Here is a 144,179-nt window from a genome sequence, read left to right as displayed (position 1 = left end):
TTATAAAATTCGTTTATCCATGCAAGAAAAAACTTTTAGTAAATTTTTATTTATAATATTATATTTAGTAATAATCAGAAATTACAATACAATATTTTTACATCATTTTAAAGAATGTAATTTCAATGTGGCAAAGTACAAAATTTGAGCGAAATCGATCGAATGGTTCGTGAAAAAATCGAATGTTAAAAACTAAAAAAGGTTAACTTAAATGCCTACAGATATTAAGTTAAAGCTGGCATCAATCTTTTATTTATCTATTTATTTATTTTTTGTCAAAACAAACTCTCGATCCAATTTAACTGTCGAAGATTTAAGGAAAATTCTAAATTTCCTCTTAATTCTTTTTATTTAATTTTCACAGATTGATGGTGAATATTCGACTGTATCTTTCGATACATGTAAAAAACACAAGACTGTCAATAATTTAAAAATAATCAAATGACACTTACTTCCATAAACTTTCATTCACTGAAATTAAATAGAAACATACTTACTACCTAACTTTATTATTTCAGTATATGGAATTTAAAAAAAAAAAAAACCAAAGGCACCCGAAGGTTAAACCAAGAAATGTAGCTTATCGATAATATTTAATAATCTGCTATGTACTAAAATAACAATCTTTGCCATAGTATTTAATTTACATTAAAAATTTTAAAGAAAGTTAATAATTATTGCGTTTCATTTAAATTAAAGTTGCACCAATATGTAATTGCATACAAAGATGAGACGAAAGAAACATTTTTTAGATCACGGTTTAAAAGCTGCCTTTAATGATCAGAATTTAGCTACCATCAGTTACTGTTTTAAGAACACTTATCTCAAAATTTACTTTCATTTGAAACAAAACAATTCCAAATTTCCTTTTAATTATTTTTATTTAATCTTCTCTATTTTATTTTACATTTCACTTTATTTTATAATTCGGTGGATATTCCACTTTATTTTTCGATGCATGTAAAATACGAGACTGTTACTCCGTCAGAATTTGAAATATAAAACGTGTGGTATATTAGATTGTCAAATTACACAAATAGAATTCTTCAATGAGAAGGGTTTGAGAGAATAGTTTGTCTACGGTAAGAACTCCCCCCGCCACAAATCCTGAAGCCGTCTGCTACTATGGAAACAAGAATCGCGCATTTCAGAAAGGGTAGCTTCTTCTTCACTCTAGGGCTAATACAATTGACCGAAGAAAGAGATCTCTCGCCAACACCATGTTCTAAGCCAGTGATTCTCAACCACTGTGCCGCGGCACTTATGTGTGCCTCCAAATTCTTAAAATGTGCCGCCAAATATTAGAAATGATACAATAAAAATTATGATACTTTTTTTTTTTATTATGAGTAAAGTTTAAATTAAAGAAAAGTGTATATATCTTCACTTATATATATATTTTTTCAAACGGAAATAAAAGCTCATCAAGCTATATACAAATTAACAAAGGATAACTAAAAAAACAGACATATAAAAAACAAATTAACAAAGGAAAACTAAAAAAACAAATATATAAAAGACAAATTAACAATGGATAACTAACAAAAAAATAAGTTGACAATTAATAATTAGCGAAAAAACTAGTTCACAAGAGATCACAAAAAAATAACAGTTAATGTAAAAAAAAAAAACTAAAAATTGATAACTATAGAAAACAAGCTAACAATTAATAACGAGCAAAAAAAATAAATAAATAACTGTTACTAACTAATAAAAAATTGTTCGAGAGAAATAATTAATCCTTTAATAAACGTGCTTTTGTTGTACATATTATTTTATTTCACATTCAAAATTATTATCACAAACTATTTGATACGATGGTATAATAGTTAAGTAAACAACTTTTAATCTAATTTTTTTCATTGTGTGCCGTCAAATTTCGAAATCGTTAAAAGTGGGCCGCAACAACAAAAAAAAAGGTTGAGAATCACTGTTCTAAGCAATGACCCTACACTCCTACTTGAAATAGTTATACCTCGTTACCATCACCTTCACGGGTCCTGACGAATGGCTAGGGGAATTTTTACTTTAGACAAACTATAAACAATTGTCTTTTTGTTTTTTGATAAACATCTTAGTTTTTGCGCAGCTGAAGTTAAAATAATTTTTTTGCGTCATCCAAATCCATTTTCGCCAGTTTCAACTGTACTAAAATTATATTTAAAAAAAAAAACAATAAAAACTGCTACATGAGTAGCTGTAAATTTCTGATAACAAATCACATAGCTTGATTGTTTTAAAAGTTTGAGGGAAAAAAATCATACTTGGATGTTCTAAAAATTATCATCAAGCGCTATTTCTCTTTAATTTAATAAAGCGACCCTCTTATTTTCCATATTTTAAGAAAGGGTATTGTGCTGTCGAATAAATATATTATATTATCAAAGGTTTGTTAAATACAGAAGAAGAAAAAAAATCAAGAAAACGCAATTGAAAAATATAACTTAAAACTCAAAATGGCGAAGGTAGATCTCTTAAAAGAGATTTTGCTATGCTCAATCAGTTTTTAAACAATAGATTAATTTTTTATTTTGTAATTTTCAAGGGTAAAAAAAAGTTACTTGAATAAATATAATTTAAAAAATGTGTCAATTTATTTCTTTTTCTATTTTTTATTATTTTGCTATTTCTACTCAACCGTGGTCGCAAACAGACTTTATGGATTTCATACGTTTTGATTTTGAAAAAAAAAAAACAAGCAGTTAAACAATCTAAATTTACGGATTTCTGAAATAATTCGTTTCTATCCAGTTTTTAAATATAAGAAACTATCGTTTTGATCTAGAATGATGTTACACTGCCAGCTTACATAATGGGCAGATTTCGCACTTTCACGTTAACTTCCGCAAGCTCCGTATGAAAGATTTGAATCAACTGCGCATGCTCACGTTTATTTTAGATGCTACGTATCGTTATGTTGGCTTGATTAACGCTACGAAGACAAAGCTACAAGCACGCTGTTTATCGGTTTATAAAACCCTTCAAATTAATTTTTAAAAAAACCAGCTCCAAATGGTCTTGTCGTTCCGCCAAACTCTCCTTAGCCTAGAATTATTCGAATCCATATTCGAATAATTCTACGGTAAGGAGATATATAATTGCAACCGTATTCGAATCTAGCCCTGGTAGTATCTTTGTTCGATCCTTATCTAAATTGTACTATCTGTTTTTCAACTTGATTCTTATAAGCCGTACTTTGTAATAAGCGCTTGCAGCAGTGTGTTTGTGCATCAGTCAAATAAAATAAGGAACGGATAATGTAATTTATAAAAAAAAACAATAAGCAAGACATCCGGGGAAACGAAGAGATTATAACTCTCTACTAGGCTTAAGAACGTTTGACGGAAGTTGCGTAATATTAATGAAAAAAACTATCAAAAGTGCCACCGTTGAGATTTTCAGTTAAACTCTTCTTGGGACTTACGGATATTGTGATTAAGTAGATAGTATTAAGTAACAACCGCATCAAGTTTAGCTACTCTTCAGAAGCATGTTACAGCGCTGAGCTAGGCCTCAGGCCTTAATGCTATGTTGCACTTCCACTATAGGCTCAGCTAGGTCTTAATGATATGTTACACTGCCAGTTTAGGTTTAACTACGCCTTAGTGAGAATTCACACCGCCACTTTAGGCTTAGCAAAACATTAATATGTTACACTGCTACTTTAGGCTTAGCTAGGCCTTAATGAATTGTTACACCAGCAATTTAGGCTTAGCTAGGACTTAATGATGTTACAGTATCACTTCTGGCTTAATTAGATATTAATGATATGTTACACTTCCATCTTAGGCTAAGCTAGGCCTTAATGATATGTTACATTGCCAGTTTAGGTTTAACTATGCCTTAATGATAATTTACACTACCACATTAGACTCAGGCCTTAATTGTGTAATACACTTCCAATGGAAGCTTAGCTAGCCGTGATGATATTCGGCTAGCTAATATCATCACGGCTAGTTAGTTACACCACCTCAACTCTTTTAGGCTTAGCTAGGCCTTAATGATATGTTACTCTGCCACTTTAGGCTCAGCTAGGCCTTATTGATATGTTACACCGTCACTTTAGGCTTAGCTAGGCCTTAACGATATGTTACACCTCCACTTTAGGCTTAGCTAAGCCTTAATGATTTGTTACACCCCCTCAACTCTTTTAGGCTTAGCTAGGCCTTAATGATATGTTACACCTCCAATTTAGGCTTAGCTAAGCCTTAATGATATGTTACACAACCCTCAACTCTTTTAGGCTTAGCTAAGCCTTAATGATATGTTACACCACCCTCAACTCTTTTAGGCTTAGCTGGGCCTTAATGATATGTTACACTGCCAATTTAGGCTTAGTTAGGCCTTAATGATATGTTACTCTGCCACTTTAGGCTCAGCTAGGCCTTATTGATATGTTACACCGTCACTTTAGGCTTAGCTAGGCCTTAACGATATGTTACTCTGCCACTTTAGGGTTAGCTAGGCCTTATTGATATGTTACACCGGCTCTTTAGGCTTAGCTAGGCCTTAATGATATGTTACCCCGCCACCTGAGGCTTAGCTAGCCCTAATGATCCAAACACCTCCGATTTAGGCTTAGCTAAGCCTTAATGATATGTTACACCACCCCACCTCATTCAGGCTTAGCTAGGCCTTAATGATATGTTACACCGTCACTTTAGGCTTAGTTAGGCCTTAACGATATGTTACCCCGCCACCTGAGGCTTAGCTAGCCCTAATGATCCAAACACCTCCGATTTTAGCTTGGCTAAGCCTTAATGATATGTTACACCACCCCACCTCTTTCAGGCTTAGCTAGGCCTGAATGATATGTTACACCGTCACTTTAGGTTTAGCTAGGCCTTATTGATATGTTACACCTCCGATTTAGGCTTAGGTATGCCTTAATGATATGTCCTATTGCCAGGCTATAATGATATGTTGCACCGTGATTTAGGTTAAACTAGGTTATAATGTTATGTTACCTCCTCACATTTGCATAACTAAGCCTTCTCAAGTAACAATCAATATTATATACCAGAAAACCTGAAATATTTAACACTATTTTGCATAGCTTTTGAATTTTTTTTTCTACGGCCGGCACTGAACTTTCGTTCTTCACTTCGGAAGATGTCGGAAATGTTGCTCATTTAACGTTACCCAGTCGGCACCTGTGAACCTAAATCACGGAGGCGAACAATATTACCCAAGCCGCATTGCCACAGACACACGCCACATTCACTCATCACACAAAAGAGAAAAACACACAGAGAGAAACATCCATGCCCTGAACGGGATTCGAACCCATAATCATTGGCTACACAGTCAGACATACAGATTGCTCGGCCACCTGACCGGCAACTTTTGAATATTAGAATGATACAAAAGGTTATCTCTGTATTGTATAACGCTCCACTCCGTACAAACTAATATTATCTAGCGTTGGCCGTAATATTATCTTGAATGGGTTTCGGTAGCGGCACAATTAAAAAAAAAATCAAGTTTTGAGATAAGTGGGTTTAAAGTTTTTATTGCTAAGGAAAATGCATAAGAAATGCTTTAGTTTGCTTAAACGAAGATTACCTTCAAATTGAATTATGAGTTGTGCTAGTATTGCTGCTGAAAAGAATGCGTATTTTCATATTTACACCTGTTCTTAGTCCAAAGCGCGTGTTTTTTGAGTTGTGCCACTATTGCAGCCCATGAGCTACATAATGTTTGTTTTTCTGTTTTTATATTGCGTGACTTTTTATTTTTAGAGTAAGCAAGAGGAAGATGTCGATAGCAGTGCAATAATTCGGCAGTATTATTTCACTTTTGTATTGTTTTAAAGCAGCAAAACATAGAACAATATAGTTTTATAATGATATTCCTTGCATTATTTCCTTTGTTGGCTATATACAAATAATAAATTAAATACCCAATGCTGGTCTTCCATTTTTTTCCCTTAACTCAAAATTAAAATTTATTTTCAGCTTATTTTTATGAATGAAAATTTCAAATTTTACTAAGAAATAATACTTGAGTAGCTTAACTTAAATATTGTTTTCTTTTCTTTCTACAAAAGTTTTTCTGATAAATTTTATATCATGAATCATTTCCAAGATAATATTTTTAAGTTTGAATGTTTTTTTTTCTGTTTGAAATGAGCCAATTTTATGAAAATCTCAAATGAACGTGTTAGTTTAATAAAACATATTTTAGTTTCATAAGACATATTTTATTAAAAGTCATTATTCATGTTATCTCTCAATTTAGTTATTCGTAATTTCACAATTAGCATACATTATTCACATTATGAAATTGTATGATAAAAACTAGACTTTAAAGTTGGAAAGTTATATTTTCATTTGAATTGACTGTAATTTAAACTTTAAAAAATATTTTGTTCGTTATGTCATTGTTTATTTCCATAAAATTGTAACTTTATTTAAAGATTTATTCAAGATGAAAACAAATTTATTGTTTGGATTTTTAAAGTGGCACTTATTGTTATTATTGTGATAATAAAGGAAAATAATTTAAAAATAACCAAATTACTTCCATAAATTGTCTCTCTCTGGAATTAAATAGAGAAATACTTACGTAACTTTATTATCTCAGTATCTGAAAGTTTACCAAACAAAAAAACTTGAAATAAAAGCCAAAGGCATCATATAGGTGAAACCAAGGAAGGTAGCTGATTGATAATTTTCAACGAGCTACTTTGTACTAAAACAACAATTTTGTCGGTAAAATTTGCATAACATGTAAATTTTTAAAAAAGGGTAGTAATTATTGCGTAAATCAAGATAAAATTAAATTTGTTGTTTAGATTTTTAAAGTGGCACTTTTTGTTATTATTGTGATAATAAAGGAAAATAATTTAAAAATAACCAAATTACATCCATAAATTTTCTTTCTCTGATATTAAATAGAGAAATACTTACGTAACTTTATTATCTTAATATCTGAAAGTTTACCAAACGAAAAAACTTGAAATAAAAGCCGAAGGCACCCGTATGGGTGAAACCAAGGAAGGTAGCTTATAAATAATATTCCATAAGCTACTTTTTACTAAAACAACAATTTTTTCAATGAAATTTGCATAACATGTAAGTTGTAAAAAAACAAAAAAAATAGTAATTATTGCGTAAAGGTAATAATAATAATTAAAGAAAAAATAATTATCTAAATTAAACTTACACAAACATGTAATTGCGTACAAAAATGGGACGAAAAAAAACAAACCAAACTTTTTACATCACCGTTTAAGAAATGCTTTTAATGATCAAATTTGACTACCATCAGTTTCTATTTTAAGAACACTGTTAGTACAAATTTTGATTTATTTAAAAACGAAAGAATTGCATTGATTGTGTTTTGCTGATAAGAGATAATGTGTTATATGATTATAGTGAATACACAAGTTCGCGTACACAGTACAGGCGAATCACACAGAGAGACTAATCAGAGCAATTAGTCTCAGTCACGCATTGAAGGCACATACTTAAAATAAAATTTATCGTAAATCTTTAAACTGTAGATGTCAACCCAGAAGCATGAAAATTCACAGTCTTCATCACCAAAATGCATTATTTCGCCATCTTTTTGGATCCGAGAGGAAGGTTTTGCTCTTGAAAATAAATAGTAGTTTAATTCTTTTATAAGGCAAAGAGCGATGATTGATGACTTCAAGGATGCCTAATACACTTTCTTGAAGCTAGAGAGCTATAGCTGACATAATAAAATAGAAAAGAAAGTAAAAATTTACGTTGAAAACAATTTAAAATTATTGCAAATAAAATCTAATTATTATTATAAAAGAGAATGGATTTATTTAAAAATCCTAATCAATTATTTATTACTCTATTATTGGCAGTATGAGGTATGCACAACTTTTATTTCACCATTAAATTAATGTATTATATAACTTATTTTATTTTATAACTGTCGTTGAACAGCCTACCCAATTTCTTGGGTTTACTACTACCAATGTTCAATTCCGTAGCCTTGTAATTTTGAACCCTATCCAGAAGAGAAGGGAACTCCTGGATCAAGTATTGGGAGAAATTTGCCTTTGTGGAGGAATTTTTTGATGGAGCTAATTCGCGTTTGCGTTATATGGAGAAGAAAACCACGAAAACCTCCCACGGTTAGTCTGACGGCAAAGGGACTCAAACCCATAATCCGTCGTCTACCACTGAGGATATTTTACGTCAGCACTGTGGTCGGTAACAGCTGGGTGCGGATTTCATTGAGAAGAAAATCTAAAATATTTTCTTGTCAGGAAGATTTCGGTGTCGTGATCTGCAGCAGAATAATCGCTGAGTCTTTGCAACTTCTGGGCAGTAGCCCACATGAAACTTAAAAAAAAAAAGAAAAAATCACAAAAGGGGAATAACTCGTAGCCTCTCCCTGACAAACTTATAGATGTTTAAAAAAATAAATTGCAATTTCAAAATCTCTTTGGCCCTTGGCAATAGCAGTTGGCGTGAAATATCACGTTACAAAAATATCCCTAATTTATCTTTAACATAGGAGAATGGTGTATTGATACCCTAAATGTTAAAATTTACATAGAGCATTCGCCTTCCAATGAGATGACCCGGGTTCGAATCCCACCGATCGCTGGTGGATACGAATTCCGCACCAGACTCTCACCGACGGCAGTGCTGACGAAATATATTCTTCATGGTAGATGGATTTAGGTTAAAGTCCTCTTGCCGTTAGGTTAATAGAGGGAGGTTTCGTTTTTTTCTTCTCCTTGTAACGCAAAGTTGGGTTAGTTCCACCAAAAAGTCCTGTACAAAGGCTAGTGTGACCCAATGCTTTATCCAGAAGTTACCTTGTCTTCTGGGTTTGATTCAAAATTACAAGGCTACGGAGTTGAGCAACGATAGTCGTAAACTCAGACTCGGGTTGGCTGTTCAACGCTGGTTAGGAAATAAAATCTACAATATAAGTTGATGCCTTTAACTAATTTTTATACAATAACTTGAACATGTCTATAATGATGTTAATTTTCGGTGAGCCAGGAAAATTCCCCAAATATGTAGATATCTGCCAATTTATTTTTTAGCTTTTTTAAATTTATTATTTTTTTTTAAACGCTGAACAAAATGAAGGTTCACAAAAAATTAAAAAATAAAAAGTGGAAAAAATTTCTTTAAGTTAGAACAGAAAATTACAGTAATAATTGAGAAAATAAATATTTTATAAGGAGATAACTAAACATTGCTTTTTCTTACGTAAAACGATCATTTCAAAAAAGTTTAGAGTATTTAATTGATAATCATTGTAAAAAGCAATAGTCTTGAACACTGAAGTTTACCAAGAATAGTTTGGTTTAAAAAGTTACCAACATTTAGTTTGCAAGAAGAGATGGAAGAGGAAAATTTTTTTTTGTTTATTTACAAATTATTTTGTGTGGATTATTGATAGAAAATAATTGTTTATGGCATTATTATTATTATTATTATTTTTTAATTTTTTGCTAAACTAACTGGACTCAGTTTCACATACATATCCTAAATTACCTTCAAGACAAAAGTAAAAGAATTATGTTATGGAATTATAATTAAGAAAATTTAGAAATATAAAAGAATATAAGATCATTTAAATACCTCGTATTACATGATCTGATTAAACGTCCAACGATTTTTAAGAGAGCAACAGCATATGCATTATACACACTAGAAAAATGTAAGTTTAAATTCAATTCAAAACATTTACAAACTTAATAAAGAGGAATTTAATAATTGAAATCTTTACTAGCATATATTTATGATTATTTGGAGTCGGATGGTTTTATTAACAATATTAAAAGATAATAAATACCTTTGAGGGGTTGAATTGACATGCCTGATGTCGATGTAAACAATCCTCACACTTCGTAATCTCGACCTCAGTTGATAAAATAGTTTTCCCAGTTAATCGTTTATGAACCGAATTAGCTTTCTATAATATTATACGTCTTGCAGGGTGACTGATCGTTAAGACACGGTTCCCAGCAGATCACCGAAGTCAAGCATCACTGGCTGCTGTCAGTGTGCAGATGAGTCTTAGATCAGTCAGAGTAGGGAACGAGGGTATGCGGTATAGATCCTCGTTAAAACTGTTCGTTAAATTGCTCGACTTCGCGTGCAGGTCGTCGGGTTACCGTAGCGGTGGTGCCATCCCCTCTGCAGAGGATCAAAATTGTGATGGCATGTCTTCGGATCATCCTCAGGGATGTTTCCCAGACCGTCACCAATAGCCCATTGTGCAGATCTAGTGCGAGGTAAATAAACTACAACAACAACATCTTCTTTTGTTCGAGTTGTAGGCGTCGAACCTGCTACATCCACGCTCTTGAATATTTAAGCGAAAGCTAACACCTCTCGCTTATGTGGAATCAACATTTAAAATATCCATTCATGCTTGAAAGCAGTCACAACAAAACTAAACAGTGTTACCATTTGGTGACGAACGAAAAAAGTAAAATTTATTTTCTCTTATTTTCGTTACAGTGAAAAATATTATATATCGTTTAAAATGTACGTGGTTCATGCAAATCAAAAAATATTAACGTAACTTTTTTTCTTTCTGTAAAGCGATTACGGTTGTAAAGAAATAAATGTCTTAAAATGTATTGCATATTATATAACTCAGTAATAATAAAAAAAATATACTGTTATAATTTTCCTTAATGAATATGTACACTTTTTTTTTCCATCACACATTGCATAGCGTAAAACAAGTTTACCATTAAAATTTTTTCAACTATTTTTACCAAGAACTACAATATAAAAAGATTTGAGATTGTAATAAAATATATTGAGTAGGCAAGAAAATAGTTTCAGTTTCTTAATGTGAAATAAAACTCAATTTTTTCTATACAAAAAATAAATTTTATTTGGTCAAATGTCTTTTTTTTCTGTTCTATGACCTTTCACATTCTTATGGTAACTTCATGATCAGTAGTCGGAAATAGGGCACTACAAATAGTGAAACTACTTGTAGTCGCTACTTAAAACTGTAGTCACAACTTTTTAAATAAGTAATGCAGTGAGTAGTGTAATACAAAAAAACAGTAGTTTGTAGTGATTAGCGATTTCTTTTAACGTTAGTTTAGAAAAGAAACATGGTTCTAACACAAATAATTTTTCAAATTTGATGGGTACAAATTTCAAATTTAATGGGTACAAATTTCAAATTTGATGGGTACAAATCTTTCTGTCAATGAATGCAATGAGGGCCGGGATAGCCTGGTCGGTAGGGCGCTGGGCCCATATCCAAGAGGTCGTGGGTTCGATCCTCGCCGGCCAAAGACTCCCCGTGTAGTAAATGGTGACTGATGCACGTTAAATCTGTCGAGTCTCAAAGTCCTCCATGTTCCAACAACAAATCAATACCTCTGGGGGTACCGATCCAGGAGTTTCCTCGTCTTCTGGATTGGTTCAAAATTACAAGGCTACGGCGTTGAACATTAGTAGTCGCAAACCCAAAAATTGGGTCGGCTGTTCAACGGCGGTCATGAAATAAAATGAAATAAAATGAAAGCAATGAGAGCCGAGATGGTTCAGGGGATAGAGCGTTCGCCTTCTAACGAGGTGAAGCTTGTTCGAATCCCTGCGGTGGTTAGTCGATACGAATCCGCATCCGGCCTGCACCGACCACAGCGCTGACGTGAAATATCCTCAGTGGTAGACGGATCATGGGTTTGAGTTCGTTTGCCGTCACCATGGGAGGGGCTCGTGGTCTTCTGCTCCATGTAACGCAAATGCGGGTCAGTTCCATCAAAAAAGTCCTCCACGAAGGCAAAATTTCTCCCAATACTTTATCCAGGAGTTCCCTTGTCTTCTGTATTAGGTTCGAAACGACAAGGCTTCAGAGTTGAACATTAGTAGTCGCAAACCCAAAAACTGTGTCGGCTGTTCAACGACGGACATAAAATATAAAATAAAAAAAATAAATGCAATGAAAATCATCCTGTGGCTCCAGCTGAGCGTTGAAAGAAATTACGTGTTTAAAATCACTAATATTTAAACTCAGCGGCGCGACAGCCCAAGAGGGCCAAGGCCTACTGTGCCCATCTCAGTTTTCTTGACCTTGGGCTCTGGGGTGCAGGAGCAGATGCTCCGGTCAGGTGGTCAGCCGAACGCAGAACCCCCAGTGTTTAATTCCCAAGCATGCTTGGTACTCATTTATCGACCCACTGAAGGGATGAAAGGCTGAGTCTACCTTGCCCGGCCCGTAGATCGAACCAGAGACCTGTGGCACGACAGCGCGAAGCGCTACCGCTCAGCCACCGGGCGTCCACTAATATTTAACTATAACTAATATTTAAACCAGCCATTACGAAAAAAAAAGATAATTAATTACTTTAGTCACATTTTCACTTTGCGAATGCACACTCGTGAAACATTGGTGTTATTTTAAAGGAACGGAACGTATTTTAAATGTACTTTATTTCTTTGAAGAAATAAAAGAGCATTAAACAAGTAAAAAATTTAAAGTACTATTTGATAATTTCGCCTTTCTTAATTTAAATATTCGCTGTCGAAAATAGCATAAAAAGTAAAAGGTAAATGAACAAATTCGAAGTTCTAGAATAACAAACTGACTCATGTAAACATGAACAAACATTTCTTAATTATTCCCTTATAATTTAATGTAAGCCAATTTATTATTTTAAACCATTTTGAACACAGGTGTAAATTAAGTTTTCCAGCAAAGTTCTTCTTCTTAAAGTAGTGACTAAATTCCAAAAAAGTTTGTAGTCACTGCATTTTTAAAAAAAAGTAGTTGTTGTTGTAGTAAACTACTAAAATAATGTAGTTTTTCCGACCACTGTTCATGATCACAGAACTTCTAGTCTTCAACAGCAGAAACATCAACCAAGTGTAAGTTGCAGTCATAGTTTATCATTTAATAAGTTTTGTAAACTTAAGCAAATAAAAAAATTGACAAGATGATGGTACAAAGCCGGTGATATAATAATTTTCGATAATGTAATATGAAGTACAGTAAAGGTCTGTTATAAGTAAATTCACGGTTTTAATGTTGAAATAACAGTATAAAAAATTAAAACATGAAAACTGGAAACGCCGTTGAGAACACTGAATGATGATTAAGATCGTAAATTGATAAGACGTCGAGAAAGGAAATAAATGTTAGATATGTGATCAATAAAAAAGTGCATTCTCTTACAGTGTGCAGCAGGTTTGCTTGAAATAGCAAAAGGGTTTTCCTTTTGTAAGGTAGAAAATAATGACTTGCCTGGTAGTTGCCAATGAAGGTTTGCTTCATAAACATAAGGAGTTTAAATTGCTAAGAAAGAAAACTAGATGAAATGTTGTTGGTTTATTACTTTTCTTTTTTGTAATCAGAATTTAAAAAAAATTTTTGAAAAAAATCTTCGATTTTGTCTTTTTTTTTTGTTTTTTTGTTTATTGTTTTTTTGAATGTATATTACTCCTCACTTTAATAGCAGAAAGTGCATTTCTTTCTGAAAATTTTTTTGTCTCAATAGCGGATAACTAGTAAATATTTTGAGTCGTTAAAAACATAAAATTTTTGTATATTTTATTATTAGCAATTTGATGGTGACTTAGAAAATTGTAGTAATACTTCTCGCAATACGCCGTACTCGTTAATCGAGCTTTTAATTCACAAATTTAATTAAATTAAATTAAATATATACATGTAATATATATATATATATATATATATATATATATATATATATATATATATATATATATATATATATATATATATATATATATATATATATATATATATATATATATATATATATATATATATATATATATATATATATATATATATATATATATATATATATATATATATATATATATATATATATATATATATATATAGCACAATAAAAACAAAAGCGAAAAAAAGAGAAAAAACGAAGAAAATTAAGGAATTAATAAGTTTTATTTGAAAGTATTATAGTATAATTAGGACGCACTCCTTTGTGGGTATGATCGTGAGAGCTGATGAAGAGATTATATCTTTGTATTATTTTGTTTTCCGGCGTTTTAATAATTTCTTTTTAAATATTTTAAAAAATATTTTACTTTAATAATTTTTCCTCTTTTCTTTTCATTAATCTTTATTATTTTCCATGCTTTCTCTCTCTCTCTCTATATATATATATAAAGAGAGAGAGATCATAATTTTTCTCACGTGGTCATAAAGTAAAAAAAAAAAAAGAGTCCTCCAGAAATACCAAATTCAAACAGCTTATTTTAAATAAAAACTACGCCGTCAACAATTTTTATAAAAAAAATACATTGCCTATATAATACGAGATTTCAATAAAAAAAAAAGTTTTAAAAAAAGTCTGATTTTATGTTACTGTTGTAGAACCTTTTAAAAGCGATGTTTTGCCAAATACGACAACCCAACCACTTCGTTATTTCACGCCCATTGCTTTGCCTAAAATCCCGCCCTTAGGAAGGAAAGGCCCTTCATCGATTGATGGGAATGGTTCACAAAATCCAATGCTCTGAAGGGTTACACGTCTCCACTTAATCCTCCAATATTCGGTGACGAAAATCTATGCCGTCTCCTATTACAGAGAAAACGCCGGAAACACTTTTCTCACAGTGTTGAATAACTAATTTTTTTAATTCTTTCGCATTTATATTCTCTCACAGAGTAAAAGTCACGTCCCACTGTTTTATTCGAGAGATCTTGCTATTAATTTATCGATGCACTGGATGGAAAGAAATGTGTAATTTTTTTTTTTTGGGGGGGGGGGGATTTATTTTATTTTATTTCATTTCTATTTATTTTTTATTCTTTTATACCAAGTAGCTTAAATTGGTTTTCAAATCGCCCTTTTCTGCACAGTAGCAAAAGTCTTTTTCAGGAAGTATTACAGTTATTAAATTGATTACCATTTTGTAGAATATTTGCTTAGTTTTTCATTTTTGAAGAATAAAATTCCGCATTATGTCACTTTTTGTTAACATCTTGGGACCTTACTGTCTTACCTTACCTTAATCTTTATACGTTTTTTAACTGTATTTTTGACACTTTTATTTTGGGTTAATTTTACTCTTTTAGATGTTTTAAGTGCTGTTTATTTGTTTTTAAGAATTCTGGTTCTCAACTGGTTGCTGTTCAGGGGCTTTCCCATCCATGGAGAACTTTAGATCATTGGTGACCTCTTTTGTGATAGTCATGCACTTTGATGTCTTTCTTGCTCCGAAATTTTATATTGGCTTTAACTATAAATCCCTTTTGGAATTATTATGATTGATTTTAAATTTTATAAATCTCATTGTGGATGCTGAACTATGAGTTCTTGTACGGGCGCACTTTGCGTTCATTTATCCACTTCGTATTTTTTACTTTCTTACATGGTTTTAAATACTTGATTTATTGTTTTAAGTTTACACGTCATCCATATTGTGATATTTTTTTAATGTATATCAATCTTTGTTAGTTTTAATTTTACTTTACTGTAATTTTGGTAGTGTTTGGTTCTAACGTGGCAACTGGTCGAACCCTTATCAGAAAACTCCTCCGTTGGTAGGTCGGTCACTATTAATCTTAACATCTTGGGTCTGATCTGCAGAATGTCAGTATTGCGAGATATAAATCAGTTAAAATTTGTCCTAAGTTCCAAGTACTCCGTGAAGATCAGTTCGACAATCTAGATTCTAGATACTAATCAGTGGTTTTCTATGAACAGAACGGAAACATGATCAAAACTACCTTAGAAGATCTACTGGCCCCCGAAATCCCTCGACGATTAATTAAATTATGCCCTGGATTCAGGAATTTTCACTTTTTAAAAAAAAAATAAAGCCTAATCATGCCCACTGTGTCATTTTACCCTTTTCATGCTTGAACAGCTAAAATATACACTATAATATTAATGAAATGGGTATTTCATAGTTTTACAAAATTAGTAAGGCAAGAATTGAATGACATAGAGTAAAAAAATTATTATTTTCAAAATATACAATTAAAGATTAAGCAAAAGGTCTGCAATCAACTCTAGCAAAAGAATAAAAATAATTCCTTCCGATGAAAAATGCATTCATTTCACTTTAAATTCATATTTGATTAATTTTTTACTAGGGAATAGCAAAATAAAAAAATGAATAAATAGCTAATTTAAATATTTATAATTTTCACAAATCCGGAGAGAAAAAATGTCTTTTCCACTCACTGAATTCACATTGAACTTTGTATTTATTTTCCACTCACTGAACTTACACTGAATTTTGTATTTGATTTCCACCGACTCTATTCACACTAAGCTTTGTATTTATTTTCCTCAAACTGAACTTACACTGAATTTTGTATTTATTTTCCACCCACTGAATTTACACTGAATTTTGCATTTATTTCTCACCCACTGAACTCACACTGAATTTTGCATTTATTTCTCACCCACTGAATTCACACTGAATTTTGTATTTATTTTCCACCCACTGAATTCACACTGAATTTTGCATTTATTTTCCACCCACTGAATTCACACTGATTTTTGCATTTATTTCTCACCCACTGAATTCACACTGAATTTTGTATTTATTTTCCACCCACTGAATTCACACTGAATTTTGCATTTATTTCTCACCCACTGAATTCACACTGAATTTTGTATTTATTTTCCACCCACTGAATTCACACTGAATTTTGTATTTATTTTCCACCCACTGAATTCACACTGAATTTTGCATTTATTTTTCACCCACTGATCTCACACTGAACTTGGTATTTATTTTCCACCCGCCCCGCAGTGGACTGATCGTAAAGACACGGTTCCCAGCAGATCACCGAAGTCAAGCATCACTGGCTGCGGTCAGTAAGAGGTTGGATGACCACTTTCATCAGTCTGCGTAGGGACCGAGGGTGTGCAGTACTGGTACTTGTTAAAATGTTCTATCGTAAAGTGCTCGATTTCGCTCGCACGTCGTCTGGCTACCAAAGCGGGGATGCCATCCCCTCTGCAGAGGATTAAAATTGTGATGGCATGTCTTTGGATCATCATCAGGGATGTTTCCCAGACAGTCGTCAATAGCCAGCTCTAGTGTGACGTAAATAAACTGCAACAACAATAATAATGTTGCTTCAATAAAATGGTTAAATATATATGACATGGTTATTTCAAGTTGAAATTGCTTGTTGAATTACCACTGTAATAATTTTTAATACCGGTTGAGACGAGGTTTTGACAGTTTTGGAAGAAATAAATGTATGCTAAACAGCCAATGGACATGCTTAAAATGAATAGAATTTTGAGGACATAAGAGGCGTCACTTGAGTGTAGATTATTTTCATCCGATTTACTTCAAATTTTGTTCGCAATGTTTACAATAAATATAGTTTTCGTTGCTCGTACACTGTTCGAAATTTTCTCTGAAATTACGGTAAAATGAACGGCAGCGTTTTGTTCCGATTAACCGTAAAGTTTACGGTTGAGAAAATTTCTTACCTTTACGAATTGAAAACCATTTACAACTAGCGCGGTTAAAAAACCATGGTTACAAAACTATACTGGTTTGTTACAGTATACATCTGGTACAGTTAACCAGGCCTAAAGGATTTATTTGCTTTATAACCGTATAGTTTAGTATGGTTAAATAACCGTAAATATGAAAATCTACAGTTTAGAAACTATTTACAATAACATGGGCTGAAAATAATTACTATAGCATTTATTACGATAAAATAGAATAATTGTCTCATATGGAATGTTACTTTAAATGCATGGAATATTTATGATTTATAATCTAATCTACGATTTATAATTAAAATCCATATAGGAATTTTTTAATAAGGTAGACTGGTCTTGAGTAATCCACAAAATTTAAAATTTTTTGATTTTTTTTTCAAAACGTCCGTATTACGTGGAAAGAAAAAGTATTTTTTAAACAGTCCTACGAAGACAAAATTTGACCAAGTTGACTGATTGAGGCATGGATAGAGGCAAAGTGACATTGAGGGTCTTCATGCTGATCAAATGATGCTGAAATCAAGGCTGGTCATGCTCTACTGATGTGATCTTCTCCCTTGCGATGCCGGTCATGCTGAATTGATGCTGATTATTCTGAACGGTACAAGGTGAGTGTTACTGATTTTGATCTCGTCAGGTTCCTGAGTCGGGAGAGACAATACTGACAACTGACCATTTTGATGTCCGGATTCTGAGCCCGCCATTTTGTTTTTTCAAGTCATGCCGTATCATAAAACAGCTCGTGGTGGAAAAGTCTCACTCTCTGGTCGTAATTCACCATCGCATTGCAAAGAGTCCACGTCATTAGAAGAAATCATTGCTACTTGTGGGATTTCAAAAAGATATTTTCCCTCAGTTGAACATATTGACGATCTTGTAGAGTTTTACACTCAGTTTGATACAGAGGAGCTGATTCATTTAGATAAATTGCCTTGCAAACTGCTCATTCTAATAAGATCAAGTTACCCTGGAGACTATGAATACTCATACTTCCTAAAACTGACAAATGCAGCTTATCACGTCAGATGGAAGAGGAAAACTTTGAAGCAGAAGAAAACAAGGAGATGAATAAAAAATCCATTCAAGTCGAATCAATAATGACTGAAACTAATCCAAGCACTGGCGACATAACCATGGAAAATAAAGATGAAAACCTGAATACAACACCAAATACAGAAACTGACACGGACATCAATATTAACAATAATACAGAACCACCAGCAAAGAAAAGAAAAAAGAAGAAGAAAAAGTAAAATGCAGTCAAAACAATTGAAGATAATTCTGCACTCATGTCTACAAACAGCTGTTTTTCTTCTAGCCACCATAACTCATCCGATGACGTCACTATCTTGCCGACAACAAAACCCAAGGATGATACCGACAAAGTACGGGATCCGCCCAGCAAACCTGAAATAACACTGCAAGCCAGATTTATTAAGGTTTTGGTTCGGTGCCTGCCTGTGGACTTTGATACAGATGCCATCAATACAGAATTACAGAAAAACAATATTGAAACCTTTAAAATAGTGCAGTTTAAGAAGAGAATGGGAGAGGCCTATCGGCTCCTTCCACTTTTTCTCATAATCCTAACATCAACGGAGAAACACAATAGAGTATTCGAAGTCAACAACATACAGCAGATCCCGATCAAAAACGAACGATTTCGAGGTCTAGGACCTATACAATGTTACAACTGCCAAAATTACGGACATACGCAAAGCCACTGCAATGCACCTGCAAGGTGTGTAAAATGTGCTGAAAACCACAGGTCACATGAATGCAACAAAGACAAAACAACACCTCCAAAATACTGTAATTGTTACAAAAGCCACACAGCCAACTACACTGGGTGCGAGACCCGCCCCAGCAGAAGGAGCCCTCGAGCAACATCAAATTCGACGCCTAAACTTGCTCACTGATTAGTGTCATTAATCAAAGAATTACAGGAATTGCTCAAAAATGAAGAAGTGCTCCGCCTTCTGCGGGGGATCATCGGGGAAACATCTCAATCCCAGTGAGTTCTATTTTTATTTTCAAGACTCTAAAGTTAAATTCACCGAACTTTTCACTGCAGACTTCTACTTACGTTAAATTAAATTACATTAAGATTTATTTTCTGATAATATAGCCAATTTATGCATACATATTTATTAACTTATGCACGTTAAATTCTTTTGCAAATTCTATTGTATATAAAGAGCAATATTTCTCTGATAAAATATATTTACTGCATTTTCTCCAAATATGTTATTTTATCATGTATCAAGGTATGATTTATCTATATTCATCAATTATGTCTTTCATTTTTCAAAAATCAATTATTGTACACATCAAATCATGTTTTATCTTTATTTTTAATTTAAGTCTACCATCAATATTTCTAGTGTTATGTAAAAACGCCAATTTGTCATATTGAATTTTTTCATTGTTTTATTATTTCAGAAGCAAACGGCTTGATTTTCTTATGGCTACCACAATGTTTGCCAAATCAATGTTTTTTACCTTACTGTATGCATTTAATGATGAAATATAAACTGGGCTCGTTTATTTAAATAAAGAAGAAGAAAGAAGAAGAAAAAAGTCCTACATGCAACTAAAACTACATTTATGCAGATTAAAAGAATCAAAACTTAAACAAATTTGAGTCATTTTTTTTATCGTATGAGTACAGAAAGTTGCGGAAAATTTAAAAAATAAGTTAAGAAAATTAGTATTACAGTATACTCTCAATAACTCAAAGTTGAAGGGACGCTGAAAAAAAAAATTGAGATAGTGAGTTTTCGAGATAACAAGTTCAGAGCTAAATATGTTCTAAAAAGTAGAAAAATATATTCTAAAATAGTACTCTGAAATGAAAAATAAGAATAACTACTATTAAGTCTATATGTAATGATAATAGTTGACTATAAATCTAATTACAACAATAATTTTATTTTTAAAAGTGAGGCAAAAATAATTATGCATTAAATAGAAAAGAATTGGTGTACAATGAACTTGATTTTTGTAAAGAAAAAAAAATTCTATTTCTATAACGAAAAATATTTTACATAGCAAGGTTTTGAAGAAGAAACTTTTCGACATAGGAATTCAAATGCACATTACGTGATTATGTAATACCAAGGAAAAAAGTGTTTTTCTTTTTATGACAAAACAAGGTTTTCGAGGTATAAAAGTTCAAAATATTGAGAGTATACTGTATATAAGAGCTATTTTTTAAAATTTCTGTATTTGTAACATGATAAAATGAAGATTAAAATATATAAATACAATAGGATAAAAAAAAAATTCATTAAATTTATCACAATCGTGGCAAAATGCATTTAAAAATCCTTCTTTTTTACTGGTTTCTACTGTGTTGTTTCCCCTTAAGACAATAAAAACAATGGCTGCATTTCGTATTGCATCTAGTTACAATTGTTTTTGTTTTAACTCGAAAAATAAATTGCAATGTTAAATATAAAGCAAAAGAGATCGACTTGCAGATGCCCTCTGATGCCCTTTTTTACATGATGTACAAAATTTTAGAAAGAAATATTATTTAGTACTATTTTTCACCCCAACTCAAATAGATGTTGTTTTTTTTTCATTAAATTTAATTAGTTAATTTTAGTTTTATATGGAAGAAAAATTTTTAATTATTGAATAAAAAGTAACTGAAACAAACCATTTTTTTCGTTGATCTAAGTAGGAATTGACTTTTAAAAAAAAATTTATATTACTTGTTTATTATGAGTTTATTTAAGCAACAGAATGAATCTGTTGAATTAATTTGTCTCAACAGATCAATCCAAACTTGAGATTAGTCGAGGAGGCAAAAAAAAAAAATAATATTTTTCTCAATCTAACTTCTTCTTTAAACGTAACTGCGAGTAGATATAAAAAATTTATAATTTTTTTAATAATCTTTTGAATTTTTAGTAAAATTTTCAAACCATTCGGTTCATGTAAGTTGTTGAATACATCAATTCAGATTTATAAGATTGCTTACGTACAGTGTACAAAATTTAGGAGGGGGCGGGAAATGGAATACTTTGAATAACTTTTAATCGAATAATCGGATTTCCATGATAGGTGTAAAATCTCAATGGTTCGACGGTTTGACATCAAATATGCTTATTAATTAGTGCAGACGATAATTTAAGTTACGAAATCAAACACTACGTACTCTCTCTGAAAAAACGTATTTTTTTAGCGATGGCTGTTGATTTTTGACTTTCAAAACATGGGGAGTGTCCGTAATTAGGAAAATACGATTCCATTAGTTTTGATCAAAAATTTGAACCGGTTAATGTTCCTTTTACTTTTTGCGGTTTTCATGATTTAAAATATCGTCTGCACTTTAAGTTCAGCCCCTGGATTCATTGAGATTGAGTCGTAGTTCGCGAAAATCCAACCATTAGATTAAAAGGTATACAGGGTGTTCCGTTTTCTTGTTTTACGCACAGTTCATCTTAATGGCATTTTTAAACCTCAACTAAAAGATTTAAGATGCTTCGAATTCTTTTTCGCATTCTTGCATTTCTGTGCATTTTCTTGCCTTCAAATTTGAGAAGGATTCAAAAAATATAAATTAATGGAGGTTATTGCGTAACACCCTACATATACACACTGAATTGAACATTTCCATATAGAACTTATATAGGTGAATCTGATACTTCAATATTGAGCTACATAAGCTGAATAATGGCCATAAAATAATGGGTGGATCTGGCACTTTTATATAGGGCTTATATTGAATTGTTATGAAATATCGGGTGAATTTGATTACTCTATGTTAGGTCTATATTGGCTGAAAAATAGCTAAATATTTTAGTTATTAGGGCAAATTCAATATAAGGCCTATATTGGCATAATATTGACAGATAATGATCCCTTTAACCCTTGTTCGACCAATATAAGTGAATATTGTTTCATTGAGGGCCAGAGTTATTTTGCTTATAGGGTTGTTTTAAATTGTTTATTACTTAAATTGTTTTAAGAGTTTAAACTTAGTATTTGCCTAATAAAATACCTGTTTTTAATATTTCCCGATATTTTAACATGCCAAACCCAAAACAACATTACTCATCTTTCTCCAATGTTTGGATGCTTCAAAAGCTTCCTAGATCACTCAAATTATTCTTGTAAATAATAGGTGGCTCACAGGTGTGTGTTTTTAAGAGGGAGATATTACTATTTGCATCATAAAAGAATACTTTTTGCGGTTGTTGCGTGTTTGGTCGACACTTGACCCTTTCCAAGTGTCAGGTTGTCGATTGTTTCATAGGCAGCCATCTCCCTCTTAGTCACGTGGACAATAGGAAAGACCCCCGTTCGCCGAAATCATAGGGGGGAACTCCCAAACACGAATAATTATTTGTGCCGATGAGGGGTGCGTTAAGTTAAAACATCCGAACTCTTTGTTGGCACCCCGCTGAAAAATATGGAATTATGAAAAGAATCATTTATGGAATAAAGATATTAAATGCTTAAATGAAGCACTCGCCTTACTGTCAATGCAAACGATTTTTTTCCGTACACCGATTACTACGGTGAATACGCAGATTAAGACTTTCATAATTTCAATAATAGCTTTGATAGTGTCGTTTGCTTGGGTGTCTATCCTGTTAGATACGGGATATTAAGCACTAACTAGGCGAAAAAGTCAGCTGTTTTAGCGAGGTGTATACAAGGCATACACCTGCAGCGAAATGCGTAAGCGATACAATTGATGCCATTCACGATTTGTATTATTGAAGATAAGAAGTATTTTATAATTCTTCAGATTTATGAATTCGCGATTGACATAAATACCCCTTTTATAATATCTGCAGCATAGAACAAACTAATTAACACTATTTTCATATGCATTAGTTTCCATTTTCTCAACAAAAAAAAACTCGATTTCTCAATTTTAAATATTTACGTTTGCAAATATGAGAAAAGACTTTATGTATTTTTAATGGTGTTTATTTGCGGCCAAACGATACTAAAATTCTTAAATGATGCACTTTGTCACAGCAAACGATTTTTTTTCTTTCTTTTTAACGTTTACGGCTTACTTTAGCGAAAACATAGACTAATACTTTCATGTTAGCAATAATAGCTGTATAGCTTTGATTTTATCGTCTGCTTAGATGTCTATTCCTATTAGATGCGGCATATTAAACACTAACTGGTAAAAAAATCAACTGTTTTAGCTAGGTACAACGCATATAACTGTAGCGAAATGCATATGCGATACAATTGATTGCACTCACGTTTTGTATTATTGAAGAAAAAAAAGTATTTTATAATTCTTCAGATTTATGAATCTGCGATTGATATAAATACCCTTTTTAGACTATTTGCTGCATACATCAAATTAATTAACACAATTTTCATATGCATTAGTTTCCATTTTCTCAAAAAAGTTGCAAATATAAAAGGACTTAATGTATTTTTTTAATGGTGTTTATTTGCGACAAAACGATACTAAAATGCTGAAATAAAGCATTTGCGTTTCTGCCACTGCAATCGTTTTTTTTTTTCTTTTTTACGTACACGGCTTACTTCAGCGAAAACGATAATAGCTGTATAGCTATTATCGCAATAATAGCTGTATAGCTTTGATTTTATCGTCTGCTTAGTTGTTTTTTCCTCTTTTAGATGTGGGATATTAAGCACTAACTGGTAAAAAAGTCAACTGTTTTAGATAGGTTCCACGCATATAACTGTAGCGAAATGCATGTGTGAAACTCTTGCAATTTTCATTATTAAAATGGTGTTGTATAATTCTTCAGATTTATTAATCTACTTTTAACAAAAATATTCTTCTTATACTATTTGCAAGCATAAAACAACTTATAGCAATGAACCGTACAATTTATTGCGTTGCAAAAAATATTAGTTATTACTTTCAAAAGAAAATATATAATTGTTTATTCCATAGTTTTAAATATCTTGTTTCGATTTTGAATTTTTGTTTTCAAATGTCAACAGAAATGCTTAACATTTTGTCAATGGATGCATAATAATAGTACAAATGGGTTTTCTAAAGTTTTTGTCTAATTTTAACAATATTTGAGAAAAATAAAACAATAGCTTTCGATGCGTTTTTTTTCTTCTTATCACATATCATTCTACAATTTATATCATTCCACAATAGGTCATCTTATTCCATAATTTGCATCTTTTCGTAATAGGTCATATCATTTCACAGGCTATATCATTCTGCACAGTGTTTAGTAAAATAAATAAGTTCTCGTTTTAGCTATGTATCGTTTAAATAATGAGGAAAAAAACCACAGTATAACCCATTTATTACGAGTCCGCATTTAACAAGATTCCAAATTTTACGGACGAAACGGAATACTTTGGTTGCTACAATCATCAATTTTTTCTTTTTTTTTCCGGATTTAATAGAATAATTCAGATTAAATAATTCATAAATAATTCGGATAATAATTTTGGAAACAAGCAAAATATCTGAAATAAGTAAAAGCCATTTAAAAAGAAACAACCGCACAGTACACTTAAGATTATTAAAGATACTTTGTTAAAAAAGTATTGTGAAATATGTTTCAGTATCATTTAGAAATAATCAAGCTATCGATAACAGACAACTATATGATTGTTATATCGGCAACAGATATGAATGTAAAAGTTACAAAAATTAGACAGTCTAACTATCTGTTTAACTATATATAAAAATTTAATAATGGTGTCGCAGTTTTCCATTGTTGTGTATGCCACAAATTGACCAACAAACACCACCACAAATTGATGGATTCTGAAGGATCAAATGTTAACATTCGGCATTTTAGAGAAAATTCTGTTTTCCAAAGTATATTTTTACATTGATGTATTTGTACCACTAAACGATTTTCAAATGTCCGGGATAGCCTGGTTTGTAGTGCGCTGGACTCGCGTTCGGGAGAAATATCCTCAGTGGCAAACGGATCATGGGTTAGAGTCCCCTTGTGACCAGGTAAACCGTAGAAGGTTTTCGTGGTTTTCCTCCCCATGTAACGTAAATACGGGTTAGTTTCCTCTAAAAGTCCTCCACCAAGGCAAATTTCTCTCAATATTTGATTCAGGAGTTCCCTTGTCTTCTGGATAGGGCTCAAAATTACAAGGCTGTGGAGTTGAACATTAGTAGCCGTAAACCCTAAATCGGACCGGCCGTTCAACGACAATTATAAAATAAAATAAAATCATACATCTGGGGGTACTGAATTAGCGATTGATTGGTTTCTGGTTTAGGTCAAAATTACGATCTGTGGATGAATGAGTGGATGCATGAATGTGCCCGTCCTATAAACGGGTGTGACCTATGGGTGTGGCAGAAGTCGTATTCTTCACTTTAGATGGCGCCACTGGGAAACAAGCACATTCCCCCCTATGCCTTAATGGCCTACGACGACGACAACAACAGCAAAAAAAATTTTTTTTAAAAAAAGCGGGTTGTTTATTCAAGCCATTGGTTTCCGAGTCGTTGTCTCGAAAGAATTTTAATTTTCGTCAAAGTGAGTGATTTCCGTCACATGCAAAAGAAGCTCATTCTTATCTGTTCAATTCAGCTGTTTAAAATATCGTAATCCTTAACAGTTCGAATTAGGAGACAAAAACTTAGGCAGCACGCAATTAGTGTTGTTTTAATGCTTCCTTTTTACACTAACCTTTAAATTCAGATTTAAGCCAGTGACGGAATTTAGCGAGCGTTTTCTGTTTAAATGCGAACCTTACTGTTTTAAAATATTTTAATCAAGCGTATTATATTATTCCCCAGCTTATGCAGAATTTAAACTCTTGATGTATATTTCAGAATACTTCTCAAAAAAGTAGGGGTAGCAGAATAACATTTACGCGAGTAAAAACAGTCTCAAAATCTAACTGTGACAAAGGAAGGACACAAACAACAAAACCTGTCTGATTGCTTTAGGAAACAAGGAGAAATTGAAAAGCCAAGTTGGAAACACACCCTAAGGTTCATTAAGTAATCTGATTTTTAATATTTTTTCCACCCACTTATCTCACTCGTGATTTGAAAAATTCGATAGCACTTTTTGTTTATTACCCATTTGCACAATGGGCCTTGGTTTGGATTTCATGGCGTCCGCACTTTTCAACTACAATAATCAAGAGCAATAGTAAACAGCGCGCATATGCGTTGCTATGGCGATCGCTGCTGTTTGATAATTTTTTTAAAATTCTTTTTTTTCACTTTTAATTTTGCTATGCATTGAGTTGATGAGTTTATTTTTGAGATGTGGGACCAGAGAGATCCCATAAATACTTCTTGAATTGTGAATAAAAGAGAATTTCATCATTTGAACGATATTTTTGCTTTCATTGCTTTAATTAAGAATCAGAAATTCTAACCCTACATTTCAAACTGGATCGTTTTCAATACTAGTTCAGGTGAATATCACAAACAAAGAAGGTCCAAACTGATTGACACGGTCCCAAAAGTTAGAGTTGAAGCAAGAAAAAAACGATCCCAAGGCCTAAACTTACAGAGGCTGAAAAAGGCAAAGAACGAAGGCGGAAATACTTCAAGCGTTTACACACAAACGGGAAAACGAAAGGATTCCGTTTGCAAACGCAAGCATGAAGAACGTCTCTCACAAAAGTACCAAAGTGGTTGAGAGAATTGAACCCTACTGAAGAGCAAATGGTGACTCTCCGAATCCCTTTCATTCAAATACGAGAACTGGATGTTGATCACCAGTTAGGGATAAAAGGATATATTGTCAACGTACCCAATAACTTGCACTAGACCGTAGACTGTATTCCACTAACTGTGGATGATTCGTTCACTATTTATGTAAAATTGGAAAAAAGCCTAACTTCAAAATCATACTCATGTATGAACTTGTGAATGCAGTGTATGATGCAGCTTACAATCTCCATCAAGCACCATTGTACCCATCTGAAAATGTTCTCGATTCTGTTCAATGCCTATTCAGTCATCAAAAGAATGTACACAGAATGTGTCTGATCTGCATTTAAATATGTCTGCGAAATTGCGTACAGAGCAGTTCAGGATCAACAGCTAAAGATGTCCAAGAAGAAAACACAATAAAGTTTCGTTTCCAAAACAAATTAGACAACAACCATTTTGCCAATGGATAACCTGTGATCGTCTTTGCGGCGATCACAATTTTCTTCATTATGTAGTGAATCGTTTTTTTTCCCACTTAAACATTCACACAAACATTTTGATTCTTTGTTTCTTAATAAGGAGTCTAAAAAAAAGTACATTAAAAGTGGAAATTTCGGAACACCCCATATAATTCCATAGCAACACGTCGTTTTTTTCGAATTTCGCAGCGTTGGAATGAATATTGAAATTAAGAGAACAACAATCAACTGAAATTGAGATGTGCAGACGCCCTAATGTTTATAACTCTTTGCGTTGAACGCCCCTTGCAACCGCAGCGCACGTGACTACTAAACCACCCTCTTTTGCAAAGTAAGGGGGGAGAGTCTCCCCCCCCCCCTTCGTCATTTATGCCCAAAATAATCTGCGCTAGCTTAATCGGCTTAGGGAAAAGCTGTCACCTATCATGGAAAAGGGGTGCATTTTAAAGAGGGAGGTTAAACGGAGGGTTGTCTTTTGACGGGGGGTGTTATTAAGCGAGACTAATCTGTTCTTTGTTGTGGATTTCGGAAGTCAACATGTCCTCTTTCCCCGAATCGTTTTTTAAATCTCTCAATCGTTTGCAGTCTTGTTAGGAAAGATTTGTAAAACAAATGTAGCGATAGAAGACCACGTGACTTTATGTGAAAACGAATAAATCAATTATCGTTGAGGTTACTTATTTATACTCATATATCTGTTACCAAGTTACGTTTATGGGACGCTTTTAATTTTAATGCAATCTATCAATGCCTGCTGTAAAGTTATTTATTTTTCAAAATGAGCTCACAAACAAAAGAGTTTCTTAAGATTCCCAGGTTTCAAACAGAACATTTTCATTACATTTTTCAGGCATTCAGCAAAAGATTTTTCTTTTATAGATTTTCAGGCATCAAATAAAACATTTTGTTCAGATTTTAGGTATCAAACAAAAGATTTTCTATTTTGATATATCATTTCATTTATCAATGCCTTCTGTTGCGTTATTAAATTTTCTAAATAAGTTTACAACATTCATTAAATAAAAGAATTTCTCGATATTCTCGGGTATCAAACAAAAGATTTACAATAAATTTTTCAAGTATTCAGCAGAAGATTTTTTACAGATTTTCATGTATCAAATAAAGAATTCCTAATTTTTCCGAAGTCAAAGGAAAAGACATTTCTGAGGAAAAAATTGATTGAAAATATTTTTTCATCCAACTTAAATGGTTCTAATATAACAGTTTCTTTAATAAAACAGTTAAATTAAGAGGAAAAAAAATTATGATATCATGCAGCAAATTTTATCAGAAATTTCTTTGAAATTGATTTTCTAGAAAATTGATTGAGAGTCCTGCCCAACCCATGTATAAATCTTGTGTTGTTGTGCTGTTACTCATCCTCCTGGTGTAGGAAAGCCTACATCAGGTCCCAAAGACCATATCGCCTGAGAACATCAAAAATCTTCTCCTGCTCAACCAACAGCTGCCAACAATTAAACTACTTCAAGTACAAAATGCTCTTTTGCAGTCTTAAACAATTAATTAATTACACCTAACATAGACCAAATCTTAATCAATATTATATAGTTAATCAGGGACAGATGAAGACAAGTTCCGGCCCAAGGTCAACCAATTTTCCGGTCCCCTTACAAAATATTTTGACATTAAATTACTGAAGAGTAGTCCTAATAATAAAAAAGAATCTATTGAAATGCATGATTCAAGAGAAACATTCTAAGAAATTTTGAATGCAGACAATTGAAGATTATTTTTTTAAGATAAAGTTAACGTATCTATAAATTAAAGTAAAATATAAAATAACAAAACAACGTTACGTCAAAATGAAAATAGTTGACCACAAACATTTGAAATCAGTGATCTTTGCTAAAAGGCACTGATTAGTTGAATTATTTTTTATTGTGAGCTGTTATTACTTTTTTATTTTATACTTAAACCAACACAAATCTAGCAAACCTCTCATTAGACTTTTTACTAATTTTTGAGGCCCATGCCTATTGGACCTAGGCGATAATCAGGCATTGTATGTTAATTCTATGCTATAAAATAGAAAACCGTGGTGATTCGATGGAGTTCCACTGAAGTGATCCAGTTTAGAATTCCAGCGATGGTGGGATCGATACATATTGGGTCGCAGCGATCTCAGTGCTGGCGTCAAACATCTTCAGTGGTTGAAGGATCATAAATTAGAACCTCCCAGCCGTCGGGTTAACCGAGGGCATTTTTCGTCTTTCGCCTCTCCGTGTAACACAAATACGGATTAATTAGATAACAAGTAGTAGGGGAGAGTTGGATAAAACGGGATAGTCGGACAAAACGGGATACGTTGCCTTAGTACCAGACTATTGCAGCTATCTTGTGGACAACGACAGAAACGTGTTATTCGACCGTGATTATATTATTCTCGGTGCGTCCTGTCTCGAGATCACTATTCGATAGAAAGTTGTAGGTCTCAGAACTTTTTTATTTTATTTTCTTGCCATTTTCTACATTTACGTGCGTTGTTTTTTACATTGTACTGCCCCTATATATGGGAATAAAATTCCGGTGAGTATTAAATTTGATTAACCATTTATTTACCAATATTTTTATGTGCAGTCTATCTAATTTTCTTTGCACATTTAGGCAGCAGCCATGTTTGTTTCAAAAAGTGTCGGAGTCGGACAAAACGGGACACTTATGAGTTGGATAAAACGGGATAGAGTTGAGTTTTTTATGTCCCGTTTTATCCACCTATTTATTTGTTGGATTATTACCTTTTAAAATAGCCATATATTAATGTAGGCCTAGGCTTTTTTAACAGCTTATTTATATTAGCCACATATATTTTTGAAAAATTTAGTCTCTTTATATAGTAATGCAAAATTTGTTTATTAACGTTCATTATTAAGCATTTCATTTTCGACTCTAGGACTTCACATCCTTCTTTAGTACTAATTGTAATGTATTTCTCTGATGAAGACTTGAGCTTTTTTATCTATAAACTTCTTAATTTTCTGGATTGCTCAATTCAATCTACATTCAATTCTAAAATGAATTCTTCTCTTTGTAACTGAAGAATTCAAATGCTTGATTATTAAAGAGTCTTTCAGGGATGTTACGACATCAATGGAGTGAACTAGAAATAAAAGTGAATTAGAAATGGAAGAAAAGGAAAGGATTATTAAACTACAAAAAAAGAACCAAGAGAATTGAAGAAAAGGCTGCTAAGAAATCTCAATTAAGAGCACAAGGCACATCTCGACAACGAAAATTGCGGAAATAAGCCTTCATGTTGGAAAACTCGCAGTCTTTAAAAACAAATGTAGCATCATATTTTTTTGTGTACTTACTTATAAAACAACAATCTATATAAAAGTGTTAGAACAGTAAAATCCCATGAATATATAGAAATTTTGCTTTGCAGTTTTCTGTCAGTTAATTATGCTTTTCACTTAGTTTTATGCAAAAAAATAAACATTGTAAATCCTATCCCTTTTTATCCAACCCAGGTATGCTAAAACGGGATATGTAAGAGTTTGGAAATTAATTTTTTTCTCTCTTTCACAGTCATGGAAACTAGTTTGAAATATGTTTTTTGTGTGCTTCAATAAATGCTGTAGCTACAAAAAAAATAATGTAAGGTTTTCCTTAACAGATATTCCGTAGTAAATAAAAACAATAATGGTATCCCGTTTTGTCCAACTCTCCCCTATATAAAATAAAAATAAAAAATTTGAAAGTCCATTCCCACTTAGGTCAGCGAAGAAAAATATTATTTTAGTTACTTTTTATAAATTTAATGAATGAATTAATACTTGAAAAAACTGTATTAACATCAAGTGTCATCCACTACAAGTATAAACAGAAATGTATTTGAACTTGTAGGGATGGATAAAAAGTATTTTATTAAGGATTGAAAATTTGAACAAGATATAGTGGAGAGTATGAACTAATAGTAGTAATTGAAAAAAGTCCTCTACGAAGGCTAGTTTGCCAAGAGACATTCCTTTTTTCTTCTAAAAACACATTTATTGACATATCAATAAAGCAAAAATAAATTGAGATACCCGTAACAGATTAGTTTAAACTTAGTCTTTCTTTTCTTCCTTTTCTTTTTCTTCTTTTCCAATACGCGATTATCTTTAATTACTTCTAGCATTTCTTTAACTAAATCCACTTCGTAATTTTTAGTTTTTAATCAACTTTACCCAGTAATATTGCCGATGACAGTTTCTCATAACTCCTAACATAATTCGACTCATTCGCACTTTTTCACTCGTCACAAGAAAGCCATCTATATATATATATTTCCCTTACACGGCGACAAAAAAAAAGCCTCATTACAACTCCCCGAATGGCAACACTAGAAAATCGATCCATGATTGCCTCTAAAAATGTCACATGCCAAATCTAGCTGAGATGGCTCAACATATAGCGCTTTTAAAAACGGAAACTGAAGTAGCCAGAGAGAGCATAAGGTAGGCAGAAGTGAGTAGTCTTTGTCGATAGATCTCTATTTTAGTATTTTGTCGAAAGCGCTTTTTTTTCACGAATTTATATATTACGAATTTATTTGACGATTTTCTCATTTTTTCTCATTTCTCGATTTTTTGATATATCGCAAATTTATTTGTTTATGCAAGTTTTTCCATCGCAATTCACTTATTTCAATTTTTGATAGACTTAATTATAGCCAAAATTTTAACCTTTTGAAAGAGATATCAGTTTTCGAAATTTTATCTTAAGATTTTATACTATTGCACATTTCTAATAGGTTTAACGAATAACATGTCATTTATTTGAATTCAAATTTATTTTAATGACTTAGTATTTACTAAAAAGATGTAATTTTTTCTTTAAAAAAAAGTTGTTATGTGGATTTGAATGACTGTTTTGAATTCTTAGAATTTTGTGCATTTGCAATGTACCTACGTTAGTAGCGAGCGAAGCGATCTTGGTTTGCGAAGCAAACCATATAAGATTGCGTGGCAATTTTCGGGGGTTGACGAGCGTCAGCGAGCAGGGGGCGCAGCCCACTAGTAATTAATAATAGACGTAACACAATTTCTTTAAAGTAAATAGTATAGTTATTACGATACGGTTGAGTATGAATCTTAAATACTAACAAAAACTACTCTCATCAAAAAATGTAAATCTCGAAACTAATCAACAAATTATAAAAATTTTCACGTTCTTTTTTTTTTTTTCCATCCTTGATCTCGTTATATGGTTTTCTTTTATTCATGCTTGTATTAGCCAGAAATTTTTTAAGACTTTATACTACAGAGCTATTCAACGCCGTTTATAGAATAGTCATAAGTAGAGCCCCTGAATTAGACAGGCCGACTCATCATCTATTTTTGCTGCAAAGAGCTAACATAAGCACAATACTAACATAGCGTTAACTTTTTTGCTCCTATATTGCTTGATAGGTCAGCTCTGATAGTATAGGAGCCTTAGTCATAAGAGAAGTTTAAAAAAACTGAATTAAATGTTATTCCCGTTTTCTTAAATAGCCATGTTCGCTTTTCCTTTTTTGCTTTCTCCATTTTTCAAACTCACATTCTAAAAAGTATCTATATTACTGTGAATGACCGTAATCAAGAGAATGTCGACTTTCATCGGTGAATGTCAACAATCGTCAACAGTCACAGAATGTCAACAGTTTCTTTGGTGAATGTTCGAAATATTTGTTATATCCAATTTGATATTCATTTATTCGCTGATATTATTATATTTATTCGATATTTTAGTATCTGCAGAGGATAGATTGGGAGAAACATCTGAGTTCGGAGTACTGGTTAAATGACACTTGACCTTAAAAAAACATTGATATAGAGCAGGAGTTTCCAACTGGCGGCCCGCGTAGCCATTTTGTGTGGCCCGCGAGCTAAAATATATTAGTTGTCATTCTCTTGCGGACAATTTTCGTAAAAATTCTTTATGGGTTTAAAATGCTTTTCTCGTTAATAAAAACCTAATTTATTCGTTTCTGTGAAATTTAACATACCAACGGTGCAAAGAAATTTTTTTTTCAGGTTTTGCATCCAAGAAAATATTTATTCAAATACAAAAATAATCGTGTGCTCTTTTTTATTTCATTTTTTTTGTATTTTGTGAATATGACTTAGTGTGTGCGTATCAAAAATTTTCTGGAAGAAATTCTCCGATTTAACTTTTTGAAACCACTTATTTTGGACGAAAATATTTTCACACACATTTGTAAATTTTAAATTTAAAATGTAAATATTTATTCTCTGGTGGTTGCAGCAGACAAACCTCAATTTTCTCATTGAATATTTTGTGTTCTACTATGTAAGTTTTAATACCTTAACAATTAGATATCTGTTGCACATTAATTCTTTAATACATAGATGCACATTAAGTTATTGTAGCCCGAACTTATATTATTTATTTAATATTTTTAAAAATATTATTAATAACAATTAAATGTTTTTACAAATCTACTTCTTATTTTAATTTGTAATTCAATACTTTTCTTTTGTACAACTTGGTAAAAGTAGGATAGTAATATTTAATGTTCCTTCAAACATAAAAGAGTCCAACAAAAAATTTTGATAAAGTTGCGGCCCGCCATTTGATTTGTGTTTTTAATTGAGGAAGTTGGAAACCCCTGGTATAGAGCATACCGGGCAGTGGCACCTGACTATAAAAAAGCATTGATGTAGGGCATATCGGGCATATGTATACCGAGCAGTGGCACTTAACTAGACCTAGTATATATTTCAGACATTTACGAAAGCGACAATGTGAATGTCAACATTCACCGGTGGAAGTGAACAATCACCCATTTTGGTCATTCACAGTAACATCTATTTATTTTGAGCTCAGTTCATCTTTATTGAAACGTGCATATGAAATTATGTTTCTTTACTTAATATTGGTTCACAAGCTTGTTTTGTATCAATTCCCACTTTGCAAGTTAAAAATTTTTTAGCGCCCCCCTTCCAAAAAAATAATAAATAAATAAATAAAAAAAAATATGAAAATCAATTATTAATAAAAAAAAATTATGTCTCAAAGTTTTATGTCCCCCATTTTATGTTACTTGGTTTTTTTGTTTCGATACACTTCTATGTCCCATAAACTGTCTTTAAGTTTTCAAAAATATACTTAAGAGGACTCCATACCGCGAGAGAAACTTTTCCTCGCAAATTCTCTTTTCCCTCAATAACGTATAGAGAAAGTGAGTTTAGAAAAATCTAGAGTAAGGCACAAAGTTTCAAATATTGAAAAGAAATTTTTAAAATATGAAAATAAATTATGAGAGGCTAACTTAGGATTACGCAATGAAAAAGTTTTCCTCCTATAAATTGCTTGCATTTTAATAATTTGCGAAAAAAAATTCAGCAATTGAAAATGTATGGTGTACTGTGTGACTGCCTGAACTCACTTTTTTCTTTCTTTTAGATTTTAAAATAATTAATGGATGTGAAAGAGAATTTGCGAAGTAAAAATTCTCCCGCGGTATGGCGTCCTCTTAATGACCAATGTCAGTAACGCTATTGCGCTAGTTTTCATGAAAATAACTCATATATAAAAATTTTAAGCGTTTATATGAAAACAAAATTCAATACATCATTTTGCAGTTGAAATTAAATACTTGAATGAATATTATTTTTCTGTGAAAAAAATAGTATCGATTACGAATGTAATCAGGTAGACCAGATTACATTCGCAATCACCTATGTATTTTAGTACAAACTGAATACTAATACTGTCTGAAACATATTTCAATAGGATATCAGAGAGCTAAATGAATTAATAATAGTTAAATATATTTTGATTATATATTGAATAGAATTATTAAACGAAGAAGAAAACGAGTAAATTAATTTAAAACTATATGGAAAACTATTTTTTAAAACAAGTTAAAATGGAAAGAGAAACAAACAAAAAATTAAATTAAGTTCGTAAAAATTCCAACGTTCTATTGTATTATTCAATTTCTCCTATTAGTTCGCACTCTTCCTATATCTTGTTCAATGCTTCAATCGTTAGTAAAATACTTTTTATTCATTCAAGTTCAAGTACATTTTTTGAAACTTGATGTTAATACAATTTTTTCAAATATTAATTCATTCTTTAAATGTTTTTAATTGATTTTAGTTTTATATGGGAGAAACTTTTTTAATTATTTAATCAAAAGTAACTAAAAAATTTTTTTCTTTGATGACCTCAGAAGGAATGGACTTTTTTTTTATATAGGGGAGAGTCGGGTAGCCCCGCTCACTTAAGGAGTATTGCTTATATTTCTGTATAATATTGAGTAATAATCAACATTTTTGTATATTTCTATTGTTTTATCATCCAATTAAATAATGCAAAAAGAATAAACCAAAAAAAAAAGAATAGTTAAACTTAAAAAAATAGAAATTTAAAAAAACATGTTTTTCAGCTCTTTTCAAAATGTGTCGGGTAGCCCCGCCCAGTTACAAAAATTGTGTTTCTTGGCTATTTTTTCAGGTGTAAATGAGAATGACCAATGTATTGACAATAGATAAACCTCATTTATCATTTTTATCACAAAATTATTTTATTTATTACATACTTATATACTTTTAGTGAATTCTATCATTCAATAAAAACAAATGTCATACTTTTTATCATTATTAATGTATATTAATATATTATAATATTAATATATATTTTTATTAAATATTTAAAGAAAATAATTTAATTTAAGTAACAATAATTAATAACAATAGTTGTTTTTCAATATAAACTTATTTGATTGATCTCTTCTTATAAACTTAATATAAAATACTTCTTACAAAATTACAAATTCACTTTGTATTTTGATTGCATTCAAATGCTTCTGTAGATTGATTCGTTCACAAATAAGTGAAAATAAATAAGTAAGCAAATAGCTTATCATAATATTTATGATTTCTTGATATTAAATTTAATTTAGATATATCAATTACATTTTAAAAATATTTAATTTTTCATTTTTAAATATATAAATTTATGTTTCATGTAATATTAAAACATATATTTGTTGTTAAAAATGCATATAACATTCAAATTTGAAGCAATAAAATAATAATCTTTGCAATCGTACATTTATCGACGAAATAAAATTGGGCGGTGATACCCGACACAATTGATACCCGACAGTCATGTCGACATTCACCCGACATTCATACCCGACATCATACCCGAAATCCAATTTTTTGTAAATTTGTAATTACTCGAACAATTTTTTACATACAAATTTCTTTCTTTGTGCAAATTAAACTTAAGACTACATACTTTAATGCTGTATGTATAGAAAAAATTATTTTTTTAGTATTAAAATGAAGTTCAATCGAAACATTCAACCAATCTTTCTTAATTTCATGACTACTGTATTCAACATATTTTCAAAACTATTGTTTACCATGTTAACAGCTGCATAAATACTTGAAACTTTGAAAATAATCTTTCTTTAATACAACAATTAATGTCCGATGGCCCACATTGACTTGAAAAAATATTCTATACACATGAAATTGACTGTGGGCGGGGGTACCCGCTGGGCGGGGCTACCCGACTCTCCCCTATTACTTGTTATTGTGAATTTTGTAATGGGATTTTAGAGTTTGTTGTATAGGAGTATAAATTTTAGTTTATTTGTCAACGAGTTGAGACGATTTAAATATTACGTTAGTACCTAGACGGGGGTGCAGGGCCGGATTAACCATTAAGCATACTAACCACGTGCTTAGGGCACCAGAGCTTAGGGGGACACCACAAGAAGCCAATGAAGAAAAATATATTTCTAGAAATCTTCTTTGCAAATTTTTTTCGGTTATAAGCTCTAACACAAGATCATGGTTTAAAGTAAATTACTATTGATGTCTATTTATTTCAATCTCCTGCGATGTTTTCCTATTGCTGCTGAGCTGAGTTGAGTTGTTTGCCTCCTGCTGATGAGTTGAGTTGTTTCCCTCTTGCTACTATGTTGAGTTGTTTCCCTCCTGCTGCTAGGTTGTCATGCTGAGTTGAGTTGTTTCCCTCCTGTTGCCAAGTTGAGTTGAGTTGCTTGCCTCCTGTTGCTGAGTTGAGTTGTTCCTCTCCTGTTGCTGAGTTGAGTTGTTTGTCTCCTGTTGCTGAGCTGAGTTGTTTTCATCCTGCTGCAAATTTGAGTAGAGCTGTTTGCCTCCTGCTGCATATTTTTTGAGTAAAAATTTTTTGAGTAACCACTTTTCACGTTATCACCTCTTACGTAATCACTTTTTACGTAATAATTTTTACGTAATCACTTTTTGCGTAATCATTTTTACGTAATCGCTGTTTGCGTAATTATTTTTTAAGTAATCATTTTTTCTAGGTTTTTGTAATAATTTTTTCTAAGCAGCAGTACAGCAACAACTAATTTTCCGCGTACATCAGAAAATTGAATATTTAAAACTTGAACAGATTGAAGCAGTGCGTCTCTATCTGTAATCAGTATGTGTTAATTTTTCCTTTTTTTAATTTAATTTCATATTCAAGGAGACTTGGTTTGATTTTAAAAGTATTAATCTTTTTTAAATTTTAATAATGCAACGAGGCTAGAAAAAGAAGCAATACCAGGGGTTTCCCAGAGATTCTTTGAAGTCTTTACGACTGCCATAGAAAACAAAATAAAAATAAATAAAACTGATTTTATTTTTTTCTTGTTTTAAATGTTACCTGTTAATGTTTGAAAAATCGTTAAAATTTTGATTGTCAACAAAACGGAGATAAATTTTGTTTTACAATCTTTAGGAAACAAATGTAACTTGAATTGTCATCAGACGCAAAGTTTAGGTTTCAGACACAATTGAAATTTGTAGACTCTACTCATAAAGCGAAGGATTTCGAAGTTTTGTTTCACGAAAAAAATTCTCTTTAGCGTTAAAATGACGATAAACTTAGCTTTCAGTGGTCCGGAAGCAATTGTAACTGGTTTTGTCAATAGAATGCTGGTAGAATTTGGAGCACTTTGGCTACTTAAGTGATTAAAATATCGATTTGTGATACGTCCTATTTGCCGATATAGTGTTAATAAACTCTATTTGTTGTGGTCAGAAAACGACTTGAATTTTTGAATTTTCAATAAGCACGGAGCTCAAGTACAGATTTGAATACTGCAGCTAATCGGAAAGTAGTAGATATTTCAATTGCATGTTACAATCGCTATAAATACGAAAGTGAGTTAATTCAGTTAATAATAATAAATGCTGTAGATCATAAGAACAATTCTATAAACTCACAGAAAATTATCACAGGTGTCCCAACACTTTCGGAGATAAAAAAAAAAATTGTTTGTTAATTTTATTGATTATTAATTCAATTTTGATACAGTATTAAGCTTTTGTAAATTTTTTTTATTCTCCATAGAAATTCGTTAATGGTCGATAACTTTTTTTACGTGAATATTAATTTGAGATCCACAATAAAAAAAATTTCACTTATTTGTTAGAAAAAATTTAAAAAGCATATTAAATGATATTACGGAACACCCGGAAAGTTTTAATGAAAAATTATGCTATATTTCATTGAATTAAAATGAAAAGAATAGCTTGTGGGACAGAGAATTTTAAAAAAAATAAAACATCAGAATTACCAAAATAATTTTAGTTCGGCTCTAAGATCACAAAATATGTGGTTAGCGTTGAAAACTCTTCAAAGAGTTACTTGAAATTTTTTTTATTTCCATTATAGATCCTCCTCTTTCAGTTATATAAATTCTCTTTTGTAAACTTACTCTTATTTCATTTAAGAAAAGTATTTTTCACTTATTTATGTTGATATTTTTAATTACATTTAAGGAGCATCAAAATCTTGTGCTTAAGGCTTCTAAGGCTCTTAATCCGGCCCTGCGGGGGTGGGGTTTCGTGATTTGCGTAATTTTCCTAACAACGGGGAGTACGAGTAATGCTTAGGTAAAACATTATAATCGCATTTTTTTTTAAAAAAGAAGTTTTAAGTAAAAGAGGTAAATTGCAACAAAAAATTTTAAAGTTAAATTTGGGGAAAGGAAATATTTTAAACACATTTCTTGTAAGAGTTTCCAGTGTTTTAACCCATAGAAGGAAAACACAAAAGATTCCTTTAAAATGTTTTACTCATTTGATAAAATAAATTGAAACATAAATTTAGTTTTATACAAAGTTACATCGCTTACTAACATTATTTATTAACATTTATTAGAAACATTAAATTACTATTGTAAAAGTCATAACAAAAACAAGGGAGTTAATACGGTTTTCTTAAATAAACATTGTGATTTGCTTATTTTTGTTGACAAAGGGGTTCTAAAATAAAAATTGTCAAAAACATGCTTACGTAATATTTAAACGACTCCATTGTCGCTTAAATTCTAAATATAAAAATTTTCCTATTAATATTATAATAAGCCTAATCGGTAAATAGGTAATTTTCAATAAATGAGAAAATAATAGTTATTTCTAATGGAATATCTAGACACCATAGAACGCATTCTAGGACTTAAATCAATTAAATAATAGTTAGTACTAATGGAATATCTAGATATCATAGAACACATTTTAATACTTAAATAATAGTTAGTTCTAATGGAATATCTAGACATCATAGAACACATTTTAGGACTTCAATAAATTAAATAATAGTTAGTTCTAATGGAATATCTAGACATCATCGAACATATTTTAGGACTTCAATGAATTAAATAATAATTAGTTCTAATGGAATATCTAGACATCATAGAACACATTTTAGGACTTCAATGAATTAAATAATAGTTAGTTCTAATGGAATATCTAGACATCATAGAACACATTTTAGGACTTCAATGAATAAAATAATAGTTAGTTCTAATGTGATATCTAGACATCATAGAACACATTTTAGGACTTTAATGAATTAAATAATAGTTAGTTCTAATGGAATATCTAGACATCATAGAACACATTTTAATACTTAAATAATAGTTAGTTCTAATGGAATATCTAGACATCATAGAACACATTTTAGGACTTCAATGAATTAAATAATAGTTAGTTCTAATGGGATATCTAGACATCATAGAACACATTTTAGGACTTCAATGAATTAAATAATAGTTAGTTCTAATGGAATATCTAGACATCATAGAACACATTTTAGTACTTGAATAATAGTTAGTTCTAATGGAATAATTAGGCATCATAGAACGCATTTTAGGACTTAAATGAATTAAACCACAATTTAAATGAACAAAAACATATCAGGATATATTTTGCAATGCATATCTTAATGAGTATTACTGCCTAAGTTCTTAAAGAATCTAGTCAAAAAGTTTAATGCTATATTTTGTTTCCTAAGCACTTACGCAAAATAATTTCCGAAATTTAAAGCCAGTTTTATGTTTTCCTCAGATTCTCCTAAAAAGAAAAACGAAGGGAAAAAAGAAGAGGGGAAAAAGAATTTTAGAAGGAAGCTATCTGAAACTTTTTTCCCTCTTTTGCCATTAGAGATGCAGTTCGAAGGGAGGGAAAAGAATCCATAAATCCACTCGTACGAAGGCACTCAGCACATGAAGGAATCGATCGGGGCGGCACCTGCAACGCACTCCATTGGCCAGAGCCGGTGCCGCAGTAGCAGCTTGTGCGCGCATTTCGAGCTGTCGCCAACTCTTGGCGTGGAATGGCGGTGGGGGAGGGAAAAAGAACGATCTTCCCCATCTGCCCCTTTCTATATCCATTGTCAATTTTTCGCACCCAAAAACGCGAGCTGGCGTAAAATCGGAATGATCCTCCAATGGGTGGAAGGTGCGACCGCCTTCTTTATAGCTACATAATGGGGGGAGGGAAGGGGGTGGGAGTGAGAAAGATATTCTTAATAATCCAGAGATGTCGAAGGGGTGGGGGGGAATAGAGAGAGAGATTCTTCCCTAATAGATGGGCGCACGATTCAGAAGAGGGGTTTTATCTGTTGAGTATAAAGGGACCTACGCATCCCGACTTGATGTTCTAATTAGCGCCGCCGCGGCTGTTGTCGGCTGCATCTGGCGGCTCCACGCCACATTGCCTAACATGTCGGGCGCACTCAACCCGTCAAACGGTGTCAATCGCTTTCACGCTAGCTCGGCCACGGCGGCGCCGCCTCCTAACGCCGCCGCAACTCCTTTTGCCACACCTGAGTGTGGATCGAGTGCGGCAGCCTTTCTAGAACTCACCAACTCTGCCGCGGCTGCTGCCGTTGCCGCCGACTTTGCCTACGATTTCGGACTTGCTGGATTTCGACATCATCACCAGCCACCACCCGCACACACCACCGCTACAGGAGGTTTCACTTATTTCGATACAGCCGCTGCAGCTGCTGCGGCCGCCGAAAGTTACGCTTCACTCGCCTGGGAAGCACAGAGTGCAGCGGCCCTTGCAGCCACCTACCAGGGTCACCACCACCATCACCAGGCGGGGTTCGCGTCCTGCGAATTCGGACCGTTCTCCTTGAGTGCCACCAATCCAGGTTGTGCAGGTGGACGCCTCACAGGAATGGGTGTCCAGCGACTCGGTCCTCCCTCCCGCGCTGTCTCCAACGGGGCATCCATTAAGTCCAAGACAAGGAGACGAGTGGCGACCATCGCACAGCGTCGAGCAGCCAACATCAGGGAGCGTCGGCGGATGTTCAACCTCAACTCGGCCTTCGACAAGCTTCGAAAGAAGGTTCCGACCTTCGCTTATGAGAAGCGGTTGTCCCGGATCGAGACCTTGAGGCTGGCCATCATGTACATCGCTTTCATGACGGAGGTCATCCGAGGGAATAAAGATCCAGATGGTCACCACCACGATATCCCACTGGTAGCGGCAGGACCGTACACCCCTGGACTCTCAGAAAATCATTTGTGGACACCACCCCATGGTACATCTTCTCTGAACGATGCTCATGCTCAGAGAACGGACAGACTATCTCACATATGTTCTCGACAAATTTAAGTGCAATAAAATGGTGAGTGCAATCTATAAAATGATAATCGATATGCCATGAAAACATGCGAACATTAAATACTAGAAACGGGAATAAACAGGATTTTGGAGGGGGGGATTTCAAAGTTTTCCAGAATATGAGGAATTGTCCTAATCTAGTTTTAAACAATGAATTAGTAAACACCACATAACTCGTAAATACCGTGGAAATGTTTTCATATTAGAATTGTATTTGTTATATATTCTTTTTAAAATCTTTCATAAAAAATTCCTTCTAAATTAATTACTAACTTACTGTAGTACCAGGGAGAACTACAGTCCATGTTGAACTATGACCTCCAAACAACGGAGTATATGTTTCTCTGAAGCCTCATGTTTTCACTTTCTGATTTATAATTTTTAAGTGGCTTTAAATATGTATACATTTCATTATTTTGACGCTTATTTTAATATTATCTGATTAGGGCATTGTAAATCATCAACTCGATATATTTATAAAGTAAATGTTAATTAAAAAGACACGACATTTCATTAAACCTTATCGGAATTCGCCATATTATTAATTTATTTTCAACGTATTTACAGGTGTCATTTTCGGTTTTAAAACAATAATAAAGAAATAAAAGAAAGCTGTTGTTTAACTAATAAATTCTTTAAAGTTTCCTGGATTTCCCAAAGGATCGATTTATATCTTTAAGTTTACGTGCTTATTTGAACGCAACAGAAATTTTCATTCTTTTATTCAAAACCTGATCTCTATCTTGAATTTTGCAAGACTATGCAAATGCTAAAATAACTAAATAAATGAAAATAACTAAAATAAAAATAACTGAGTAAATGGAAATAACTAAATAAATAAAAATATAGAAGAACAAGGGGGGAAAAATCAAAATTTTCCATGAGGCAAAGAGTACCAGTAATAAATCGGGTCACAAAAGTTTTTTTTTTATAGGCAATAGCGTGATAAGAAACTCGACCTTTATATTTGTGACCCACTCATTGAAATACTTTCCCCGGCAAAAAGTGGAAAGAAATTTTAGTTACAAGCTTTTCAAAAAGTTTTTCAATGACGAACATAGAATGTTTGTAAATATAAGTAAATGTTAAAAATAATAGTTTTCAAAGTTCAACTATTTAATTATAGGAAGAACCATGTTTATCTAAGCAACGAGAGAAATGTTAAAACATTGATAAATAATTGTAATTAATTGTTGTAAATAATAGAATTCCAAATGGCGTTTTAAGATAAAGTCAAGAGTGATATAAGGTATATTTTATATGCTGGATAGAGTTTAATTAAGAGTGTTATTTGTTACGGTATAAAATGAGAAAAAGTTGAACTATAACCACTTTTACTACTATTACTACTACTTTTTTTATTGATTCATGCATTGTATTTGATTAAAAAAATAGGTAAAAAATAGTTCCACGAAAAGCAAACTAAAATGCCAGAATTCTTTACTTTAGCAAATTTAACATATTTGATATCATTTTAAAGCTTAGAATGTTTATTTTAATGTTACGCAGTTTAGTTTCAATTAGCATTTAATAAATACCTCCATTTTCCGTTTTTCCTCCAAGAATTATGGGAAATAAGTACTCCATTTTAATATTTAACTAATAAATATTCTCAGTATTTCGATTATTTTTGGCTATACTGCAATTATGTAACGAAAAAGTAACTATATGATAAAAATAATAATTCTAATAATTTTAGAATTTCAATCGGCCAATTTTTTTTTGCGTCCGTAATAAAAATCAAGCAAAAATCAGTTTTTTGTGATATTTTTATGCCATGATATTTTTCCTAGCATGCAAATTTTTTTTAAAAATTGGTGTTACAGATGTAGCATATCTACATTGTTGTATCCTCGACAAATCAAGAACTTCAATTAGAAAAAATGGAATTTATGATAAAAATTACATTTTCGTTAAATTGGTGGGAAATTCATACAAAATCCCTTCGCTACGAGAAAAAAAGGTAAAGATTAATTCGAACTGCGAATTATCTATAGTAATTTTAAGATAATCATTTTTCATTTGTTTATGTGTTGGATTCATTTTACTTACATGAAAAATTAGACATAAAGTACAGAGAAATAAGTTATGGTAAAATTATACTGAATGGTAATGACATTTTTGGCGAAAGAAATTTCTGATTAATAAAACCAAAATATACGGTGTTAAAACCACTCATTTGGAAATTTTTTCGTTCATATGGTAATAGTTTACCGAACATTTTGGTTTTCAAAATTAATGTTCTTATTACCACACATTCAGTAAAATATCAAAAAAAGCAAATTTAACCGAATAAATGATTTTTATACCATGCTCTAAGGTTGCATAGACAAAATTATCAAATTTTTCCACAGTTACCAAATTTTATCACATATTATAAAACCAAATTTTATTGTTAATTTTACCAAAATCATTACCTAAGCGCTTTGGTAGAGATTAAAACGCTTTTTAATGTTCCCACAAAACAGAAACACGGTAAATTTTACCATATTCAGGTAATTTTGACCATACTTTTTTTTCTCAGGTAGACACATTTCTTATAACTGCATCTACTTTATTACTGTTCAGTTTTTAAATTCCACAAATAAATGAATTTTAAGTAAGTTCAGCAATTTTTTTTTCTCATAGTTGATTTTTATTCGTTTTTTTTTTTATTTATCTATCTTTTTTCAATTGTTTTATCACGGAAACTATATTTTCATTTAAAAGTTTGATTCTCAGAATATCTATTTTATTTGTATCTGGTAATTGACGAGATTTGACGATTACTAAATTATTTGTTATTCCATTCGGGGGAAATTTATGCCTTAAGCTGATAGTTAATTTCCTTTCTTTTTTTCAATCTCTTTCCTTTCTTTTTTTCCTACTATTAGTTCATACTCTCTCTATATATCTTGTTCAAATTTTTAATCGTTAATAAAATACTTTTTATTTGTCCACTCGACTTCAAATACATTTTTTTAAACTTTCATTTGATCACACTTGATGTTTTTCTGTTTTTTCAAATATTAATTCATTAATTAAATTTAATTAATTAATTTTAGTTTTATATGGGAGAAAAATTTTTAATTACTTAATAAAAAGTAACTAAAATAAAAATTTTCTTAGTTGACTTGAATAGAAATTGACTTTAGAAATTTTTTTTAATATTACTTGTTTTTGATTCGGTCAATTTCAACATTTCATTCAGAAAAATCCCCTTTTCAAAAATATAAGTTCTCGGCGTACCTGGTAATACCAGATGTAACGTCTGTAACAAATCAATTTACATTCTTCATAAATATTAAAAGCCACCATTCTTAACACTAGATTGCCCAAGGAAGTCATTTTTACTGCTTTAGGGCAATATAGGTATATACTTAGATTCAGTTTACGAGTTTTTTACGAGTCTTATCATATTTTCAAAAATTCCAAACTGTTGGTCAATGACCTATCAAGTGTTCCTTATATTTCTCCTATTTGGAAATCTATGATAAAACCTAACTAACTTTTAATAAACCTAACTTTCTGTTCCTCGCTTCCTATTCGTCGTCTTCATTCACCCTTCCCTCCTATTGGCCGTTGCTCTAAACCCTCTTTTGACGTCATCTTTCTATATATATTTACTCTGTTCTCTTATTGTTTTCTGTTGCACTGATGAAGGTTGCCCTTTGAGCATCCGAAACAGCTGTCTGCTTTTAATAATATTTTTGTGCTCTTTAACGTTGTCTACCTTAGTTTGTATTTTTGCACAAAGGTCGCCCACTTGTGTATTTAAGATTCAGTCTTTCTAGTGTTAAAACTTGCATTTTTTTGAAAATGTTATTATTTTTTTTCAATGCTACAATTTATAGAGATACGTAAACTTATTGCCCATTGTGTAAGTTTGACATTTGTATAAGTTAAGTAAATTCCCAGTAACAGAAAGTAATGGAGTTTCGATATCGGTTTATTCAATTAGCTACGACTACGACATATCAATGGGAAGTGATGGAGTTTCGATAGAGGATGGAGTTTCGATATCGGTTTATTCAATTAGCTACGACTACGACATATCAATAGGAAGTGATGGAGTTTCGATATCGGTTTATTCAATTAGCTACGACTACGACATATCAATAGAAGGTGAGGGAGTTTCGATATAGGCTTATTCAATTAGCTACGACTACGACATTTTAATAAGGAAGTGATTTTTCAATTAAACTTTTGCAATTTTATTCCGTAACTTATAAAATATTATCAAGACACATACGATTCAATAATTATCGTTATACATAAGATTTGCGATATAATTTTTTAGTAACGAAAGTTTGGATTTTTAAAGTTAAATTTACTTTTTGCATATTCTTCCATGTTTCGAAACCTTTTTAAGGGAATCGGAAAATTTTTGCACATAATTATAAAATTCGTTCAGTCAAAGAAGAAGTAATTTTTAATTTCTTATTTTTTTATTATTTCATTTAATTATGTTTGAAAATGTTTTGAGTTGCAAAGTTTTACTTCAGTTTCACTTCATTTTAAACTATGTAATTTTAAGTAACAAAATACAAAATTTGAATGAAATCAGATGAATCAATCTCTTCTTTCCTTCTTTTTTTTCATTTCAAAAAGTGGATCTAACTCGGTGCAGCTACCAGGCAATGATGATTTCGGCTGCTCACAGAAGCAAGTAAAAAGAAAAAAAAGAGAAAGAAAAAAAAGCTCACCCATCCAAGTTCTTTTATCTTTATTAGAAAAAAATGAATAAAACAAATTTGGTCTTATTGGTAATTTCTACGCCTAATGAACTGTCGATTTTTCAGAAATTGGAACTAGTCTTGCTTGATTCATGAATGAATTTATTTATTCTAATCGCTTTCTACAAATTTATAAAAGTTCATAATTGGTTTTATAGCCTTGGTAAATAAAAAGAATTGTAATAAATTATTTCAAAAAAACATCTTTATTGAGGATTTCTTTAGTAAAGTCCCCATTCTTGATAAATCTTCTTGGTAATGTAAAAAATGCAGTTTTTCGTTTTTTTTTTTTTTTTTTAAATTTGTTGTGATTTTTTGTTAATCAAACCTGTTCAATTGGGCCGTTATCGTTTGGGTCAAATCTGTTCAATTGGTCAATTAATTAATTACTGAGTAATATTTTATTTTATAACCGTCGTTGAACAGCCGATCCAATTTTCGCGTTTACGATTACTAATGTTCAACTCCGTAGCCTTGTCATTTTGAACCCAATCCAGAAGACAAGAGAACTTTTCCCTCATGTATGGGGAGAAGTTTTGCTTTCGTGGAGGACTTTTACTTACTGAGTTACAGTTTTGATAGAGCCGACCTGCCTGTGTAGGGGTCAGGGAACAGGTCTTGCATCAGAAAGGTTCTGGGTTCGAATCCTGGGCAAGGCATGGATGTTCTTTCATTCTCTGCACTATCTGTCCTTATTGCGGGAGCAATGTTGGGCCACCTACTATGGTGCCCCTGGAAGAGTGGCCAACAAATCTGCCCTTCAGATGCATGTATGACGAAAGACCATTCTCCAGGTAGGCATTAGAAAAAAAAACGTTTTAGATGCGAAAGAGAATAAAATTAGCTGCCAAAATTATTTTTCTAAGATATTGCTCAAAAAAAGAAGAAGAAAAGAAGTTGACTAATTAACTGATTGAAAACTGGAAAAGTGACTTCCCACTTCGTTTTTGGTACATAGGATTTTTTCACACCAATCCTCGAACGAATCCTGAATGATTATTTTCGTCGAACGAATCCCGAATTATTATTTTATTATTATTCAAGTGGAGTTTTTGAAGAATTAAAAATAATTTTTTTATTAATAAAATAATAATTACAATTAAATCTTCTATATCGCGAGGGATCAATGCTAAAGAAGAGCGTTAAAAGCAATTATCTGTCTCTCTGGGTTACGGTTACAATTACGGTCAAATGATAACATATACTTTTTTTTCATTAAATCGTAGCAATACTAATAATGAAACTTTAAATAGAGCTGAAACGATATTTTTGGAGTGCTGAACCGCAAATTTAGGTATTGATGAAGAAAATAATATTTTATGAATTTTATAAGCATAAACAGTTCAACTCTACCAACGGACTTTGCAGACAACGGAAAGGAAGACCAAGTCAAAAAATTTTATGGTTTTCCATTGATGATCCAACATAATCTTGATGGTAACTTTCCATAATTTCATCATGAACCATTAATTTTTTCATGGAAATCAACATAAGTAACCATTACCCCAATGTAGGAATTCGGACCGATTTATGATGGCCCAACTTTATGAATAGCAACTTGTTTGGATGGTTTGTGCGTGTTGAACCATCAGAAATTTCTTTCATAGTTTCTTAGAAATCAAATATTGGAATGATCATGTACCGTCATTGCCCCAATGTAGGAATTCGGACAGATTTTTGAAGGGCCAACATAAAAAAAAAAATAGTGCGCGGAGTCCCTCCGCGCGGAAGAAGTTAAACTTCGCAACCTGCGACGTTAATAGTAGAAGAATCAGCAGTCGTAGAATGACCACTAGTTCTATTCAACGACTCTTTTTCCTGCTCCGCTCGCTTCCGTGCTCTGTAATCACGGTAATTGGGCATTTTTCCCTCGTGGACCTCTTGAACCAGTGCTTGTGGTTGCCACATCGTCTCGCCCTCGAAAATGTATTTGTATTAATAATGTACGTGAATGTGACATAATGTAATTTCAGAAGAGAAAACCTAACAATCAATTGATATTCACAAGAGACATACCTTGACATAACCTTATAAATCCGTCGCATTGTTGGTTGGACTGTTTTCACTCATTTTTTTGGAATTGTTATCCACTAAATTTGAAAATAAAAAATACTGCCCTGTTAAATTATATGTGTATCAAAACAAACTAAAAAAATATTTATAGAAAAACAATACTTTTATTATTTTTATGCTAGTGAGAACCAAAACAATATGGAAATGAATGAGGGAAAACTGGATCCTACCCACGCGATTTCCCGGCCAATAAAAATGTAGCGTTAAACGTTTAACGCAACCTTGTTGGAAGTCGCATAAGAAGTATAACTTCAAAAATGTTTTGATGGTATATTCCTGCTGAACCAACAATAATTATTATTAAACCATCATAGAAATGTATAGTTGACGCCATCATGAACCAACAATAATTATTATTAAACCATCATAGAAATGTATAGTTGACGCCATCATGAACCATCACGGATTGTTAGTCAATGAGAATCACACTTCTCTTGATGGTTGACCATCATAGTATTAAAGTAGCATTTTTCAATGATGGGAGTTTGTCGGCATATCAAAAACCATGAACGTATAGTGGAAAATTTTGAATGATGGTGACCATCAAATAATGTTGGACCATCATGAATAGCGCTAAAACCAACATAAACCTTCAAAAAGTTTTGATGGTGACCATCAAATAATGTTGGACCATCATGAATAGCGCTAAAACCAACATAAACCTTCAAAAAGTTTTGATGGTGACCATCAAATGATGTTGGACCATCATGAATAGCGCTAAAACCAACATAAACCTTCAAAAAGTTTTGATTTTGACCATCAAATGATGTTGGACCATCATGAATAGCGCTAAAACCAACATAAACTTCAAAAAGTTTTGATGGGACCATCAAAAATTTTGAGTTGGGAGAAGAAAGCAGAGTAATGTTTGTGTTGACTCGTTGCTTCTCTGTCTAGCATATTCGTACCAAAATTATCATTTCAAATCCATTCGAATTTTTAAAATATACTCACGTTTCGATAAGAGTAAGTGTTGCCCTTTGAAAATTAATAAATTCTGTTCCTTTAACCGTAACGTGAGAATTGAATAATCTTCTTTTTTTTAATAATCTAAACATAGTTTTTTTACTAAATTCTTTTCGGTTCTCTGAAACGAAATGAAGTAAAAAAAAAATCGTGTTAAGTTCATAAACAAAAATGATCTTTTATGCACGCCAAATTTCAACTTTGTAGGCGCAGCCTGCAGTACGGCAGGCTTGGTATTTTTTTTACTGCAAGATAGATAGTTAATAACTCTCGAACTAATTATCGGATTGTGAACTTTTTTATTCCCTCGTTTTCCCTGCCCATTTCTCTACACATCTCTGTAATTAAGAGTATGTGAACCCTATAGTTTTTAAGCAGCGTAACAAAATCTAAAATTGGATACCCACAGCGGTGGTAGGTTCTGCCGATTTTTTTTAAGAAATACTATTTACTTTCATTTAGATTTGATTATTTATTAAACTATTATTAGAAATGAATTATTAGAAACCATTCCTTGTCAGAGGGAGAAAAAATTGATATAAATTGTTTAAAAACTTCTCAGTAAACCATTTAAAATGAGTTCATATTAAATTTTAATCCGCAAATATTTCATGCAAGAGTAAGAATACTTTTTTTCTAGAAATAATAACGTAGCTTTTAGTTAGCTTAGATATTTGGCATTATGTTACGAATTTTCCCACTTTTTCAGATAAAAGCAATAAGTGTTTAATGCAAAAAAAATTTTCAGTTGATTTTACAATAAATATGAATAATCATAGTCATAAATGTACTATGAATAATCATAATCATAAATGTTCTTTGCTCCGATTATTGTATAGAATGTTTTAATTAACGCATAATGTATAGCATGTTTTGATTAATGTATAATGTATTGAATTGCCATTCATTATACAAAAAAAAATATTACTAAAAAATTTCTACTTGGGCATTAATGGGTTAAATCTGTTATATGTAAGCAAAATAAAAAAACAGAATACTTTAATAGCTTTTGTTGTATTGATTTTCATGTATTGAGATGTAATCTTGATGGTTCAAGGGACTATTCCTAAATACACTAACGAATTCATGTGACTGATAATTAACATAGTCGCTTTGGTAAATGTCCTAAATATACACCAGGTCTAGTTATAAAAAACTAGATTATATAGATTACTAGATACTTATATATTTTTTTTATGAGCGACACTGCCCGGTAAACATTCGCCGGTTAAATCCTACATCAATCCTACATTTAAATCCTACATTTTACCGGTACTCCAAACACTGATGTTTCTCCTAATTTATCCTCAGCAGATATTTAAATAGAGAATCTGCTTATATATATATATATATATATATATATATATATATATATATATATATATATATATATATATATATATATATATATATATATATATATATATATATATATATATATATATATATATATATATCGATAATTATAATCGGAAAAATAATGCTGAGATTGTAGAGTGATTTAACCCATACATTTTTGAATGAGTAACTGTTTCAAAATATCGATTTCAAAATCAATTTTTATAAACCATAGGCTAACCCTTACACGTAATTTCTACTTTTATTTATTAATATGGTTTGCGTATTAATTGCATTAAACGATCATGTTACAGTCCTAGTAATAAATAAAAATATCTCTTTAATTTTTCTTCCTAGATAAAAATCGGCCTAACTTCGTCTGACTGGAAGAAGTTTTTCAATTGTTTCTCCGCTGAAGAAGAAGGATTGAACTTTATTCCGGTAAAGTAACGGCTCTGGTGATGCTTGCTGACAAAATTTTGACGATTTTTGTATCTATTTTGCTTTGCCTTCTCAATTTTCAGAAGTGCTGAAGATAAAAGGTACTAAAGTCATATCTAGGTAAAGAAACATTAACCATTAAGAAATTACTTGGAATTTCACTAAATATTATGTTATTACTGTTGTAAGTTGTTTATTTTAGTGGCAATTTTAGCTAAGGTTAATCCAGCATTTGTTTCATTTTATAAATTGTGAATGGATTTTTTTCAGAATGTTACACACTTAGTATACTAAAATTCTTCATTAATATTCTCTATAAGAAGTAATGCGGATTTAACTTTGAAATTTGGATCAATTTATTTATTGTGGTGAATAATTTGTAAGTCATGAAATAATCTATGTTATTAATATGTTTTATTTCACTCAAAAATCATATTTTAAAATGCGAGAAAAAAATACAATTTTTAGAGAAATTGATTCTAAAAATTGCAGCTTTTAAAAATCATTTTCTAAAATTCAATTTTAGACTTTACTTGCTAAATAAAATAAGGCATATTAAGGCATTTTGTGAGTAGAAAATTATTCAACATAAATAAATTGTATATTTTTCTACTAAATATTAATTTTCAGCATACTTCTTACAGAAAGTATAAATTTAGAGTTTTCCTAATTTGCAATTAAGATGTTATAGATCTACATTCTCCCAAAACTCTTTAGAGTTCGTTTTTTTTTTTTTGTATTTTATGTAAAGATTATTAAAAATTATTTTACACAAAGAAAATTCAACATTTAAATTTGTTAAGTTTACATTAAAATTAGCTTTCAAATTTTGCGAAATTCTTTTAAAGAATGTCTTATCATAGCTAACAAAATTAAAAAGAAATTTAAAAAATTACAAATTAGAAAACGATTTTGAAATATGGAATTAATAAAATCGTTTGCTTAAAAATTACAGGCTTCAAAAAATCGTCAACCTTCGTGTTCAATCTGTAGAAAGTTGACGATTTTTTGAAGCCTGTAATTTTTAAGCAAACAATTATATTAATTCCATATTTCGAAATCGCTTACAAATTTGTAATTTTTTAAATTAATTTTTTTTAATTTTCGTATTTTTTATTTAATATTTTTGTCATTTGTTCAAAAACCATGTTTGTCATAACTGCTGTACAGTAAATGATGCACGACTCTGCTATATATATTAAGTCTGTAGAATATATTCATGAAAATATGACTGCGTTTTAAGTTTAAAAAAATCCTTAAAATTACATTAAATAAGAGAATTATTTTTTTCTCAAAATCAAGTCATTAAAATTACATTTTAAATCACAGTTTTTGTCATTTAATTTAAATTGTGGACACGTATTTTAATTAACTCTTTTTAAATTCATTATTTCTTCAAATGTTTATTACAAAACACTAGTTATTTCGATAAAATAAAAATTTTGAGCTTCCACCATAACTTTTTTATTTGAATTTTGAAAATTTTGATACAAATGGCCATTTTTTTAAAAACTTTTATCTTCACATTTATATACTTATTAATTTCCTAAAATTTAGAATATTAAAAGCAACAAATTTGGTTCATATATTTCTTAAATTAACGAGATAACAGATCACAATCAGTCATCAATATAATAAAAATGTGCAATGATAATCAGTTCTTTAAAACTAACAAATTTAATTCGTTCTTTTGAAATCAAGTAACCTATAACTATTTACAAATTTACCAACGATAACTGGCTTTTAAGTTTTAGTGTAATTTATAAAAAAAAAATTCTAAACAAAAGTATGCTTTTATACTTATATTTAATGTAATTTATAATAAGTATAATTTAAAAAGTTTTAGGGTAACTTATAAACACTAGCGTTTTTAAAGCACCCAAAGTTATGAACTATGATAATTTAGCCTTGTTTCCAGAATAACTAAACGAAAATCGATCAAACTTTTTCTTCATTATCGTTTTGCTAACGTTAAACTCGGTGACTGGTTTAAACTTCGATTGAGACCTTCAACGCCCACTAACACAAACAAACCTTACATTTTCCCTTTTAATTTTATTGTGAAATAAGATCAAACATTCTAATATACTTTTCAGTTAACAAATATGATGTACGAAATTCGAAAGCTAATTTAAACATATTTTCTTTAGAAACTTGAAGGAAGAATTTTCTTGTAGTGTAACATAAAGAGCTCAGCTTTGTACTTTTATTGTATAATGTAAAAGCTTATTCGTGGTTAATATTATTATGTTTATTCAATATTTTCGATAGAACTATATTGAAATTATTGCTGAGGAATAAATTTTGTGTTGCCAGGAAGGATTCTTTACAAGAAATATTTTTAGATATGTTATGAAATTTCATTTATATTTCAAAGCTGTAGAGTTATTTATAACAAAAAATGCTTCTGGCTTATATATTCAAAAAAAAAGTTAAAATTTCGCTTGCAACTGAACTAATTTTTCAAAAACGATCGATTCTTACTATGTAATACATATCTGAAATTTGTTTTCAACTTATATTCTATTATTATAAACTTACATTCTATTGCTGGAGAATATTTTTTTTTTACCGCAAGGTTTTTCAATACATTCAAATTAATTTTGAAATTTCGCGTGCATTTAACAGTTTATTGCTGCAGAATAAAATTGTTATAAAAAAAATATATTTATTAATTCTTACAATTAAATATTTTTACATTAGTTATGACATTTTTTTTAAAACTTACGTTCCATTATTATTTTCGATTATTTTATTATAGTTTTATATATCTATTGCTGTAGAATTATTTTTTACTTAAAAGTTTCCTAATAAGAAATACTAATAAATTAGTCTTGAAATTTCGCTCTTTAAATTTAGAGTAATATTTTGAATGAATTAAAAAATATACCAGGACATTTTTATTTCTGATAGTTTGTTGCAAAGAAATGCACAGCAAGTTGTGAAGTTTTAAATAACTCATTTCAGCATATTTTTTACAGAAAATATGAATACCGACTTTTTCGATACTTCAACAAAAGAAGACGACATCCTGAGTCGAAGAAGAAAATTGTGTAAAACCTGCGTGGTTCAATTTAACACTAGTGAGACTGAAACTTAGTATATACCTATATTGCCCAAAAGCAGTTAAAATAACTGAATTGTGAAAGAATAACTAATGTGTAAAGAAATTTGTTTAAAATTAATTTTTTCATGTTATTTACAGTTATATAACAAGCTATTAGTAAATATTAACACTAAAAATGATTATATGTTGTACAAAAAGTCACATAATTATAACAAATTGCGTCATTATGTGCATCATTGCTTTTCGAATTGAAACTAAAAAGCAGTCAAAATTACCTCTTTGGGCAATCTAGTGTTAAACGCAGTAAAAATTTAAAGACTACAAATTAAATGCAGAAGACGAGATATTCTCACCTTTAAAGCGCAACAATTTCAGAAAGATGTGATAGCCTTTTTTATGTTCTAAAAAGAACATAGAAAAAACTAATTACTTCGTTTTCGGGTCTCGTCAAAATTCCTTGAAAAATTTTCACGTTTCTAACAGTTCATGCATTGAACAATAAATGTTACGAGAAACAATATATGGGGATATTTCCGAATCGGTACCTGATCACGCCAACTAAAATCTCCAAGGCGCCAAAGGAATTTTAAGCTTTCAAAAAGTCTTGTAATTTTAAACTCAATCCAGAAGACAAGGGAACCCCTGGATCCAGTATTGGGAGAAATTTTGCATTCGTGGAGATCTTTTTGTTGGAACTAACCCGCTTTTGCATTACATGGAGAGGAAAACCACGAAAATCTCCCACGGTTAGCCTAACGGCAAGGGGAGTTTGATCCATGATCCGTCTACCACTGAGGATATTTTACGTCAGCACTGGGGTGCGGAATTTGTATCGACTAGCGATCTCTGGGCGATATATATATATGTACGGGTGCAATTTTCCAGTCCAGCGGCATTTAACAACCCGCTTCCCTGTTTAGCATTTTTAAATAAATAAAAAATCTAGATTCTTGACTTGTTAGTTCAGCTAATAAATTAAAAAAAAAAATTAAATGATTAAAATTGAAACCAACTGCAGCCAAGATTAAAAATTCCAAAAAAAAAAAAGCGAAAGACCACTGCATTGTAAATTAGCTGCCCGATGCTTTTTCGCTGAATCATATTTACGAGCTTCTGCATAGAATTTGCCAAAATTTGGTGATTTTTTCGGCTTAGATACCGATAAGGAAATCATCCCCAACAACAACAACTGCACCGTTTTTAAGATGTTTGAGAAATTTGTACTTTAAATTCAATCTATCTCAGATATTCTTAAAAATATTCACTTCTTACCTAATATTTTTAAATAAAATATTACATTATCATAATTACACTCATTTATATTTCTTTTAATATTACTTAATTCAATTTTACAAGAGGAATGTTTAGTAATAACTGCCCTTAATTTACATTTTTTCAATTCTTGTCAAAAATGAGGTAGAAAAGCGTGTACACATGGTGCACGTTGTTCTTAGGACTGGAGTGTAAGGGTCGCAAAGAAATACTTAAGGGAGGGGAAAAAAAACAACAAATAAAAACGCTATCGAAATTTAAAACTGATCCGAGGAAGCTGGGTCTCAAAACATCAACACCTGTGCGGTAAAAAAAAACCTGAAATAGCTTATTGAACCGAGAAATTGAAAATGGATTATTAGAAACATCTTCAAGTTGTTTCGATGTTTTTAGCCTCAGCTTCCTCAGTAGTGATTTGCTAACTCTCGATAGCAGTTTTTTTTCCCTTTCTTAAGTTGACAATCCTAATACAAGGATTTTTAAACACTATATTGAAAGTAGAACTTTTGATTTACCCTGTATTATTTATTATAGATTCTATTTTACAAAAAATAGTTTCTCGAATATAAATAGTTACTGTAGGGCAGTTTTTTAGATCATACATTTTTGAATCCTAAAAGAGGTCCACATAGTTGATAATGGTGTGTAAAATTAACACCAATTCTATTTCACGTTACTGTGACAACCGTTCAATGAAGCTATTAAAGCTAATATTGTAATTACTGTTCGGTGCCTTTTAAGATCTAAACAACTAGGTCACATTGAAACTATATCAGAATAGCATTATAATTTGAATGTTTTAAAAAAATCATTCGATATAAGTTATAGTTCGCTTTTGAACTGCATTTTTTTACAGTGTATAATATGTATGGCAATATTTAATAATTCTATATTATATGCATGGCAATATTTAATTCTAAATGTGAATAGCAAAAGTTTTATCAATGTATAATATTGAGTGCTTCAATTTCTTCTCAGTTCATTTCCTATAGTGTCATAATTTCCGAGAACAAAAAAATTACAGTGTATATTTTCACAAAAATGCAGTATTAAAATTTCAAAGCAATAATAGGATTGTAGATTTTCTTAGTTTTGGAAATACACGCTTAAGAAAATGGATCAATAAAAAATGCGCGTCTAAGAAAATGGATATAGCTAAAAATGCTTGTTAAAGAAAATTCATATAGCTCAAAATGAGCGTAAAAAAATTTATATAGCAATAAATGCAATGAGAATAGTAAAAAATGCGCGTCTAAGAAAATGGATAGATGTAGCTTGAAATAATTGTTTAAAGAAATGGATGTAGCTAAAAATGGGTATTGAAAATATTGGTGAAGCTAAAAATGCACGTTTTAAAAAAAATGAATATAGCTCAAAATCCGAGTTTTAAAACAATAAATGATATGACTCGAGACGTGTGTTTAAAAAATGGATATAGCGAAAAATTGCGCGTTGCAAAGCTTAAAATAGCTGATGTTGATTATGAAGGTAGCGGGTTCGAATCTCGTCACAACCATATGTATCTTATCGATGCTTTTCTCGAACTTGCGCAATCTGTTTTAAAACTTGCATAAATGCCGTACTTTGTAATGAGCACATAAACCAGTATATGAATGTGTATAACAATAAATAAACAAGCAAATTTTCATACTGCTTTGGTATAAATCAAGAGTTTAAAACTTAGCATCATTACGCAAGGTGATAAAAATTTAGGTTCATTGTTCAACATTGCAAAGACAAATTTTATGTGGTATCCAGTTTCTTTAAAGTGCGTTGTGGTACTATGTCCCCCTTTTCACACTCGAATTTTAAGCAGTGTCCATTTTTAAAGCTCGTTTTGAAGTGAGTGCATTAATTCAGACACGTATTTTAAGCTACGCTCATTTTCTTAAAAGCACATTTGGAGTTACATCCAAAATAAAAAAAGTTCACCAATTAAAAACAAATTTTAATCCTTTTAAGATGAAAGGTTTGAAGCTGCAATATTTTTGCTTTATTTTGAGAAAAGGTTTTTAGTACAAACATTTTCGTGACAATGCAAAATAAAAGTCCAACGCAAGGTTAAATGCTTTCTGGGTACATTTAATACAGCGAGACTTTAAACAATTTGCATTTACTAAGAACGGTCGTTAATTTTTTCTTAGTGCTTTAGATAATTTGACATCATGTGATATTTAATCTTATTAAACAGGACTGATTCAGACGATTTCAGATAAAAACGATTCACATCATTGGAAAATCAAAAATATGATCATAAACTCTGTAAAACCATACCTAAAAAAATATTGTCCCACTACAACTTAAAATAGAGTGTGTTAAAAATGAAGAATATCTTATGTTCTGGTTAAGATGTTTTGTAAATGAACTCAATAACGAAAGTTTGTTTGTTTGTTTGTCTAGTATTTACCTAGTACAGATTTTGATGTTTGTCGGTTCTAAACTAGGAATGTGAAAAAGTGTAAATATAAATGTAAATAAAATGTTGATTGTGACCATTGTTATTTATTTATATCAGAAATACTTTGTACATAAAGTAAAAGGCTTTCCGTAAAATATTTTTGCAAAAATATACTTCCTAAAATACATTAATCATTTACAAATACAGTAAAACTTGTGTAAGTTGACCACTTGTGGAGCATTGTTTTAGTGGTCAACTTAGACAAGTGGTCAACTTCAAGAGGGGGTGGGTAATTGTTTACTTTTTCGTTTCCTAAATCATGTTGCTATATATTTACAATTTTTTTTTTTTTACTTGACTTAAAAATTTTATTCAGAAAATATGCAAATGAATATCTTAAGAAATGTGTTTAAACCTGAATGAATTTCAATTTGATACACATAATTTTAATATTTAACTAATTTTTTTTTAAAAAATGATTTCATTAGTTATGCATGTGAAGTGTTTAATAAGTATAATTTCTTAAAATATCAGAACACGAAAACATGTAATTTGAAAACTTTAACAAAATAAAATTATTTGAACACTTTAAAATTTATTTACTACACTTAAAGATCAAAGACCATAAATAAAGAATCAAAGTATATTTCAGAGCATTCACTTATTCAAATGCTCACTATTGCAACTGGAAGAGCAACTTTTCAACTAACACACCTGTTTTCAATGACCGGATGAAAGAAATGGTCAAAAGCTGACCCCTTACAGTTTCCCCTGATGGTCAACTCACAAAAGGGTTTAGACTAGCTTTTTACACTATTTCACCAAACAAGTGAAATTTTAACATACATTGCAAAAATGACAGAAAATTTTCTGATTTTTTTTTTTTTTTGTTGGTCAACTTATGAGGGTTTTAGAATAGAATTTCATAATACTCCTAGAAAAAATTGACTTATTTCAGTGGTCAACATACAAGATAGACAGATGGTCAAGCTACAAAGGTTTTGGTTCTTTATATTATGTAGGAAAAATTCCGTTCTTGATAATTGAGGTCAACTTATGCAGGTGCCCAACTTACAAGGGTGGTCAACTTGGCAGGTTTCACTGTACATTAATCATTTAATCATTAGGTACGATCTTATACAAAAATTAGTACAGTCTCTTGACCTTAAAAAGTAACACCATCGCAAAAAAAATTTTTGAAAATAAATTCCATACTGGTTATACAAAATTAATACAGTCCTTGATATTTAGGAAGTGAACGTTCAAGTTGTTCTAAACAACACTGAAGGTTTAAAAGAAAATTATTATACGAAAATGGTTATAAACACTTTAAAACCACCCAATTCGTGTTACAGAACAGGTTTTTTCTTACCTGAATTCTCGGTTTTAGTTCGAAATTTTTTCGCCTGATGACGCTACGGATAGTAAACCTATAAATCAAAGAAAAATAAGTATCTAGAATCTACTAATCAATTAAAAATCACTACAGATGATTATGACTGATATTCGGTAGTTCGAAAATATTAATTTTCATCCATTATTTCCTGTCACATGAATATACTGCTAGAATTTTTTATTAAACGTCTTAGCTATTATAAATTTTTGAAAACTATTAGACACACTGTGTTTTCATATTAGCTACTGTTCCATAAGTAAGTTTATATGCATTTCTTATCATGTCATGGTAATAATGAATGCGTGTTTCCTCCCTTCCAGAAATTAATTAAAAGCAAAGTAATTCTACCACCACTTTTTAATTTATTTAAGAACCGTTTGAACACTGTACTATCAAACGTCGACTAGTACGCGGCGATAAAAAGGTTGGGCACAACTGATTTAAGCTATTTTGTATACAATAATAAAATTCGTTTATCCAAAGATAATTTCCACGCAAAAAATATTTTTTTCTATAATTATTTCTTATTTTAATCATGGTTAAAAAAGTTTTTGAATTATAACGTATGCATACAAATTTTTACGCTACTAACTTTAATCTGCACAATTTTATTACAAAATGCAAAAATTAAAAGACATCGGTGGAATATTCTATAAGAAATTGAAATTTAAAACCTCGATTTCTTATAGATGGCGAAATACGTAAAGCGTATGAAATTAACATTAACGAATCTAAACTTTTCACTTAACTGTCGAGACTATAATTCATTTTTCGGATTGCGGCATCTTCCTCTATTTTGAAGGTCAAAAAATCAAACTTAAATATATATATATATATATATATATATATATATATATATATATATATATATATATATATATATATATATATAATACAATACTCAAGAAGAGGAAAATTTTATTATCATATTGTTTAAGAGTTTTAATTGAATAATAAAAATAATGAATATTAAATAAAACAAATATTTTTGAAAAAGAAAATTTTACAACTTTAAGTTTTTGAATCGTGCTATTATTCCTAAATATATATTGTGTGGAAATCGCAAAAATGAAGGAAGGACAAAATAAATTTAAAAAAATTATCTCCAAGATTTTAGAATTTTCCCCTCTAAATCTGGGCTATTTTGTCCATGCTATTCCCTCCACAAGTGCTAAGAAGCCTGCATTTTACATTAAAATTTATAAAACAATTTTAATAACAAAAAAAGTTGAAAATATATTTCACAGTGCGCAAAGTAAAAAAAGGACAGCCCAAAATAACGTTTGATCTAATGATCCGATCTTCACGCTTTAGGACTCAATCTTAAAGGTTCGAAGGGATGATCTGAAATATTCTAATTAATTAGGGCAGGTGATATTTTAAGTTATGAAATCAGATATTAAAACTTACTTTCTTTGAATAAACATATAATCTTTTTTCACAAAAGCAGTGCACGCCGAGTACTAGTGGTCGTGAATTGCTCGATTTCCATGCTGTATAATCTGAAATTGACGAGATCAAAAACTAACTATTATGTATAACTGTATGGTTAAAAGCAAATAAAACTGAGAAAATGCTTTTTTTTTCTCACAAAATGGAGCCCATCTGAAAAAAAAAGTTAACAAAATCGACTTTTTCGTCATTTGAATGTACAGTGCAAAAAAGAAGAAGAAAAAAAAAACTTACTTTTTTATTTTTCATGAACTATTTGACCGATAACTTATTCTGTAATTTAAAATAACACAGCTTTAAATGAAGTAAAGTTTTTCACACCTTCCAATTCAAAGTTTTTTCGTCCGTTACAGGGCTCGAAAAAACTCAGAAATTTTACCCGTCCCAGAGGACGGCTTGTCCAACAATGTACCCGTCCTCCTTTGAAACTAACCCGTAGCTTCTAAATAAATAAAAATATAATTTTCTTTTATTTATTCCAAACATTTATATAAATTGCACAATAAATTAGTAGTTACTAGGATTGCATTATACAGTAATAAAAGAAATACTAGGTTACTAACAGTAAAACCTAGTATTTCTTTTATGAAATAATTTAAATGACAAAGGTCAAGTTATCTGGAATGTCAATTTATCCGAAGGTACTGCATTTTTTAAATTAATCAAATATGACGACGTTTGCCAGTTCCACAATCAAGCCAATGATTTACAAAGGTTTCTGCGCAGAAATCTGAAAGGGGTTATCCATTTAGGTAGATGTTCATAATTGCGTTTAACGCTTCTTATTTAAGACCAGTACGTAATGTGTTTTTTTTGTAAGTTCATTGCTGAAAAGCCTCTTTCAACCGGTGCAGTACACCCAGAGAAAACATCGATTCCATCATGCGCAGTATGTTGCTGTATTTGTAGATTAGAGGGTCATTTTAGAAGTGAGGCGCTAGATTCTAGTAAGGTAACAAAAATTGAAAATGTATCACGAACATTAACGGTAAAATGGCAGTCCGCGCGGACGGCGGATTCGAGAAATTTGTTGTCCGCTGGGAATTTTTGACCCCCGAGGACGGGCGGTTTTTCGAGCCCTGGTCCGTTATTAAATAAAAAAAGAAAAAACCATCAATAATTTCTAAAATCATTTCTTTTTCTTTTTTTTGCAATTATATTTGGATAAGTGGACTTCATAATTGTGTGCAAACATTTTTCCAATTGGTTATTAAATTCTCGAGACAAAGAAAAAATGAAATTAAAAATAACATTGCTCAAAATTTCGACCGCTTTTCTGACTATATTATTCACCCCCTATATTTTGAGGGTCAGTAATCATAATCTGTCGTAAAAAAGAGCTATACAAAGAAAGTACGCATTTGAGTCTGATTCCTTAATTTCATCATTAGTTAGCAATAATTAATTTCAACATTTGAGGCACTTTTTAGAGTCACTAAAAATTGACACATAGTTCGTGAAAATCCGATCATTTGAAAAAAAATTATTTAGGGTTACACGTTTTTTTAATTTTGCGTACTATACAAGATGAGAGTATTAATTTTCAGGAGTGATTTGAAAATATTGAACAAATTCCCATAGTTTGCTTGCGATAGTTTAAAAAAATTGCAGCATTTGGAATTTTATGGTTTATAAAAAATCGTTGTTTTCTAGGTCAAGTTTTAAATTACTATAATATGGGTGAAACAGAATTTGTCCTAAAGGTTTTCTTAGCTCTAATAGCGCCCTATTAGAAATTATTTTTCCTTTCCTTTTCCAGAAGTTGAGGAAATGAATAATTAACGATACACTTCAAAGAAACCTTTAGTAGGCTTTTTGTTTCTGAAACTGATTGTTGTTGTTGTTGTTAATTTACGTCGCACTAGAGCTGCACAATGGGCTATTGGCGACGGTCTGGGAAACATCCCGGAGGATGATCCGAAGACATGCCATCACAATTTTGATCCTCTGCGGAGGGGATTGCACCCCGCTTCGGTAGCCCGACGACCTGCGCGCGAAGTCGAGCACTTTACGGTAGCACAGTTTAACGAGGACCCATACCGCACACCCTCGGTCCCTACGCAGACTGATCCAAGTGGTCACCCACCCGCACACTGTCCGCAGCCAGTGATGCTTGACTTCGGTGATCTGCTGGGAACCGTGTCTTAACGATCAGTCCACTGCGGGACTTCTGAAACTGAATTATTTAGCTGAAGTCAAAATTTTCAGTTTCCGAAAATTAAATATACGAGAAATTTTCTCAATTCTTGTATAATCATTTTTATTTATTTTGGTAATTGTGGGCATTTACCATACTCTACGAACAAATTTCTTGTAGACGTTTTCTTTTTGAAACTATATTATTTAAAGGGTTCAAGTCTAATTTTTGCAGGAAATATGTTTGATTTCTCAAAAATTCTTCACGTTTTTTCAGTTTCTGTGGTTATGGAGGTAAGTCATTCACACAGGAGTCGGAAAAACTACACTTATTTTGGGTGTGTGGTGTGTGGGTAACTGCAACTACTTTTTTTTTTAAATGAAGCAATTACAAACTATTTTCAATTTATTGTGTCTTTCTTGACAGACAATATTTATTTCAAGAAATGCTCGTTGTCAAATACAATCGGAATTATATTTAACAAAATCGCTAAATCCCGATAAAAACTTCTCTATATTGAAAACTTCGTTAAATAGAAAATCACCATTTGAAATACATAACAGCACAAAACAGGTATTAAATTCATAAACACTAGACATGATTAAAATAAAAATTGATACATCTTTATTTTGCAAACTAGTATCTACTATTTATTTTATAAATCTTAACCATAAAAGAAATCGGCATGGAAAGCAAGAAGAGAGTAAAACATTATCCACTACATGCTACTTACATTTTCAACTAAAAAAAAGCTAAATTTATGTATAAAATTACAGTTGCATTTATTATAAAAATAATTTTAAACATACATTACCACAAGCTTTCTTAAGTTTAATGGCAACTGATAAAATCCGTTAATTTTGTGTGAGTTTTTCGTTTGAAATGGAAACAATAATGGAAAGGGATTTTACTGCTTGCTCTAAAATTTAAGTAGCTTCAATAATCAATTTCCACCAAAAAATGCGTTAACAAGTTTGAAATGTTCTGAAATATTTTGGGAAATAGGGAAAGTGGATCTCAAGGAAAAGTTCGTTAAATAAAAAATTCACTTTGCAAGTTTATTTCACGAAGAAATTTCCAAAATGTTCTTGGTTCTTCGAAAAAAATCGCAAAAGAGAGAAATTCGCAAAATGGAAGTTCGTTAAACAGAAATTGACTGTATTTGTGATTTTGCTAAGATTGAAAAACAAAGCTTAAGTCTACTCAAAAAGTAGCACTTTAAACTACAAAAAAAAAAAAAAAAAAGGAGTAATCACAACAGTATAGTTTTGTAATGTAATTCACAACTTATTTTTAAGAGTTAGATCTGCCTAGAAAAGTAATAATAATTAATAAGTATTTCGTATTAACCACAGGAAAATTTGAAAGAATAATAATTTAAACTATTATTTCTGCACGTTAAAAAAATAAAGTCACTGGCTGCTTTGGTTTTCAAAGTGCTCTGAGCTTTTCCCCCAAAGAAAAACAACTCATATATTTAAAGAAGAAAAAAAAAATCGTTTGATTTGTGAACTTACCACATTTCAAAAGCAAACTACTCAACTCATCTTTTGAATCGATTTGCTTGACATCAATTCCGGACACGTTTCCGTTCGTGGGGATTTTTGAATGTGATCGGAGGTTTAGATGGATGATGTGTCAATATTGGGCGATTTTTGAGGTTTTTTAATCATCTTGTTTGCTTGGAGGGAAATCCAGGTGCAAAGTGATAGGGAATTTTAATGAAGGGAGGGAAATAAGTAGTAGTTCGTCGATTTTTAGAAATTCCGATTTTTCACGCGTTAGTTTTTAAGAGGGAAAATCTAATATTGAGTTGGATTAGAAAAAATTTAATTTTCTTAGAAAAAATAAATAAATAAATAAGAAAACGACAGCTTAGGGCGCTTTTTCATTACACGACACGATACCGACAAAATCGGACGACAAATGTGTGAACGACAATGTCGTTGCCGGATCGTTTAAGCAATTGTTTTTTCACTTGTCCGATATCGTTAGTCCGAGAAGTAGAAATTCTTGTTCATTCAATGTTTTGAGCTTGAGTGTGTAGAGACATAAAATTTAAATAATTTATTTGAACGTGTTTTGAAAAATTATAAGTTTTAGTTTTGAATTCGTTTTAGCAACAGAGTTAGATACATAATAAATGTTGTTGTATTCTAAAATGTTTAAGAAATAAAATATGTTATTTTTTTGATAAAATTATTGGTAGTATCGTAAATTGGCGTTCATTTAATTTAGTTGGCACAAAGACCCAACAAGTGAGCAGTTGCTTGTGTTCTGCTGTGATTTTTTTCTGCAAACTTTAAATATGCCGGATGATAATCGTCGTCTCAAACTTCTTACTTTATTTTAGAAGAAAAATCTAGCAGTGCAGAAACGTTTTTGGGTGCACGAAATGGTACTTACGTATTAACGCCACAGCAGCTACAGATTTGGCGGTTTTTAAGTGCCGCCAATCTACACTTAAAATTATGTCTGTAATCACTTAACATTACTTAAATTCTTTAAATGTTTTAAAGTATTAACGTTTTTTTTTAAATCGAATTAAAATATTAGTTTCATTTAGAATAATCTTTTTAGATGATTTTTTAAATGAGTTTTATCAAATTTATCTTATGAAGCCGTTCTATCATGTTTCAAAAAAATGCTTCAGTTGAATCAGGGAACATACTTTATATTATTCAATCAAGCAGAAACCAGTAGTTAGATCGAGTTCTGTTTGAAATACATAAGGGTCTTTATTTGCCTTTTTATCAAACCATTACTATTATAAAAAATACCATCCCTTCATTAAAGCATATAATGAATTTATAAAAATTTTCAATGAAACTTTTATGATTGTTTACGTCTTTCAACCTCATTATAATGTAAAAAATGCAACTTCATGAAATTAAAAATTTATAACCAGACATGAGAATAAATTATATAAAACTTTTATTTTCGAATTTTACATTTGACATGATCTAATAAAATATTAAAATTGATTAAAAGAATAAAATAATGATATCAAAAGAGGAGATAAAACAGGAAAGATACACAACAACTAATAAAATCGCCACGATTTGAGGAGAAATTTGCTTGCCTAACCGACATTTGATTCCGACAAACGATATAGTCTTGTCGGCAGAGTTGGCCAAAAATGTAATCGATTACATTTTTTGATTACAGTAATCAATTACTTGTAATCATGATTACAATTTTCAAAAATTTTGATTACAGCTGTAATCATGATTACAATATTGATTACAGTAATCAATTACTTGTAATCGTGATTACAAAGTTTGATTACAGCTGTAATCATGATTACATAGTCGATTACAGTAATCAATTACTTGTAATCATGATTACAATTTTCAAAAAATTTTGATTACAGCTGTAATCATGATTACAATTTTGATTACAGTAATCAATTACTTGTAATCATGATTACAAGTAATTGCGATTACAAGTAATCACAACAAAAACGATTACAAGTAATTATGATTACAAGTAATCAAAATATATGATTACATGTAATTTGATTACATGTAATTTGATTACATGTAATTATGATTACATGTAATCTAATTACACGATTACAAGACTATTGTATTCTTATAAATGATTATATTTTACAGTAGATAGTAGAATGTATTTTATAATGATACATTTTGCACGTATTAACATGTACTGCATTTTGTACGTATTTGTATACGTACAAATGAATGTAACTGAAATTTATGTACATATGATTTTATCTAGTGCATATGTTCAGACATTTTAGTATCACACACATGTACATACACTTATATTGTAGGTAAAAAATATATGTACGTATGTATATAGATAATAATTACATTTGTATGTGCAAACAATGTAGGCATGTACATTTATACACAATGAATATATGCATTTTATGCAAATATTTGTGTATGTAAAATGTATATCTATGTTCATGTACGCATGTATATACAAGTACTTGTGTTTGTACGAACATACATACATTGTCTGTACAATGTATGTCCCATGCATGTATGTGCAATTTATTTATGAACAGTACAATATATGTATGCATGTACAATATAGGTATATCTGTAGGATGTACAATATATGTATGTATACATGTACATGATATGCATGTCCAGTGTATTTATGTACATGTACATAATATGTTCATGCTCAATGTAAGTATCCAAATATGCATAATACATTTGTGAACTATTGTACGTACATTGGGCGTATTTATATTTCACATATATTCATACATGTATTCGACATGCATAACGTACGTACATACACACATTTGAGATGCATATATTGTACAGATGTATATACTTATAGCGTGCAAATGTATATACATATAGCGTACAGATGTATATTCATATAATGTACATATGATGAAATAAACATATAATGTACATATGTGTGTACATATACAGTACGTATGTGCATAAATATATTGGGCATAATTCTTTCGTACAAATTTTACATGTGTACATGCATGCTATCCCTATCTATGCATATGGTGCAATATATATGTGCAATATATATGTGCAATGAATGTATCCGCACATGTACAATACACGTATGTTCCATGTATGCATATCCATATGTACTATATATGCACGTACAATACATGAATGTATGTACATACATTGTACATGCGTACATACATTACACGTATACATATGTACATTACATTTATGTCTAAATATGTGTACAATGCAATAAATAAAATGCATGTAAGTTAACTTTTAATAGCTCAAGCAATTTAAATGACAAAATCAAACGATATTTAAATTTAAATTTCAGCTTTAATTGTTCTATATCATTTTGAAATTCTCTGAATAAAAAATTATTTTCAGGTATTTTTATGAAATGTTTGACAATACAGATTTATTTTTTTTATAACATAATGGATGATTCATAGAAATGTTTTAAATGGTAAGAAAAACGGTAAATTTTATGTGTGGAATTAATATTTAGAAATTCCAAATAAAATTATCGTTTGCTTTCTAAAAAATATGAGGTCGAGTTTCATATACCTTAGAATAATTTTAAAACAAATTTTAATAACTTTACTCATATAATTTTTTTTAATGTATGCACAATGTATGTGTATATTGTAATTACATATATTTAAATGTACGCACGCATTTGTGCATTACTTGTAATTATGTACATGTATACGTTGTATGCACATGCATACATTGTGCATATAACTATTTTTTTGTGCATCCATGCATTACATGCGCATATGTATTAACAAAGTATGTAGTTATACAAGTACATACGTAAGTTGTACATAAGTACATACTTTGCGTGCACATATATCGATGTACATATAAATATGCATGTATACATGTACGCATTTTATTTACGCAACTATGTGCATATATTGTACCTTTTAAATAACATTTTTACATATTGTACGCAAATACGTACAATTTTATACACAAACGTACATTGTATATACGTGCTATCATCGTAAATTTATACAATATATGCACTTAAGTACATAAAAGCATGCAAACGCATAAACATTATTTTCATATGCGTTCATACATACATAGTCTATGTATACAAAGATACAAAACATTGCCTTTTTGTACAAACTAACATATATGCGTACATGTATCATAAATGCATAATTATATGTACTAAGCATATGCGCATTGCATTAAGTATATTACAATATAATTATGAATATTGTACGTACAAACAACGTTTGTGAATACATTGTATGTATAGGAATCGCAAATTGTACGTTCATGCGTGCGTACATTCTATGTACATAAAAATATGTAAACACATGAATACTTACATAAAAAATTTGACTATAGTATACAATCGTAATAACTTGTAATCGTATAGTCTGATTACAAGTAATCACAATTACATGTAATCAAATTACATGTAATCATGATTACATGTAATCATATATTTTGATTACTTGTAATCATAATTACTTGTAATCGTTTTTGTTGTGATTACTTGTAATCGCAATTACTTGTAATCATGATTACAAGTAATTGATTACTGTAATCAAAATTGTAATCATGATTACAGCTGTAATCAAAATTTTTTGAAAGTTGTAATCACGATTACAAGTAATTGATTACTTGTAATCGTGATTACAAGTAATTGATTACTGTAATCAAAATTGTAATCATGATTACAGCTGTAATCAAAATTTTTTGAAAGTTGTAATCACGATTACAAGTAATTGATTACTTGTAATCGTGATTACAAGTAATTGATTACATAGCTGTAATTATCTGTAATCAATTACAGTTGTAATCGATTACTGTAATCAACGGCCAACTCTGCTTGTCGGATACGACATAATCGTTATCGTATCGGTGAGTGAAAAAGCGCTCCGTTGCTGACCATGTATTTTACTTGACCCTATGTCGTTCGCCGACAATCGGATCCGTTTTGTCGTTATCGTGTCGTGTAATGAAAAAGCGCCCTTATTGTTAACGTCGCACTCTTTCTGTGCATGTGGGAAAAAGCTTTTCACAACATATTCAACATCAAATTTTTCTGTCACTTCACACTACAATGACCTCTAACGTAGTGTCATATACCCATTACCGTTTAAGTGCAAAAATCAGTTATTCTATGGATGGTTTTATTTTATTTTATAACCGTCGTTGAATAGCCGACCCAATTGTTTGGGTTTACGACCACTAATGTTCAACTCCGTAGCCTTGTCATTTTAAACCAATCCAGAAGAAAAGCAAACTCTTGGATCAATATCCCCAGAGGTATGATTTGTTATGGGACATGGAGGACTTTGTGGCTACACGGAGAGTCTTTGGCAGGCGGGGACCCAAGACCTCTTGGACATGGGCCCAGTGCCCTACCAACCAGACAATCCCGGCTTTTCTATGGATGATTGACCGTGGCGCTACGGCTTAAAATTCGTCGTAAGACTTCCGGGTTACTACTTCCGATTAATTTTTACTCCTAAACTTGAAAAAGGACGCCGCCAAATATTATTAAAGTACTTGTAATATTTATAATATAACGCGTTTTTTTCCAAATTTTAACGAAACAAACAACTAAAGAATTTGGAAGATTGCGCTGCAATATGCAGCCCAAAAATATTAACTAACTAACGGTGATATTTTACACAAATATATCCAAACAAGGGATAACACTCAAAACATGGCTAATCTTACACTTTATTTATGTTGTAATATTAGTTTTCTGAAATTTATTTCAGGTTCAAGACCAATTAGAATTAATAAATTACAGGAAACTTTTGGCTTCGGCAGCTTTCGATTTTTAATGTATATATAAGAAACTATTCATTGCATTTCGCAAACCGAATGATGATATACATATATATTTTTAAATTGTTTGGAATGCTGCAGCAAGTGACTTATTACAAGTATGATTAATAATCCAGAAATAAAACTCTTCACAATTTAATATACATTTGTAAACATATAAGAAAGACTCTTTTTATTTTTACGTTCTTAATAATTTAAGGATCACTGGAAAATCCAAATTCGGTAAATTTTATATTTTATAACCGTCGTTGAACAGCCGACCCAATTTTTGGGTCTACGCTTACAATTGTTCAACACAGTAACCTTGTAATTCTGAACTCAATCCAGAAGACGAGGAAACTCCTGGATCACTCATTGGGAGCAATTTGTCTTCGTGGAGGACTTTTTGATGGAACTAACCCGCATTTGTGTTACTTGGAGAGAAAGACTATCAGAACCTTCCACGGTTAGCCAGACGGCAAGGGGACTCTAACCCATGATTCGTCTACCTCTGAGGATATTTCACAACAGCACTGTGGTCAGTGCAAGCCGGATGCGGAATTCGTATCGACCAGCCATAGCCGGGATTCGAACCCGGTTCATCTCATTAGAAGGCGAACGCTCTATCTCCAGTGCCATCGTGGCTCAAATTCGGTAACTGTCAACTTTTTCCGTAGAACTTTAACATTCAGGTGATCTTTTTGATGGATATCCGAAATTCAATTATTTATTCAGCCATCAATGTCATTATTTCACTCCTACAGCAGGGTATAAAAACATCGCACCGTGAATGTTCAATGTCTGTTTTATTCAGTATACAGTCGGACATCTATTTAACGAACTTCCCTTTTGCGAATTTCTCCATTTTACGTTTTTTTTCGAGGAATCAAGAACATTTTGGAAATTTCTGCGTAAAATAATTTCCAAATAGCCAAATGAATCTTCTATTTAACAAACTTTTCTTTGAGATTCACTTTTCCTATTTCCCAAAATATTTCAGAATATTTCAAACTTGTTAACGCATTTTATGGGGTAAATAACCTTGAATTGATTTTCGCAGTCATATAAATTTAATAGAAAGCAGTAAAATCCCTTTCCCTTTTTGTTTGAATTTCATACAGGAATCTATGCTAAAATTCAATTTACGAGAAAGTATAACAGAAATTTCTAAAGCATGGAACTATGATGTTACAGATCGTACTATTCGTAACAGTTTTGCTAAAGCCCGATTCTTAGTCAGTGCGGAGAGTTTGAAAAGTGCGGAGTACAAGGATGACATTCCTTTAGAAGTACTTGTGGGTACAGCTAAGATAAAACCACGAAATTAATGATGATGTAGTGATTAATGATTTTCTTTTTATTGATTCTACAGCTGCCACCACAGAAATATTAACTGAATCGGATATTTTGGACAATGTGAAAAATATTTCAAATTCTGATTTTCTATTTAACGAATTTTCCATATAACGAACTTTTGATCAGGATTTAGCGAATTCGTTAAATAGATGTCCGACTGTACAGTCGATATAAAGTATAAATTCGGAAAATTCGATAAAGTCATCAACTTACTCCGTATCACTCACATCAGTTGAATATTAAGTATAAGATACATTATTTGCTAAAAACAACAACAAAATACAAGCTAAAAACAAAATGTGCGGCCTATAAAGATGGCAAACGGAATATCATGAATCAGCATATATTTTGACTTTTTCCAAACGTTTATAAATGGGAGTGTAAAGCGTAAAAGAGAGGACCACTTATTCAGTGTTCAAGGCGATTAATTCAGTAGTGTTGAAGAACATAAAAAATTAAATTTACCTCTAAAATCTTTTATGTTCTCTAAAAGCAATAAAAATTACCTTTTCGATAAAACATTTAAAAAAAATGCATGAGATGAAAAAATAACACAAATGGTTTAGAACAAAAACTGAATAAAAATTTTATAAATATTTCATTAGATCTTTGAAAGCCTTTTTCCCTTGTTAATTAATATAAAAGGACTAATATTTCTATACTAGATATGCGTAATCAGATTTCCTTATATTGGACAATACATTTTATTTTAAAACCGGCGTTTAACGGATGAACCAATTCTGAGTTTACGTCTAGCAATGCTCAAACCCATAGCTTTGAAAATTTCAAACCGACCCAGAAGAAAAGAGCATTTCGAGACCAAGCATGGGGATAAACTAGCCTTCATGGAAGACTTTTTGATGGAATTAACCTGCATTTAAGTTACATTGAGAGAAACACCACGAAACCCGCTCATGGTTAGCACGACCGCGAAGGGTTTCTAACCAACGATTCATCTACTACGGGAGATATTTTAAGTCCGCAATGTGATCGATGCGAGCTGGAAGCAGAATTCGTATCGACCAACCAACGCTGGGATTCGAACTTGAGTTATCTCATTATGAGGTGAAAGCTCTATCCTATTCCCTTAATGAAACAATACATTTGCCGTAGGTAATACACAATACGTTTTACTTTATATCCATCCTTGAATAGCCTGAGCAATTTTGGGTTTATGACTACCAATGTTCAACTCCGTAGCCTCGTCATTTTGAACCCAATCCAGAATACAGGGGAATTCCTGGATCAAGTATTGGCAGAAATAGTCTTCGTGGTAGACTTTTTGATGGAACTAACTTGATTTACGTTACATAGAGAGGAACACCACGAAACCCGCCCATGGTTAGCCCGATGGCAAAGGTACTCTAACATATAATCCGTCTACCACTGAGGATATTTCACATCAGCACTGTGGTCTGCGCGAGTCGGCTGCGGAAATCGTATCTATCAGCCATCGCTGGGATGCGAACCCAGTTCATCTCATTGGAAGGGGAACGCTCTATCACCTAAACCATCAAGGCTCATGCAATATATTTGCCACAAATACCCTCGCACTAGATATTCTCAGAAATAAGGTTTCAGATAAACTTACAGAGGGATTTTCAGAGGCCCCGACCCCTGGTCCCATTCAAAGATATCTTTTCAATCAGGAAAAAGCTCTAGTGGCAGATCTCGCCAGCAAATGAATGCTCCTCAAAAATGAGGCCCGGTGGTTCATTGAGTCCCCAGACAGTACAAGTACCAGACCAACGAAAATCCCAGACAGTCTTTACCAGTGACCATTTTGAGGGGACTTCATGGAGATCGTAAGATTTTCCCTGTCTGCTATAAATGACCAACTGAAGATTTTCCCCCAGGCCACATTTTGGGCTGCATGTAGTTCACCCAAGACAGCTTAAATAGAGATCCTCTAATCATTAGAGTCTGATGATTCTAGCCTTTTAACAAGCATATAATCTCACAGAATTAGGTTAACTGTTCCTAAACATGGATGATATCAAACAGCAACACAAAGCAAGATCTTCTAATTTTTTTAAATCATAATTTAAATAGTGAAAAAATGTCCAGAACTTTAGATATTGTATTTTGCATTTGGGTATTAAAAAATCGGTAACTTTCGGTTAGCCAGGTACAAGGACTGTTTATTTTTATTTTATTTAATTTTTATATGTTTAAAAAATAAAGAAAATAAAAAAAATATTTAAAAAAATTGGCGGAGAATAACATTCTTTGACGACTTTTCGATTGCGCCCGGCTAAAATAAAATCTACAAACAAATCTATACAAAAAAATCTATCCCCAAAAATATATTTCCTGAAAATCTTCAAGAAATTTATTGAATAGATTTTTGAATTCAGAATTGTGTTAAAATAACTTCTAAAACTGGGCATGGCCTAACGCTTTGATCAAAGTACTTAAAGAACACCATTACATTTTTTAAAACTGTTATATTCCTAAATTCAACAATGCATGGATGTGTTGTCATTGTTTCCTAAGTTGATTTTATTTTTCGTATGCAATTAAATCTGCTTTAACAATGTAAAGGCAGAAATATATCTTTCTTAACAATGACATTTTAATTGTTATAGTTAAATTTTTTAATAAAGAAAATTGTGCGATACAAATTTAATTCCCATAGCGTCTCTTTGTCGAATGCGATCAGACACACGCTAACGAAAGTTAAAGTTGCCATTTTTCAATATGAATAAGCTCCATCTCTTCGAGGTTACATCTATAGTAATATTAGCTTGTCTCATTTTATGGGCTGCATTTCAAAATCAATGGGATTTAGAGTCATTTTTACCATCATTAATTGGAGTCTTTGTCTATGCTGCAGTGAAGGCAGGCATTGTTCGCACTAAGCGGCAAGAAATAATTGCAAATGGGGACGAAACATCAACTGCAACTTCCACTGCCGAAGGGTCTGATCACGAAAGAGGTTATTTAGCCGACATCAGTGAAGGATCTGATTTAACATCATATGGCAGTGATAGAAGGGCAAAAGAGAATTTCCTATTTGCATCGCAAGAGCGAAGAGGACAATTAACAATCGAGGAGTCTTGTAGTACCGGTAGCAAAACATCAGACAGTGGGACAGATTCTAGCCAGAAAGATTCATCCGATTGCTGCCAAACATTTGGAGAAGAATCCAGCAATAGCGACAAAAGTAGAACCCGGAAAGAGGACATCCTTCCCATGGTCTCATACGGCGAATGGTTACACTGGGCTAACTTCAAACCGGTAGACATGAACTCAGACGACACAAAAACAAGCAGCTCTGGCTCTCATATATAACATACTTTGCCACGGATTTTGAGAACGAGACACCTGACCCAGAAGTGCCGAGTCCCGATGAAGAGCCTATTTATAATTATGAAGGTTTAATGATCTTGCACGATGTTCTAACAGCTAGGGAAGAGCTTTTTAATCAGGCTGCATCGGATTCGGATATCAGTAGTCTGGAGTTAGTAGAGTTAGAACAGATATCAGGACGCAAGCGTCGATTCTTTCACATCAAAGGATCGCCCATTCGAAGAGCAGGACGCGCTGTGCGGAATGCAAGCGTACGTTTCCTCAGAGTATTTGCTTGCTGCAAGAAGGAACAAAAGTGATTTTTTTTTTTGGCCACCTCAACTTGACTCTTTGGCGATTTTCATTTTTTTTTTTAAAAATTGGATGTCTTATACAAAATTATGGAACGAAGAAGGCAGTTCAGCTATTTTTGAAAGGAAACTGGATCAGTGGTTTTTAAGATGGACATAGGTGTGAAAATTGAAGGAAGGGAAAAGGACAGTCGTGCAGAAACGGTAGGGGTTGATTTGAATGTATACGATGTAAAGGGATGAATTTCCATAGAAATTTGGCAAGGCAAATCTGAAATAGTAGTAAAAGAAATTCAATGCTTTACTTTATTTTTTTGATGGAATTTGGCAATAGCGAACAACAATTTTCTGCAAAATATCAACTAGTCTCCCAAAATTATCAGAAATAGTTTGCAAGAATAAATAATATAGGTAGTTTCATACATATTTCAAACAGCTGCACAGTTATTATATGTATTATAAAATTACTCTTTAATTTACACTGAATACACTTCTGAATTTTTTTGTTCAGAATAACGAATATTTTACAGAAGAAGTGGTACATATATTTTTTATGTATCTAAGTATGTCTAAACTTTTGATACATATCATGTATATGTAGAACAATATATTTGAATACTGAACAAAATAATCCTTTAAAAATAGCTCTTGGAAAAATTTAAATGTCTAGAATAATTGTGCTGCTGTTTTGAACAATGTGAAATTTATTCTCAGTTATCAAAATTTTTTAAAATATCATTACAATCCCTCAAGTATCAGATTTGACCTTGTACATTTCTCACCACCTTCTACTACGCAAATAGCTCATAGTTCAGTGGAATAAATAACAAAATATGGTGAATATTCATCTGATTGAGTTTAACAACGAATGTGCTTTTGATTGCTGCGATGTTGAACCTAGAGAATGATTTCTGATAGTTAGATGATGGGCCAAGCGTTGGATTTTTGAATGTTAGATGTCGGGCCAAGGAAAGGAATTTGGAATGTTAGATGTTGGGCCATATGAAAGCATTTAAAAGAATAAGATATTGAAGATTTGTTTCTTTTGGAGAAATTATAAAGTGTTCTGTACCAAGTTGAGGTGTCTGCTCTTCTATTCATCAGCTAATATGTTGTTTTTCGGACATTTAAGAACATTTTGCGCAATCTGTGAATTTTTGTCCTATCTTGTGAAATTATAAATTCATCTCTATTGTTTCAAGCATTTAAAGAATATTTGGAAAATAAATTCACACATGATTTGGCTTTTCAGTGCATTATTTGAAGCTATACAACATTCTTTGAATTTTATGATACGTTCGTCTTTTAGTGTTTCTGTAAAGTAAAGTTTATTTAGAAATTCTTCTAATTCAAAAAGCATGCTTTTCTCATTTCAATGACTTTTTTCATTGACATTATTTGTGATCGATAAGTCAATTTTCATAAAATCCACTGCTCTAGAACACCAAAAAACTCACCGTCCAGCTTTTTTTGGTGATTCATCTGAGTTCAATAGACACTAAAGACAACTAACAGTAGAGTCAAATAAGCTATTAATGTTTCGCGTAGTTCCACTTAAGAATTCATATTCCTGTGAATTTTTGACCCTTTCCTTCTCAAATAATAATATTTTATAACCGTCGTTGAACAGCCGACCCAATTTTGGGTTTACGACTACTAATATTCAACTCTGTAGCCTTGAAATTCCTGGATCAGTACCCCCAGAGGTTTGATTTGTAATTGGAACAAGGAGGACTTTGTGAGTCGACAGATTTAACGTGCATCAGTCACCATTTACTACACGGCGTACCCACTACCTCTTGGACATGGGCTCAGTGCCCTACTAACCAGGCAGTCCCTGCCCTTAATAATAATAATAAATAAAAGATTAATTTTTTAAAATGAAATTTTAATATTTTTTGGAGCAGTATTCATATTTATGTTAAAATCGCCGGCCAAGACAGTGCTGCATTCTTCACAATCGTCTCCTACAGCATCCAAAATGTCATCGGTAGTTGACCCTGGTTTTGCATACAACACAGCCAAAAGGATATCATACATCAAATAACACGGCAGCTACGCGTATTCCTGTTCAATCAGTTTGGGACCCTCTTTATTTGTGGTATTCATCAGAATTAGTATTGAAAGCGATCCAGTTTGAACTATAGGTTAGAATTTTCTGATTCTCAACAAAAACAAAAATATCTCTCAAATGATGAAATTCTCTTCTATTCACAACTCAAGAAGTATTTAGGGGATCTCTCTGGACCATATCTCAAAAATAAACTCACCAACTTAATGCATAACAAAATTGAAAGTGAAAAAAAAAAAAAAAAAGAATTCTAAAAAAATTATCAAACAGCAGCGGTCACCAAAGTAACCCATGCAGTGACGCGACGTATGCGCACTGTTTATTATTACTCTTGTATAGAGCCCCTGAATTAGAGAGGCCGACTTATCAGCCATTTCGGAGCAAAAGCTCTTAATGAAGAGCTTCAAGATGTGGTAACTTATCGCTACAAACGACGTTAACCTGAATTATAGGATAATCAGTGAAAAACAGGTAAATATTTGTTTTTAACAAAAACAAATACTTAAAGTGAATACAAAACTTGGCGATTCTGAAATAAGTTTGGCGAATACTTATTTAGCCAATTTCTTGCCTTTATTCATTAGTTTTATTGCACATAAACACTAAATAGTCATATTTCAAATAAATATATACTTAATAAATGCAATTTTCAATGAAAATTCCTATATTTGGTACATAGTTAAAACTGTAAAATTCAAGTAACCCTGAAAGTTATTCACTTATTTCTTTTTTTTAAAAAATGGACGAAAAACAAGCATTCAAAAACAAATTCTAACAACTTAATATCGTTTATATACTACATATATAAGTAAATAAATTTAATGAGCAATAAATAATTGAGTATTTACCTCATATAAGCGAGCTCCACTTCCAGTTGTATCTTCTGCAATTTGTTATCCATTTCCTCCTTTTTGAAGGAAATTTGAACATGTAAAGGCCTTTTTTTTCAAATTTTACGTATCCAAATAGCCTGCAAACTTTAATACTAACATAACATAACGTAACTTACGAACTTATCTACTTCATTATGGCGGATAGTTCAGATCGCATAGTATAGGAACCTTACTCTTAAAGACAGCAGAAAAGTGTGATGATGTCCAAATAAGATGCGCACGCCATCAAACCCAAAACAACACTCATTTTGCCAATGGGTAATACAAAAAATAAAACCCCTAAAATAATAAGCAGTTTCAAAATAATATTTAGTCCCTAAATAGTATATGAGCCGTTATTTTTGTAAGTGGAATAAGTTAATTCAAAGCTAAAAAGTGTTATTTATTCTTGTTACGATTTTAATAATCATTGTTAATTTTCATCAAATTACCGAGTAAAACACTGACCCATATTCATTGCCAGTGTTTTTAAATTCATTCAAGCACTAACCCTTACCAAATTATTTTGTAGTGTGTCTACCACTACAAAAATACTATTCCAATTCACTGGTATGTACGACATGTTAACTCGATTCTATGTAGATATATCTTTTCAGAAATGACGGTTGACCTTGCCGATTTCTATTATCCCCACATTGGTGACCCAGATGTGATGTGAACACGCCTATCTTGATAGTAACGCCTACTTTGATGGATGGCCCACATTGAAATGTTGACTTGCTACTTGTAACTGCGACATTATCCACCTCCTCGTGCTGTTGCTTCTCAGTCACGATCACACACAACGTATACACTCGACTGCTAAGGCAACACAAGAGTGATCACGACCGTGAACTTAATACAGCTCTCATGATCAGCACTCAAATATTGCGGTGATCTTAACACAGCTCTCCCGGCTTCTCACAAAACAGCAACTAGTGGTATCCGTTCATCAAATTCTATCACAGATATACTTCTTGCGGGGGAGTACTGCAGTGTGTTTACCACTACAAAAATATTAATAATTTAATATTAATATTAGAAATATTAATATTAAATAGAATATAAGACATGTTAACTAGATTCTATGTTGGGGTACCTTCTCATAGACGACGGTCGACAGAGCCGATTTCTACTATCCCCACAACTTATTTATCTTTCAAAAAATAACAGTCAATACCAGTATTCTTAAACTAATTCAAGTACTAACCCTTACATTTCCAATTAAACTTATTCCTCTTTTAAAAATATCTGAATATAAATAACTTAAAACAATAAACTTAATTTAAGTTTCAAAATTGTACTGAAAAAGTTGTGAAATTTCATGTTACACAAACCTTGCTAGAAAGAAAAAACGAACTTTATTATGTTCCACTCTTAAAGAAAAATAGACTTCTTTCATTTCATTCAATAAACTTTATTCAAAGTTAAACATAAAAAAATAACGATTTAAATTGAACTGACAATTACATGAAATCACAAATTAATTTATGATGCATTCAGGCAATTAAATACGTTAAACAGCAACAAGCATTACAACGAGATATAACATAAAATAGAAATTTTGAAGTAAGTCAGTCTTTTTTCTTTCTTGGTAAAAATTCCTTACAAAATACATCATCACAAACATCAACTTATTTATACACATTTCTGTACATGAAGCGGGAAAAAAGTGGCTTTTCTAAGTTAGCTTATCACAGGAGGCAATTTTTTTAAATTTAAATTCCCTATTTTCCGAAAGCTTTTTAAATTTAAATTAAGCCGACTACAGCTTTGACAAACCCTTCAGCTCTTCTATCATATATATCAGAAAAGATTACAGAAAGTATGATTCCAGGATCGATTAAAGCAATGCTGCAATTTTTTTCCAACACAAAGAAATTGTCACCCTGACAGGCTGGAATTTTAGAATACTTTCTAAGTGAATCAAAATACTGGGTTGCCACAGAAAAAAATGAACAAAATAGTTGCTTTCAGTAGCACAAAAATAGTTGCCGAAAACTATGAAAATAGTTGCCTAAATAAGAACAAAATTTCTACAATAATATGACTACAGCTTTATTAAATGACTTAATTATCATATACCGTGATCCATTTAGTCAAGTTGGTGCCCAATATGATAATTTTTATATAAACGTTAGTGCTCTAGTACTACATTTTGATATTAAAAAAATTAATAAATTAGCAGGGAGAATTTAAATTACTCAAATTAATCAAAAAAATAATTTTTCATTAAATAAAACATACTTTTTTCTAAAAACTTTCCTCTTTGTCAATACTTTATTTAGCAAATATATATATATATTGTGAAAAGTGAATACTCAAATTTGAGATTCACGCATCGTAATATCGTATTGAAAATTGAGTATCTTCAAATCATGCAAAATTTCGCAGCAATAACCGTTGAAAAGGCGATCGAGAAACAAAATAGACATACAATGGGATTAGTGCAACTTGAGTGCATTGAAAAGTGATGATTCAAATTTGCAAATCAAAATTTTTAATTTTTTAATAAAAAAAAAATTCATTGTGTTCAGAAGCTCCCGCAGGCTGTCAACCTAATTTATGCTAAATAAAGCATTTATAATTATTATTATAAATGCTTTATTACAGCATATTTCTAGAAGTACATAAAAGTCTCCCAATGGTCTCTTTTTACTGAAAATTGTTGCATTTTTAGCCTTTTCAACCAAAAAAAGTTGTTGTAGTCGCCTTAGGCCGAAAATAGCTGCAAATAGTCGCATGTGACAACCCTGAAAATAAAAACTTTAAATATTTTATTATAGAGCTATGGAAAACCCAAGTTGCTGATGAGAAATACAATCTCATTTTCTAGAACCAATGACTTGAACCTGAGCCTTACAGTTGAGTAGTCTGTTTCTAGTGGCTAGTAAAATTGTATTTGATATTGAAAAGTTCTTCACATAAAAGGTACAGAATGTAATAACAGTTTATTTTCATAATTATTAAATTCTTCAGGTGGTTATTGTTCATAAGATTCTGCTTCCTAGGATGAATATGATGAAATATCTAAAATGAATGCCAAACTTTGTTGTTCTCAGAATAAATATTCAAATTCCTAGAAATTTCTCAAAATGAATATTCAATTTCTCCGATTAACTATCATATACTTCTGCACTCAGATAAAGGGCTCAAATTCCAGAATTTTCAGTTCTCAAAACAAAATTCTGTTCTGAAATTCCTAGAATATTCTCGAATTAATATCCGATTCTTATGCCTTCAGAATAAAGGATCAAATTTTAGAATAAATGTTCAAATTTACAAAATAAATGCTAAAATTTAGAGAACAAATGTTTAAACTTATAGAATAAATGTCAATTTTTTCCGTTTTCAAAATAAAAGTTCAATTTAATAAAATATTTTAAAACGAAAGTTCAAATTCCCAATAAGTGCCCAATTTTTTCGCATTCAGGTCAAATTCCAAAATAAATATAAAATTTTCTGTTCACAGAATGAATACTTGAATTCTCACTAAATGTCCAATTCTTTGGCTCTAGACTAATTTCTAGAATATTCCTAGAATAAATGCATTTTTGTGTGTTTTCTTAGAATGAAAATTCAAACTCATAGCTTAAATTCTCATACTAGATTCTAATATCCTAGTTCTCAAAACAAATGCTTCTAATTCATCTGATCCTAATCAATTTAGTGACCAACAACCTATTCACATAACTTAAAAAATTTTAAGTTAAGTAGTTAGAGTAAAGAAGTTAACATGATAAAAACCTATTATCAAAGATTGCTATTGATATTTTATAGTAGTGTTCCCTTTTACAGAAATATACCCAACAGCAGTAATAAATAAAAACACCTAAAATTTCTTTCCTCGCGATCTACTTTTCTCCAACTATTTATGAATAAAATGGCACACATATACTCTTTATAAAACCACATAATATATTGGTATATACATAAATATATTTATAAGCAAAAACAACGCACATAAGAATTTGAGAAAAATAATATCTATATATTTAATGAAATCTAATAAAATTATATATCTTTTAATTTTTTGTTATAAAATTTGTACATTGAAAATATATTATAATTCTGTTATATAATTTTCTGAAAACAACAAGTAATGAAATAAAGAAAATTAAAGGAGTTTGAAATTAGTATTTCCTCGATGCAGATAAAATATTTTTTTGACATAACAAGGTTTTCGAGATATCGAGAGTATGCTGGATTACATTTTTTAGAATCATTATAACAAATTTAATTTAAAATTAAACATCAAGTTTTTATGTATGAAGAATTTGTATTTACATATTTTGTTAAATGTTATCAAGCTGAATCTCCCTCTGACTGCATTGAGAGATTGCAGACAAAGAGTCGCACATCTTTATACTTTTTACAATATTTTAGAAAAATTTATTCGAAATCGCTGTAATAGTTTTTTATTGTATGTGATAAAGAAGTGTGTCAATAATATGTGAAAAGCTCCATGCTCTGGGTATGTAATAAAACATGGAGCTAAAGCATTTAAACAGCAATATGTAAACAGATATGACAACACTCAAAAAGAGAATTCAATGCAAGGTACAGAGAAGTAAATTATACATATGGTACACATGCATGCTTGCACTTATTGGGGAAAATATATTTCAAAAGAAATTTGGTATAGTAATTACTATGAAAACTAAAAAAAATGAATCAGGTTTGTCATTTGTTGCATTTAAAAATGTTTTTCAATTAATTCAAGATTTCAGTGAGGTAACTTGTTGTAGATTAAAATTTTGCTATGTTCTTTAAAAATTAAATGCTTAATGTATCATTAAGAAAAATTAAAAAAAATCTAATATGATTAATATTTTTTTAAATAAATAAATTACATAAAAACCTAAAGTGATATAGGATGTGTCACAATAAAAAGGATTAACAAAAACATAGTATATCTCAATATACAGCAGGAAATACAAGGAAAAAGAAAATAAATGTAGTAGAGGAAAACAACACATTAATAACAAACAATAGAAAACTTATATGGTGACATACAACCATAATGCTTATCACTTTTATTAACTGTTTATTAACACTTCGAAATTATAACTGGCTTTTGGTCCAACAAAAGTTAATAATTTTTGTACTAAATAAATAAGATAAAATTTTACCCTATTTAAGGATATTTTAGTTTCTGGGTAGCTTAAAAATTTTACCATTCACAAGATTCGAGTTGTGTTATTTTAATTCCAAACTTTCCACAATTAGAGTATAAAAATAAAGTAACTATTACTTTTATTAATTTGCTACCAATAGCTGCTTTTCTTTGTTTTGAAGGTACATTTTAAAGTTAAAGACTGATTAGAATGTTAAAATAAAAAAGTTTAGCATTCGAAAGTCATAAAACAAAGTTTTTGAAATCTAAAAATTTATTAAGAATACTTAAATGCGGTAAATTTTTTTCTTCCTAATTTGCAGTGCCATTTCAATTTTGTGTAAAGTGTAACAATAATCCAACATATGAATTGTATGATTAATTTGCATTGCAAGACAGATCATAGGGATTCTTTCAAAATTAAATACTATAAAGAAATTTCATAACCTAACATTTTTTGATAAACTACAAATAATTTAAATAATAAATAAAAAAAAGTATTCCATTAATTACTCCTTAGTGTTCTCCTTATTTTCCACATGAAAATGCAGGAAATTTATACCTTCCTTGAGCTCAGTCGGAGCACTTCAGAAATCTTGGCAGCACATGCCTAAAACATTTTGTTTAACACAAACATCTAAGATTCAGAGCTAAAATAGAATGAATTAGAAAAAGCTTATAAAACTCAATTGCTGTTATGCTGCAACCACTGAATCAAAGAGGCTTCTGTATTTTGCCGCCATTTGATGTTCGCTCTTACTCGTTCAAGACTTTGATGTAAAGACTGAGCACCAGTACCCACATCTCTGCCATGAAAAAAACTTTTGACCTGGAAAGAAAGTGAAACAGTTGAGGTTCCCTTTAAGCAATTTTGATTTAAAAAAAATTTGCTTTATTATAAGGAAAGAATAAAACTATTTCCAATGAATTTGGTTCTTTGTTAGATTTCAAAGCTTCCTCTCCCACTTTTGCAATACCTGTTTGATCAAGATAATGTTCTGATTGATCATTTATAATTTATTAGTTAAAATTTCGAGAATAATTTTCAAGGATTATTGGAGGAAGTTAAACATTTTCAAAGCCTTGAAAACTGCAAAAGAATTAAAGGAGTTTTCATGCCTGTATGAAATTTGTTTAAAGTACAAAAATTTTTATTATGGTAGTTATTCTTCTTATGTGCTGTAACATGTCAAATAAACCAGTGGGTATTTAAAATAAGTTATGACGCTTCCCCTCGGATGTGCAATCCTCCAGTATGAAAAAAATATCATGCAGCAGATTTATGTTGATATAATTATAAGAAAACTTTAAGTATATTATGCAAGCAAAAAAATTTCCTTTCCTTCGTTAGTAATAGTTAAAGGAGAAAATTAAAAATAATTCTGAGTATCAAACAACATCCTTGCTTTTCCTTGATGAGAGTAAAATTTCACGAAAATTAATTCTTTAAATTGGCAGCATTGACTTACTTCGTCATAATCAAACCTCGAACTGAAGTGAGAAATGGATTCGGATAAGATCATATCCATTGAAAATGATCCTGGACCAAACCTTTAAAAAAACAATAATAATAATATTAAAATAAAGTAAAAAAAATTTGTTCTTACTAAACTAAATAAAAAATGAAAAGTTTATATGTCCATATAAAAATTATTTATTTGTTCAAAAAAATGTTACAATAATAAATGATTAAATAATAACAAAATAACCAACAAATAATTTTGTAACTGTTTAAAATACAGTAGATTATACAGTAGAACAATAGATAGCAAAAATGCTACTAAAATCTACTGCCTACTCATGCTTTTATAAAATCAAATATACATATTACAAATTTTAAGGTTAGTGCATACATATTCCAAAGTATATTAATAAATTAAACAAATGTGAACATTAGTCTGTTGGTCTCGGACCACAAAGAAACAAATTATGTGCGGTCTCCTGAACTAAGTTATACTGATCATTAGTTTCATGTTTTAATCTGCATTTGTTTTCCTTATTTTTGTCACAAAATAGCTTGTTTCATTACAATTAAAAACATCACACATTTTCTATATTATAATTTTTTTAAATTAAAATTCACTTTATCAACTTCCTTAAACTTAAAAAAAATTAATAGGGCATATGAATAGATTAGTGCATGAACTAGTAATATTCTTTAATGCCTCTTACTGACTGACATAATTTTTTTAATTTTTACTCCTGTAGGAAAAATCAAAATATACAGACAATACACCATCTGTAAATTCGTAAAAATGAGGGAGCTCTAATAACTACCTTCAGCCCATATAACCTAAAACACATGTTACATAAAAAGGAAGATAGGGTACACTTTGTGCAGTATAGACTAAAGCAAAAAACAGTGGAAAATAAAGCACTTTTTAAAAAAACCCAAATGAAAAATGAACCTTTAAGGGCTTTTAAAAAAGCTATGCACCATGAAAAACCATTAAAGAAAAATTTAAAAATATTGAAATTTGACCTAAAAAATAGTTGTGTTGATCCTGTGTTGATAAGGGAATGGTAGTCAAAGAAATCTGTATTGTGTCTATAATGTTGTATTTGGAGTAATTAATTTGTTAACTTTTAACTGAAAAGTTACAAAAGAATAGCTATAGAGATCTTCTATAAGTATTTATATTTTTTCATTTTTTCTTTTAAATTTTTGAACAATGAAAAAAATAATAAAACTTATTAACTCATGTTTTTACCTAAATTATTTGAATTTTATTAAACAAAGCATTTAAAAATTATTATTTTCCATAATGATCCTTTGAAGAGAGATTGATAAATAACTTAATACAGAGAATAACTTATAACTTAATAGATTGATAAATAACTTAAATTTTATCAGAATCATCTTAGCTGAACAGAAGATAATAAATCTTAATTTAAATTGTGAAAAATATCTCATAATGCTTAAATAAAAATATAGCACAGACTTAAAAATCTTTAAAATATGTGTTTCATTTCAATTTTATTTTATTTCTTACTGATAAATCTATTAATAATGTTGGCACACAGATAAGCCATTACATATCTTAATTTCCAAAAAATTATTTTTAACTAATAACTATTTAATATATTTATTAATCCTTTATTCTTCTGTGGCAATTACAATGAAAATTACGATTCAATATTTTCTAAATGCTGGGAAAATTTTGATTTGCGTACATAAGTGAGTTTAATTTATAAATCAGAAAAATAATACTTTCTATTCTCTGTTCTTCAATCCAAGATTTCATGGGGAACACTTTACTTCAACTAAACAGTTGAGTTTTAACACTAAACATACGAACACTTAATATATACCTATTTCTACCATAGCCGGTCAAATGACCGGAATTTATGCTGCTTGATTGAATGCATGAAATATGGATGTTAGGAAGGATATAAACTAAAAAAACTTCATTATAATTAAACAAAATTGCAAAACCGATTAAATGATAAGCGCATTTTCGATGCAAAAGCTCTTAAACAGTCACTTGACCGTTTATGGTATGTTTAGTCTCAATTTAACACACAAAAAAACATGTCTGACATTTTCAATTTCAAGCATATATCCACTTTAAAAATACATACATTTCCACAAAATAAGACCAGTTCATGCGCACAAATCTCCATGTGATAAGGCGGCCAATAGGATTGCGAGCAGCAATACTGATGACTAGGGCTGTGTCCTGTGGTCGAACTTTATCCTTGTCCATAGAATAATTCAAGTATCTAGTGGGAAAGGAGAAAGTGAGTGAAATGAAAAATATTTTAACTAAAAAATGAACATTTTAAATAAAATTTATTTTTATCTAAGGATTAATTCAAGTAACTTTAGTTCACTGGTAGTTTTCACATTTTCATTTTTATTAGTTCAAAATGTTTACGCTTTATTTAATACAACTTTTTTTAAATTTATTTCCAATGAGCTGCACAATCGGTCTTGCCGATGAGCAGACCTAGTGCGTTCTCCAGAGGTGGTATCCACTCTTTCAGGACCACCACAATGGGTGAGATACCGTTGGTCATGTTAATTTGGACGTCTAGTTTCTGCCACACTAGATGGCAGCACCGAGACTCTATTTGGATGCTAAAGTGCACTAGGAATTTAATTTTGCCGGAAATGCCAAGAGCCAATAAGGCACTCCAGGGATCTTTTACATGCCGCATAATCATACCACATGGCCTCTGAGGATTTTCTGCATCCGGAAAATCCGGTGTCTGGGCCGGGGATCGAACCCGCAGACTTGGGCTCAGAAGGCCGACGACAAACCAACTGTGCCACCCAGCCACTTAATACAACTTTGATCCAGGTAAATTCCCCAACCCTCCAGTCAGAAAGCTGTAGTATTTCGTTTTATTTCATTTCATAACTATCATTAAACAGTTGACCCAAATTTTAGGGTTTACGACTACTAAAGTTCAAATCCATACCCTTATAATTTTGAACCCAATCTAGAAGACAAAGGAACTCCTGGATCATGTATTGGGAGAAATTTTGCCACCGTGGAGGACTTTTTGATGGAACTAACCCGCATCTTCAATACATGGAGTGGAAACCGTGAAAACTTCCCATGATTAGCCTAACGGCTGTGGGACTCTAACCCATGATCCGCCTGCCACTGGAGATATTTTACATCAGCACTGTAGTTGACGCAAGTCAGATGCGGAATTTGTATTGGCCAGCCATTGCTGGGATTCAAACCTGGTTCATCTCATTGGAAGGCAAAAGTCTAAAGTCTTTTCCACAAACAGAAAAGCCTGTGAGTAGAAAATGGAATGTGTTTCTCTTATGCAAAACCATTTGAGAAGATAAGAAATGTAAGATTTTCTTTGTGCAGAACTGCCAGTGGTTTAAATTAAAAATTAGTAGCCCATACATTGCACTGCAAACATTGCATTTGCAACTCACATTTTGAACATATGCATATGAACATTGCATTTTCAATGCAAAACATTGCAAACTGTATGTTTGCAATGTTTTTTTTTTACATTTAATTAGTTATCATAAAATATATGAATTAAGGGCAAAACACAAAATTTATGTGTAAAAAAGAAAAATGCTATTTACATGCAGAACAAAGAATTTTCTTTTTTTAATTTCTTAAATTGTATAACAGTTACTGACAAAGCTTTCCTTCTCGCTATTGTTAGAGCAGTACTATTATATGGCGCAGAAACCTGGAAACAGACTAAGATCGAAACATAAAAATTAGAAACCTTTCAAAACAAATGTTTAAGATTTATTTTTAAAATTTTCTGGCCTTACAAAGTATCAAGTCAAAGTCTATTAAAGAAAGCTAAAATAAAAACAATAGAAGATGAAATTAAAAAACGAAGATGGGGCTAGTTCGGACATATCCTTAGAATGCCCAAAGAAAAAATTACATCTGTTGCGCTTACATGGGCCCCTGATGGTAAAAGAACAAGAGGAAGACCCAGACTTAACATTTAGCGCATGTTTTTTGGCGAATTAAAAGAATGTAGAATATCTGGCTGGGAGGAAGCAAGATCTATTGCTGGAGACAGGAGGCGTTGGAAGGATATTCTAGAGGCCTTAAGTGCCCAAAGGATAAGTAAGTAAGACACTCAAAAACGGTTTTCGGAACTGTGGGTTATTTTGCCAATATTTTAAGTTTCACTATGAAAGAAATAGAACAAAGTGGCTTTATATAAGCATTTGAATCATTCATATATTCAAATGTCCATATAAAGCCACTTATCTTATAAAGTCATCAACAATATTGTAAAAAGTAACTTTTATCATGTATGTCAAATTTACTTAACAAGGTATCATACATTAAAACATAAACTTTCCTACCAATAAAAGAAATTTTTCAACAAAGTGTAGAAAGTTGGCATCACTGTCATTACACTATTTTATTTATGAAAGGGAAGAAACGAGGGATTAAGTAAGAAAAAGCTATGAGTGTGAGCATTGAGTAAGCCAAAATGAAAAATTTGCGTATAAGGAACAAACTATGCATGCAACAAAATTCTAAGTATGTGTACAAGACATCAGTAGCTTAAGGAATTGAACATCTCCCCCAAATGACACGTCGAAGGTTCGAATCTCCGTGATGGCTCATCAAATCAAATTTTAATCCTGGCTTACATTGACAGCAAAAGCAGACATAAAATATCCTCAGTGATAAATAGATCATGAGTTAGAATCCCATTGCTACTACATGTAGCTTTAAACACAAATGTCCTATCATTAAAGTCCTCATAATACCTAGTTTTGCCTAATGCTAAATCCAGGAGTTCCAATGTCTTCTAGGTTGGTTCATAAATGAATAGCTATGGAGTTGCATGTTGAAAGTCATAAACCCAAAAATGAGTTTACTGTTCAATGTTGGTTATAAAATAAATAAAAAAGTATGTATACATATTAAACTAAACTCAGTGATGAGACAGCCCATAGAGAGAGTACCCATCTCAGTTTACTTGACTTTTAGGATCTGGGGTGTTCCGGTTGGGTGGTTAGCTGGGCGCAGAACCCCCGGTGTTTAGTTCCCAAGAATTCTTAGTACTAATTTCATTGACCCATTGAAGGGATGAGAGGTTGAGTGAACCTTGCCCAGCCCGAGAATCGAACCAAGGATCTGTCACACGAGAGAGCTACCACCCAGACACCAGACATCGTATGTACACATAGAATTACATATTAAATTGTAAAAAGAAAATTTAAGAAGAAAAGTTACTAAAAGAAGAGTTGAATAAACTGGAAAATCCAGTAGAGTTGGCAGCTATGAAACTTGAATGAAGGTGGTCATTAAAATAAAATAAAAACTTACTGAGATAGCTGCCACATATCCTGTGTGTATCCTAGAGCTGTGAGCAACAATCTCTTTTCAGATGGTATGTGAGTTTCCTGGTACTTCTTCCAGCAGAACTGCCACTCCTCTTTACCACCAAATTTCACTCCTGTGCTGTACACAACACTCCTCAGGTTAGGGGCCACTCTAAAATGAGGAACATTCTACTATTACAAATTCACTTCTCTGCATCAAATATTTTATGAACATTGAGCCTACACTTTGCTTCATGCATTGTACATTGAACAAGTTGCTTTATCAGGGTGCATAGCTAAAACTTTCAACAAAAAATATGCACCTTTAAGTACTTACGCACTCAAAATATATTTTTAAGCACCATATACATTAACAAAATGCAAAATTTTCAAAGACTTTACATGATCATGATAAAATAACTAGTAATTTGCGACAAGGAACTGTTGAAAGAGATTTTTCGGTTCAATATCAGAGGGTGTAAAATGAAGCTTGAAATTTAGAATATCTTGCAAAGAGCAGCACACAAGAGTGCAATACTCTAATCGAACCCAGCTCACATGCGGACTCGTGAATATTTCATCAAATCTGTAAATTGATTGACTCTTTCATATGCTATGGACCGACGGTAAGATGAAACAGGTTGTGGTTGAATGAATTGTGAAAACGTTGAATAGAACAATGTAAAAAATACGCTTTTGCATAATATGTGGAGAAAATTGACATGGCGAAGAAAAAATATCATTTTCGAAAATGGAAAATAAAGCACTCTTACAAACACCCAATGAAAATATATTTAATAAATCAATATAAGAATTCAATTAAACACTTCAATTAAATTCATTTTGACAAGAATTGATTCGGTTTTATGCACTTTTCTACTAAGAATGTTTTTTCTGAAAGACAAAATAAACTTGTTTACAAACAGGTTAAATATGCTTAAAACTTGAAAATAACCACTTAATGTTGATAAATCAAAATAAACTTTTTAAAATAGTCTTTTCATTTTAATTAAAAATTTGAGCTTTTTTTTTAAAAAAATAAAGAAAAAACCAGATATATCACAATCACAACCAATGCAATGATTCCCTTTGTTGATTATTTCACCAAAAAGAATTCACAAACCAAAATTTTTTGAGCTACAAAAACTGACAGCAGGAAACAAAAGCTAAATAAGATTAATGAAGTGTCAATTGATCAATATAAAAAATTAAATTACTTCACTTGAAGTTTCAGCCAGTTTTGGAAAATCTGTTTTGCCTTGTTTATAGTGTCTTCATCACCAAATCTCATTAAAGCACGAAGTACCGCTGAACGCAGCTTCCTAAAAGTATAATGCTTTAAATAATAACACTTAAAAAATAATGAGAGTTGAAAAAATTCACACAAGTTACTTTATAAACTTATTCCAAAACTAACAAAAACTGGGACAACTTTGCCAAGTTTTTGAAAGGGGATTTTTGACAAGGGGACAAATTTCTGAACAAACCTATACAGCATACGATAGAACACAATTTTAAAAAATAAAACAGAACTATAAAAAAGAACAAAACTGTAGATGTAGAACAAAAATAAAGAGTAGACTGTAGAACAATTTTGTTAAGTAGAACACAACTATAGACAACAACATAATACTACAAGGAAGAATAAACCTATAGAGTAGACAGTAGAACAAAACTGTAAAAAGAACTGTAAAAACAAAACTATGAAATGAACAGTGAAGCTATAAACAGTATCACAGTACTACAGACTAGAACAAAAATATAGTGTAGTATATAGTATAGTTAAAATATAGTTAGACAGTAGAACAAAACTATAAAGTCTATAGTTGAATACTATAGAGTAGACAATTGAACAGTACTATTAAGTAGAACAAAACTGTAGACAGTAAAATAATAACAAAAATTAGAACAAAACTATTGAGCTGATTTAAGAAGTCATCACTTCTACTGTATGGTCCAAAAACTTGTCAAGATGTCAAAAAATAGTTCCACTAGGCAAAGTTGTTCCAGTTTATTTATACACCAAAATGATGTATAAATAATCATACATATCATATAGCTTTTAATATAGTCAAATATATGAAAGTTAACATACCTAGTGAAAAAATCTAAAATTTAAAAAGGATTAATAGTAATTTTCATCTTAAAAATTCATCAATACATATAATATTAATAAAAGTTTTAAGAAATGTATTGTAAAAAAATTAACAAAATAAATTAAAAAATATGTAACTAAAAATCTATGCAGCTTTCAACTTTGATTTTAAAACTAATCAAATTTATTTTCATCAATTTTACAGAATTTTTTGAATTAAGAATATTTTGGACTATTTTGGTGTTTTTAGAAATAATTAAAGTTCTTTAAAGGTTAAGTTTTTATGTAATCAAAAAAAATTAAAAAAAACATTTTTTGAACAAACAGGTTTCACTATATGAAAAAAAATTATATCAAAATTCTCTGATCTTAGCAAAAAATAAATAAATAATAATAAATAAATAAAAAATAATTAAGAGCATTTTATATTTTCCCTTACAACACACAGGTTTAAAAACATCAAGTCTTTCGTAATGAAACAAGCTGATTTTGGTTCTGAGTCTGTTATAGATACTTTAAAGATACTATCAGTTATAGATACTTTCGGTTCTCAATTTTTTTTGGCTAAGGTACCTTAAATTATCGACCTTTTTTTCGTAATATCCCTGGCTTAATATAAAGACAATATATAAAGACAATTCTGTATATAAAGACAATTCTGAACATATTAACCAAAAAAAGAATATTTTATTTTGAAAAGATATAAGAGGAAAATTTTTTTTAATTATTATTTTACCATTAATAATCTTAAAATAGGTTTCATGTTTGACAGTTGAATTAGCAGTCCTGCAGCTGAATCTAGACTATTATGAATTTTTTTTTGGTGTATACACATAAGCAAAATTATGATTTTTGTTGAAATGAAAATTAACATACATATATATATATATATATATATATATATATATATATATATATATATATATATATATATATATATATATATATATATATACAGTGGAGCATCGTTTATACGACGATCACTTATACGACGTTTACATTTATACGACGTTTTATTGTGGTCCCAAATCATTCCTATTCATTTTAATGTAAAAATACATCGTTTATACGACGCACAGAATCGGTTATACGTCGATTTTTAGATTTTGTTCTTTATTAATTTTTTTATTTTTTCTTGTGTATTTTAAAAAAGGGCGGAATTTGCCAACATGAATGATACAGAAAAGGGTGTCAACAAGAATGCTAGGATGACGACCGTAATTTTTACTAGATGACTGAAAAAACTAGACAATGTTATGAAGAGGAAAAAACGAAAAATTTTGCTATTCATCGACCAATGTCCAGCGCACCCATCGATACTAATTATTTTGGAAAATGTAAAAGCTCTCTTTTTTCCTGCAAATTGCACAAGTGCGCTTCAGCCATTAGATTTGGCCGTGATTAGAAATTTAAAATTGCATCATAGAAAGCAGTAACTTCAACTCGCTATTCAAAGCATTGTTGAGAATAATAGCAAGAAAATATAATTACAGGTAACATACATTCAAATGGCTCACTGCAATTTTTCCCCTTTGGTTATTTGTTTGTTTTGCTTTGTCTAATTTAGAAATTTATGTAAATCAACATGTTAAACATTAAAATTAACTGAAAACAGAGTTAGTTTCAGTTTTAGAAGTAAAAATCGATTCTACGACGTTATCGTTTATACGACGTTTTTCGGTGGTCCCTTCGGCGTCGTATAAATGATGCTCCACTGTATATATATATATATATATATATATATATATATATATATATATATATATATATATATATATACTTTAAAAAATAGCCATCAGGAAAACATATTTCGTTATTAATGAATATAGTTATTTTATTTCGATTACCAATGTGACTTTTTATAAACGCGTGCCTTTTTCATAATTTATTTAATGCACTGTTATTAGAAAAATCGTATTTCTCCTTATTTTTTTAAAGTTGCCTTATTTTTATTTTTTTAAAGTTGCCATTTCTTTTTAATTGACATTTTACTTTAAACAATTTCATAAAAACAAACGAAATATTAAATAAATTATGGATTATTGATTGGTTCTAAATATAATGAAAGGTTTCAAAAATGTTTACAAAGAGTTCTAACTCATGGAACTCCATTCAGCTTTTCCGTAAAACCCTAGGGTTCCGTGAAACACCACTTGGAGAGTACACTTTAAACAAATAACCAAACTTAAAAAAAATAACTAGGTTTAGTTTAAAATAACAAATAATGGAATAAAATTTTAAAAACTCTATTTTAGAAGTTGACTAAAAAGAAGAAAAAGGGAAAGGAAAAATCATTTTAATTTTCACAGATGTAATTTTTTCATGTCCTTTTCATAATTAATTTAATACATTTTCATTAGAAAAATTATATATTTTTAAAAAAGCTGCCATTTCTTTTTTATTGACATTTTATTTTAAACAATTTCATAAAGGTAAACGAAATAATAAATAAATAATGGATTATTGATTTGTTCTAAATATAATGGAAGATTTCACAAAGAGTTCTAACTCATGGAATTCCATTTAACCCTAGGGTTCTGTGAAACACCATTTCGGAAGTACTGCTTTAAGCAAATGACCTAACTTAAAAAAATAAAGATTTTTAGAATAAAATAACAAATAATGGAATAAAAACTTTTAAAAAAAAAACTCCATTTTAGAAGTAGACTTAAAAGAAGAAAAAGGGAAAGGAAAAATAATTATAATTTTCTCAAACGTAATTTTATTTTTCTCTTCAATTTGTCTCCATAAAACAAAAACAAAAAAAAATTCATCACCTTTGGGAGATGCAAGGTGGACTGCTTGTGGTGATAGAAATTTATAATGAAAGTTTATGTTTTGAATTTTAATTTTTGTGAATTTTAATTTTTGGTCTGATAAAAATAAAATAAGTTTTACTTTCTTTTCCATATTAGAAAAAATGAAAATTTCAGCATTTTCATTTCAGTTTTTTCTTTTAAATTTTACAATTGTTAGTTTGATAATAATGAAAATTGGTCAAAGTGCATAAGTGATAAACTAAATTCTTCTTCTTAAGGTGGTCAGTAACTGAGTGAAATTTACACTGTCATCAGGCTAGAGTTCCAGTAAGGATTTGAGTACTCTAGCTTTGGCAGAAATTCCTGACAGAAAAGTAAGTTAATGAAAATGTACTAAAAACAGTTTAAATAATAAAAGTGTCCTCAAACTAAAAGGGTAAGATAAAACGTTTAAAAGAGAATCGGTTAAAAAGAACAAATATGAGACAAGAATATTACATTTAAAATTTTATTCAGTTTTTAATTGATGCCTCTGAATATAATTCATACCATAAAAAGTTAAAATAGTAGAAAGTTCTATCAGTTATAACGAAAGTTATGAACAAAAAAAAAAAAAAAAAAAAAAACGATTTTAAATATTTTTAATTTAATCTAAGCATTTCTTAACTATTTTAGTTTGCTTAAATTTTCAAGATATTTTTATTTACTTTTTTTTTAACAATATTAATTAAAGTTTTTTTTTTACAATATTATTAATAAGTTTTCTTAACAATGTTATTTAAAAGCTTTTTTACTTTTTTAAATGATCTCCATCGTCTGTCCATCGCAAAATATCAGCCACTGGTTTCAACAATTTCTTTAGATATTTCTGAAATAAGAATAAATAATTGTTTTAGCTACATATAAACTGAGAAAGTATCATAGACCTATACAAGATTGAACACAATTTGTAAATAGCCCCTCCCCCTTTTTTTTTGAAGGATTCAGCTACATATAAACTGAGAAAGTATTGTAGACCTAAATGATTGCACCTTATTTGTAAAGAGCCCCTAAAAAACAATTTTTGGTTGTTTAATGATTCTGGTCAAAAGTTTTGAAATTTAAGCAATTAAAATACTGAGTACAATGAGCAAAAGAAGAAAGTAAAGAACTTTTGATCTAATGATCTGACTTTGTACTAAAAAAAAAATCTTAATGGTTTGAGAACCTAACCTATGTTAATAAATTTATATTAAAATTATTGACTTTATTTAAAAATAGGAAATTATCAAAAAAATAAAAATAAGGAAATTTATTACATGCAAATTTATTAGACACTTTAGTTACAAATTTATTAGATACTCATTTCATTATTGAGTAACATGACTGATTTAAATTCTCTAGTAAGCAAAAAGTTCAATAAAAAATATTCCATTAGGAATTATAATTTACAATATGGCTACAAAAAATTTCCTGATTCTTTTTTAAACGCATTTTATTAAATTTATCTGATTTTTGTATTCCGTGGTATAACTTTATTATTAATAATTTAAGTATGTCTTACCGTTAACCATAAAATATACTTTACTTATATAAAGTTTGTTTATAGTTTTATTTCAGTACTAACTTAAATACCAGTTTTTTTATGGAGCAAAAAAAAAAAAAAAAGAATCAATAAATCAGTACTGTACAATACTACAAATCATGCACAAAAATTGATAGCTATATGTTATTAGACTAAATAAAACAAGTACTTAATTATTTATCCCATCAAATCAAATATTAACTGTATTCAGTATCATCTGGCATAATGCTGTAACTGTAGGTAACTCTTAATGAAAATTTTCCACCAACCAAGCTACTTTCTCTTGTACTAATAATTTCAAAAGGACATAAAAATATTTCCTCAGTATCTATCATAAAAATGTGCAGTATCATCATCATAGTTGGCCAGACAGCCCAATGTGAGCCAATGCTTTCCTCTGAAGATTTCTCCATGACGACTTCCGATTTATCTTTGATCTCCAATTCTTTTTATTAATTGCGAGAAAATCAGATTTTACTGAGTCAGCCCATCTCAACCGTGGCCTTCCCTAAAATTGTATCACAATATTTGAGAGAAAGATTTTGTGGAGTATAATTGGTGGTGTAAATGCAAACAATAACTGGAGAAGGAGATTTAACTTTGAACTTTACAAGATTTATAAACAACCTGATATTATTAAATGCATAAAAATAAATAGAATGAATTGGATCGCCCACGTGATTCGAATGAGTGATGACAATACAATAAAAAAATGTGCAGTACAGCTGTAGCTATTATAACCACCAAATTGACTCAATACTTTGTACCTATATAAAAGTATATTAAGCATTGTTTGTGTCAATAGTAAGGCCACTTTTTAGGCTTCCCCACAATGATTTGGTACATTTTATCCATTAATATTGCTTTTCAGTTTATAGCTTATTTTTATTTCAATTAGTAATGATTACCAAAATTAATTATCATTGGGGTCAATAATAATATTAGTATTTTTTTACATTTATCCTCAACAAATTAGTTCCATTTCTCTATTAAATTGGCTTTTAAGTGCAAAATGTATTATTTTTATTTTAATTACCATTAACTTTAAATTATTTAGTTTTATGTTAACCCATTTTAAAATCAGAACTATAAACAAAACATATGGCTTTTTTTAAACAACCTTAAAAACGCTAAATTTGTGATACATTGCTGTTGTTGCTTGTCCTCATTTGGCCTGACAAAGTCAGACCATATCTATGAACCTGCTGACCTAAATGAAATCAAAGACCGAAAGAGGAGTAGAGTAGATGTCTTCCCAGAGAAGACTAAGACTGTCCAGGATATGATCAGCAGAAGTATGATGGCATTTAGGGCAGAGGGGGTAGGTTTTAGTTCCTTCAGAAAATAGTAAACATAATTATAGTAGAACATGCAGTAAAATTTTTTTTGGATAAGAGCTATAAGATAGCAAATACTATAGATATTATTTTTAAAATATTTGAGAAAAATTAATCGTCGACATTTGATTTTAAAACAATCTCTTCTGATAAGCCAATGAGAATATTTAATTTTTTTATTTTGTCTATATTAAAAATATAATTAAAGCTTATTTTTAGAGCTTAGGGTATACCCACAATCTGGTATACACTCACATAAATTCTTTATTTTATTATGTGAGCTCAATGTGAACTATAATTATTTAGATACTAAAATAAAGAAATTATACTTATCAGTGCTTAGTTACACATTATAATAAACAAGTATTTCCTAAAAAAATATTATAGGACCAGTTTTATTTCTTTTTTTAAAAAAAAATATCACATATTTAGGTGCCTTTAACTTAAATGAATTCATTTTACCTGGTTTTGTGGGTATTTTAGTTAAATATTCTGACATTTCTCTGATTTTTATATCACAATAAAATTACCAAACTATTTACTATTCTCCCATATTTGCCTGTTCTGTGGCCTCCCTGTCTTTAGGAATTTTTCTAAAATATATAAAAATCAGGCTGGATTTAAATTTCAATCAGAATAAATGGACAAAGTTCTGTTTCTAAACACTCTACATAAAAATTGAGTTGGTGATAAGTATTGCAAAGCTATTAAAAAATTACGCTAACGTAAATAAAATAGGAATTACTTACATGGAAAAGGAATAAACCAGGACTCTCTTGCATTAAAACATCTAGCACTTCCATATGTAAAATGGCAGTTTCCCATGGGACATAGTCTTCCTCTTTGATCAGATAACGAGTCAAGTTTAACGCTAGTCCACATTTCAAAATTCCTACTCTGTCAACAAAAAAAAAAGCATTTATTTACAGCATATGGAAAAATTAGGAAATTTTGTTATTGAACAGTTGCAGCATTTTCAAAAGTGGCCACTTTTTAAAACATGAGGCTACTTTTCCAAAAATTGAAAATTTTACATAATTAAAAAAACAATGTTGGTATTAGTGTAAGGCATTTAAAGTATTTTTCAAAATATGGTAAATATTACAAGGTTTATATTTAACATGAGAAAAATCCTTGAGGGACAAGTATTTTTCAGTATATTATAAAATATTGATAATAATTCCAAATTATTATTTATATATATTCTACATTTATTAATAAAATTATAAAATGCAGAAGGGGTGATTTTTTGATGGAAAAAGTGGTAATTAGTAGACTTTTTAATTGCTATTTGTAATATTTACCTACTCAGTGACTGGTGTAGGCCATTAATTTTGCCCTATAATTTCAATGGCATTGATTATTGAATCAGCTATTTTTTTCTTCTGTAGAGAAAATAGGAATTTTCAAAAAAAAGATCTTTAATAGTTGAAGTTTAGTGCAATTCCTTTTATATTTAATACAGTAGACTGAAAACTTGTAATTTGGTGTTTAGTAATTTTGATATCTCACCCGGCATGGATTTCAAAATTCCAAGTCTCTTATCCTAAAGAGAAATTTCGAATTTCCAAAACAAATATTTTGAAAGAATTGAAGTTTAATACAATTTCTTTTTTCATTTAATATAACAGACTGTGTGATTGTGTGATTTAGTTATTTTGATACCAAAATTAAAATTCGTTGTTTAATGAGCTTATAAATACTAACGTGTGGAATAATTAAGAAATTGATAAAAGAAAAAATGAGAGAATGAGAAAAAGGAGACAAAAAATGGCACAGCATACTGAAAATCTTTAGAACAAAGCATTTTGCTTTTTTAATAACCCATTCCAAGTGAAACACTTGCACAAGATTTGAAAAACAGATGAAATTTAAAAAAAATGAAACAGATTGAAAACATATGGTTTGTTGCTTTCTCCTGAGTAAGTCAATTTTTTCCAGCAAACATTAGTAATAAATTTTGACAACAGATGGCAGTGTAGACTGAAAACCTTTGAAACAATACTTTCTGCTTCTTTTTAACCCATTTAAACAGAAACATTTGAGAATCATTAGTTATTTCTGTCCTCAGATTGCACAACATTGTTGTTGTAAATTATTAATTTGGAATTATTTTCATAGTTTTCCAATTTAATAGCAACATGTATAGGTGAACTTTGTAACTAATTTTGAAACTTGGTGGGGGGGGGGAAATATTCATGTTGTTTACTTTAGAGGATTCAACATTAAATAAGCCATTTTTCACAAACTCTGTAGAAAATTTCTAGAAAAGTTGCTAAGATTTTTCTTCTTTTTTAAAAAAATTATTTAGCAGATTGAAGTCTTACAATAATATATTTTCACACATTTTTATAAATTTCTTTTTTACTTTCATTGTCCTTCAAAGTTGTGATTTACGGTGTGATTGCACCAAGTGTTCCAGAAATGGCTGACAATTTAAAAACCAATGAAAGAAAATTAGCAGAAGATAAAAATGTAATATTAATTGCATTTTGTTTTAATGATTTAAATCGGTAATTCGTTAAAACTATCGAGTCACAAAGCCTCCATGTTCCCATAACAAATTATACCTCTGGGAGTACTGAATTGATTGTCTCTGGTTCAAGTCAACAATTTGTGGATGAATGAATGTATGAATGGGTACCCCCCATAAACGGATATGACGTATGGGTGTGGTAGAAATTGAATTCTTGGCATAGATGGCGCCACTGGAAAATAAGAAAAATCGCACCCCATATGCCTTGATGGCCTAGGACAACAAAGCAGTGATTTTTTTTTTTTTTTTTTAAGAATTTAAGTGGCTAAAATCATGACACTAGTTTTAATACCTTGATTACAAAACAGGCACATTTTGCAGAAAATACATATGAAATTTAAGAACAGGCAAAAGAAATAACAGTGAATTTAGAAAGTTTGATTTTTAAAAAATAATTAATTCCTCTTTATTTTTTTATATAAATGTACAACAATGAGTTTGATTAAGATGTCAAAAATACATAAAAATTTTTTTTACCTAGCGAGAGTCAAAGCGTCATCTATGAGATTAGCACGGTCAGCTGGTTTGAAAACCTACAAATAAAACTTCGTTTTCATTGAAAATTATAAAACAAAATTTAAATGCAAAATGGGTAGCCTGACTAGTACGGTAACCAAGGGTCAGTCCAGACATTTTGTGAAAGGTCCTGTTTTTGTAAAATTGTGAAAAAATTATTCATAATTTGCGAATATAAAATAAGCGTTAAGTCACTTACAACCAGGGTCCTGCTTTTGTGAATCTGTGCAAATAGGGTCCTGTTACAGCAAAAATTGCTAAAAACTTTTTCAAGAAGTTTTTAAATTGTAAATAGATACACGATTCTGCTCAACAAATGCTGTTACTAAATTAGAGATGCAACATACAAATATTCATTTCGAACGAATAATGGAAAAAAAATCACTCACATTTTTAATAAATTTGATTGACATATTTTAAATAACACAACTTAGTAATGTATCACTTTTAATGTGTTACACATTAAGTAAACTTAAACAATTCTTAAATTTATAATATTTTATTTAAAAAATTGCCAGAAATTAATTTTTATTTACATAATAGTCTATTAGTTAGTTTTATGAATAAATACAAATGGTACAGTTATTTATTTACAAAAAAAAATTATTATTCAATATTAATAAGAATACACACACGATGCTTGTAAAAGTAGAAATATTTTCTTAGAATACTACATTTGGAATTTAAACTTAGGGAAACTTAGTTTCTCTCGAACTGTCTTTCTTTCCCCCCTCCCGGGAAGGGTTTATTCAATTAACAAAACAATAATGAAGATAAACAAATTTGTGAAGAGTCCTATTAAAAGATAAATTATTTTGTAAAGGGTTCATTTTTATGAAAAGATATTTTGTGAAGGGTTCATTAATGGACCCAAATTTCTTCTAAACAGACCCCTGGTAACCAATATTCGGTGTTCAGCAAAGTATTATTTGAACAAAAAAATTTCATTTTTTTTCAAAGGAAATTTTAATATTAATCTGTCAATGGATCAATATGAATGTCTCTGAGGCCAAACATTAATAAAAATTATGTACTAGTAATACTTAAACTAGCTAATTTGCCACTTTGGCCACAACATCAAATGTCAATTTACGCTCAGGAAACATTTTAATTGAGGTGAACATATTTTTGCTCTAATTTTCGAAAAAAAAGTTAATTTTTAAGAATAAATAAAAGATCATTAAGCACTTAACAAAGTAAATATATGTCATCTTTCACCATACAAAATAAAAACTAATTTTCAGGGATCTTGCTATACACTTCAAATGGATGTGTCTTTTGTTGGCTATTTATCTGCCATAACCCCTTATTTTTTTCCAGACAGATAAATATTGCAATCAACATTTAGTGTTAATCAATGACGTCAAAAGCTATTGTACACTATTACACTTTTTTTATTGCTATCTTGACATAAAATATGTATGTTAAGACAGCAATAAAAAATATTTATAATTACGAATAGTGACAAGTTCCCTATAAGAACAATTTCATCCGTTTTTGTGGATTTTAGCTATAATGAACTTTTAATGTAGAAATAATTAAAATTTTTATGTTTTTAGACAAGAAAATAAAAGTATATTTAGAAAAAATGCATACAAATTGTTTAAAAAAACGTAACTTACTTTGTGATTCGTATAAAGTAAATTTATCAGAGTATTCCATAGTCTGTCATCATAGAGAACTCTATAAAAGCCTGTTTGGTTAATATTCAACTTCAACCATTTAGCTTTGGCAGGCACTAGAAATTCTCCTGCCAAAAAAGAATTTTTTTTTTTTTTACTTATGTGCAATAAACCATGAATTTTGCAGAACCTTTAGGTTCCATAAAAGGGTCAAAGGAGTTCCAGGAGTTTAAATTTTATAAACCAGTGAAGATTTTTTTTAACCCATAATTATATTCTATTTATATTCAATCAATATATCATAATTTATTCTATTTTTCAGTTGCTTTCATTAAGTAAAATGCCAGTAAAAAAAACGAAATAACAATTTTCTTAGGTAGGCACTTTATTTACGTCGCACTGGACCTGCACAATGGGCTATTTGCGACAGTCTAGGAAACATCCCTGAGGATGATCCGAAAACACGCCATCACAATTCTGATCCTCTGCAGAGGGGATGGCACCCCTGCTTTGCTAGCCAGACAACCTGAGTGAATTCAAGCACTTTAAGGCAGAACAGTTCAACGGGGACCGATACCGCACATCCTCGGTCCCTATGCAGGCTGATTCAAGTGGTCAGCCACCCACTTATTGACTGCAGACAGTGATGCTTGACTTTGGTGTTTTACTGGGAACTGTGTCTTTACTATCAGTCCACAGGGGGACAGCAATTTTCTTTTTAAAAAAAAGTATTTCTTCTAATAACAATACATTGAACAAATTATAAAAAGGAGATGAATTTTGAAAAGAACTGCATTAGTATTTCGCATCTAACGTTTCAATTAAAAATAAAATGACAAAATTCCAGAATTATGTTTTTCTTATTAAGATAAAAATCACACTTAAAAAAAAATGTTATGTTCAAAATTATAAAGCTGTGCTGAGACAAAAACACAGATTAAAACATTACACCGAATTCATAAAACTAGAACAGCATACTATCGCTCTAAATTAACTTGCTTGCCAGAGGAATTAATTCATGGTGGTAAAAGTGAAAATTTAGTGGTTTCATACCAAAGGCTGTCGTTAATATTAGCAGATAGGAAGATAGGAAGTAGATAGGAAGTTTTTGAGCTCCTGAATTGAAAACATAAAATTAAGATAGAAAAGAAGAATAAAATGCACTATATTCTTAAATAAAAATCTATTAATAATCAGAAAGAAGGTGTAGCATAAAAATAAGATCCAGTTCAAATCTGAGAATGCACTAAAGTTGCACAAACCCCAAATTTGTTGTCTAATATGTTTATAACAAAAATTAAAGAATTATAATTAAATTGAAAAAGAACAAAAGAAACATGAATGCAATACATGAATCGTAGATTTTGTTCTGCTGAACAGTCATTCACAGAAAAGTTCGAACATGATTGCATGTAGGGTTTACCTTGAAGAAATCTTTTTTTGGATTCATGTTTATTTTGTTTTGTTTCAATTTAATTACAATTATCTAATTTTTTTATAACAGGGTGCATAGCTAAATCTTTCAACAAAAAATAAGCACTTTTTAAGCACTCAAAAAATATTTTTAAGTATAATATACATTAACAAAATGCAAAATAATTTTCAAAGACTTTACATGATTATGATAAAATAACTAGTTTCTGACAAGGAACACTTTTTCTTGATTAAATCAGCTACCATAAAAAGATACAGAGATTTTTCGGTTCGATTTCAGAAGGAGGAAAATGAAGCCGGAAATTGAGAATAGCTTGTAAAATGCAGCCGAGTTGCACATGATAGTGCAAGAATAATTCTCAGTGAAGGCTCAGTATATGACGATGCGGACCTGCAAGCATTTCATCAAACACGTAAAATGATTGGCGCTTTCATATGCTATGGAACGACGGTATGCCATACAGCATTGTGTTTGAATGATTTGTGAAAATGTTGAATAGAACAATGTGAAATCCACGCTTTTGCACAATTTTGGGCGAAAATTAAGCACTTTTTAAAAACGCCTAACAAAAAAGTACCCTTAAGGGCTTTTAAAAACGAAAAGCATCTTTCAATTTTTAAAAACGCTAGGCAACCGATATATGATATAGTTCAGAAACATGGACAATGGGGAAATCACATGAAAAATCAAGTAGAAAAATTTTAAGAGAGATTCAGGGTACAGTAAACATTAAAGGTACATGGAGGCACATGTACAATAATGAGCTGTATAGAGAAGCATATATTGTCAAATACATCAAAATAAACCGAATCAAAATTTCTGAACACATCAGACAAAGGAACCAATCCTTCATAACAACCAGAACTATCGGTGGTCCCAGATTATGGTGAGTTGACATCATTAAAAAGGATTTCAAAGCACTGAGATTGAACAGCTGGAATATCCTGGCAAGGAAGAGAACCGAATGGCTAAAGATTCTAAAGAAGGCCTAGGCCCACAGAGAGTCAGCAAAAAATAAATATTAGAAAGAGACAATTTTACAATACACGATAAGATTAGTCACTGATATGACTCTATCGATCCCCGCCGGCTGAAGACTCCCCATGTAATGAAATGCTGACTGGTGCACGTTAAATCTGTCGAGTCACAAAGTCCTCCATATCCCCATAACAAATCATACCCATGGGGGTATTGATCTAGGAGTTTCCCTGTCTTACGGATTGATTCAAAATTACAAGACTACAAGTTGAATATTAGTAGTCGTAAATCCAAAATTGGGTCAGCTGTTCAGCAACGGTTATAAATATTTTTTACCACAGAGCGGTAGTGGCTCAGAGGATGGAGCGCTTGCTTCCCAAAGAGATGAACCAGGTTCGAATTACGGCAATGGCTGGTAGATTCGAATTACGGACCCGGCTCGCACCGACCACTGTGCTGACGTAAAATATCCTCAGTGATAGGTGGATCATGGGTTAGAGTCCCCTTACCGTCAAGCTAACCGTGGGAGGTTTTCCTCTCCAAGTAATGCAAGTAAGGGGTTAGTTTCATAAAAAAAAACCCACAAAGGCAAATTTCTCCCAATATTTGATCCATAAGTTCCCTTGTCTTCTGAATTGGGTTCAAAATTACAAGGATAGGGAGTTGAACCCAAGTCGTAAACCCAAAAATTGGGACGGCTGTTCAACGGCAGTTATAAAATATAAAACATCTTACCATCAGTCATATTAAGCCAGAACATATTTTCTTTTGGAGAAACATCAGTGACATAAGTGACAGGAACAAACCACTTGTAGCCATAGGGGGAAACCTCAGAGACGGTGTCAGATTCAGGAGGGGTGAGCAAGAATCTTTTTTGTTGGATTCTTACGTGTGGATGCTTGTAAGTGACAATCAGAATTGGATAGCCCTTCTGACGTGTCCATGTGTCCAATATTTGAGAGACATTTAAATGAGAAGTGGTCAAAGCAACCTAAAAAGGAGCTGTATAAATGTAACTTTTTGCAAAACCAATAAACGATTTCAAATCAAAACTATGCAAAGTATGAAAATAATTTATTGATAAAATCATTTTATTTTCAACTATTAAAACTCATCAATTATGGGTACTCATTTAACTGTTAGGTGTCTTGCCAGAGTTCTCACTCAATTTCAAACCAGGAAAAAAGAATACTGACTTTTCAAGGTTGAACCAGAAGATTCTAATTATATTCCAGACTATATTTTTGTTAATGGGTTAAATCTACCAGCATGATAATTAAAAAAGAAAAAAAAGTTTTGGGACACTTTTAAGAAACAAAATTTTCAAAATTGGTTTTCATACATTTATTAATAATGTTATTTTTAGACTAGATACATGAAAAAATCCAGAATTTTTCACTTAAGACAGTAACTTCAGTAATATATACATAACTACTGAAGTACATTTAGTAGTAATAAATTCAGAAGTTTATAACTATGGTTTTCATACATTTATTAATAATAGTCATTTAAAAACTAGTTTTATGAAAAACCGCTTAATAGAGTAGCTTCAGCATTATATTTAGCATATTCATCAGTACATAACTTAGCTTAAAATCATGATTTATAATAACAATTACTTGTGACAGATAAAATCTTAAATCAATAACTTTAACAGAATTTCATAAATAATATAAACTAGAAGAGTTAATAATATTAATTTTGTTCATACTATAATATAATACTTGCATTAGAAAAAAAAGAAGAAATAAGCAAAAAGATAACCTTACAAACTTTTATTAGAGTGGCCATAAACATTAACTTTGAAAAAAAAAATATTCCCTCTGCGATTTACTGACTATTTTATTTTCTCAGATATAACAATATTGAAACCTTTTTAAATTACAGAATGTTTGTCATTAAAATCACAATAATTGTTATCATGTTAGAAAGTAAGACTAGAAAGATTTTGTTGCCACAAATGCATAATAAATCAATATTTTCACAGGGTGGGTAGCCAGATTTTTCAACAAAAAATAAGCACCTTTTAAGTACTTTTTAAGCATGCAAAAAATTTTTTTTATCACTTTCCAAAAAAAACAAAAAAATCAGAATTAGGATCCGTGCAGGCATAAAAAATATTTTATTCTATCATTTAAATCTTAATTTATAAAAATAAAATCAATAAAATTCAAGACAATTTTCAAAAAATTAACATAATCATGATAAAATAACTGGTTTCTGATAAATATTGCAAGAAAATTGTGAAAATCATGCATTTTTTGTAATTTAGAATGACAATCGACACGGCAAAGGAAAAAAAATCATTTTTTAAAAGATAGAAAATTAAGCACTTTTTACAAACCCTGAATGAAAAAAAAGCGCCTTTAAGGGCTTATAAAAAACGTAAACCAAAAATAAGCATCTTTATTCACTTTTCAAAAACGCTATGCACCCTGTTTAAATCTTCAAACTAGTGGTATTGAAATGCTAATGAAAGTGAAGGTTAAATAAATGAAGTTTACAAACCTGTGTGAATGTATCCCAGAAATCTTTTGTGCTGGCACTCTTGTAATGATATTTGTTAAGGTAAATGCTCAATCCTTTCTTCAGGGTATCTCGGCCAAGAAAATTTTCAAGCATATAGAGTATAGCAGCACCCTAAAGAATTAATACAATGAAGATACAAGAATAATACAAGAATTAATACAATGAAAATATATAAAGAATTAATACAATGAGTAGGTTTTTTCAATGCTTTGTTATAGTGTTGGTAATTGCAATAACGAGTGTTACTGTTGAAGAGAATTTTTTTAAGAAACATTTGATAAGACAATCCATTTCTGATGCTTTTGAAGATTTAAAATGAGTGGAAATTTGGCTGATTAAGAATGTCAACGAATGATTTTAACCTGATAAAGGGAACAGATACTTATTTTTATCTTATTTTTAGTCATAAGTTTAATGTTTATCGTAATTACCTTATTTTTATTGACTTATGAATACAAGTTTCAATTTATAATTTTTTCTAAGAAATAAAAGTTAATATAAAACTTGTTCTTGAAAATAATTAAGGGTATTATTTTTCATTTTTACGTCATTACAAGTTTTTCACGGTTTTTTTTTGTATTTTTTAGAGGGTATTTTATAAGGTTTTTTCAGGTCAACTTGTCACACACAAAAATATCAACCAAAACAGGTAAGAAAAAAAATTTACTAATATAAGTGTAACAACAAACCTTTTTATAGGAAATAAAATCAAAAATGGCATCTATTTCTTCTGGGTTGTCAACATCAGTCATAACAGGATGAGAGCTTTCTAATCCATCCAATGCCATCGCATCTTGACTTGTGCTTACAATAAACTGATCCATCTAAATGATCAATCAATCAATGTTTAAAGCAACATAAACTAATATAACAAAATACCCTTTAGCACATCAGCAACATTGTCACAGAGCATTACAGAGTTCATGCAGAAAGAGTTTTTGGAAAAGTTTAAATTTTACTTTTTTTTTCTACAGAAATTTACACATAATATTTGAATCATGCATTTAGATAATCATTGAATGACGTGCTAAATTTACACCGATAGCATCTTTGATCGATGTAATGTTTCAATTTTATTTTCAGCAGTTATTCATATTGATTTACGTGTGGTTTATAATAGGAAAACGTGGTTTCAACAATATTTAAAATTCCAACAAATTTTTTTCAAAACTCAGGTTAGTGTCATAAATATTCAGTTTCAATAATTGAAAAAGAGAACATAATTCTATTTTCGTATAGACTTTAAACTATTGTCATTCAAAAAGAGTAGAAACTCAGTTATATAAGGAACGAAAATATACAAATTAAGTTGGAAAATAAATTGAAAATATAAAAATCAATATGTTCCATTTAAACTGATATTTTGCTTACATAAAAAGACAAGAAAAATTTTATGGAATTCTAATGATCAAGCCTCTACTATATCTTTAAAACATAATTCTTTTACTTTATTTTAGATAAGTTTTTTAAATCTCTACTCCTTAAATCTGGGCCACAATTTTATTCTTTTACAACACTTTCAGTCTTTAATCTGTAAATTTTTTTTGTTGATAAAAAGCTTAAAATCAAAAGCAAACTTAGTAATAGCACACAATAAATGTAATATTATTACCATTTGCCAGCCAGGTTCTACATGGTTTGTTCCCAAATATTCCATGAAACTAGCAAATCCTTCATTTAACCATAAGTCACTCCACCACTTCATGGTAACCAAGTTACCAAACCACTGAAAGAGAGATGTAACAGTTTAAACCAGCAATAAATATTTTATAGAATTTATAGTTAAGAGCATTTACTAATAAAAGGCATAATCTTCTTTATTTTCTCTTTTAGCAGGCTAAAATCATTATTTCAAAATTCTTAATCAGTCAAATGGTAGTGTTGGAGGTTTTTACATTCTATACTCGTGTGAGTCCAACCAAAACAGCTTTTGACAGTGAGATTCATATAATTTGTATTGCTTTGAAACAACTTCTCAGTTTTATAGATTCTTTTAAAAATGCAGTCATCCTTTCTCACTCAAGAGCAGCTGTTCTTCCGATAGAGCCTTTAGTTAGACTCTCCTGCGATGAATGCTTTACTAAGTTAAAAATAATTTAGCAGATGACTTAAAAAGAAAACAATGAATTTCATAATTAAAATTTAAAAAAAGCAATCCACAACCTAGGAAAAAATATGAACAAAATTTTACGCTGATTGTGCGTCAGCAAAGATCCTCGTCCGTTAGCCACATTTAAATATCAATATCCACTCACCTAAATATTTCTTCATTGCCACCAAATTATTTTTTTTTATAAATAAGTACGTAAAAATCTGCTAATTGGATTAAAAGTTATTCAGGGTGCTATTTTTTAATGCACACAGTAATAAAAAAAAAGGAAGGAAAGTCTAAGTGGTAAACATAGTTTAGATGAAGCAAAAAATGAAGTTTACTTTAATTGGATGAGTTTTAATAAAGAATTCTTGTTAAAACTTTAAGGTACTAAAAACTGCAAATCTTAAAAGTGGTACAATGCTTTCAGAACTGTGTTGTATAATACTGAATCTAGATCGTTTAGTTCATCTAGTATTATAATAGTCATTTTAGCAAAAACTTGATCAATAATAAAAAAATATAGAATTTCAGAAACAAACTTTATAAATCCTGCATTTCATTAACTATGCCAGATTAAGTACAGAATTTTGATGTAATGAAGCTTATATAGACATCTTGCAGCATGAAAATAATATAAAATAATGTTATTTAACATTTTTATGAATATAAACACTTAATATTAACCATTCAGTAATTGCTTTTTTGCAATATGTTACACGGAAATGATTTTGTTTACATCACAAAATTGTGATAACACTTTTAAAAATGAAACAATGGTTTTGCCAGTAGTATTTTTAGCGCTAGCAAACTTTGCTACTGATTTTAAAAAATACCGATACCATGCACCCTCATTCCCTAAGGAGGCTAATCAAAGTGATCACCCACCAGTGTACTGACCTCAGACAGTGATGCTTGATTTCGGTGCTCTACTGGGAACCGTGTCTTTACGATCAGTCACATTTTTCTAACGCACACATGTGGCACTTTTTCTAACGTTCTAACAAAGAAAACTAAAATTATTTTTCAGATTATCCGAAGGGAATTTAAAACTGTTATCAATAAACTAACAAATATGGAGATGGCAATGAACTTCATATTTCTTGTTTTTTAAAGAGCAAAACCTAATTAGAAGTTCAAAGGTGAAATTACTTTATAAACAAAAGTAAAATCAGTGTTCTCTCTAAGCGTTTTTAGAAGGGCGACCTGACCTGTTTGCCTTTTGATGTGCCTTCTTTGCACTTTTTGTAAAAATAAGCCGCCATCTCTTAAAAACACTGCCTTTTTTATCACATCCCATTTTAAAAAAATAATCAACAGTTAAAATAGTAATTACACACTGGTAAAATTAGCTGTGCTTAATTCCGATAACTATTACAAACATTTATTTAGATCAGGGTTGGGTTTTTGACGTCAAAAAGTGGTTTTTGACATGACAAGGGTATAATACTGGTTTAAACCGTCAAAAATGTCAAAAACTGAAGTTTGCCAAGAAAATATATAAACTTCAAAACTACCAACAGTTGCCATGCATTATATTGAAATTTAATTATACTATAGGTAATCAGCAGGTTTTAAAATATTTTTTAATTAAAATTAAGGTAAAATAACAGATTTAAAATCTCAGAAATTTATATTCAAATGCATGTGCACAAAATATTGCACAAAAATTGTTGAAATATTTATATTTAAAAAAAAAAAAATTTTTTTTTTTTGATACTTAAGAAAATTAAAAGTTTATTACTATGCATTTTTGACATATAAGGAACATATAACTAATATTTATAAGGAACTTACAAGTTATGTTGTATAAATACAAACTTGATACAAGTGTATAAAATTTTTTTTTTAATGTTTTACCGAATATCTTTATTATCCAGTATGTTAATTTGAATTTAAAAGTAGTTATATTTATGAATAATGATAAATATAATTCATATTGTTTATTATATTTATTTATAATTATTACACTTATCATTTTTAAACAATTTTTATCTCTTAATTATTTTCTCTCCACTTGTATTAAGAATACAAATAATGCATATCTTGAAAGCAAGAAGTAATTATTCAACAGCTGAATATTTAGATATTCAACAAAACTATATCGTATTCAGCAAAATGAAATTCACAAGTATTTGGATAAACTAAATTTTCAGCATAGTAAATGAATAGGCTGAATATACTGTAAATCCACACTAACTACTCTGTGTATTTAACAGAAAGTACTTAAATTTGTATTGTCTTATGTTAAAAAGATTATTAAGAAGATTTAAAAGAATATTAAAAAGATTTTTCTTTAAAAGAAGATGTCTAATGTACAAAACTGCTAATGTTTATCTTTAAAAATGTCTAATTTTTAGTATAATCTATACTATACACTAAATTTAGTTATAAATAAATTTCTTAATAATATCACTGCAAATTTTCAATAACACATGAAAATGAATACATAATATTACAAAAGATGTAAGTTTTCAAAAGTACAAGATTTTGGTTACTATTCAAAATATAAGTGTTTCTTCAAAATTTTAAATTTATTTTTTCTAGAACATTTAGAAACACTATCCTTTATAAAAAATATATAAATTTTATGTATTAATTAAATTTCACATATGAATATAGGTTTTTGACATTTTCGACAGTGAGGTTTTTGATGTGATGGTTTAAACTGTCACATGTCAAAAACCTGCCAACCCTGATTTAGATTAATCTCAACTATTTAAGTTTTAATAAGTTTGTCTTTTTTTGGGCAACGGGGTATATTAATGAATGTTTCTAGTGTTTTAAGTTTTAAAATCATTATGTTTTTTTTTTTAAACTGCACCTTTATATGTTTATTTTTATAAAACTTTCAGTTCAAATTATATAGAAAAAGACCTTAGGATTTTGGAAAAAGACCAGAGGACCTTAGAATTTTATGCAAAATGAAGTTCAAGTAGAAGATAAGACCTAGAGATCACAGTTTTGTCACACGAATTGATAGTTTAAAAAAACCATGACTGTAACATCAAAAAAAAAAAAGAAGAATAAAAAGAACAAAGGATACAGAAACAGAACGCCAAGTACAACACAGCAATGCTAGGTAAGATCTCCATACTGGTTTCTGTTCATTAAAAAAATGTTATGAATTTTAATGCTATTTATTTATAATTATCATAATTTAATTACATAAATACATATGTTTAAACGATACGTAATTTTGTAAAAAGATTCGAAAGTTCTTTATGCTAACTTATATAAATAAAAAGTCTATTATGTTAACTTAATGGTGAGAGTTATTCTTATAGCTTCTGTCCCAACAAAAAAAAATATTGCACATTTTTGATTACAAAAATCATAATATATATATTTTACATCCTTATCATAGATAATTAATAAACCACATTTATTAAGCCATAATAAAGCAATAAAACATATTTACAACATAATTATTAACAATTATTCAACAAATCATCAACTTAATATAATACCTGATGAGCTAACTCATGAGCAATAACAGTTGCAACATGTTCCTTGCTCTCACTGGACGTTTCCATGGGATTATATAAAATGGTAGTCATACGAAAAGTCACAAGACCCCAGTTTTCCATTGCACCAGGACCGAAATCAGGAATGGCAATCATATCTGCAAAAGCATACCAATTTAAATAATGTGTAACTCTTTCTTATGTTTTATATAAAAGCTAGACTCTTTATGAAACAATTAGGAAAGTAAAATACATAAAAGAATGAACATGGCATGCACATGGAAATTAAGAAAATTAGCTCACTGATCTAAAGTGTTAAGAGAATTTAACTGATAAATTACAATACAGAGAACGGACGCCGGGATAGCCTGGTTGGTAGGGCACCGGGCCCATGTACAGGAGTTCATGGGTTCGATCCCTGGTCGGCCTTGGCAAGACTCCCCGTGTAGTAAATGGTGACTGATGCACATTAAATCTGTTGGGACACAAGTCCTACATGTTCCTATAGCAAATCAATACCTCTGGGGATACTGATCCAGTCGTTTCCCTGTCTTCTGTATTGGTTCAAAATTACAAGGCTACGGAGCTGAGCATTAGTAGTTGTAAACCCAAAATTGGGTCGGCTGTTCAACGACGGATATAACATAAAATAAAATACAAAGAATGGGGGCCGGGATACTCTGTTTGGTAGAGCACTGGGTCCATGTGCAAGAGTTCGTGGGTTCAATCCCAGGCCTGTCGAAGTATAGTAAATGGTGATTGATACACGTTAAATCTGTTGGGGTCACAAAGTCCACCAAATTCCCTTTGGGGGTACTGATCCCGGAGATCTCTTGTCTTCTGGATTGGGATCAAAATTACAAGGATACAGATTTGAATTGGTAGTCTTAAACCCAGAATTGGGTCGCCTGTTAAACGAAAGTTATAAAATATAAAATTACAGAGAATGTGTCAAAAAAAAGTAAAGCACTTCCACAACAGCCCGTTGATGGCCAAGGGGGTCAAAGCTCCAAAATTTCATAAACGGTCATAATGATGACAATATGATTAGCAATGTGCATGCACCGCCTTTACTTTCGAGACAAGCTAGTATTAGGGATGTAACAAATATTCGGGCTGAAAAATGTTCTGTTCTGCTCATGGAAAAGCAAAATAAAACTAGATTACTTCCTGCAGAACCATGAGTTTTGAAATGCTGATTTTTTTCTTTTAATTGGATTCAGGTAAGGCAATTTTTGAAAAATGATCTATAACGTGTTCTGAACTGCTAATACATCTTCGTGGAATATATGATAGTTTGATCTGGGGTTGGGGAGTGTGACATTTTGAGACAGAGAAAAAAATATTTTTAAAAAAAGGAAGAGATCATTTATGAAGGGTGAAGAAAAAGCTTTTAAAGATTAAATTTATTGAGCATTAAATTACATTTAAATGAAGTGTTAAATTATAAGAATTTTGGTAAGCTTATGTTGATATAACAGTTATTAAATTTTGATATGACAATTATTTTGATATGATAATTACACAGTAAAACAATATTTTGGGGACCAAATAAATATATTGTTGTCTAGGAATATATCGTTAAATCGAAGGCCAACATATTTTGTGGACACAATAGGATCTTTTTTTAATGTTATAAATGTATTAACTATAAATGTATTTATATATTATGCAAAGAATTAATTTGCAGAGTGATAATTATGGTTAAATATTAAAAACAATTGAAATAAATTCCGAAAACAAGATCCTAAACATACCTGAAAACCGTTTTTATTAAAAATAATCTAATATTTTTGCTTGTATGTATATTCATTTTTTTGACTGTTAAGTCAACCAACAAAATATGCATTGAGTCTGCAGAACGAAAATGATTTTTGTTTGTGAATGGTGCTCCAGTCACCCTCCACAAAAAATTATCTTACAGGTGTTAATGTGATACTTGTGGTCATTTGTGACTAATGATCGATTTTTAATATGAAGGAAATGAAATCAGATAGGAATGTTACATCTGTGACTTCTTAAGAGATAATTCTCTCAATAATAATGGAAGCTCTTGGGGGGGGGGTCAGTAGTGAGTCTTCTGTTGTCAGAAAGGATGAAAAAGATGGCAAAAGATGCTAAAATAAGATTATTTTACATTATTTGAAAACTAATAATAAATGGAGAAAATAAAGTTGAAATTTAGAACAAAAGTCATTTTACAGGGGTTTATTGCTTCAGAGAATATCGTAATATCGAGAGGAGCATGACTTTAATTCAGCAAGTTTGCCTGGACCACAAAACATTGTCCAAATAAAGGGAGTTATTGTTGTATTGGATATCGTAGCAGCAAGAGTTCACTGTACAATATTTTGATATGACAATATATGATATAATAATTAAAAGTAATGAATATTCTTACCCAACTTATTTAGAGGATAACTAATGTTGAAGAAATCACGAAAGAAGTGAAGAACATTAGCCGCTGTGTCAAGAGCATATTGAGCATGGCTGTATTGATCTGGTGGCACAAGAACACGAACCTTTAAATAAAACGAATAAATCTTAAATAAGAATTTTAAATTCAAAGGAAGGAGAAGAAACATAAACATTAAAAAAAAGCTCCTATTAAAATTATCAGGAGGGAATGTTTTACTGCAAAATTACAACAACATTTGAATTTTTCATGGACATTTTACATTATGTTCTGAACCAGGCCAGTAGTTCCCAAAAAGTGTTCCACAGAGACTCGGGTCTCTGTGGAAAAATCACTGGTGTTCCAACAGTTACAACTTATTTCAAACAATTATGAATTTGGAAACCTATAATTATAATTACATCCAATGCTTAATCCATTATTTAATATTCCGGTTAATTTTTAACAAATCCTTTAAGTAAAATGCCCATGGAAATTTTTTTTTAAATATATCTAGTTATTCTAATAACAATATAGTGAATAAATTATGGAAAACATATCCATTTATAAAAATTGCATTAGAGTTTCCAATTCTTTTCAACTTAACCCACTGATGGTTCTGCACCTACAAAGTCGTATTTTAACCTGTAGTCTTCTTCGCATAGCAAAACTGGTTTTTTCCATGTTATTAGATAAGGAAATAGTGTATTAGGGAGAAACATACTCCCAGCTTTGCCTATTTACTAAACTGCTAGTAGGTTAAAATAAATGAAAAATAAATTCATCAATAAAAAAAAATATTATTTTTATGATAAGTCTTCTTAATGTTTATAACAGTTCTTTCTCTTTTTTATTTCATTAAAAAGAAAAATTTAGCTTGCTTTGTTCATTTTCAACCTGCGCATAGACGAGAAAACTAATTCAGAACTAGACTAGATGCTACTCCAGCTCTGTGAATTCAATTGCAAGACATTAAATCTCTAAAGATAAATAAAAACTATTAATTGAAAGATTTTATTAAACTATATCAAACTTTAAAAAAAATCATGTCAAACTTTTCCAGATATTTCTGAAATATTAATGCCAAAAATTTTCATTTTGTCTCAGTAATCATTATTGGTTAAAAAAAAGACCAATTGCATGTATATATAAAAAAAAAAATTTAAAATAAAAATTTCAAATCTATGTTTTTGAAGTTTAATAAAAATTAGTAAATAACTTCATTTTTATCATTTATAAAGCAAAAAACTTAGGAAATATCATTTTCTAGAGATATGGAGGATTTTTGGTAGTGATGGAAATTACAAGAGTGATATGCTCTACATTTTTTGCTTCAGGTGTCTCAAAAATAGAATTAATTTCTCCTTTTAAGTTGACTTACTTTTCTGAAAAAATTTATAATTTATTATTTTCTTCTTTTTAGTTTTATGAACTGCTCATTTATGTTGGAAAGTGGTCAAAGTTTTGAATGACAATAAAATGGACATCAATTTTGTTTGCAACAAATAAGCGACAAATTGAAAGTTGCACTGTTATCCAGCATAAAACTGCAGTTAAATTTTTCATAATCTCTTTTAAAAATATTATAACTGAAGAATCTGTTTGTAGCAATCAGAAAATGATTTAAACTTATGATGTTATTCAGTACAAAGCTCTAGGGAAAAAATCAAGTGCTTTTCTAGCCGGTCAAAAAGTAGTTGGCAGTAAACTATTAGCATTTACTTTCAATAATTGTAGTTTTTTATACAGTTACCTTCAGTAACTGTAGATTATAAAAGGTATTAACCAATAAAAAAATTTATAATATATTATTCAATTTGAAGATCATAAATCACACGGAAGCAAATTAATAAAGGTATACTAAAAGACCAAAAATATTACCAATAAAAATCCCATTTTCAGATATGATAACAAAAATGTAAAATACCAAAAATATTATAAATTAATAACCAATTTGTAGATATAAACATGACTCACATTGACTCCATCTTCATTGAGTTTCTCTAGAATTCTGAAATCGCAGACCACAAATGCCACAAGATAAGTGCTCATCTTCAATGTTTTGTCAAAAACTGTGACAGACTCTCCATTGCCATAGGGTGCTGAGTGGGACATCTCAGTGTTAAAGTATGCAGACAGTGTCGAAGCATGGACGATGGTCAGTTTGAAAGTTGCCTTCATCGCAGGCTCATCAAAGCAGGGAAAGGCTGCCCTAGCCAATGTAGGCTGAAAATGGGTAGTAGCTAAATACCTATTAAGATAATACAAAAACCAAGGTTGAAAAACACAAATGTATTTAAATAGGAAAAATAGTAAACAAATTTTGATTGCGTACAACCAAGGTTGCCATATTATCCAGAAAAAAAAACCTATTTCTTCCAGAACATTGGAAAAAACTGAAAGAACTGGAAAAAATGGGTTAGTAATGGGAAAGACACAACATAACCTCGCTCCCTAGTAGCAGACGGCGTATTATAAAAAACAGGTGTAAATCAAATTTCAAATGTAAACAAAAAGTAGAAATTGTGACTAGTAATGTCTGTTCATTGGGTAATGTTTTTCGTTTGAGTTTGCATTCAATTTTACATCACCAAAGAGTGATGCTTTAAGAAGTGAGAAGTTTACTTAAAATGCTTATTTTTTTTAAAAACTTAATTTAACTTTCAACTCTAAAAGTAAATTTATTGATAGCATTGTCTTTAGTGCACTCTGACTGCAACATGAGGTTGTATTGTCACTGAGCGTGACTGAGGTTGTATTGTCACTGAGCGTGACTGAGGTTGTATTGTCACTGAGCGTGACTGAGGTTGTATTGTCACTGAGCGTGACTGAGGTTGTATTGTCACTGAGCGTGACTGAGGTTGTATTGTCACTGAGGTTGTATTGTCACTGAGCGTGACTGAGGTTGTATTGTCACTGAGCGTGACTGAGGTTGTATTGTCACTGAGCGTGACTGAGGTTGTATTGTCACTGAGCGTGACTGAGGTTGTATTGTCACTGAGCGTGACTGAGGTTGTATCGTCAAAAAGAGCTCTCTAAATAAAAGCCACTCACAAATATTAAGAATGCATTTTAATCTACTTATTTGTTTTGTTAATATTATTTGTTATATTTATTCGCGTTTCCTTATTTGACATTTATTGCACTTGGTACAGAGGTTTTCCCGGTTGCTGGGTGAGGTTTTGATGGTCTCTCGTAAAGGCTATCTTCAACACAGAATCTAGGGAAAAAATTCTGTGTGAAAAAAAGTGGTCTTTCCTGGATGTTTTACTGTACTAAGATCAGGGTTGGGGTTTTGGATGACCTAAACTGGTTTTGCACAGGACATGCGGGTTTTACTTTCTTAAACTGTCCTAAACTGACTAAAACTACCCTAAACTGTCTTAAAGCGCCCAAAACCTTATACTTTGGTAAAAGGTCAAAATTCTATAGGTTTTAAACATTGTACAGACAATTACATATATTAATTAATATTTGATATTTTTACGCAATTTGCTTTAACTTATTAAAAGAAAATAATAAAATATAACAGGAAAATATTTATTAGTTTTGAAGCTCCACAATTTATTGAACAACAAAATCGAATACCTTATCCTTTAAATATGAATAAATATGCTTTTAAAACTGATAAATTATGTTTTTGCATAAGGATAAATAATGTAATATTAAAAATAATAATAAACTTTTTTAATAAAACAGTTTCTTGTTCAAAAATTAAACTTTTATTTTCACAATTTTTTATTTGTGACATAATTAAAAAAAAAGGATCTTGGACAGTTTTGGAAAAAGAAGTTTTTTGGACAGGGCGGTTTAAGCCCTGATTTAAACTGTGGATTAATCCGTTCTGTCCTAAACCTTGCCAACTCTGACTAAGATTGATTCATAAATTGTGTAAAATTTTTTTTTTTACCTTTTCTCTCCCTCAGCATCTTTGTATGAACTAACATAAAATCCTTCGAGCTTCTCTTGGAGAGCTTTCTTGAAATCAATCCAAAGGATGTATTCTTGATAAGGCTTCAAAGTTTCTCCCACTTCGATATAAAACTGCTCATGAACCGGAAACTCCAGTTTTTGTACAATGGGAATCGTACGCTCCTCACCCTCGAGCACAGCCGTACGGGACAAATTCAACTCCTTCGAGTGCAAAACGATGAAATTCGTTTGCATGGTCACCATAAAGGTGATATTGACGCTACCAGTATTTTCAAAGGTGTTCAAGTTCGGATGCATAAATAAATTGTAGTGGATAGGAACAATGAAAGGAGGTAAACGGATATCGTGCCAGGGGAACGTCTCCCCGGTTTTGGATTTAGGAACTTGTTTAGAGGGAGGGAGAGTTGTATGGTGGAATTCAATCGGAGAAGTGGATAGAGGACACCTTGGAATGGGTCTTGCAAACGAAGCAATGGCAGCAATAATCAGAAGAACTGTAAGAACAGCAGCAGTGACGCAGAATGTTTGCTGCTTGGAACAAATCAGCCTTCTTATTTTATCATTGCCAGAGTGGTGGGTGTAAATCACTTGCTTCTTGATGTTTTCACCTGAAATATCAATTATTTATGAAATAAATATTTTAACCTAAAAATATAATAAAGTACAAATAACATAATACTGTGGCGTAGCCACCACTACGATTATCAGAATTGTAATCACAATTTGTAATTTTTAATCCTGCGAATGTGAATAAGTTGGGGTACATGCCATTTTGCATGTATTCATGATTCTAACAAAATATTAATGTGCTTATTTTTCTGAAAAAGGGACACTCATGCTTATTAAAAAATATCAGATCAGGTTACTTTTTATTCTTTCTGGAAAGGTGTCAGTTTGTTAAGATAATTACGATTTTCGAAAGTGCTCATTTAACTATGAGGATTTTGAAAAGATACCATTCTTGACAGGTGTATTTTTGTGGAAGTACCCAAAAACCAGCAGCATTAGGTCCGGAATACCTTCTTCTTATTGCTCAGCTAAAACAGATCACTTCTGACCTATTACCTAATCCCATTTATCACCTGAATATGACACCCATATTTTCAGAATACTGCCCGAATTTTATAGGGAGGCATTCTTAGAATGTGACAATTTCACTTTCCCCTTCTTTTTTTGATGATATTCACGAATGTCTCTTGCTTTGTCTTTGTATGAAGGTCTGGGTTTGATATAGACTGTTGAAAACATTCATGATTGTGAAATTTTTATACTTTAATTTTCACGTGATTTTTTTAGTTGGGTTTTTCATACAAAAATTGGTGCTACTTTGCTTTTGCCCACCTGTCTAAACTGTCAAAGCAACTATTATGTGATATGGAAACAGGCATCGAGGAAGATGCTGCTGATCTTTCTACTCATGACCTAATCATTTCTGATTTAAAAAAAAATGGTAGAAATAGAGCAAAACATTGCTTGAAATTGGTTGTAAAAATAAGAAACCTCCTTTCTGACCTCTAAACTAATTATGCGGTCAACACACCAGGATAAACTATAAACTAAAATAGAAACCAAATGTAAGATATAATTGTTTTTTAGTTACACCTGACAAACATTAAATAGAAGCAGTAATTGCTTTTTGTTAATTTATCGGGAATAATTGCCTGGTGCCCATCTCTATTGGTAGCCTTACTGTGGCTGCCTATCCCTCTATGATAAAAAGAATGAGCTGATGGATCAGCTAGATAACTGTGGAGCTATTTATAAAGATTCAAAATTATTGAGATATTTGAAAACAGGAGAACTTATGGGGTGATAACCTACTGCGATCCCTTTTTATTTTATATTATAACAGCTGTTGAACAGCCGACCCAATTTTGGGTTTACGACTACTAATGTCTGCAGCCTTGTAATACTTAACCAACCCAGAAGACAAGGAAACTCCTGGATCAGTAGCCCCACAGGTATGACTTGTTATGCAAACACGGAGGACTTCACAACTCGACAAATTTAACGTGCATCAGTCACCATTTACTACACGGAGAATTTTCGACCCTCTAGGACCGAACCCGAGACCATTTTGACATGGGCCCAATGCCCTACCAACCAGGCTACCCTGGCCCTACTGTTACCTCTTGAACTTTTTTTAAGGAACTTCACTTTGTTTAAATTTTTCTTGTTCGTGGCCCCAGCTATTGAAAATTTTTAAAGTATCCTCTGGCGAAAATTCTAAACATTTTGTGTTCTATCTGAAAAAGATAATTTGCCCACTTCTGCAAAAAATGAGAGGATGAATTCAGCATTTATTAGATCAAATTTTTGTATTTCAAGAGCTATAACTAAACATTTTTAATATTAAGGTTAATAAAAATACTTGTATTTAATTTTAGAAATATTTCAGATGTATTGAAATGACTTAACATTTTGACCCCAGAAATAAAGAATACCTTTTTAAAATCAAGAATTAGGTTAAACATCTACTCCATGAAAGTTGAGTTTTTGATCAGTTTTCAGACTAACATGGCTAGATAAAATTTTGCAGTAGTCTGTTACAAATTAAGATAGCTAAAATTTCATTCTATGAATATAAGCCTAAATATATGTATAATTATTTTATCTTTACAAACAAAGTTATATTTGATGAAAAACATTAAAAGTCGTCAGTGAAAACAAAGAAATGCTAAGTACAAAAAAAATTAAAATCTTCCTTTATAAAAAAGTCAGAATTAAATAAATGGTTCTGCAACTAAGCTCTTCATCTATAAAGTTGAAAAACAATAATAAATACTTTTGAACTATTTATAAGTAAGTTTTTTTCACAATTCGTCCTAGCTTAGAAAACATTTCCAAGAAGTCAATAAAAAACATATGTTAGTTTTAAAGGCATCTTTGCCCATTTCGTTTTTGAATTTTTACTGATACATTGAAAATATATTTAAACACTGTATATCAATTTATTAAGCTTGGATCTCAGCCCAGAAATTATTTCATCTCTCTAATTGGCCACAGAAAAATTTAACTGAAGTTAATAGCTGGCCCTGTAACCCAAGTAAACAGACGGGGACATTTCTCTATCAGTATCTGTTCATGCCTACTACCCTCGCCAAGACGTTTTTAAACTTGTGAAAAAACTGGGGGGGGGGGGAAATTTCGTGGTTTACCCAGGAGTGGCTAAGTGATAAATTTTTTCTAATGTTTTTTAGTTTAGAGTTGAAACCGAAGCGGAAAGCTTCCAAACAGATAAAATAAACTATTTTTTTTTATCCCTCTTTAATATTTAACACTGAAAACCGACACTGTATATAATATTTAACACTGTAAGAAAAACACATAAAATAAAATGAAAAGAGTAAATGGGTTTTCATAAATTTCGGTGTCTATAGCTCGTTGAAATGTCATGAGTAACATTTATAGAAGTTACATTTAATGAGAAAGCTAAAGCTGTACCGGTTAAAAATGCAACATCATCGACTTCTGGTTCATTCATCATAGTGAATATTTTTAAACCTTAAAAAAAGCAACAGAATTTTTCAATGTAACTTTAAACGACGATTAATTTTGGCTCAGAATTCTACATGCGGGCACACAATACATCTCAATTGACATATTGTTTGCTATTGTTCCCCACCCGAACTAAACTCAAAATAGATCAACAAGTAGTCTATGGTCAGGCTGTATTCAATCAACATCCAATTGATTATTGACTCTTTTTATTGATAAATTGATGCTGCAGAGGATAATGCGGATAATACTTTATTTTGTTCGATTATATAATTTATTTGTAGCTTACATGGTAAAACTGTTCTCTCTTAATTTTAAAACAGAAGCTATAAGCTAATGCACTCTAGTTGTGGATTTTATAGGCTTCTGCAATAAAATAAGCTTTTCCTTAAATTAATGAAAAACACAAAAGCATCTATCAAGTTTCAGACTTCTGCAATAAAATTAGCTTTTCCTTAAATTAACAAAAAATCATAAAGCATCTGTTTTATTGAGGTAGGTTGATGCAAAACTGCATGGCTTGTAATTTTCATTTAATAGGATTTTTAAAAGAATTATGATGAAAAGAGATTTTCTGATTGCAATCAAATCTTAATTTTAAAATTAGCAAAATGTTGTGTTATTTTGGATTTCTCTCCTTTGTTTTCTTTTTTAACTATAATCAGTTTGTGTTTTATGAATTTCTCTTTTTCATCAGTTAAATTTTCTTGACAATGCTATCGGATTTACGTATTTGTTTAGGAATTTTATCGTTGGATGATAATAGTTACTATTGCAGATCCACGCCTTATATCATAGAAACTATATAATAGATCATAAAGCTATAACCTAAAGTTATGTAAATTTTTTCCTTCGTTTAATTTTTTCGAATGCGATAAAAAAAAAATTATTGTAGGATTTTTAATTTTACAGAACCATAAACAATCGCAAAAACTATTTCGTAGCTAATAAAATTATGAACCTAAATTTCGGCAAGCTCTTTCCTTCATTTAATTTTTTCAACTGAGGTAAACATTTTTTATTATTATTTCTTGATTTTTTTTTTCTTTCTATAATGTGCTATGGCATTCTGAAAGTAAACAAAGCTTCTGAAATTTACAAAATATATAAATTGTTCTAGATTCGAAGTCTCTGAAATCTAGAAATTATTCTGAATTTTATGATTCAAGATCATCTGATTTCAATATTATTCATTTATAAATTCTAAATAATTTAAATTTTGCAAAAATTTAAATTTCATAAGAGCAAGTTTAATATGTTCATATATATATTTATTACAAAATTTTTAGTAACGATCATTACTGTTATTAATAAATACCAAGAATGTGGAAACTTTTTTTTGACATCTGACCACAAAGACTTAAAAATGCCATGTTAGAGGACAACATTAGTAAAGTAAAAAAAAAGGTTAATCTCAAAAATGTACAATGTAATTAGATATTAATTGGATTATGGACATATATTTACAAAATTCTAATCATAATACTGTTTAAAATTTGTAAGAAATGATTCAGGCTTATGCTACATAATGAGTAAATAAAAATGCAAAATGATCAGTTAAAAAGAAGAGATCTGGAAACTTTATTTTCTAATGTAGTTGTATTTTTTCCAATGCTGTGGGGGGGGGGACATTTATTATTTTTTTATTTAACCTGAACTTCTTAATGATACACACTGGAATAGTCAACTCACGTATATTAACACCTTTATTAGAAACAGATCTGCATGTGCAAAAATCTGCGAAGATCGTGATGTTGAGTCAAAAATATTGCAGCTTGAAAATACAACTTGTACCAGCAGGTTTAAGAATCACAGTTAAAACCCATTGCTGATTCCTTAGACATAGTTCATGACAATAAAGCTACACTGGCTGACACTTTTTGAGCAATTGTAATTCTAAATTTTTATTTTCTTGATAATTCCTTTTATAAGATTCAATACAAACTCAGGTAATTTTTTGAATTTCTGTGTATTTTTTATGATGTTAGTTACTTCTGTAATTGACATCTTTTCTGTTATTGTCTCTTTTAACTCTGTAGCAGCAAGATGCAAATCGTTTTTCCTTGTGTTTTTAAACATTTTGAAAATAAAACTTATGAAAAATAATGTATTTTGGGATTATCCTGTCAACCATTTTCACCAAACCCGATATCATCGCCAAAAGGTAGCTTCTGCCTAATAACGGCAAATTTTTAATTGCAATGTTTTAGGGAGACCTGGGGTAATTCCTGATCAAAAAATGCAAGCATCTATTTTGTAAGAAAACTATTCAAGATAGAATTATAATATTTACTGGACGTTTGAGGCTATATGAGATGAGTCCTAGGCTACCTTGTTTTGTTTGAAAATCTAATTAGAATTTAAAATATTTAAAATTTTTAGTGATCAGGAATTACTCCTTCTCTTGATCCTTTCTGGGGTAATTCCTGATCACTTCTGGGGTAATTACTGATCACCAGTTTTAATCATAAAGGGGCTGTTTAAAAATAATTATACAATGGTAATTAACAAATAAGACATCAAGATCAAACAAATGAACCAAAAATATATGTTTAAGCAGCTAATAAAACAATTTATTTAAAAAGCAAAAATAAAGGTTAACACTTTAAATTTTCCAAAAATCTTTCTATCGTGCCATACATTTTAGGCAAGCAGTCAACTCATTCTCATGTTCTGCTGGAATATAAGAAAGAGTTTCCACATGGGTTACTTTTGCTGGATTTTGTAACTTCATTAAAGGAGAGTGTAAAGTTAAATAAGGTATGTCAACAGCTCTGGCAGCAGCTCTCATATTGAAATGTTCATTTTCAATCATTAAAAGAAATTTATTAATTAAGAAATTTTAATTACTAGAACTAATTTTGCTTTCTAGAACCTTAGTATCCTTTTTAGGCTTATAATTTCTCACCATATTTATATTATGCTAATTTATAAACTTAAAAATTATTCTAACAATGTACACACATAAAATTAAGATAGAAGCAAGGTACGACAAATCGGAACACATTTGTCTAGCATATGGTTAAAAACAAATTTTGTGATTAAATTGAGCTAAAATATATTTTATAGTCGTACCACTTGATAAATATGAACTGTTACTTAAGAAAAGACAATCAGCTATTTATTAGCTTATTTTAATACTATTTATGAAAAGAAATGACAATGATCAGAAATTACCCCAGTGATCAATAATTACCCCATCTGTAGGGGGCAATATTTGATATAGTTTCCTATAATCAATTATAATGTTTACAGTAGATGTGAAACAATTAAACAAGAGCTTTCACTATTTTCATATCAAAGAAAAAGAAAGTAACTCAAAATATTTATTATTAAGAGAAGGAGGGGGATCTTTGCAGAAATGTGCACTTTTTGAAACCCATCTTTGAAATGGAAAATACGGAAAGCAGTTTAAAAGATACTTATTTTGTTAGATTAAGCAAAAAACTACTATTAAGTAAATTTATTTATACCTTAGTAAAGTGTACAAGCATTCTTGTCCATGTCTCAAATTTAGAAAAAAAATATTTTTTTAAAATAAAACTTAGGTGATCATTATTTACCCCAGAAACAGAGTGATCGTGAATTACCCCGGGTCACCCTACTTTATGAATTACTTTTCTTTAGCCTGTTTAAAAATACTTCTTTTTTTTTTTACTCCTCTGCAAAACAATTCTAATTTGAGACTACACGAGGATATTGGCTTATTTATTTGCACTTTAAAAGTTATCAAAGATTTTTAGCTGCCTAAATGATTTATAATAATATATATAGTTAGATTCAAGAATAATTCAATGTGCAATTATAAAAAATAGAAAAATAGAGGTTTTTACTTCATTTTAATTCTTTATATTACACTTTTTCATTACGTATTTTTGCATTTGCATTTTTTTCTGCTATTACAGTAGGGAACCGATTATCCGGAACGATCGGGACCATCGATATTCTGGATAACTGATTTTTCCGGTTTTCTAAATCGCTGCAAAAAGCCGTTTTTTTTATTGTTAAACCCAACAAAAAAAAAAACACAAAAATTGGAAATAATTTTAAAAAGAAGAAAAACGATGAAGTAATACACTAATGATTATTACCAAAATGATGGTAAGGTAAACATCTTTAAAAAAAGAACGAAAAATCCTAAAATCTTATGAGGAAAAAAATAATTTTTTTTTAAAATAGCGGGAAAATTTGTTGTATTTTGTTCCGGTTTTTTGGTTTTCCGGTTTTCTGATTTCCGGATAACGGGTTCTGTACTGTATTATTATTATTTGATAAATTTAATGTGTTTAGAATATTTATTTTGGAAATAGCTTAGCATTACGATGGCACCAAAGGTTTTGTGCTTTTTTGAGAGCATTGACAGGATAATCCCAAAGTAACAAGAATAATAACGCAGATTATCTTATGGGAGGAAATTATCATATAAACTAATTCACAAGTGGTTACAGGATTCTCTCTTGCTTTCAGACACAAAACAAAAGTTGTTTTTCTCATATTATATTAAAATCCAGAGGTTACTGAATGGTCGCACAGACCAGGTATTCTCATGTAATAAATAATATCTATCCAAATAATTTAAAATGAACTGTAACAACTCTTAATTTTTGAATCACATATAAATAACTCAATGTTCTCTCCTCTCACAATGCGACTTCAATAACATGTCACATTGTATTGTTTTTCACTGAACAGTTACAATAATTACAAACTAAGAGCGCTTCTAAAATGCGGCTAGATACCGAACAATTATTAAACATGAAGTACCATCCCCATGGCAGAATTGCAGGGACACGGCGACATCGTCACAGAACGTTACAGAAGATTTTCTTTTAAAAAGTAAAAAATATTACTTTTCTTTTTTACAGAAATTTACAATGCAATCTTTCTAAAATTACCCAATCAACATGAAATTTACGTAATATTTGAATTATGCATTTACTCACTTTTGGACATGCTCAATTTACGCCGATAGTATTGTAAATCGATGCAAGTTTCGATCATATTTTTGGCAGTTGTTGATGTTGATTTCCACAGTCTTGAAATATCCCGATATATTTCAAACTATATGGAATATTCAAATCATGCATTTGAGTGTTTACTTTTTAAGACAATGATTCTATTGAATTTTTGGCAGTTATTGCTATTGATATCTTCACAGTTTTTAAATCTGATATTTTTTATTACTTATTACAGCAACCTAATCTCGAAACGAAACACAGACTTTAAGTAATCCGATTCGCCTGATTTCATCATCAATCTTTTTTCTACCAATTACTATTGCCGATTTCATGATCTTTAATTATGTTTTTTATTCTTATGATTATTTACAAAATATGAAGAAGGAAATAATTTGCACGTTCCCCCTTTCCTACAAAATGCGAGAATCTTACCCATCGTATTAGAATAAAAAATTATTGCATGTTCAATTAAAAAGATAATATAGTTTTTTTTTCTTTTATAAACACAGCCTTTTTGTTATTTTAAATTAGTAAAATATATGTTTATTATTATTATAAGTATTTTGCAGAGAGATATTAGTGCTAGAGAGTTTTGTCGTAGATGGCTTGAAAAAATTCTGTCACAGGGCTAGAGAAGTGTTTAATGAATATTCCGAGACGTGAAACATAACAAAAAAAAAACTTTTTTATTCTTAGATTTAAAAAGATCATTTTTCATTTTGAAATATTTTGGTGATTTTAATATAGAATAACTTTACAATGTGTCATTTTTTCCAAATATCAAGAATTTTATTTTCTACATCCTGATTCCCACCATATTCTTTTGTTTCTTCTGTACCTTATGAGCCACTCCTCTCTTTTCTGTATCCTAAATTGTTTGTAATTTCTTTTGAATCCTTATGTTTCTCTTTTATTCTTTGCTTTGAAGCTAAAGAAGTTGTGGAAATGATGATACAGTAGAGTCCCGATTATACGAGTTAATGAGGACCGCAACAAACTCGGATAATCGAAAAACTCGGTTAAGACGAAGCGTATAAAAACGGAAAGAAAAAGAGAAGGTATATTTAAGAAATACAAAAAGTATACGAGTATACCACATACAATTCATATTATAATTAAAAAGCTTGCTAAAAAACATTTAAAAAGCATACTTTACGAGAATTAAATAGTTTTTACTTAAAAAAAGTCCTTAATCGTTTTTCGTTCTACGTAACTTTGGCGCTTTTCTGTAGTAATGTTTCGTCTTTTTTAGGGATTACAGGAAGGCTGGTGTCGCCTCTTTTTGTTGTTCTATATATTCAATAGTACATTCGATAGCTTTTAGTCCATCTGTATGAGAGATTTTTATATGTTGATTTTAATAATCACTGTCTTCATCATCTTCGCTAGATTCATTATCATTATTGATGATATTAACAATAATTTCATCAGACCAAGTTGTTGGATTTTGTTTTTCTGAGTGTTTGGAAGATAAAATTCAGATTTTTTTTCAGCGGTTTTTTTAAAAATAAACTAGAACAGAAAAATATCCTTGAAATATTTGATAGCTCGGTTAAAGCAGAAACTTGGTTAACTGGGGCTCGGATAATTGGGACTCTACTGTATATGCGTTTCCATGTGACATGTTTTAGTTTTATTCAAATTTGTAACAAATTTTAGTAACCATTTTCTTTGATATAATGTTTTTATAAATTATTTTAGGGTTGACCCTTTTGATGTTCTGGAGAGGATAGTTTTGTGGCAACAATGGAAAACATTGTGGCGCTCCTTTTTGAAGTGCATTAGAGAAAAAGTGAACTCGTAACTGTTTCAATAATTTTGCTCTAAAATGAATTCAATGAGGGCCGTAACCCGCATATCTCCAGTTAATATGTGGTCAAACGAAGCATTTTCCAAACTGACCTCACCAGAACAGTTTGGAAAACCATACAAAGTTGAGGTATGCTTTGTAAATGATCCACGCACTGGAATGCAATACAGAATGGAAACTTCTTACATTTTTGAAAATGGCGATTCTACAAATCAAGATATGTCTCTTCAATGTAACCAGGTACCTGGCCTGGTTCCTGCTAATACATCTAGTGCAGGAGATGACCAAAATGTTTACTTTTTAAATGTGCCAAAAGAAATTAAAAATTCTACACTACCATCTCTATTGGGTGTTCAAAATACCTTATCAAATAAATCAGGCAGTAAAAGCTGTGGTCTAAAAGAGGGCCGTAGGAGATCGTCAGAAAAAAAAGTTCAGAGTGAATCAGATATTAGTAAAAAACTTTTAGAACCTATATTGCAGTATTTTGTTGAAAATGAATGCCTCATTTGTGGATTCATAGCGTTGTATGAATCTGACCTCGACAGCATCAAACACATGACGACTCATATTCGTCAGGATTCTTACTTCTGTGACTGTTGCCGAAAACCGTATGTCTCCGCTTCTGAGTTGTATAAACATAAGATCGACAAATCTAAAAAGAAACCGTACGTTTGTGAAGTTTGTGGCAAAAAATTTAAGAGGAATTACTTTTTAACGTCACATATTCGGGCTGATCATGTTGCTCTTCCTTCTTCAACAAGCAATTCATCTCAACAGCAACCTGCTGTTTCATCTGCTGAAGAAACTAAACAGGCACCTAAACAAAGTGTTTTTAATGATTTGTCTGAATTAAAGCAAAAATTTAATTTGAATAACTGCCCACAGTCAAAATTAAAATCTACTGAAACCTCTTTAGTTAATTCTGCTCAATTAAAAACAAAATCTGCTTTGGTTATTGTTCCTCATTTGGAACCAAAATCTGCTTTAGTTATTACTCCTCTATTCGAGCAAAAGTCTAATGAATCTGCTTTGGTTATTACACCTCAATCGGAACAGAAATCCGATATATCTTTTATTGCTCCTCAAACGGAGCAAAAATCCAATAAACCTGCCTTGATTATTGCTCCTCAATCAGAACAAAAATCTGATATGTCTGTTTTGAAAAATTCTTCTAAAGAAAAATCGGATATATCTGTTTTGAAAAATTCTTCTAAAGAAAAAGAAAAATCAGATATATCTGTTTTGAAAAATTCTTCCAAAGAAAAAGAAAAATCTAATAATTCTGGCCCAAAATCAAAACTAGCATTTCGGCAACCTGCCTCAAATATTTCTCCTAAATCTGAGCAAAAACCCAGTAAATCTGCTCTGCACTTTTCCTCTGACTCAAATATCAAACAAGCGCAAAAAAATTTCGTGAGATCTAAGAATTATTTTCCTGAAAAAAAGAAACTAATTAATCCTGCCTTTCGGTGCACAATTTGTCATAGGAAGTTTAATTCTTTGAAGTTTATTAGCGATCATAGAAGATGCCATGGCGGTATTGAAAGATTCAAATGCTTAATTTGTTTTAAGCATTTTTTCAATAGTGGAGTTTTAAAGCATCATAATCATGTGAAAATATCTAGAGCTTCATATAGTCATTCAAAGCAAAATTCAAAAAAATTGTCGATAAAAGAGCATTCATTCAAACAAATATCTGCTAATTCTACCTCGAGTAATTCCCTTCCTTCAAAATTAATGTCTGCTAAATCTGATTTGAATAATTTTCCACAATCAAAGCAAAAACAAGCTCAATCTGCCTCAAGTAATTCCTCATCATCTAAACAAATGCTTGCTAAAACTTCTTTGAGTATTTCTTCTCCTTCAAAATTATCAACTAAATCTCCTTTGAGTAATTCTCCTCAATCAAAATTAGTATCTATTAAATCTCCTTTGAGTCATTCTCTTTCTTCAAAACAAGATCTCTCGGATTCAAGTAATTCTCTTTCTTCAAAACAAGGTATATCTGATTCAAGTAATTCCCTTCCATCAAAACAAAAGCATGGTGAATCTCCCTTGAGTCATTCTATTCCTTCAAAACAAGATATATCTGATTCAAGTAATTCCCTTCCATCAAAACAAAAGCATGGTAAATCTCCCTTGATTAATTCTTCAAAAAAAGATCTATCTGATTCAAGTTATTCCCTTGCATCAAAACAAAAGCATGGTAAATCTGTTACGAGTAATTCTCATTCAAAACAAAGACACAGTATTCCATCTTTAAGTAATTCTCCTCAATCAAGTAAATATAATTCTCAACGCTCTAAGAAAAGTGATTCCAGATTGAAAAAGATTATTCAACCTGCCTTTGCGTGTACGATTTGCCATAGAAAGTTCCATTCTTTACAGTTTATCGGGGATCATAGAAGATGCCACGGAGGTATTGAGAGGTTCAAATGCTTGATCTGTTTTAAGCATTTCTTCAACAGTGGAATACTGAAGCATCACCATCATATGAAAACTATTTCTGATAGCCTAAGGTGCAAAACTTGCAAAAAATTCTTTCCTTCGACTACAAGTCTAGAAGAACACAGCAAATGTCATAAGAGAAAACAGTTGTTTTCTTGTCCCATTTGTAATGAAAAGTTTTATCTGGAGAGTAAATTGTTAAAACACAAAAAGTCTGTACATCACAACTTGTATGGACTTGTGTGAAGAACCAAGGACTCAAAATTCTTGCTGGCTTCTTGATTTGAAATAAATTCTTGATTTGAGTTACAGATTTTAGCTTGAAATTTTTATTATACAGAGGAACGAAAACAATAACATGGTGCATAATGTTTTTAAAAAGTGCTTAATTTTCCCTTTTCGAAAATGAAATTTTCTTCTTTAATGTGTCGATTTTCGCCACATATTATGCAAAAGCGAATTTTTCACATTGTTCTATACAACGTTTTCACAATTCATTCAACCACAATTTAATTCGCGTACTGTTGGTCTAGCGTATGAAAGCGCTATTCATTTTACTTGTTTGATGAAATGCTTGCGAGTTGCACGTGTGTCTACTGAGCAGGGTTCGGTAAGATTATTGCACTCTCATGTGCAACTCTGCTGCATTTTGCAAGATATTTTCAATTTCTGACTTCATTTTCCACCCTCTGACATCAAACTGAAAAATCTCTCGATCATTTTATAATGGCTAATATAATCAAGAAAAGAGTTCTTTGTCAGAAACTATTTATTTTTTCATGATCATGTAAAGTCTTTGAAAATTATTTTGCATTTTGTTAATGTATGTAGTGCTTAAAAATATTTTTGAGTGCTTAAAAAGTACCTAAAAGGTGCGTATTTTTTGTTGAGAGACTTGACTACACACCCTGAATAAGCCAATACAGAACATGCAAACTAGATTTAATTCGCAGTTTTTAATCAAAAGAATGAATTATTACAAATTTAATTCATAGTTAATTTTAAATTATAAAAATGAATTTTAGATCAGAGTATGATTAGTATGTTATAATTATTAGTTATTAGTATGAAAATATATACTGCATAACCAAACAGTAAGGTTGAATAATATATGACTGCCAGGCTCAAATTATATGTGTTCCTGGAAGCAAGTATTTTAAAAAGCCTGAAAATATAAAGACTAAAAAATTAAAAGTGCCCTGAAGCTAATGAAATCTCAAGGGAAAACCGTGTGAAAAACTAATGTTTATTTATTTCTTTGTTTATCGGTTTGAAATCACTTTGACTTTGTATTATTAAGTTATTTTATGAAGAACTCGTAATATTTCAGAGCATAAGCGGAGAGAATGTTCTACGAATTTAATAGCCATTCTAAAAGAGAGAAAAAAAATAAGCAACACTATCTTCGTGGGTAACTTTTCCTTTTAAAGTGTACCTTGACAATTTAGTTTATTTGTTTACCTTTGGTCAGAAATAAAAGTTCCATGATTGAAAGAAGATTGAATCTTCTTCAATTAAAAGACTGAAATGGAATATTTCTTTCCTGTTGTCAGTTTTAGATGTTTCCCTTTCAATTGATGTTTTTAAGTATTTTAATTTTCAACTGTTATTTTATGTATTTATATGTTGAGTAAGTACTGTTTTGCCACCCTTAGCGATCTATCGTTAATGCTTTTCAGATTTCTTAAACTTAATTTTAAAAAAAAGTTTCTAAAAGAAATGTGTAACTTTTATAGATGTAAAATGACTCATCCAAATCTTTGCAATGAAATGCTAATAGTGTACTTTATAATTAATTCATTTTTCATTTGATTTACATAAGCATTTATTAATGTAGCATCTGTTAAACATAAGATATTTTAATACAATGGCACACAGTATATTCAAAAGGTTTTATTTTTATCATCAGAATTTAATTTTTGATCATTCCATAACTATGATAGATAATCCAGCTGCGCTGATACCCTGATTATGTACTATAATCAGGGTATCCGCACAGCTGGAAAGTCATGTATTTCGGTATTGAAAAAAAAAATTTCACAAAAAGTTATAATTTTAACTATTTAAAAAAAAAAAAAAAAAATCATGGAAAGTCATGGATTAAGATTGCCAAAAAGTCTAATTTTTAAAATGGAATTTACTCTCCTCCCCTTCCAAATTCACAGTGTTCCAAATATTTTAATTTGTAACAAAATCCCACTCACAGTCATATTTTATTATAATATAAAATGTTTTTGTCATGTTCTTTAAAAATTGTGGTGTTCTTTCTAAAAATGAAAGAAAAAACATCAATTCTAGAGTGAATTATGTTTTAAACTTCTGTGATTTTCGAATTTTTATTATAGTTTTTTTTTAATTCCGAAATGAGAACAGAAAAATCAGGAGTATTTTTTTTCTTTCCAAGCAGAGTATCTTTAAAATATAATTCTGCAGAAAAAAAAGAAGAAAAAAATTATTTGCTTTCGTATTTTCTTTCAGTTATTTTATTGCTTCAACTCTTTCTTTACTCAGTTTTTTAAATTTAAAATCTCTAAATATGAAGATGCAGAATATAACAATTTTGGTTACACCTATCATTTCAATTAATGTTATTATTATGCCTTTTTAAATTTATTGTTGTGTGTGTGTTTTTTTTTTTTTTTGGAGAAAATAGTAACTTTGTTAAGTCATGAAAAATTCTTGGAATTAGTCATGGAAAGTCTGGAAAAGTCATGGATTTAAAAATCTAGAATGTGGCAAATACCCTGTATAATTTACCTTAAAACAATCTCTAAAACTTTTCGATATTCAGTGAGAAATTTTTTCGTTTAACCAATGTTGAACATCAGATTCATATAGTTGATTTGCAATACTTAACCCCTTGACATACGAAGACGTCTAGTAGAAGTGATTTGTTTCTTCTGTCAAAACAATAATTGACGTGTCTCAGGCGTCTTCAACACAGAGATGCCAACTTGCTCCGGACAGCAAATAAATATTTTAAAGTTGTAGTTTATCAATTGTGATTCTTGGTTTAATAAATTCAATTTAGTAGATTTTTATCCACCACTATTTCTAAATAATTCGTAGGCTTATATAATTCACCACTTTATAGTAGTTATATCATGCTATACCTTTTAAAAAGCGAGCAAAAATAGTCAAATATTTGCAAAATTTACTTTGCAGTTATTTACCGTTTTTTTAAAAAATTATTTTGGCATCCCTGTCAACAATCTGTTGTGAGTTGTTGTTTACAGTGCAATCAAAGATCATTTCTATATCAAGAAATTTAATGATATGCCAAGGGGTTAATATACAGTAGGGAACCGATTATCCGGAACCCTCGGGATAATCGCTATTCCGGATAACTGATTTTTCCGGTTTTCTGAATCGCTACAAAAAGCCGTTTTTATTATTGTTAAGCCAACTAAAAATGTATATATATATATTTGGAAAACTTAAAAATAAGAAAAAACGATGAAGTAATACACTAATGATTATTTCCAAAATGATGGTAAGGTAAACATCTTTAAAAAAAGAAAGAAAAATCGTAAAATCTTATGAAGAAAAATTTTTTTTTTTTTAAAAATGCCGAGAAAATTTATCGAATTTCGTTCTGGTTTTCTGATTTCCGGATAACGGGATCTGTACTGTATTACGATTCTAACTCCATATTGAACCCCTAAAAGAAAAGTAACTCCTAGATTCTTCCTAGTGCTTTTTTTTAAATTACAATGTAGCTACATTTGTATATCTAGCATTTCTTTTTATTAAATAGAAATTCTTTTAATTATAAAAATTGAATATATATTAAAATAAAATTCAAGTTTTATACCATAGAGGAAATCTTATGCAACTGAGAAAAACAGATTATAATCTCTATAACTCGAAAAGATTTCTACCGTCTTTATTATTTTCCCATTTTAGATAAAAAAACTCAATCTGTCTTTTTTACTTTATATTTAAAGAATAGAGAGGATTGAATTCCTGAGAGGATTAATTAAAATTCATCTTACTTTCTGCTCTGATTACATCAATTTTAAATAAATTGCTTGTTATATGTTTTAAATTTTGTTAGAACTGTTATTGCAACCTTGTAGCCATTGACTCATATTTACATGTATGCTGATAACCACTGTAATTGAATTCAGCATTCTTCTGAAAAATTATTGATTTATTTATTCATACTGTGATTTTAAGAATATTTAAATTTTTTATGTGCAATTATGCATGACATTGAAATATATTTAATTATTTACTTGAACTTCATGTAGTTTTTTGGAAATTATTAGTTAATTGTGTAGTTTATTAGTTATGATGTTTGAATTGTGGATAAACATATGCAGGGTCCACAGCCCCCCTAATGTTTCCTTAATTTTGGTATCCCACTTTTTTTTTTCCGATCCCTGTTATTCCCTGCTTTTTCTCATCATTCTGATTCTGACCTTCATGATTATGTTAATGTTTTATGTTATTTACAGGGAAAGAAGATTTTTCAAAATTGCAACACCAAAATTTTTTTTTTTTTTAAAATTCCACAAATTTTTTTTTTATTATTATTGTTTTCAAAATGTCCAATTATTTGTTAGAATTGTAACTTTTCTTTTTCTTACTGGCGATTGAAATGGGCTACAGGTGGCGTAGACTCTCTGCCTATGGCAACACTTCGCATGCTTTCATCATTAGCTTGTGGAGAAGAGGGAAGGGTCAGTCATGGAACCGATCTTCATGCCAGATGGCGTAATCCAGCCTTGCAATGGCGAATAAAAAAATTTTTTTTGTCAAGTTACAATTGTCTAAAATTACTAAGCAATGGTGGCATACTACTATGCATTTTTTTATATTGCAAAAGTAACGATTTACAAAAATTTAAATAATATTTATTTTGTAGTTGTCTTTCACGCGGAACTAATGTGCAGCTTTTTACTTAAACTTATCATAAATAAGCATTTTAAAAAATGAATTTAAATCTGCCAAGTATTCTTCATATAGTAAGTGATAAAACGGTGCCAAAGTTTTAAATTTGAAAGAGAAAACTAACAAAAAACCTAAAATTTGAAAAAGTAATTGAAATGAAATAATTTAAACATTATACTATATTATATTATTATTATATATTACTATTACATATATATTATATATTATTTAAACATTATATTGTTTTTATTTAAAAAAAAAATACATAACATGTCTAAATAGCATCAAGTTTCTCATCTCCCCCCTGGCCAAAACCCCACAACTTTTTACCATTTACTATGAGTAGAGTACTTAACAGTTAACTATATGTTTTTTAATTTTTCTGGATTATGAATTTTTCAGCTATCACTGCTGTATTGTATGCATTTTGTCATTTGTTTTTATTTATGAATTTAATGAATAAAAAGAAATTATAAACATGTATTTTAAAGATATTTCTTATAAATTATTCATATTTTAAGAACGAAAAGTATCATATTGTAAAATGTGTTGTTGTTGTTGTTATAAATAAATTCTTAAGTTTTATTGCAATTGTCTCTTTTTTTAAATTAAATTTCATGTTTTCTTCCTTTTCTAATAATTAAAATTATACATGTTCATTTTATTATTTTTCATGTCTCTGCTGCAGTAGTTATAAATTTGGTGTCTAGGTTATGTTAAGTGGCTAACGGACCAGAACACTTGCATTTGAATTTATGTCATGAAGAGTTTCTATGTTATCAAACCAAAGGAAATTATCATAGACTAATGAAGGGGCCCAAAATGTGGCACAGTTACAATTCAGGGGCACAGAACAATACGGCTCTATTCAAACATTGCAGGTTTTCACTTAAAACGCTTGTTACAAGTAGGACAGCCAAATGTGACCAGCTGGGTTAAGTGATGGGAAGTAAAAATTGCTGGCCCCGAGGGTTCGTATCCCGGTCATGGTCACTGTTTAAAAATTATATTTAATGAAAATAAATGTTTTTTTTTTATTTATTTGACAGCATTTTAAAGTAAATAAAATAACCCTTTTCTTAAAATTATTATTTTTTCGAAGTGAATAATGTAATTGGCGATCGAAATGGGCTACAGGTGGCGTTGAGCAGAACTCTCTACCTATGGCAACACTTCACATGCTTTCAACATAAGCGTGTGTGGAGAGTCATAGAAGAAGGAAGTACGTTTGTTTCTGTCTTGATTTTATAATAGATTAAAATCTTTTAAGGTGGGAAAATGGAACTGAAAACTACATTAAATATAGTTCTAAAATGGAAATTTTAAGAAATATTTGTTTTATTTGAAAGTGAAAAAAATTAAGAAAAGGAAAATATATTATACCATAGTATATTCCTATACAAGTGAGGAGAGGGAAGGGCCAAAGGTATGGAATCGATCTTCTCTCCAGGTGGCGTATTAAAGCATTGCGATATCCTACAAAAGCATTAAAAATGACGAAATTAATGCTTGTATACTACTACATGTATATATGCCCCCTTATTATTAACTAACAACTTAAAAAACTCGGCCAGATATTGTATTACAACATTATATAAAACAGTAACAGAGGAAATAATTAAAGAAAAATAAGGTGGCTCAATATGGTTCCATTGAAAAAAAAAAAAGCGGGAAAGTACTGAAAAAGTTTGTAACAGGTGCCGGATGATCTGGTGTGGCCTGCAGGGATAAGGTTCGACTTTGGTACCGATTCGAATCAGATTTCTGAATTGATTCGGTGATCAGTGACTCGAATCAGTTGATTTTATCGAAATGGATTTAAATTATAGTGAATAATTGTTTCTGAAATTTCAGTTTTGTTTCGCATTGATGGCATGTCATATACAGTTAGAAATTCCTTGTAAAACATTAAGGGATTCTTACGAATTCATTTATAAGAACTCAAGATTTTCTTATTAAAGAATTCGATGAATTCAGATAGAAAAAGATGAATAAGTAAAACATTTCTTTTGTAATTACTTTAAATTTGCTGTAGTTAAACAAGTATTTATAGCATTTAGCAAGATATACAATATAATTATAGGAAAGATATAAGTATTTTAATTTACTTGAAATAATTCATTAATGAGAAAGAATAACACATTTTCTTTTATTAACATTAAGTTAAAAGAAAAATAGTAATTGGTAAGTATACTTTCTTAGAATTTTTTTAAAGCATTTGATTTGAATCAAGTAATTCGCAATTAAGTCGTTTACGTCTTGTTATTAGACTTAGTGATCCAAATTGCTCGATTCGAAATGGGATCTGAATCACTTGATTTGAATCAGTGATCTGAATCACATTTAAGTTAGATTCGAATAGTGATCCAAATCGAATAATAGTGAATCAGTGATTTGAATAACTTCATAAAATAATTCGAATCACATGATTTGAATAATTATATCCATTTCATAATTCGAATCAGTGATCTGAATCACTTGATTTAAATATTGATCCAAATCACATAATTCGAATCAGTGATCCAAATCGCATGATTAAAATTAGTGATATGAATCCAATCACATCCAAATCACATGATTCGAATCAGTGGTTTTAATCACTTTATAAGAATCTCTTCGAATCATTGAGCCGAAACAGTGATTTAAAACACTTGATTCTAATCTTCAATCTGAATCACTTGATTTGAAAAGTGACCCAAATCGCATGATTCGAATCCGTAATCCGAGTCACTTCATAAAAATAATTTAATCAAATCACTTGATTCGAGTACTGCTCAAAATCACATGATTTGAATCAGTGATATGAGTCACTTGATCCTCTCACAACGTAATTTTTCGCAGCAATTTGTCTTATGTTACATTTTTGATTAAAAAAAAAATTACTAATTTCATAGTTTATACCGACTTAAGCTAATTGGGACCTCCCCCTCCAATGGTTAGAGGATAGATCGTTCTGTCCATATTATTGATTTTCTGACAACTCTATGTCCATCATTAAAAGAATATAGCACATCTGAAGAGCCAAAATTTGACAAAAATGCTATTTAAAATTATAATTCGAAAATGTAAAGCAATGTTATTTTAATTAATTTATTATTTTCTTTTACATTAACTGAATTAAAGATGCATAAAACGGTCAACAATGGTATAACTGATTGTCATATATCTGTGAAAAATTTATATACTTGCTGACATTATGGCGGAAATCAGCTAAATTTTCGCAATTACGATGGCTCAATTAAGCCAATCAGAAGCCCGTATTTTTGTAAACATATCGCATTTTACAATATGCAAAAATTCAGTCTTTTGATTCGCCGAATGTGTTCGCCATCGTAATTGCAAAAATTTTGCTGAATTCCACACTAGAAAGCCATGGATTTACGAAATGCAGTTTTTTTGGCGTTCATATGATAGAAGAAGCTTACATAAAACTGATGGATTTTACGCCGTACTGATATTTTGTTTAAAAAAAAGAAACTTCATTAAAGAACTTTCTGAAACGATTAAAGAATGATTTGGGAGGAACTGCCCCGTATGCCCATGCCTTAGTTAGGCTCTGGGTGAAGTATAGTTTGTCTACGGCTAGAACTCCCCTCACCATCACGTTTGAGGTGATAAAACATTAAACAATTCTGATCCTTTCTTATCTGAATCAGATATGATCCAGGAGTCTGTCATCACTCTCACCACGATGTCGGGTTCTTTTCTTAATATCAGCGGTTCCTAATTTTTTTTTCGACTGCGGAACCCAGAGTTTGAAACTTATTGTATAAATTTCAACTATGAACTTATTAACGAACAGAAGATTATTAATTACCTTGATAATATGTAACAAACCTAATTTCATTAATTATTTTGTGAATTTAACGAAAAATGAAATTTCTTCACCATGCGGTTTTATCAATATTAGTCAGAACCGTTTATAGGGATGGGGCCCCCGGAAAGTCAAAAGTCTTAATAACATTTTTTTTATCCAAACTAATTTGTTAAAAAAAAAAATTATCAAGTGAGAGTGTTTGAGATGATATATTGAAAGAAAAAATTAGTTCAGCCATACGTCTCTTCGACCATAACATATCGCAAATGATGGTTGTAGTTCATTTACGTCGCACTAGAGCTGCACAATGGGCTATTGGCGACGGTCTGGCAAACATCCCTGAGGATGATCCGTCACAATTTTGATCCTCACCAGAGAGGATGGCACCCCTGCTGCGGTAGCCGACGACCTGCACGCGAAGTCGAGCACTTTACGGTAGAACAGTTTAACGAGGACCCATACCGCACACCCTTGGTCCCTGAGCAGACTAATACCAGTGGTCACCCACCCGCACATTAAATGCAGCCACTGATTCTTGACTTCAGTGATCTGCTGGGAACCGTGTCTTAACGATCAGTCCACTGCGGGACCGCGAATGATACATTCTTGTAGAACAAGAACAGAAAAGGTGATAAAAACAGAAAGAACTGCTTACGCTATACAGTTTAGGGAAAGGGGAGTTTTGAATGCCTGTCAACAACAATGAAGCAATGTTTTATGTTTGTTATTCCTTGAATTTTGTTACCATGCTCTTTCCTGTTTTATGCTGCTTAATTCGTGGGAGAATAAAAACGTATCACCTGCATCAGTTTTATTTCGATTTCACCTAATAAGTTCTCATTGTGAGTATAAATTTATTACCCATATTTTTTGATTATTGTTGAATCGACGAACTCAAATGTCATACGTACGATAGACTGATTTAAAAGTTAAACTACTGAAATACGTTTTCCTTTTGAGAGCAGTAATTTAAGTTAGAATTTTTTTCTTAAATTGGTGTTTATACTTTTTAATGTTTTTTCTTTTTTAGATCGGCAAAAGTTTAGAAGTGCTTTTAGTATAAATTTTAATACATTTGTCATAAACTATATATAAAAAATAACAATTATTAATCACGAAATTAGTGATCTTCCTGAAATTGTAAAGCACTAATAGTGTATGCGTCAAGGCTCAAAATTTTGTCTCTCTTTAAGTTTGAGGCCGCCTTTTAGCATCTACTAGCAATGCATTTAGTTCTGAAAGTTGCTTAAACATTCTAAAGCTTGAATTTTAGAACATGGAAATATGCTTGAGCACAAACACGCTAAATGATTTACTTGTCAAGAAAAAAAATGTTTAATAGAAAGAGTTTTAACTAATCAGATGAATAACCAAATCAATTATTGAAAAGAAGTATTCAGAAGAATTGTAAAAGTAATTAAGTAACGAACCTGTGGAGACGATAGAACAACTGGCTCGCAACATTATGGAAATTATTTGGAGACTTAAGAATAATTGAGTAATTTTTTACCCTTTTTCTTGCTGGACTTAACCAGATATTTCCCACTTAGATTGGTTGACATTTACTGTCCGATATGTGAACCTCCTCCTTTGATTTATTCCAACTGAAAGACATAAATCTGAGTATCTTTTACTAATGACCAAAGCATAAATATAAGTGATTGTCGAATACAAACATAAGATAATGCTCCAAATATGGCAAGCGAGTACTCAGGTTTACAAGCAAGGTTAAATAAAATAATTTTTTTTTCTTTTTTGGTGTTTTTTAGAGGATTATTTCCAATTTTAACAGAAACTTGGTCTTTTCTTCTCCAGTTCTACCCATCAGGGGAATACCTTAACTGAATGCTTAGAATCTGGACTAGTTGTTAAGCGTTCATCGGATACGAGGTGGTTCAACCATTTAGACGCAATAAGGGCACTGCATAAGAGTTACGGAAAAATTATGGCCGTTCTTCAAACTTTAGAAAAGAAAAGCTTCTAAAAATTAGACTCTGTGGTCTTCTAAAGAAATTAGAAAATGCTGTGTTGGTAGAATTTTGTGGTGATATGATATCAAGAATAAAACAGATTTCAATAAGCATGCAAAGGTCTTCCTCTCGATGATGGTCTCAAATTGTTTGAATCCTTGATTGCTTTTGTGAGTGAACAGAGAGAAACGTTCTCTCAGGGTGCGTAGCCAAATTATTCAACAAAAAATAAGCACCTTTTAAGTATTCCAAGCACTCAAATATCTTTAAGCACTATATACATTAACGACGCCAGGTGGCTGAGTGGTAGCGCTTCGCGCTCCCGTGCCACAGGTCCTTGGTTCGATCCTCGGGCCGGGCAAGGTTGACTCAGCCTTTCATCCTTTCTGTGGGTCGATAAATGAGTACCAAGCATGCTTGGGAACTAAATACTGGGGGTTTCGCGTTCGGCTGACCACCTAACCGGAACATCTGCTCCGGCACCCCAGAGCCCAAGGTCAAGAAAACTGAGATGGGTACAGTAGGCGTTGGCCCTCTATGGGCTGTCGTGCCGCTGAGTTTAGTATATACATTAACATAATGCAAAATAATTTTCAAAGACTTTAGATGATCCTGAGAAAATAACTAGTTTCTGACAAAGAACTCTTTTCTTGATCTCGTATTAGCCGTTATAAAATGATCGAGAGATTTTTCGGTTCGATATCAGAGGGTGGAAAATGAAGT

The 144,179-nt window shown here is 30.6% G+C and overlaps 3 protein-coding genes and 1 long non-coding RNA gene across 4 annotated transcripts; 2 read left to right on the top strand and 2 right to left on the bottom strand.

Annotated features, from left to right (window-relative positions):
- Window positions 1-7,227: 7,227 nt before the first annotated feature.
- LOC147809915 (uncharacterized) lies at window positions 7,228-10,399 on the bottom strand. The gene is made up of 2 exons (XR_015433885.1): window positions 9,802-10,399; window positions 7,228-7,698 (listed from the first exon to the last, which is right to left on the bottom strand). It is a non-coding gene; the product is annotated as an uncharacterized LOC147809915 (long non-coding RNA).
- Window positions 10,400-41,388: 30,989 nt separating this feature from the next.
- Window positions 41,389-56,130, top strand: LOC107451372 (uncharacterized). Its single transcript, XM_087164654.1, has 3 exons — window positions 41,389-42,487; window positions 51,933-52,136; window positions 54,998-56,130. Exon 1 carries the CDS (start codon window positions 41,437-41,439, stop codon window positions 42,472-42,474), a length of 1,038 nt encoding a protein of 345 aa, XP_087020780.1. The 5' UTR covers window positions 41,389-41,436; the 3' UTR covers window positions 42,475-42,487; window positions 51,933-52,136; window positions 54,998-56,130.
- A 26,738-nt stretch (window positions 56,131-82,868) lies between these two features.
- Window positions 82,869-123,774, bottom strand: LOC107448197 (glutamyl aminopeptidase). Its single transcript, XM_016063312.4, has 18 exons — window positions 123,501-123,774; window positions 120,034-120,664; window positions 118,101-118,374; window positions 116,130-116,250; window positions 113,732-113,886; window positions 109,782-109,895; window positions 108,859-108,993; window positions 108,149-108,280; window positions 106,376-106,631; window positions 103,228-103,355; window positions 101,567-101,622; window positions 99,303-99,450; window positions 96,447-96,520; window positions 92,016-92,120; window positions 90,803-90,970; window positions 87,597-87,737; window positions 85,484-85,565; window positions 82,869-84,843 (listed from the first exon to the last, which is right to left on the bottom strand). Exons 1-18 carry the CDS (start codon window positions 123,541-123,543, stop codon window positions 84,700-84,702), a joined length of 2,907 nt encoding a protein of 968 aa, XP_015918798.2. The 5' UTR covers window positions 123,544-123,774; the 3' UTR covers window positions 82,869-84,699.
- On the top strand, window positions 123,680-134,342 carry LOC107448196 (uncharacterized). Its single transcript, XM_016063311.5, has 2 exons — window positions 123,680-124,049; window positions 130,214-134,342. Exon 2 carries the CDS (start codon window positions 130,341-130,343, stop codon window positions 133,017-133,019), a length of 2,679 nt encoding a protein of 892 aa, XP_015918797.2. The 5' UTR covers window positions 123,680-124,049; window positions 130,214-130,340; the 3' UTR covers window positions 133,020-134,342.
- The last annotated feature ends 9,837 nt before the right edge of the window (window positions 134,343-144,179 follow it).

The sequence above is a fragment of the Parasteatoda tepidariorum genome, chromosome 5 (assembly GCF_982258835.1).
Source record: "Parasteatoda tepidariorum strain Cologne lab strain chromosome 5, Ptep-v5.0, whole genome shotgun sequence".
Classification (NCBI taxonomy): domain Eukaryota; kingdom Metazoa; phylum Arthropoda; class Arachnida; order Araneae; family Theridiidae; genus Parasteatoda; species Parasteatoda tepidariorum.
Note: the sequence above shows the minus strand (reverse complement) of the source record. Positions and strands in the feature narration are given on the sequence as shown.

What these genes read in the sequence shown, in the direction of transcription:
- LOC107448196 (XM_016063311.5), top strand. Translation starts at nt 130,341, where the DNA reads ATGAATTCAATGAGGGCCGTAACCCGCATATCTCCAGTTAATATGTGG.
- LOC107451372 (XM_087164654.1), top strand. Translation starts at nt 41,437, where the DNA reads ATGGGCGCACGATTCAGAAGAGGGGTTTTATCTGTTGAGTATAAAGGG.
- LOC107448197 (XM_016063312.4), bottom strand. Translation starts at nt 123,543, where the DNA reads ATGATGAATGAACCAGAAGTCGATGATGTTGCATTTTTAACCG. An exon ending in TAGAACCTGGCTGGCAAATG is followed by an intron (nt 108,994 to 109,781) that starts GTAATAATATTA and finishes TTGATCATTTAG; the next exon opens with ATGGATCAGTTTATTGTAAG. An exon ending in ATTTTATTTCCTATAAAAAG is followed by an intron (nt 108,281 to 108,858) that starts GTTTGTTGTTAC and finishes TTAATTCTTTAG; the next exon opens with GGTGCTGCTATACTCTATAT.